The sequence below is a fragment of the Prionailurus viverrinus genome, chromosome A3 (assembly GCF_022837055.1).
Source record: "Prionailurus viverrinus isolate Anna chromosome A3, UM_Priviv_1.0, whole genome shotgun sequence".
NCBI classification, from domain to species: Eukaryota; Metazoa; Chordata; class Mammalia; order Carnivora; family Felidae; genus Prionailurus; species Prionailurus viverrinus.
Window position 1 is genome coordinate 86386818 of NC_062563.1, and position 144179 is coordinate 86530996.

The 144179-nt window shown below is 43.0% G+C and overlaps 2 protein-coding genes across 4 annotated transcripts; one reads left to right on the forward strand and one right to left on the reverse strand.

The window, feature by feature from the left end:
• Positions 1-11046: 11046 nt before the first annotated feature.
• ARHGAP25 (Rho GTPase activating protein 25) lies at positions 11047-99164 on the forward strand. 3 transcript variants are annotated; one of them, XM_047851699.1, is made up of 11 exons: positions 11047-11525; positions 51416-51615; positions 61016-61103; positions 66335-66451; positions 79436-79643; positions 84346-84478; positions 89103-89176; positions 90679-90800; positions 91629-91825; positions 94381-94913; positions 97704-99164. In XM_047851699.1, the coding sequence occupies exons 1-11, from the start codon at positions 11465-11467 to the stop codon at positions 97909-97911; spliced, it is 1941 nt and encodes a 646-aa protein (XP_047707655.1). In that variant the 5' UTR covers positions 11047-11464; the 3' UTR covers positions 97912-99164. The 3 variants fall into 3 exon arrangements, with proteins under 3 accessions (XP_047707655.1, XP_047707656.1, XP_047707658.1); XM_047851700.1 differs by lacking the exon at positions 66335-66451; XM_047851702.1 differs by lacking the exons at positions 11047-11525; positions 51416-51615; positions 61016-61103; positions 66335-66451 and adding an exon at positions 72666-72940.
• Positions 99165-132979: 33815 nt separating this feature from the next.
• Positions 132980-138858, reverse strand: BMP10 (bone morphogenetic protein 10). The gene is made up of 2 exons (XM_047851254.1): positions 138525-138858; positions 132980-133920 (listed from the first exon to the last, which is right to left on the reverse strand). Exons 1-2 carry the CDS (start codon positions 138856-138858, stop codon positions 132980-132982), a joined length of 1275 nt encoding a protein of 424 aa, XP_047707210.1.
• Between the last annotated feature and the right edge of the window lie 5321 nt (positions 138859-144179).

The window sequence follows — 144179 nt, forward strand, 5'->3', positions numbered from 1 at the left end:
TGGCAGCAATAATGCCAGTCAGGCATTGGACTTCAGGACTCTAGAAAGATTTCTTTCTTTTTCTCTCTTTAGCTGTGGGAAAAGTAAAGGTTAATAGACTATCAAACTGTGACCAGACATCAGAACTTACACCAGGGGCCTTGGCAGAGATGAAATCAGTAATGATTCACGTCCACCTCAGGCCCCAAAGAGCAAGACTCTGAGCCAAGATGCTTGTACCTCATCCCCTGAAGTCAGACAGAGTGTTCAGAGGACAGAAATCTCTTCCCCTGCCAGAGTTTTTTGTTTTCGTCTTTGTTTTCTACTTTTCCTGTATAGCCAAGGGACAGAGAATAAAATCTGGAAATTGTGACTCCTAAATTCAGCTTTCTTAAAGATATAGACTGTTAAAACCCACATGAGGGATGCCTGGGTGGCTCAGTTGGCTAAGCGTCCAACTCTTGATTTTGGCTCAGGTCATGATCTCACGGTTTATGAGATCAAGCCCTGCATCAGGCTCTGTGCTGATGGCCGGAGCCTGCTTAGGATTCTCTCTCTCTGTCTTTGCTCTTCCCTCTCTCTCTCTCTCTCTCTCTCTCTCTCTCTCAAAAATAAATAAATAAAAACTTTAAAAAAATCCACATGAAAAACATCTGTCTTTTGGTGTCTCCAAATGCCGGTCACATGTACAAGCAGCAGCCATTGGCTCTATGCACTTTAGTAGCAACTAGAAGTGAGGTGCTAGCTGAGTGCACCCCAGTGTGGGACCTCACTCCAATGCCTGCAGAAGACGAGTGGAGAATATAAACAAGCGAAACTGGCGGCTCACATCCCCAGAGAAACATGTTTTCTCCCAACTTCTATGACCTTTCTCCCAACTTTTATGACCTTCTCAGACTACCTTTTTTCTCCCCACTTCTGAATGGGACATGGAAGGGTACAAAGTATTACATTTTTTCTTCTTAAATCTATTCTAAAGAAAATGACAGTACAAATGTGACTACAAATGGCATCTGTCTCTGCCTCTAGGGAACGGAAGGGTTTTGGCATGCTCCACCTGTGTGAGGAGGGTCCGCCTCTATTGAACTTCTCCTGACTGTTGTGGACATGCAGGTATTGCATTGTTGGCTGTTTCAAGATGCCAGAAATCTACATTCCTATATGAATCTCCTATTTAAAATAATGGCAATTAATTCTAATGAAGGAAAAAACACCAGGTGAAGAGACATGGGAAGGGATGTCAAAAAAACGGGTGCCCTACACAGGGGACTTCTAGGCCAGTAAAACTACTCTGTACAATACCACGAAGATGGACGCATGTCATTACACATTTGTCAAACCTGTAACGCGTAATACCAAGAGTGAGTCTTAATGTACACTATGGACATTATTTAATAATAATATATTAATATCTGCTCATCAATTATAACAAATGTACCACACTAATGCAGGATGTTAATAAGAGGGCAATGCAGAGTGTGTGGTGGGGAACTCTCTTTTCTACGGGAGTTCTACGGGAACTCTGCTTTTCCATTCAGTTTTTCTGCAGACTTCCATGTCCTTTAAAAATGAAGTCTATTAATTAAAAAAAATAGGTGCTCTACTCAAATTGTTAGGATAAACTCATGAAGATACAGTCTTTACATATATATGTAGAAATATATTATATATTATATATACATATATGTGTGTGTATATATATGTGTGTGCATATATATATATATATATATATATATATATAATTTATTGTCAAATTGGTTTCCATACAACACCCAGCCCTCATCCCAACAGGTGCCTTCCTCAATGCCCATCACCCACTTTCCCCTCCCTCTCACCCCCCATCAACCCTCAATTTGTTCTCAGTATTTAAGAGTCTGTTATGGTTTGCCTCCCTCCCTCTCTGTAACTTTCCTCCCCCCCACCCCATGGTCTTGTGATAAGTTTCTCAGGATCCACATATGAGTGAAAACATATGGTATCTGTCTTTCTCTGCTTGACTTATTTCACTTAGCATAACACTCTCCAGTTCCATCCACGTTGCTACAAATGGCCAGATTTCATTCTTTCTCATTGCCAAGTAGTATTCCATTGTATATATAAACCACATCTTCTTTATAAGATACAATCTTTTACAGCACTTATTTTTATTTTCTTTTTTTTTAGTTTTTATTTAAATTCCAGTTAGTTAACATACAGTGTAATAATATTAGTTTCAGATGTACAATTTAGTGATTCAACACTTCCATACATCACCCAGTGCTCATCACAACAGGTGCATTTCTTTTTAGAATGGGGTCCTACAGGCCTTCTGACTGAGCCATCTAATTCAGATTCAAGGCTTATGGGACAGCTCACAGTAAGAGAGGGTTTCTTAGACTACCACTGGGGAAAGTAGGGTAGGGGCTTGGATAAGTGTTCAAATCCTTGAGGAGCTGGGGTGGGAAGGAGTGGGGAGAGTGTGGTTTTGCAGGTGGGTGTGTAATCAATCAAAATACACAACACTAGCAGGTTCCACAGTGAGGAGACAATTCTCCTGTGGAAGAGGTGGGATTATAATCGTCAGAGGTTGTGGGGACCTATCATAGGAGTAGGGATTGGAAGTGGTCCAACTAAAGGGAGGGGTATTTTCCACAGACATTATTTAGAGTTACTATTCAAGGAGATGGTTTTATTTTATTTTTATTTATTTATTTATTTTTTATTTTATTTTATTATAATTATTTTTAATGTTTATTTATTCTTGAGAGAGACACACACAGACACAGAGTGTGAGCGGGGGAAAGGCAGAGAGAGAGAGAGAGAGACAGAATCTGAAGCAAGCTCCAGGCTCCAAGCTGTCAGTGCAGAGCCTGATATAGGGCTTGATCTCACAAACTGTGAGATCATGACCTGAGCTAAAGTCAGATGCTTAACTGACTGAGCCACCCAGGCACCCTGCAAGGAGATGATTTTAAAAAGTAGATGGCTTTTAATTATGTTATACTTTTAAAATTCTCTACAGATAATGCATTCTACTGCCTAATTAGGGAAGGCCCCTCCCATGGCTTGTCCTTCCTCCCCCACCACACGCTCACCACTGAAAAAAGGAAGATATTAGATTCAAGGAGCTACCACGGTGGTCTGGGCCTTAAAATTTCACCAAGTGACTCTTCAAGGACTGTAGGAGACAAGCGTGATGGAGCCCATCCTTAGCCACCTCTTTGTATTCCAAGAGTTTTTTTGGTTAAGTAGTAAAATGGAAAGCCCCTTTGGTTTAAACTCCAGCTCAAAGAGGCTCAAGATTCATCTTTGTTCATGTCCTTCCCCCAATATACAATTAATTCCATTATAAACAGCATCAACAATGTCATTTGGGGAGCACTAGCAACAAAATTCCTCTTTGTTCTTGATAAGGAGAAACTTACTGATCATAGGGAATCATCCAACTACACAAGGACCCTGGTCCTGAGAAACCTCCTTGAAGATGTCTCATGAGCAGAGACCTCCTGAAAAAGGTGGGCACTCACGTTGTGACTCTCCTGGAGTCTACTCAGAGGCTCACACTGTGGAGAATCCAGAAAACTGAACTCCCTTTCCCTGCTGTCCATTTCTCTGATGCTGATCAGTGAGGCAGCTAGTGTACAGCTCTTCCATCCCTTCCAGGTATTGTTACAAATCCTTGCAGAAAACAACAGCTACAGTAGTAATGCTAATGGAATGATGGTGACAACCACACCTGGAGCAGGCAATGGGGAAAAAGAGGGACAGACCTGGTGGCAGGTGGGTGTCTCCAGCAAATCTAATTGCTGCTGATAAGGTGTGACTGCTTTTTTTATGCAGAGCATCTCTTAAAAATTCTAGACAGCCATGTAGGGGGTTGGGGAAGATGGCACTTCAGTGGAGCAGAAGTACGTAGGAAAAAGACGGCTGGAAATCTGGGATGTATGTAGCACATCTTTCCCTAAGGAAGGGTTGAAAGGAAGCCAAACAAAATAGAATGTAAGTCAAAATTGGAGGCTTAAGTTTTAAAATAATGCAGTCTCATGGAAATGCAGGTTCCCTGTGGCTACATCTTTGGATATTTCAAGAAGCAGAATTTATGTCTTGGAAAAACAAACCAGATAAGCACATGGAAAGATGCTCAACATCATTAACCATCAGAGAAATGCAAATAAAACCCACAATGAGGTGCCACGTAATACCCACTCGAATGGCTAAAATAAGAAATACAGATGATAACAAATGTTGGGAGGATGGATGTGGAAGAAACGACACCTCCTCCATTGCTGGTGGGAATGTAAAATGGTGCAACCACTTTGGAAAATGTTATGGCAGTTCCTCAAAAGTTTAAACATGAGTCATCATATGACCTAGCAATTCCCCTTCTAGGTACGTATCCAAGAGAAACAAAAGCATTATGTTCACATAAAAACTTGTACCTGGATGTTTATAAATAGTATTATTCATAATAGCCGAAAACTGAAAACAGCCCATCAACTAATGAACAGATAAAGTGTGCTACAGTTACACAATGGAATATTATTTGGTCATAAAAAGAAATAAAGTTCAGACACATGCTACAACATGGATGAGCCTTGACAACATTATGCTAAGTGAAAGAAGCCAGAAGCCACATTATGCTCAGTGATACTAAGCATCATGTATTATATGATTCTATTTGTATGAAATGTCTGGAATAGGCAAATATATAGAGAATGAAGCTAGACCAGTGTTTGTCCAGAGCTGGGTTGAGGGGGATGGGAAGCGGCTGCTAATGGGCATGGGGTTTCTCTGGGGGGTGATAAAAATGTTCTAAAATTGACTATGGTCATGGCTGCTTGATGCTGTGGACACACTAAAAATCACTGAATTGTACACTGCAGATGTGTGAACTGTATGTTATATAAATTATATTTCAGTAAAGCTGTGAAAAAAACCAAAACCAGTGAGATGAAGGATAAACATGAGAAATTGTCTCAAAATGCAGATGATAGTAATACAGGTGACAGAATGAAAGACAAGGAGGCAACAAAGTGGAGGGCTAGCATGCAGATAAATGGAGTTTCTGAAGGAGATCCTGGAGCTGGGAGCATGAAAGTCACCAGTGAAGATTTAAGGCACCTCTCCCCACCCTGTTTTGCTGATTCCTTGCAAAATCGCTCAGACACACAGACACCTAGATGTATCTGCCCCTACAAATGGCCAATAAGCACATTCAGAAATAACTTGAGTTGCACTGTTTATTCTTGGATTGTGAATAACTTGTTCCATGAGTGTTCCACAAGACAAGCGAACATTTCTAAAAAATTTTGACTTGATAAATGAGTGATGTCTTGCAATACAAGTAGTATGTGATGCCAAACATCACATGACTCACAACTCACATCAGTTGGCTCACAACTGAGCCAATTTTTCCTCTTTCTCTCTGTCTCTCTCTTTCTCTCTGTGGGATTGTAAGTGATTGTCTCCCATGCTTGGATACTTGGTCTCAGGCCAGCAGAAATGGTGTTTGGCAGAAATCAGTGATTTTTCAGAACGTTGGGAGGTGCCCACAACTGGCACTAGTGTATTTTTTGTCACTTCAAAGCACCTAGGGACAGTCCTTTGCTTTTCCATACAAGAATAAGCTTAGGAATGCTTTGCTTCATTCTAGGTCAGGCTCCCTGCAGATATAGACCCTTTCCTCTGCTGCCTTATTGCCAGTTACATTAAATACAGTATATGACAAAAGTTTATTAATACTATACTGTAGCCGGCATCTGTGCGAGCATACACAATGGCCCCCATGCAGAAAAAGATTGAAAAGAAAGGTGGTAAGAAGGAGGAGATGATTATGGTAGAAGTTAAGAAGGAAATCATCGAGAAGCACAAATGAGGTATGCAAGTGGCTGAAATCACAAGATTTTACAAGAAGCCTATGTCTGCATCTTGTCTGTAGAGCAGGAGGAGAAAAAGGCGGAGGAATCTGTCATTTCAAATGAGAGTAAAGAGATGTGTAAAATGCGGGGAAAATTTTGTGGAAAAGCACCACCCAAATATGGCTGTAGCAGTGCTAGCAATGAATCTGTTTAACGACAATGCAATGTCATATTTCTGTGAAATCCTCAAAATGAGGAAAAAGCAAGTGTGATTGGATAGGTTCCTTGTTAAAGTTGCATGAAAAGAAAAAGATTCCAAAGAGTTAATAGACAGCAGTGATTCCATTAGCGTTAGTGAAAGTCGTCCTACGCAATAACCTTCCTCTCTTGTCTCCCTCACACCAGCCACAAAGGTTTTCAAGGTAAGTGAAGGTTAATTTGTTAATTTTCCTTATATTTTGTTTTTTCTTTATTATTTTATATTGTATTACAGTATTATAATCATTTTTATATGAATATTTTGGGTTGTGGAACAAGTCATCTGAGTTTCTATTATTTCTTATGGGGAAATTTGCTTTGATATACAAGTGCTTTGGATCACAAGCATGTTTCCAGGATGAATTATGATCACAAACCAAGGTTTTACTGTATTTAGTTACAAGAATATGATGAAAATTTGTATACATCTCACATGTTCAATGATACAGAGATTTGTTGAATAAATTTTGCTCTCACTGTATAATTATGGACTATGAGGCGATTAATGATGTTTTGGGAAAATAACTTAATAAGATAACTATTTATGCTTTTTTTTTGGTCAAGGGAAGATAACAGCTTATTAAACAGCATATACACTAATTTTTAAACTTAAAATACATAATCATACATTATATATATGTACATAAATAGAAAGTGTAGGAGAGATGGGAGATTGAGATGGGAAAATTCTTCTTGCACATTAAATGTAACAGTGATTTTTGTGTTCTTTATGCTTACCTAGAACTTTGAAGATCGTGCATGGACTACTGTAATGGTAACATAACAATAAAAGAGATGTTTCAAAAAGCTTTCCAAAGACGGTCACCTCGGAGTGGAGTCTACTCCCTCAGCCAGTGCATCATGCCTGGGCCTAGCAGCCCTGGCAATCTCTGTCCCTGTCCCCCTCTGGCCTTACCCTGGTACATCATTTCTGGTACTTCCCTAAAAGGGTTCTGTGTTTTGGTAGCCATCTATTGTTTCACCTGCCCAGATATCCTCCTCCTGCTCCCCAACCTTGTTTTGTGCCTGGCTACTCTCTTCTGGGTCATCTCTCCTGGGAAGCTGTCCCTGGCCACCCAAACTGAGCCCACTATTTCCTGCTATCATCCTATCCTGTGCATGCACTATTTTTATACCGCGAACAGCACTGCCATTATGTTTACACTTCTCTCTTTCATTGACTCATTTGAGGATTAGGCCAGGATCTTAATCATCCTTGTTTACTCAGCATCCAGCCCAGCCCTGGATAAATGTTTATAGAGTGAATGAGTGAATGAATGAATGAATGTGTCTACTGAGCTCTGGGCTCAGGACAGTTGCATCCGAGGGTCCTGTAGGTCTCTAAATGCAACATCCCCCAAACTGAGCCCACCCAGCTTCTCCTTGGGGTAACTGACTCCCCATTTGTCATTAACAACCCTCACTGTTTTTGTGCACTCTTTGTCTGTGTGATGGGAGCTCCATCCCCCTCCAGGGACTGGAGTCAGGGCATTTGAATCTCTTTTCCTTTTGATTCTCTTTGAGAATCTCTTTTCTTCCCACAGAAATTCCCCCAGGCAGTCAATCCCACCACCAGAATGGCTCTTGCCTCTTTTGCCTCTTTCCCTGCACACTGCTGCTGACTTCTCTCTGTCTCTCAGTCTCTCTCTCTCTCTCTCTCTCTCTCTCTCTCTCTCTGTTTCTCTCTCCCTTAGCTGGCTCTCTGCCACACCCCTCTTCCCAACCCCAATAATAACTTCTAAATGGCTTCTCTTTCTTCCAGGGTAAAGTCAAAACTCTTTACCAAGGCTTACCAGGGATCCAGCTGCAATCCAGCCATCTCTCCATCTCTCTTCCCTTCTACTCTTTTTATCCTTTTCAGGAGCAACCTGATGAGTTCTTTCCTTCCTCTGAGCCTCTTACATGCTGTTTGTTTTATCCGGAAACCTCTCCCAACCCTCTTGCTTCCCTAAGTCATTCATCAAACCTTAATGTAAAAGTTGTTTCCTCCAGGAAGCCTTCCTTCACTCCCCAAGTCCCTATTAGGCACCTCAGATATAAATTCCCATAGCTTCCCTCGCTTCTCCCAACATAACCCTTCTCATGCTGTATCTCACTGTTCTTCTTTCTCAACAAACTGTTAGTTGAATGAAGGCAGAAACAAAGTCTGCTTGTTCATGGACATTCCTTCAATGTCCAGCAAAAATTAAGTCCTTACTCAAGAAATGGTTAATAGTCAGTAAGCAAATAGATGAATGGATTTTTTTTTTGCCTTTGTTTTTGCTACTGCAGATGCCGATTTACACTTTGGGACCAGACAGGACACCCATGTATTCATTGTCTGAAGGTCAGGAAGAAGGGGAGCAGCCCTGCAGCAGACAGCTGCTCTCTAACCCTGCCCAGGAGGCTGGCTGACCCAGAGCAGGCTCCTCACAGGGAAGGCTGCTGTGTTGGGCTTTTCCAGAGGTGCTTTTCATCTGATTGCCTTTCCAAGTATTCCCAACCAACTTCCCCAACAGTCATGAGTTTTTCCAAGACTTACAGGAACCTACCCTGAAGAGCAAAGGAAGTTCTCTGTATGTTTCTAAGTGCTACCTTCAAAATATTTTCAGGGTTCTTGAGCTAAAGGTCCCAGGACTGGGACTTTGGATGGTGTCAGCCTCCCTGTGAAGACGCTGCTGGGTGGGGGCTCAGGATGATTATCCATTGCCCCTCCCCTCCAAGTTAAGAAAGAAAATGAGCAGTGGTGTTAGGCAATAATGCACAGTTAGGTCTCTAAAGTCTCCAGTTGGCTGAGTCAAGTTCAAAGGAACCCAGGACCCCTGGGGAAGTTGGAGGGTAGTTGGGTAAACTGGGTTAGTGTGATGGATTGGAGTCTCACTCACCAAATATTCACTCCCTCTTCCCTCCCCCACCACCTCAGGGCTGTGTGTACTTCCTGCCACACTGCCTTTGGACTTGGCCATGTGATGTGTGTTGGCCACTGGAATGTGAGCAGATGTGATGCAAGCAGAGTCTTAAACTATGTTTATGTGGTTCTTCCCTCTGAAGGCTCCTTTCATTCACAATGAGAATATGCCTGAGGTCACCACTGCTCCTTCAGCTTGGTCTCCCTGAATATAAGTTTTGGACATGTATGTCCAGTATGAGATGTTGTTAGATATCTGAGCGGAGATGTGTATGATTTAGAGTTTGGGGGTGGTCTGGGCTGAAAATCTACACTGGCATGATCAACATATACATGGCATTTAAAATCTTGGGACAAGTGAACTCACCAAAGTGTGAATATGGATGGAAAAGAAGTCCACTGGGTGAGTCTTGGTTTCCTCTAATATTTAGTGGTCAGAGAGATGAGAAGGAACTAGCAAGGAAACAGATGGAGTAGCTGGAAAGGCAGGCAGACAACCAGACCAATGAGGGGTTCTGGGAGCCAACCAGAGAGAGGGCTCAGAGTTGGAGACAGTGATCAATGTGTCCAAAGCTGCTGGTAGGGCACTGAGCTGACATGCAGAATTGACAGTGCATTTAGTGACAGAGAGGTTGTCAACGTCCTCGATAAGACTATATTCTGTGGAATCCTGAGGGCGAAAACATCAACAGAAGGGATTCAGGAGAGAATAATAGGACAGGCATTTGCAAGTATAGACAATTCTTACCAAAGCTTTGCTTAAAAAAATGAAAGAAAGAAATGGAGTTGTATCCAAAGGAAGAAGTGGAGTCAGGAAATATTTTTTAAAACAAGCTTGAATGCTGCTGGGAATGATCCGAGAGAGAAGGAATTGATTCAGTAAAGATGAAGGAGTGATAACATGGTTCATCCATTGTAACTAGGAGAAGGTTGAGTGTGTGGGCTTACATGTAGGACTTAGTCAGATATAGCAGTGTGAGCTTGCAGACATTCTCTTCCAGTCGTATCGACTTTCTCAATAAAACAGGAAGTCAGGTCATCAACAGAGAATGAGCATATGGGAGGCAGAGAAGAAAATATGACAGAGTTGTCCAGGAGGGTTGAGGAATGAATGGACCAAGGATGTATAGCTTGTGTGCTGGCTAGCAGTGACCCTTGTGAGCACTTTTACCTACTATCTGACAAAGCCCTACAACTGACATGTGATGTAAGGCCTATTATTTGCCTCATTTACAGATGAGGAAATTGAAACACAGAGTGATCAAGAAACTTGTCCAAAGTCACACATCAGGAAAGTCACACAGGATTTGAGCACAGGCAGTCTGGCTCTGGACTCAAATACTTAATCACTAGATTAAACTGACCCAGTTAAACATAAGAAAGCCTTTCACAGAACTGAAGTAAATTAAATAAAGGTTGAATTAACATTTGTGGTACAACCACCATGTGTCAAGCTCTGTGCGAGATGCCTTCACAACTCTCTGCAGTCATGGTTGTTATCAACCTCATTTCACTGCTTGAGGACGAGGCCCAGAGAGTCAGTTGTTTCTTAAAAGCTACAGAGCTAGGAAGTGTAAGATCTGCATTTTGAACCCATGTTAGTCTGATTCTTAAACCCATACTCTATACACAATGGCAAAGAACCATTATAACATGTGAGTGGGTCTACCAGCTAAAGCTAACTTATTAGCTAAGTACATCAGAACATTTTCTGCATGAGTCTTTACCCCGAGCAGGTGGAGAACTTACTATTTAGTCCTTAGAGCAGGGAGAATTTAAAAGAAGGAGACTTGGGGTGCGGTGGGGGGGGGATGCAAGCTGTCTCATGGACCATTTTTAGACACTTGATCTGCTCAGTTAGGAGGAGGGCTTAGAGGTATATGGTGGGAGTCTTGGAATTTTGCATTTTTCTTTTCACCAAATAGCCTTATTTATATCACAAGAACACTCATTCTGCTCATATAAGCATTTCCAAAAACCATTTTCTCAAGAAAGTGTGCTCATAATGCACCATCTACACTGAACGGCCACCCACTTCCTCAAATGCAAGGAAGCAGACAGTTAAAAAAAAAAAAAAAAGCCGAGAGGCAGCAGTTGTTTACCACTACTTCGTCTCAGTGAGGCCTGAGATTCTTTTGAACAGGAGCTCTGCTTCCCATGAGGCAGAGTGAAGTATCAGCTGGGATATTTCTGGTAAAGCTGAAAGCAGAAAAAGCCAAGTGCACACTTCAGGAAGTACCAGCCCCTGTGGGACTATTGGGGCCTTGGGGAGCCTTGGGGGGATTTGGGGGCCCTTCCCAAGTGACAGATGGATGGACCTTTCCTCTGAAAGAAAGGAAGACACACGTTGGCAAATCAACTTCAAATCCAAGCTTGCTTGTGAAGACATCATAACGGGGAACACGCCCACAAAAGCTAGAAGGAAAGATCGAAAAGGCAAGAAGGGCGGGAATCGACACAGACTTGTCCCTTCAAGCAGCTACTCACCAGAACCCGGCACAAAATGTCCCTGAAGTTGCCAAGAAACTGGGATTTCAACCTGAAAGTGGAGGCCGGGAAAATAGGTATGGTCACTATCTTTTTGTTGCCCTCGTGGTTCTTATATGTGAGCACTCGCCATTTGCATGTTGGTGGGCAGGGAGCTTAATCTACTTAGAAATGGATCTCTCAGCAAATCTGAGTTTGGGGAAAATTTGCATTCAAACGGATGTGTTGGCTCAAAGTTCCCAAGCACCAGGAGGGGGTTCTTTTCTGTTTGGAGGTGGTGTTGGAATGGAGCCCCCCTGAGGGCTGAGGCTACAGATGGTGTACTTGAGATGGGCTAAGGCTACAGGTCACACATAAAACTTCACTGCTTGAGCTGTGAACAAACTCAGGGTGTTCTGCTCTGTGAGGCAAAATGAGCAAAAAGCAAACAGTGGAGACCGGGCTGGAACACAGAGACATCCGAAGGTGGAATAAAGACACTTTTGGTTAAAGGGACAGAATGGAACAGAAGTCTTAGTGAAGTTGAGAAAAAAGAGAGATGTATTGTAGATTAATTATCTTAAGGGATGCTGGCATGTTTTCTGAGATATTCTGGCCTTTAATCTATACGTCTTCTTATTAATGATGAGAGTGACACATTGATTTTACACTGCTATATAATTGTCATCATGAGTTTCTTTATATGGGTTTCTTTTATTTTTTTTTTTTTTTAATTTTTTTTTTCAACGTTTTTATTTTTTTATTTTTGGGACAGAGAAAGACAGAGCATGAACGGGGGAGGGGCAGAGAGAGAGGGAGACACAGAATCGGAAACAGGCTCCAGGCTCCGAGCCATCAGCCCAGAGCCTGACGCGGGGCTCGAACTCACAGACCGCGAGATCGTGACCTGGCTGAAATCGGATGCTTAACCGACTGTGCCACCCAGGCGCCCCTGGTTTCTTTTATTATTAATTATTCTTAATCGATCACAGTAATTTAGGGCAGAGCAGTGGGCTGAAAGTGATTTCCCTGTCTTTCATACTCACACCTGCACAGTGAGCTAACTTCCTTGACATTAAATATGTGGGGAGGTGTTTCTTGTGGGTTGGAAAAGTTTTGCTTGGAGCAAGGTTTAGATTTGGTCTTCTAGTGGTGGTTGATACGTTACTAAAATAAGCGGTCCAATGCAAAGTTACATAATGAAGGGTTAAAGATATAGGTCTGAGAAGAGATTTGAAAGAAAATTGAGGGTAATCAGAGAAGCCATTAATGTTGGTGTCTAGGAAGGAATTAGTGGTCCCTAATGAAGCCAGGAACTATTGCAAGCTGAGGTTGATTCTGAGAATACATACATAAGCAAGAAATTTTTATCCTAATTACTGTTGATAACTGTGGGCAAATGTTCATGTTATCGTATGGCATAAAAATTAGTTTTTAGAAGTAAAACTTCTATGATTTTGTTCCCTTGTAAGTGTCCTGCTTCTATTAACAAGGGGTCATTCTACCATCTCACCTTCTGTGTTTGAACAGGTCTTATTCTCCCTCTGTTTAAAAGTAGGAAACATGAGATTAGTTAATAACTAAATGACTAATTGATTAAATGGTCAAATAATTTTTTCTTCAGGGACACAGGAAATTACCACATTAGAGTATACATCTGCATATTCTCAGACCTGGGATTAGATTGGGTAGATTTCATGGTTTCTACCTATGTTTATTCAATCACGGTCACCTCAAGTGCTTGCTAAAAATGCAGGGTCCTGGGCATTATCCTAACTTGAGAAATCAAAATATCCGGAGGGAGGCTCATACACTTGCAATTTAACAAGAACCCACCACTCCATCACACCCGATGAAGAAGTCCTGCTCCAGGGGCTGTGGTCTAAGTTAGTAGACTGGAAGAGCTACCATTCATCCAACATAGAGCACAGTGTCTGGTCCTAGTGGGCACACAATAAGCACTTGTTGACTGAGTGAATGACTGACTGTAAGCAGATGATATTATTTAGTGTTATTTAATGAAAAAATAATAATTATTTAATGAAAAAAAATCACATAATTACATAAATATTAAGAAGCCCTTCTCATTATCCATGCCATTTACAACTTTGTCACCCTAAGAGATTGGACTGCAGTGAGAATAGCTTTCATGAGTGTCACATTGATAAGGATTCAGATCATAAGCTGAGTTCTCCCGGGAGAGAGAGTCACTGACTCAGCCACAGGACCACTGGTCCGCTCACCAGCATCCTGTGTCCAGGAGCAACTGTAAGAATTAGCTTAACAGTATATCAAAGAATCCCATAGCTATTAAGAAGACGTGTGGAACATGCAGCAGTGTCAGTGAAGTCAGTGACCGATCTGGGTAGTGAGGAGTAGATCAGGGTTTCTCAACTTGGATAAGATTGATATTTTGGACTGGATCATTCTTACTGATGGGGGCTCTCCTGTGCATTGTAGGATGTTAGCCAGCAGCCTTGGCCTCTACCCATTAGAAGATGGCAGTATTCTTCTACTACCACCAGTTATGACAACCAAAAATGTCCCCAGACATTGCCAGATGTCTGGGGAGAGACATCTGCCCTAGTTGAGAACCACTGGAGTGGATGATCATCAAAGGGTGGAACCCAAGTATTACCTCATGATTCACTGCCTAGGTCGATTTTAAAGAGAATTTTCCTAAGATATAACTTCAGGGGGATAAGCATTACATAAGGAGGATATGAGGACCAGCACTTGCTTAGGGAAATAGCAAGGCTCTGACACATGAATGTGGCCCAGGCGGGGGTCCCAGCTATTTCTTTTTGGCCAGCTGTGTTTCCAGTTTCCTCTAATTCTTGTGAGTGCTGAGCCAGGGCCAGAGTGAAAGTGAAAGTCTCTGAGAGTGGGGGAGGGGCTCTCCACTTCATTTTCAACTCAGAGAGCTGAGGTGGAGAGGGGCACTGGCTGGCAGAGCTGGTCCAAGGATCACCACCAGGGGCCTGACAGGGCTGGGAGAATGTGACCCAGGCCAAACCGCATCTCACCTGATGATCTTGGTGGACCACCCCTGGAGGAAAGGGGAATGAAAAGCAAACATATTTGACTTGAGGTGGAGCCCAGAGCATACATTTCTTTGATCCTTTATCATCTTCCATTTAGTTCAACAATGAAACTCATGAGAACCTTCCACTGCATTCATGCACTGTTACTCAAATATTCTACTTTCCACATATTTGTCTTTCTCATTGAATCGTAAGCTTCAGAGGGTGGGTTGCAGGGCTTAGCATCTTCTCTCGCACACTGTCTGAGGGTCTGGCACATCCAGTGTGCCCAGCATGTAAAAGGGTATTGACCATCCAGGGAAAGCCCCCTTCTGCCCTGTGGGTTGGGAGCGTTTCGTTGGAAGATCACCTGTGAATTTCAGGACAGCCCATATTGCATCTGGCTCAGATACATCTTATCTTGTTTTCAGGTCCTCCAAGTCCAAACAGGAAACAGAACCTAGAGAGCTTTTGGAGCTGAGACACATAATGACAGGAATTGTGGACTGGCGGTTGTTTTAACGTTTTTCTCCCCCTGAATTTAATGATGGAAAAAAAACTATTCAGAAACAAAATATAATTATTCTAGTCTCCCAAGTAGTAAATAATGACAATAGTGGGGTTCCTTTTCCCCACTTGATTTTTTTTCTATTTGGTAAATCATTATTTGTCTGATATGGTTTGTCTCGTTTGGCCCTTTAGAAAATCAGAGTAAAGGGAATGAAAACATTTAGTCCTTAAGACCTCCATAAGTGGGGGTGCCTGGGTGGCTCAGTTGGTTAAGCTTCCGACTTCGGCTCAGGTTATGATCTCATGGTTTATGAGTTCGGATTCTGTGGTGACAGCTCAGAGCCTGGAGTCTGCTTCAGATTCTGTGTCTCTTTCTCTTTCTGCCCCTCCCACACTTGTGCTTTGTCTCCCCAAAATAAATAAGTGTAAAAAAAAAGACCTCTGTAACTAGACCAATTCATAAGACCTAAGGCTTTATGCAGTGGAGGTTATTTTTCTTGTTAAAAGAAGTCAGAGTTGAAAGTATAGTTTTAGATAGAGGCATTGATACAGCCACAGATACACAGAGATAGAATTAATATATAAAACAGTCCTATGAACTAATAAAAATGATAAAAGAAAATAAACAACAGGAATAGGAATTTTACAGAATAGGGATAATGCCACCAGTGAACATATGGAAATATGCATAATCACAATAATCAGGAAATGTAAGTTAGAAGCTCAACAAACTAGTTCTTACCCACCACATTGGCTAAAAGGAAAGTCTGACAATATCAAGTCTTCTTGAACACATGGAACAATAGCAACTCTCCTACACTGAAGGTACAAGCCTTTTTGAAAAACAATTTGGCGTGTCTTAGTGAAATTGATGATGTGTAAACCCTTGGAAGCAGCCATTTCACCACCACCGAGATGATCCCCTGGAAAAGCTATTGTGCATGGAAATCAGAGAAACTATTGTGCCTATAAATAAGAATAGATGTATGTACATTCCCTAGTATATTGCCTGTAATAATAGGGGACAGGAGGCAACCCAAATGCCCATCAATAATAGATGGAAAATTAAACTGTAGTATTTTTATTATATAGTTAAATGAGATTGAATAGCAAAAACTTAATATTTGGTGGAAAAGAAAAGTCACAGAAGAGCAGAATGGGAGTTATTTATATTAAGGTTAAAGAATAATATCTGTGTCTGGCAACACTGTAAGGAAAAGCGAAGGAGTTGACTAATAAAGTCAGAGTGATGGTTACTTCCAGAGGGAAAATAAGGGAAATCCATTTGGGGAGCTTCAAAGGTACCTAACAACGGTGGTAGATACATAAGAGTTAATTTTATTATTGTATAGAAAATGAACAAAGAAATGAACATGTATATAAGCCCTCAAATATCCAGAAGGATGTACACAATTTATTAGTAGTAGTTAACTATGGGTGAAGGATGTATGGGTAAGATATACTGACCACACATATATATTATTACTTTTTTTGTGCACTCCTTAATCCCCATCACCTCTTTCACCCATACCCCCCACCCCTGTCTCCTATGGTAACCATCAGTTTGTTCTTTATAGTTAAGAGTCTGTTTCTTAATTTGTATCTCTCTGTCTTATTTTTTCCCGTTGCTTGTTTGTTTGGTTTCTTACATTCCACATATGAGTGAAATCATATGGTATTTGTCTTTCTCTGACTGACTTATTTTGCTCAGCATTATACTCTCTAGCTCCATCTATCTTGTTGCAAATGGCAAGATTTCACTCTGTTTTATGGCTGAATTATATATATATATATATATATATATATATATATATACACACATATATATACATATACATATATATGCATACATATATATATATGCATGCCACTTCTTTTCTTCTTTATTCATCAATTGATGGACATTTGGGTTGCTTCCATATCTTGGCTATTGTAAATAATGCTGCTATAAACATCGGAGTGCATATATCCCCGTGAATTAGTGTTCTTGTATTCTTTGGGTAAATACTCAGTAGTGCAATTGCTGGATCATAAGGGAGTTCTATTTTTAACTTTTTGAGGAAACTCCATACTTCCACAGTGGCTGTACCAGTTAGCATTTCCACCAACAGAGAGCCAGGTTTACTTTTTCTTCACATCCTCACCAACACCTGTTGTTTCCTGTGTTATTGATTTTAGCCATTCTGACAGATGTGAGGTGATACCTCATTGTAGTTTTGATGTGTATTTCCCTGATGATGATTGATGTTGAGCATCTTTTCATGTGTCTGTTTGCCATCTGTATGTCTTTTTTGGAAAATTGTCTGTTCGTGTCTTCTGCCAATTTTAAAATTGGATTATTTGTTTTTTGTGTTTTGAGTTGTATCTGTTGTTTATATATTTTGGATACTAATCCTTTATGAGATATGTCATTTGTATATATCTCCCATTCTGTAGGTTGCCTTTGGTTTTGTTGATTGTTTCCTTCACTGTGCAGATTTTTATTTTGATGTAGTCTCAATAGTTTATTTCTACTTTTGTTTCCCTTGCCTCAGGAGACATATCTAGAAAGAGGTTTCTACAGCTGATGTCAAAGAGGTTACTGCCTATGTTCTCTTCCAGAACATAGAAAACCTCTTCCAGGATTTTTATGGTTTAAGGTCTCATATTTAGGTATTTAATCCATTTTGAATTTATTTTTGTGTATGATATGAGAAAGTGGTCCAGTTGCTTTCTTTTGCATGCTGCTGTCCAGTTTTCCCAACACTATTTGTTGAAGAGTCCATCTTTTTCCCATTGGATATTCTTTCCTGCTTTGTTGAAGATTAAACTGACCATATAATTATGGGCTTACTTTTGAGTTTTTTATTCCGTTATTCTATAATAATAATTCTATATTATTTTATTCTATAATAATTATAGAATTATAATAATATAATTCTATTATATTATTCTATAATAAGACCTATGTGTCCATTGTTGTGCCAGTATCATACTGTTTTGATCACTATAGCTTTGTAGTATAACTTGAAGTATACTTGAAGTATAACTTTGTAGTATAACTTGAAGTCTGGAATTGTGATGCCTCCAACTTTGCTTTTTTTTTTTTTTTTTCCAGGATTGCTTTGGCTATTCAGGGTCTTTTGTGGTTCTGAACAAATTTTGGGATTCTTTGTTCTAGGTCTGTGAAAAAATACTGTTGGTATTTTGATAGGAATTGATTTATTATCTTATAAATATTTTCCAGGCTTCCTATAATGAATAAGTATTAACTATGCTATTAAAAATACTTAAAGATGAAACAAATTCCATAGTACTTGGTCAAGCATGTTGGCATAAGGTCTTACAGGTGACATGTGCTCTTTGGCCATCCGTAGACTTCCTGCACTTCTAGACTCAGGATAGAGGGTTTTCCTGGAAGAGCTACATGGTCCCAAAGTGACCGGGGAAGCCCGCTTGAGCATATTGCTTGCTTTCTATGAACACATAAATGCTGATTCCCAGGTTGGAAGCCCATGGTAAGCCTGTCTGTACTAGTTGGCATTCAGCTTTGGTGAACACTCTCTTTAAAATTCATTGCTAAACTTACCATGTCCTAATCTGTATCAGCCTGGGTTTGGGACCAAATGTAGTCTATTTTGCTGTGGCTGAAGCCTCTGTACTCCCTGGGTAGCTCCTGGTCCCTGATGGATAATGATCCTGGTCCCTGATGGAAAAAGATCCCCACATGTGCAGGCAGGGTCAAGGAGAACGCCATGCTTTCATCAGACAGTGAATACTGACATGAGGTGGTGTTCTTCTCAGGCCTCATACTTCGTTTATTCTTTGTTCAAGTAAAAATATTTGTCCTATGTTGTCATCTACTTACCTTTAGGCATAAATTAAATTCTTTCTGCAAAGTGCATGCCTCCTGTTGCCCAGTGAGAGCCTCCTGGCCATTTGGGGAAGAGAGACTGATGTCATTCTAAACAGCAGCAGAGTGAGGACTGACTTGAGTGGTGACAGGAAGCCAACATCTTGTTTTCCACACACTCATTGACAAAGTCCTCCCTGCAGATGCCAGGCAAGGTTGATTTAGATTCTGTACTTTGTTTTTGCTTGGGAACCAAAATATACTTGGTTTGGCAGGGGTGAGCTCAGTGACTTGGTGCGTGTTCTTTGAAAATGGATCCAAAACGAGATACTCCATGGTGCTTGCATGGTATACACAGCCCAAAGTATCTTCCAGTCAAGGTACTACTGCTGTGTTGGGCTCACAGTTTATAAAGCATCTACACAGAGTGTCTAGTGGGGCAACCATGTGGTGACTCCTCCTGTCTCTTCAGAGCTGGAGTGTGGTCCTGTGAATAAGGAATGTGCATAATGGGGGTTTTGGAAAGATCGGAGGAATGATCAAGAAGCATAAGTTGATGGTAATGGACCCTTCACACTCAAGATCATTTGAAAGGAAAGAAGTATAATCTCTCATGAAGCAGCACCATGGTTGGCTAACTGGATGCAAGAGAAGGGAGCGTGTGAACAGCTGAAATGCAGCTCTGGCCGTGGCCACAGTGATTAAGGCCAACAGGCAATGGTGAAGAAGCAGGGGCAACATCAGGGGACACCCATGGTCCTTGGAGACAATCCTGAATCGAGGGATTCCATCCAGGGGATGGAATGTAAATTTTGCAGAGTTCCCAGGCAGGAACTGAGATATGGAAGTTACAAAAAGAGAAAAATAATTTACATTTCTTGTTTTATGCTTTACTTGTCACCATTTTTTCTCCTTGAACATTTTTTTCCCTTGAAAGTTTTCTAAAAAACCAAAAATCACTTTACCAATATATATAATACCCATAGGTGTGGTAGCCAAATAGAAAGACAGTCCTGCTCTCTGCTCCTGCATGGCTTACAGGCTAATGGGACACAGACAAGGAGACAATTACAAGACACCAAGACAAGTCCTGTGATGAGAACAGCTGAGGGGCCAGAGGAGTGTGGCTGTGAGTAGGAATTTTGGTCCAGCCACCTCTCCCCATCACTGCCATTCTTTTCTTTAAGGTACAGACCTGTGCTTTCTTCAGTGAGTCCCACACTTGCCCTCTTTTCTGGCTGGTTTTCCTATACATAGTTTCTGTTTCTTTGGAGAAGAAAAAAATCTTTGTAATTTTGTATGGGTCCTCCTGGTGAAGGAACTAAACTCAAGTTTTTTAGGATCTGGACCCGCTCACCTCCGCACTTGTCCCCGGCTATCTGTGCTTCCCCAGGCACGCTCACACTCCTACTCTAGACCTCAGCCCTGTCTTAGCTTTCTCAGTTCCCTGCTCTGTCGCATCTGCGTGAAGCCCTCTCTACTCAGGACTCCCTTTCTATCACCCAGTTCCTACCCATGCTTTGGTCACAGCATAGACATTTTGCCCTCTAGGAGTCTCTAAGTCTGCAAATCTCTGGAAGGAGAGTAAAATAATCCCTTCTCAAGCTGTTTAAACAGAGAGGCTTATAGTTTAGACACTGTGGACTTCCTTCTAGATGAGTTCAATGAATGTTCCTCAACTTGCATATATGAGTCAACTCCACCAACATATGGCTTGGTTTTTGAACAAAGAAATTTGTCCTAATCTGAAAAATGCAACACCAGTGTTCTAGGCCCTCCCTGGAGAAAATAAATTTGAATTGCCTGTAAAAAGTGGCATTGACAGAAGATTGTCTAAAGGATAAATTGTTCATTGACTTTTCTCAATAGGAGTGTGGAGGGTAGGAGGGTGTGTGGTAGAGAAAAAAATGCCTGAGGGGTGCCTGGGTGGCTCAGTCAGTTGAGCCTCTGACTTCAGCTCAGGTCATGATCTCACAGTTCGTGGGTTTGAGCCCCACATTGGGCTCTGAAGCAGGGTCCAGGATCTGAGTCTCCCTCTCTCTCTCTGCCCCTCTACTGCTGTGCTCTCTCTCTCGCTCTCTCTCTCTCAAAAACAAGTAAATAAACATTTTTTAAAAAGGGTGTTTGGGCTTAAAAACCCTTCTTCTAATTTGCAGTGAATCCCAGGGCAAGTAGCTTACTTATTAAATAAGATAATAATACATGTATTGAGAGGAAAAAAGTATTTTGTGTACATAACATGTTAGATGTTCAGCAAACACAAGTTTCCTTTCTTTATAGATAATCTCTTTCCAACTCCAGATCAAATTAGAGGCTGTCCTTGGACTACATTACCTTGCCACCTTCACAGAATGGACTCCCTGAGTTATGCTTTAATATTACACTCTCAGTTTTTATCTTTACTGCAAGGAATGATTTCATGAATTTTGTGCCTGATTGTGTTGTAAAAATGAGAACAAGGAATGGACAATGCCATTGACTCCTATATGAAACTCTGTGTGAAAAAATTCTTTGAAAATTCAGTGCTTGGTAATACTTTGTCTCCTTTGAGGGACTGGTGCGCTTTCTCCTTTCTGCACATTTGTGCAAGTTATTGTGTTTCCCTTTTTGTCTTGGCTGCCAGGAAGCTCAGAGCTAAATTGAAGCTCAATCACAACTTTTACTTATTCACTTAACACACTTATATTTTCCTTTGTCTTTGTTATAAATCCATGTGTTCATTGCAAATGAGTTTTCTACTTGAAAATGAAGAGCCAATTAAGTCTTTGAAGAAAGGTTAGTATAAGCAATATATTAGTACACAACTCCTCAGATAGCCTGTCTATGTTTCATACTTAGTAGTAGTAACTGGGCATTACAATTTTTTTTATGAAATTTATTGTCAAATTGGTTTCCATACAACACCCAGTGCTCATCCCAAAAGGTGCCCTCCTCAATACCCATCACCCACCCTCCTGTCCCTCCCACCCCCCATCAACCCTCAGTTTGTTCTCCGTTTTTAAGAGTCTCTTATGCTTTGGCTCTCTCCCATTCTAACCTCTTTTTTTTTTTCCTTCCCCTCCCCCATAGGTTTCTGTCAAGTTTCTCAGGATCCACATAAGAGTGAAAACATATGGTATCTGTCTTTCTCTGTATGACTTATTTCACTTAGCATCACACTCTCCAGTTCCATCCACGTTGCTACAAAGGGCCATATTTCGTTCTTTCTCATTGCCATGTAGTACTCCATTGTGTATATAAACCACAATTTCTTTATCCATTCATCAGTTGATGGACATCCAGGCTCTTTCCATAATTTGGCTATTGTTGAGAGTGCTACTATAAACATTGGGGTACATGGGCATTACAATTTTTTAAAGAATGTTCAAAGAATGGCAGTGCTGAGAATTAGTTTTTTATTCTATAAATGAACATGCAATTCTATGACCATTTATATTCTTTCCCTGGTATTGTATAAAATGATGGCATTTTCAGTGCATTGGGATCAATCATTTCTCTCATTCATTCATTTATTCATTCATTTATTCATAAAACCTTTATTTGCTGATGTCTATATGATAGGTCCTTTTCAAGGGGCGTTCTGGATGTTATACTTCTCACACTGATAACATACTCTCACCCACACCTCCATCTTTCTAAAAAAAGTGTTTTCGACTTTGGTGACACCACATTTTCTCCATAAGCTGTGAGGTGTCAGTCACCAGGACTGTGACTGACTCAGGTGACAGCTGCTTCACTTCCTTGCTTCCTCCTTATGCTACCCACTCACTCCCAAAATGTACACACACAGATCTTAGTTCCAGATGGGGCTGGTGATACTCTACTGCTCGAGCCCTGGCCTACGGCTTTCAAACTATTTGTGTGCTTCCTTGTTGGTTTGGGAATTTCAAAGTGAAAGAGGAAGTGTTACAGTATGAAGATTTTAAGTCTCTGTAGAGTCATTTTCATATTTTTATTTTTTATTTTTTTTAATATGACATTTATTGTCAAATTGGTTTCCATACAACACCCAGTGCTCATCCCAACAGGTGCCCTCCTCAATACCCCTCACCCACCCTCGCCTTTTCATATTTTTAAAACAACTCTATAAAGATTATAAAAAGAATTTTCTGACAAAGTCAGAACTAGCTATAATAAAAGGAGCCAGCTGTGTGTGTGTGTGTGTGTGTGTGTATGTATGTATATATATATATATATATATATATATATATATATATATATATATTACGGTAGTTAGAACTCTAGGTTTGGAGTCAGACTGCCTAAATTTGAATCCCACCATCATTAATTGCTACCTATGTGACTTTGATCCTCAGTTTCTTCATCTGTAAAATGGGCACAATTGTAGTGCTAAGCAATACGGTTATTGTGAGGATTAAAGGACATGATCTTTGTAAAATCCTTAACAGAATAGCAGGCATTGGTATGTGCTTTATAAATATCAGTTGTAATCATTACCACATGGGCATTACTACAGTATAGATATGATATCAACTCCTTTTAACATGTCAGTGCTGAAAGCCACAGCCAGCAGTGCTAGGGTTTTGTTTGTCTTGGTCCAGTTAAGTTCTGTATTTTCTTTAAACAAATGGTCTTTAAAACATCTGCTGATCCACTTTCCTGCCCAGTGACTGTCCCTGTCCCACAACAACTGAGCTAGGCTGTTGTTGACTAGTCATTTCTTATTTCTTACTCCTTCTCTCTCCAGCCTTTAAATGAGGAGTCCTTCCTTCATGCATACAAGTTTTATAAATTATGTTTACATAGCTTCTTTCCATTTTCTTTCTTCTTTCTCTTTCTTCCTCCCTCCCTTTCTTTCTCTTTCTTTCTTTCTTTCTTTCACCATTTCTTTCCTAAATCAGGAAAGTACCCGAGTTATAACTTCCCAGGAAGCATTAATGGGGAGTTTCTGGTAAGTTTCCTGCAGAATGCCTGCTGCAGAAATGTCACTGTTACTGCACTGTTGTGATTGGAGAAGTTCCTCAAACTTCCCTTACTTTGGGGAGGAAAAGAGTGACTCTGGGCTGTGCATTGCCTGAGAGACCCTCCCCCATCACTGAGGAACCACTTCCTCCAGAGCTGCTAACCTCTGCTGCTGTCACATGTACCTCTGGCCACTAAAGTGAGGTTGAAAGTTGTTTGTTTGGGCCTCAGTGGAGTCAGTGTTTAATGTTTGTGATCACTTACATGTGGGTTACAGCACCAGCAGGCTTGTTTTTCCGGTGTGCTATAAGAATCCTACTATTGTGGCTTACTATTCATTTTTAGATAATTATTTTTAGATATTATTTTGAGGAACCAGCAGGACCTTTGACACGAGACTCCCATCTTCCCTTAGCCTCATTTCTGTTGTTGCAATCCAAGGGTTTTTGTGTGAGTGTGTTTTTCCCCTCTGACTATCCTTCTGCATTGTTTTCTGTGTGTTTGGTCATTTAGACTCAGAAACCTGTTTTGCTGGTGGGTGAAAAATATCTCACCATGCACGAAGCAGAGTTATGATGATAACAGGTACAGAGTATAGTTGTCACCCCTACACCCTTCTCAGCCAAGACCCTTTGTGCCGTGTTCTGACACTAACCTCCTTCTCTTCATTTGGTACTGACCTCTTTGTGAGCCAATCTGAGTCCCGATTTGCCTGGAACTTAGGGGTTCCTGAGATATGAGAGTCTCAGTATGAAAACCAGGAAAGACACCCTGGTCCTAGTGCTTTGTCTGAGAAAATAAAAGGTATTTTGAGAAAATACTGCCATTGTTGTGATAGGTGCTCTGTATATCTATTGAATTGAGTTTCAGTGAGGTCACACAATTTATGGTAAAAATGCAATTATGGGAAAACTTCTTTAAACCTTGAATTGTTCTTTCTTTTTTTTTTTTTTTAATACCCGTGGTCAGAAGAACTCCTTCCAAATTCTTTCTTCAGCTTATCTGCATCTTCTATACTAGCTTCCTCTATCTGTTTTTATGAAATTTTTTATTCTGGCTCATATCTTCTCTGGAAGTATTGGAAGCCACACCTGTTAGCCAGATGGCTGAGTACTTCCTTCCAGAATCACACAGAAAATCCCTGCCCTGTGGGATCTCTATATCTGCCCCCTGGGATGGCCATTCTACTTTCTGGATTTTCTTTTTGATTCTACTCCTTCCCCCCATCACCATGGCCACCACCCATCTCCTCTTGGAAGCCTTCCTGAATTGCCCAAGTAGGATTAGTCCCTCCCATTCTGTGAAATTGTACCGCTGTATTTATTGGGCACGTTTTATGTGCTGGGCACTTTACTAGGCTTAGAAGAGAAGATAAAAAAAATTAAGATCTTGACCTCAGGTAGCTGACAGTCTCCATAGGGAGACACTCAGAGGGAAGCAGAGTTCTCCCACTAAAGAGAATCAGAAGTCCCTAAGCAAAGTAACTGCAATTGTGAGATTTTAAAAAGCTGGCACAAGTCTCTTTCTGTAACTACAGCTTCTTTGCCCCACTTGGACCACAGCCCCTAAATATCTAAAGGGACAAATTTTTACTTGGTAATTCAAGTCTATTCTCTCCTTCCAAAAAAAAAAAAAAAAAAAAGACAAATCAAGTTTCTGATTCCAGGCTGCCATTCTGATTAACTGCCAGTAGAGGGCGCCAGCAGACAGTGTAGTTGCACTTCTATAGGTAAACTTAGTTGTTCCTATGGTTTCTGTCCAGAAAGCCTAGGGTTTAAACCAGTCTCTGGGCAGCACAATGCTGTCTTCATATCTTATCCTTCTGTGGCCTGAAATGCTCAACATTATGATGAAAGCAATTAATAATTTAGTCACGTTTGTGTCTTTACAGACAAAAGGTGAGGTTCCAGATAAAAAGTGTTTCTTGAAGGAGAAAAAAACCCCGCAAACCAACTCAACTAAGAAGCTAGACCTGAGTGTAAGGAGGGGAAGTTCTTTAAGAACACAGCCCTTGAAGTCAGATAAGCCTGGATTTGATATCCAGCTCAGCCTTTGATCACCTTTTTGAGTTTGGGCAAGTAGCTATAATCTCACTGTGCCTCGATTTCCTCGTCTGAAAAATGGGGGTCTGCCCACTTTACAGATTTGTTATAAGAATCAAATAACGTATGTACAAGTCACTTAGCAGGGTGCCTGGCAATAAACTGTTGTTTTTATTATTGGTAGTATCTCTCGTTTGATGGCCTTATCTCCAATACTTTCTCCACCTAGCTCAGCTACTCCTAGTCACAGGTAAACTGTATCATCTCCTATAACTGTACCATCCCTGAAAGCTCACTTTCAGGCTTCCCATGCTGTGGTGCCCAATTCGCCCACTCCAGCAATTCTCTGACTTCAGTGAGCCCCCATTCCATTGGCCCTACTACTTTTTCACTATTAATCACCCATCATGGCCTCTTTACTACAGTTTCCTCATTCTGGCAATGTGGCACTGCTGAATAGATGCCCTTGAGCCTTCTGCCTCTCTCCCACTGTTGTAACCATGGGGAAAATCCCCTAACCCTATTTAAACCCGACAACCCACTTTCTGGATGCCTGTGCGTGGGCAGCTGAACATCACTGGGGAGAATCAGACCATTGAGCTGCCTGGATTTACTTAAAAATTTTTAAAAATGTTTATTCATTTTTTGAGAGAAAGAGATAGACAGAGCATGAGTGGGGAAAGAGCAAAGAGAGAGGGAGACACAGAATCCGAAGCAGGCTCCAAGCTCTGGGCTGTCAGCACAGAGCCCAATGTGGGGCTTAAACCCACAAATCGTGGGATTATGACCTGAGCTGAAGTCAACAGTTAACTGATTGAGCCACCCAGGTGCCCCTGGATTTACTTAAATCTGTAACCAATCATATCAGGTGGATATTCAATAGTTCCAGACAAGCCTACCATGCCTACCTAGTGAATTTACTTTCTTTTTCCCAAAACCTTTCCTTCTTTCTTTTTTTTAAAGGTTTATTTGTTTATTTTGAGAGAGAGAGAGAGAGCAGGTAGGGTAGGGACAGAGAAAGAGGGAGAGAGAATCCCAAGCAGACTCTACACTGTTAACACAGAGCCTGATGCAGGGCTCAAATTCATGAACCATGAGATCATGACCTGAGCTGAAATCAAGAGTTGGACGCTTACCCAACTGAGCCACCCAGGTGCCCCATATATATTTTTTTTAATGTTTATTTATTTTTGAGAGAGAGAGAGAGAGAGAGAGAGGCAGAGAGAGGGAGGCACAGAATCTGATGCAGGTTCCAGGCTCTGAGTCCCAGCGCGGGGCTTGAACTCACGAACCGAACCATGAGATCTTGGCCTGAGCCAAAGTGGGACACTTCACCAACTGAGCCACCCAGGCGCCCCCCAAAACCTTTCTTACTCTCTTCAAGGCCTTACTGCCTCGTCCTGCTTTTACCCCCACTTTTATATTTCATAGAGAAAAACATGGGCAGCTGTGTGAGAACCCCCTTCCTTTTCTACCACCGGATGCTTCAGTCTCCCCACACCTTCACCTCCAGCACTAACCCTTAGACCTGAACAAGAGGGCCCCCATCTGGAGGCCCGGATCTTGGGGAGTCCTGCTCTCATCTGGCTCCATCTGTGTCCTCCTTCATGGGGTGAGGTGCCCTGGCCAATGGTACATGCCCTACTTGCTTCTAGACCATATGGGGCTGTGAAAATCCCTACACAGTTGGCCAGAGCTGCTTCCAGAATTTGCACGAATGTTTTCCTGCCTGCCTGCCCCTCCCCCCCCCCCCCAAGTGGTTGATTGCAGGGAGGCCCAGAGCAGAGCTTGCATGTCTGCGCTGATGTATCCCTGGGCATGTGTGTGAGGCCCTCCCTGTGAGAAACAGAGCTGGGGGTGGGAGGAGAGAAAGGGCACGGGCTGCAGGACAGGGCCTCCATTTGTATTCTCAAATGTCAGGGGTGGATCTGGGCATGTCTTATTCTGCGGTAACCTAATTAAGCATCAATGCACATCACTCCACCAAGAAGGTCCTTATCAAAATAGCTAATATCTGTACCTTGGCAAGCCAAGGGTGAACCAGCATTTCACATAGCCATTTCTTCCTGGAGATGACATCAAGTCTTCCTTGATAGCACACTCCCTGGCTTCCCTTCATCTCATTAGCCACACTTTCTGACTCTTGGTGATGGAGTCTCCTTCTCCACCAGAGCTCTTAACTCCGAAGTGTCCCAGGCAGAACCAGCTACTGAGGGGCCTGGAGCATAATGCAAATGTGGAACCCCTTGTGCCAAATTATTAAGACTTTCAAGCGTGTGACAGCAGAGCATTAAACTAAGCACAGGGACGGTCTAAGTGTGGGGCCCAGACTGTACAGGCTGCATGTCTACAAACCCAGCCCTGGTCCCAGGTTTTAATTCCTTTATCCTGTCTCTCTCCTCACTCACTGGGTGACCTCATCCCTTCCATGGCTTTAAATTCCATCTGCACTCTTACATGTTAGCCCTACCTCTCTGCTGGGTTCTAGACTCCTTGCTACCTTTACCTGGAGGTCTCCACCTGGAGGTCCAACACAATTCATGTCCAACACAGAATTCAGGAAACTCTCTTCCCACTCTACCCCACGAAGTGCACCTACCTGAATAAAGTCTCCACCATTCACCAGGTTGCACAAGCTGAAAACCTTCAGTCCTCTTCCGTCTGATTTCTTCTCTCCTACCTTGCACCTAATCCATCAGAAAAAACTTTTGGATTCATTACTAAGTAATGCCTCTGATCTGATTATTTCCATCCCTCGGATACTATAAATACATCATTTCTTGCTGAATCTACTGCAATCTTTTGCTAACTAGTCTTCCTGCTCCTACTCTTGTCCTGTATCTTATATTCTCTGCACCATGGCCAGACTCAATATTTTGAAAGTAGAAATCAGGTTATGCCATGTTTTCTTTGAAACCTTCAGTATGCATGGAATGGACTTCAATCTAAGGATCCCTGCCTATGGGATCTGAACCCTGCCTCTGCCTCCCCACCCATCTACCACTCGTTGGCTTTTCTCACACTGCCCTTCAGCCACACCCACCTTCTAGTTCCTTCAACACGGGTGCTCAAAGCTACTGCATGGCCTGTCTGTTGCTCTCTCTGAAGCATGCTCCCCCTGATCTTACCATGGTCTTTCCTCTACCCCATTCAGTTTCGGTTCAAATATTGTCTCTGAAGTGGTCTTTCCTGACCACAGTATCTAATATGGCCCTTCTACTCCAGTCTGTCTTTATCCTATTATCTTACTTCATTTTCTTCATAACACTTTTTATACCTGAAATGATATTTACTTGTTTGTGATCTGTGGCCTGCAGCCTCCACTAGACTGTAAGCTTTTTGTAGGCAGAGCTTCATTTGTTTTGTTCCCTTTTACATTACCACTGCCAAGAACAGCGCCTGACATACAACAGGTGATCAAGGGATGTTTGTGGAATACCTGGGGACTGGCCTGTGGCCAGCTTTCTTCCATCCAGTGAAATGAAGAAAGTTAAAATATGACTAATGCGTGTTTTTTTTTTCCTGCTCTTATTGTTGAGCAGCAATTTGATCCAGAGAGACAATTTTGATTTTCTTGTGGAGAAAGAAGTAGGACTTCTGGTGTCTAAATCTAACTTGGAAAGCATGTGGGTGACTGAGCATTCATCTATTCTTGAGAGAGATCACAGGGCTCAGACTGCTGAATAGGGTCACAAGGGATACTTCTTGCCCCTATGATCAATCTTCTTGATGACTGGTTCCATAGAGTGGCCAACAGATTCCTTTACCTTGACTCAGGGGGCTGGGGAGCCATGTTCAGTAGTCTGCTTCCTTCCCTCTTCTCTTTAACTGGATGCCAGTTCTCCTCTTTAGCATCCAGGGAGCTCCTAACTCATGCACAAGGCAGCTGTACTCAGGAAATGCAAATATTAAAGCTATGCATTGGTGTTGTCATACAGTCAGTTAGTACAGGTTGAGCTAAGGGGTGAGGATGAGCAAGGGAAATGAGGAAAGGAAGGAAGAGAGTCGGAGAGAGGTTCTAGTCTCCTATAATAACCCCAAGGAGCACTTCTGTGGGTCCTTCAAATAACAGAATCATCAGTCCAGTGGCCTTCATTCTAGTCATCTCTCTCTATGCACCCCCTGCTCTACAATTGGCCGAGATGCCCTCCTCAAGGCTGGTTGTGCAGACACTTGACTTGTGCAGTTGCATATGGCCCCATGCTCAGAAGAGTCCCGAATGTGCTTTAATGCTCTGTTGTTGCTGTCTTGAAAGTCAATAATTTTTGAACAAGGGGCTTCACATTTTCATTTTGCACTGGGCCCTGCAAATTATACAGTTGACATTCTTCCACTGTTTAATCTGGGAACTGGGTCCTCTGTGAGCCCACTTCTGACCTTAGGACATCTTCCTCCCCCGAGTAGTGTCCATCAGTCTATTCGTTCTACCTCCTGACTGTACTGCAAATCTGCCCACTTATATTCTCTCCATTCCAGGCCCAGATGATACTGCAGGCCTCCTAGCCATTGTTCAGCCTCTGGTTTTCACAGTCTTGAACTCGTTCTCTGTGAGCTCCCCAGCGCCTCTCTTGCCAATAGTGTCACTGATCACAGCAAAGCCCCCCAGGGCTCAAGGGAACCATGCACAGGTGACATCTGGCTCTGGAGTGGAAACTCCCTACACCTCCTGTAAATCACTGCTCTTCAAACTTGGCTGCTTGCTGGAATTGCCTGGGGGGGGGGGGGCGGTCTTTAAAAATTCTGCTGCCTAGTTCCCTTCCAGAGATACCAATTTAAGTGACAGAGTGTGGTCTATGTATTTGGACTATTTACTATAAGCTCCTAAGTGACTAGCTACATAGCAAAGTTTGGGATCTACTGTCATGAGTGCTTCCAAAGTGCAGGGCCGGCTGACACTTCACCTGCTCTAAGCACACATTGCCTGGGGAGGGCTCTAGAAGGACTTGCTTTTGCAATAGTATTACAGACTCCAAAAATTGTAGGCCACTTCTCTTTCCATGATTTTCACCTGTACACAGTGTCTCTTCTGTCCCCACAGGGAATAAGGAATGCTCATCCTCAGTCAGAGCACAGAGGTGGGGGGCTGACTGACTCATGCCCACCTGGGTGACTTGGGGTGCTGGCCTAGCCCCAGCCACTCTTCCCACTCCCAGCAGCCTTGCTGTTGCTCTGCCAGGGACTCTGGACAGAAACCAGAGGGAATGGGAACAGCCAGGAGAAACTCAGGTATGTCAACGGGGACCCAATGTGAAGAGCGAAAAGGAAAGGTGGAGGATACATAGTGTGAGTAAATATGGCTGAAGAGTCCTATGGGCGTTTGGCACATTCTAGAAGACAGTGAGGGGCTTTAGATCCTTAAATTAGCATAGATGTAGCCCCTGACATTTTTCATTTCTGTTCCAAATGACTTCAGAGTGGCTTATGATTATACATTTAATACCCAACATCCTTATCAGGCCTGTATTCGGGGTCCTTGCCTTTGTGTCCTGAATTGGCTTCAGTAAGCTCACAACCTTCCCCAGGTTGTAAGAAAAATTATATATGTACATGCAGATTCTCACAGAGATCTGTAATCTTATACAGGCTAAAGCCTCTATGTTTCCAAGCACGGAAAAGCATCTCAGCAAGGAACTCTGTGATAATTAGGTATAATGTGATGGGCAAAATGACTCCTACCCTCTGCCCTGCCCCTCCAGCCCAAAGGTGTTTTCTGGGTGTTGTGTGAAGAGTGATGTGGAGGAAAAGATAAGGTTGACCAGGAAAACATCACACAGGTTCCCCTGTTCACAGTCTTCTCCTGACCCAGTCTTCCCAGCTTGGGCCAACAGGAGGGCGACAACAGTTGGGAAATTCCCAGAATTGCTTCTTGTGGCTGAACTGCAAGTCCTGGCCAGCCACAGGCCCGCATCCTGTCCCCTTGACGGGTAAACTGAAGCTGACTGTGGCCACCAGAGGGCAGCACGCCCAGCCAGGGCCGGGATGGATCCGCAGGCGCCGCCAGACCGCCCCCCCCCCCCCCCCCCGTCCCCCACCCCCCCTCCGCCCCTGAGCTGCTGTTGGTAAACTGAGCGGGTGCCCGGCGGCCATTTCATAAGCTTCAAAAGAACATGACCTTGTGTAGCAGATGATTGAATTTCAGTCCCCACTTCTTGTGTTGGAGCTGGGATTTACTGAACTTTCTGAGATCTCACTTGGTCCTTCTATATCATAAAGGGTAGATAGCAAAATTACCCTCCACAGCTCTAAGGTGTCACTTGGGACAGCCATACATATGCAGAACTTAGTACAGTTCATGCGATCAGCCGTACAAACTGTGAAACATCTGTTCTGTAGCAGTATAAAAATTGCAAACTATTCTTCAAGACAGAAGAGAAAAAAAAAAACAAAAAGAAAAATGAATTCCATTTCAAGGAGAGACCTGCCATTTCCGCTTCCTCCAAGTGACCCGAGGTCCCCAGTCATTTATTTAACGTTAGGCTTGTAGAGGTTCAGTGGTATTGTTATCACTTTACCGATAAATATAATAGGCCTCCTTGGGGCTGTTTCCCAGCCCCACCCCCACCCCCACCCCCACCCCCACCCCTCGGAGGGCTTCCAACACGGTCTCCGTGGGCGGCCACAAGCTTGGCCTTTGTAACCCCGCCCCCTAGGACAGGACTGACTGGAGCAGGAAGAACAGAGTCCGTCTCTGGTTTTCTCAGCCTCAGGCCCGCAGAGAATGGGCTCATGGAACTGAGCCCTGCAAATCACAGGGTACTAAGAGGAAAGCCCTTGAGCTCTATTTGGAGCTCAAAACTCACAAAACCTGCCTTGATTTCTACACATCCTAATCCATGGGGTTTTTTCCCCCTGAAATTTCCTTTGATTTTTTTGAAATACTATATTATCCTTAAAAAATTATAGGTAGGTGTGTGTGTGTGTGTGTGTGTGTGTGTGTGTGTGAGGGAGCCTCATCACTATTGCCGTTTTGGGCTAAACAATTCTTTGTTGTGGGGGCCGTCCTGTACATCATAGGGTAGTTACCAGCATCCCTGGCCAACATCCACTTGATGTTAGTAGTAGCCCTCCCAGCTGTGACAACCAAAAATGTCTCTAGACACTGCCAAATATTGTCTGGGGAGGGAGGGTAACTGTCCCTACTCGACAGCCAACTGATGGACTGATCTATCTGTTTATCTATCTATCTATCTGAAACCAGTTTGATTCAGAATCTGTTTCTTATAGCCAAAAAATTGTTGACCAAGGCAATGAAAAAACATGGCAGAAATTCTGTGAACTACCCAAATCTGAATACAGCAAATTAGCAGCACAACTGGGACTTGATCGATATTAGGTCTCCTGAACGAACACTACCCAGTGGACTACCTACTGCTTTTCCGCAAGAGAACCCTATCAACTTGCTTACTTACCATTGTGCCATTCCCTACACTAAAAACCCAGTACTACTGCAATTAGGAGAATACGTTTATGGAAGGAGACATCCCTGGCTGTATCCCCTTATTTGTTTGGAACACCAAAATGAATAATCTGGATGAGGATCATGGTCGAACTTTTTCACAGGAGTGTGAGCTTGTTGCTGGGAATGGCGGCATGTCATACCTTCCCTAGCCCCCATGACAGGGACATGCTAAACGAAGGGCATTCCCAGCCCCACTGGGATCCTGTTCCCTTACCAGCTGGAGAAATTTAGCTTGGCATGTTAATTTTCCCCACATTTCCATGTTTTCTGAGGCTACTCACCTCACCCAAGTCACTGCGGGATGGTAGAAATAACTGTTTTTTACATTCAGGACTCGTATTAGCCATGGAAAATTTTGAAGGTCAAAAGGAGGTAAAAACGCCAAATAGTTCTGCGTAACAAGCATGCAACAAATTTGAGCAGATGAAAAGAATTATTTTGAAATTGGCATCTAGTAAAATCTATTCATTTTGGTCTGCAGTTATATGACTTTTGGCAAATGCCAGGAGTCCTGTGACAACCACAAAATCAAGATACAAAGGAGTTCCACCACCAAAAAGAACTTCCTCCTATTGTCTTTTCTAAGTCAGCTCTTCTTCACCAACCCTAGGCCTAGGCAACCACTCATCTGTGCTCTGTCCCCATAGTTTCACTTTTTCCAAAATATCTTATAAATAGAATCATAGAGTATATAGCTTTTGGAGCCTGATTTTTTTTTTTGCTCAGCAGAATGCAGATTCATTCATGTCACTTCTTCTCTCAATAGCTTTGTTTTTATTGCTGAGTAGTATTCCACCATATGGATGTGGCCATTTGTCAGTTGAAAGACATTAGGGTTGCTTCTAATTTCTGGAGATTATGAACAAGCCATTTTAAATATGTACCTACAGGTTTTGGTGTGAACATAATGTCTCAAATCTCTTGGGCAAACTTTGAGTAGTGGTACTGCTGGGGTATATGATAAATATATGTTTAATTTAACTCTGTAAGAAACTGCCAAAATGTTTTCCAAAGTAGCTGTGCTATTTTGTGTTCCCATCAGTCATGAATGAAGATTCTAGTTGTTTTCCTTCCTTATCAGTCCTTGATATTGTTATTTTGTTTTAAAATTTTATTTTAGTTATTCTAGGCACGTGGGTGGCTCAGTTGGTTAAATGTCCAACTTTGGCTCAGGTCAGGATCGTGAAGTTCTTGAGTTCGAGCCCCATGTTGGGCTCTATGCTGACAGCTCAGAGCCTGGAGCCTGCTTGAGATTCTGTGTCTCCCTCTCTCTGCCCATCCCTCGCTCACACTCTGTCTCTCTCTGTCTCTCAAAAAATAAATAAATGTTAAAATTTTTTTTAAATTTTATTTTAGTTATGCTAATATGTTTATAGTGGCATTTCATTGTAGTTTTACTTTATCTTTATCTAATGACTGATGATGTTTAGCATCTTTTCACTTGGTGAAGTGTCTGCCCAAATGTTTTGTCCATTTTAGAAATTGATTTGTTTGTTTTTTTATTGTTGAGTTTTGAGAGTTCTTTGCATTATTATGGATACAGCTCCTTTGTCAAATATGTGATTTGCAAATGTTTTCTCCCAATATTTGGCTTGCTTCGTATTCTCTTAGTACCTTTCATAGAGCAAAAGCTTTTAATTTCAATGAAGTCGAATGTCAGATTTTTCTTCTATAGATTGTGTTTTTAATTCGAGTTGTTTTTGATAATCTCAATCCAGGATATTCTGTGGATATCAAATATGTTTTGTAAGTGTTATGAATTCTTTGAGTTTCTCATTCAGCTCCTGCCTGCAATGGTCTGCAAACACTTTCTTTCATTTTTCTTCTCCAGCACTGCCCACATGAACACACCCACACACTTAACCCTTACAAACACAGATTTCCTGTGTCACTCAGAACCCTCAAACCACCCTTTCCAGGCTTCCTCCCAAAGATCACAAAAGTCACATTTTCCAAAGTGTGTCTTTTAATCATGCAGGGGCAAGTGTTGGAAGTTTGGAGTCGTCAGTGCTATGTTTATAGTCGAACACTCCAGAATGTCATTCTGGATCCTTTTTCTCAAAATTATGCAAGTAGAAATTATATTCTGGAAACTCATCCCCCTCCCCCCCTACAAAATACACCCATCCCTGCTGTAACAAAGTCATGCTATAGATCAATGGACTTGAATGTTCAGTCAATTAGTTAGCTATGTTTATCTATTTGTTTTTTGAAACATTTCCCATATATTCAAAAGAACAGATGTTTTCAGAGGCTGCTCTTACGTCTGGATACAGTGCCCTCCCACTTAGGTCGATGAGAAGTCAGCCATTTCGCAGTTGATACAATAAAGGAATGCCGGGAAAGAAAAGGAGAGGAGAAAGGGTGGAGTTACAGTGTAGAAGAGGAAAAATATGATTCGTCCTTGAACACAAGAAGTCAGTCCTTTCTTCCATTTTTGTACTCCCATTAATACAATCGTTAGCATTTCTATTCTAAATGTGCCCCATGCCAGTTTATTATAAGACATGTCAGTTATTTTATGTTTGATAAATCTCCATTTAGTGCCTCCCTTCAGTTCGGTGAAATTATTGTCTTAAACCCAACCCAACTATTACAAGTTATTTTTCATCTTGAAAAGGTCCCTTACACTATAAGGTGTTCCAGGCCAGAGGGACTCAGAATGCAAGTGAATCCCTCATGTCACGGTGTCAGTCACCGAGTCACCCATTCATGGTTCCCCTTCTTCCACTTCCTGTTTGTCCATTTGTGCTTCCTGCTTCTTCAGCGTCTGCACCCAGAACTTCAAAGCTTAGTTTGTCCCTCAGGGATCCGTGGCTAAAAGCAAACAAATGGATAAAGAAAAAAGAAAGAATGATATTCTTCTCGTTCTTCTGTGGACAAGAGACTCGGTACAGAGACTGTGAGAGCCATCCAATGTGGCCAAACACAAAGAGACATATCAGGGCAAAGGTCTGTGTCTGCCCACCAACAAAGCTTGGGTCACACAGACACACTATGTTTGCTCGCAGATGCATACAAAATAAATCCTAACATTTTTGTGAGGTCCTTGGGTGATAAAAGAGAACTCCCCCTCCAAAGCATTTTCTTTTCAGACAGCTGATAAAATTTGACAGCTTTGAAGAGGAAATGACTGCAGGATGTCGGTAGCAGAATCACAGGGGAAATGCTGCACTCTGCAAAGCCTCACTCGAGTACCGTGAAGCATAGCTTGAAATGGATAGAGACGCTGGTAAAGGACATCATTTTATAAAAAACTAAAATCTCAGTAATTTCTTACAAGTCAGCAGCTGTAGCCAAGACATGGACATGGATATTTTTCTGTTTGTGTTTCATGAATTTTAGAATGATTTCTTCTGTCAAACCCTAAGATGTTTTTTACCAGCATTGCAACATGTCAGGGCAGTGGAAACTTTCATCCACTCGACAGCCCAGAAGTGCTGCACAGAAGTGCAGAAATTTTCTGCTGTGTCATTTTCTGTTTCTTTGACATACCTCACCTGTACTTCTTCGTTTTTCCTTACACAGCCCAAACAGCAAACACTTGATCTAATTCCCAAGAATGTCGGGCACTTCCAATCTTCAGGAGTTGACTTTTTAGGAACAGAGTATTCTCTCAATCCCCTCCTATGGGTTTGAGATATACATTCTTTACCACCGAAGAAATATTCTTCCGTTCTTGATAACTGACTTTCTAATATAAATCAGAATTGAACTTTATCAAGTGTAGCTTCACAATCTTTTGAAAACATACGGATTTTTAGTTCTTTGACTTATTGATATAATAAACCATTACAAAATGCTTAGAATAATTTTTCTAGTATTGAAGTACTTTTACATTCCTGGAGTTTTCTAGACACTTGCGGTACACGAGTGACAAAACAGGCAGCTCTCTAACTTTGTGGAGTTTATGGTTTATTTAAAACGATTTTTATAAAATGAGTGGAATTACTCTATTTTTCTACGCAGAGACTGTTTTGATTTTTAGTCCTTCCATGTGGGTTTCGTGTGTGTGTGTGCATGTGTATTCATGTGTGCATGCATATGCGTGTGTGCATGCATATGTGTGTGCGTGCGTGTACGCATATGTGTGTGTGTGCGTGTGCATGTATGTATGTGTGAGTGTGTATGCGCACATGTGTGGCAACTAAATATACATAGTTCTTGATCTTTCCTTTTATCGTTTACCGAGGTACAGGTTTTTATGGTACAATGCCGTAAAATTCTTCTGCTGTCACTATACAATTTGATGATTTTTAGTAAATTTATAGTGCTGTGTAGCAATCACCACAAACTCATTTTAGAACACTTTTGTCACCCCAGAAATTTTCCTCCTGCCCACTTGCAGTCCGTCCCTGCCCTCACCCTTGGCCCCAGACAGCATGCTCTCTGTCTCGATAGCCTTGCCATTTCTGGGTATTTCTCGTATATGGAATTGGAATATGCTTGCTTGTGCATTCGGCTCTTTTACTGAGCACAGTGGTTTTGAGGTTCACCATGCTGTAGCACATGTTGGTACTTTATTCCTTTTTGTTTTTGAATGGTGCTGCATTAAATGGCTGGACCACTCTGTGTACACTGTGTTAGTCCATCCACCACGGGATGGACTCTGGATTGTTTCCAGTTTGACCATTAAGAATAAAGCTGCTGGGAGCATTTGCATCCAAGAAATGTGCTTTCACGTCTTCGGGAGTTGATTCCTAGAAGTGGAATTGCTGGGCCCTGTGATAAGCTTACGTGTTAACTTTTTAAAAAACATCCAGTGTAGGGAGAGTGGCTCCCCTGGTGGAGAGTTTCCTTTTTTTCTGCCTGGTGGTGGCCCCAGAGAAGTTGGAAAAGTGTCCCCTACTCTCACTGGTACGGTGACCCAGTTTAGGAGCCAGCAGGATGGGGCCATCACTTTTTCTCTGGCCAGACTTTCCGCACCTGCGGTAAGCTGGAAATGACACACCCCAGCCAGACTTCTGATCGCTAAGCACTTCCCAAAGTGATTCTTGGGGTGTTCATTGCTCCTTGTCTCCAGCGCCGGTGCCCCTGTCTCAGGAGTCAGTGCAGATGCTTCCTGAGACCTTCCCCTCTGGGCGGGCAGCTGTTCCTCTACTTCTATTGCATTGCATGTTGGTCAGCCCTGCCTTCCTACGTCTTACAGAAATCCTCCTCCCCCAAATAGCAGGCAGACAGCATTCTTCTTTGCTTTTGCTTTCATTTCACATTTCCCCATATTGTTAACTGAAGTAATTTTTTGGTCATTTCAATGAAAATTTGGAAATGGGTCCATTACGCCATGAGGTAAAGCCGCCTGAAATTCTAGGTGGTTCTTCCTTCTGAGCTCCCTCAGCGCATCCCCTGTGCTCCCTTTGGCCTTCACACTGCCTTTTTTTCTCTCCCCAAGGACTGCCCCTGCTTATCCACAAAGAATGTGTTCAGATTTTATGGTTCCTGTGACGTCTTGGCTGACAGCTTTCAAGCCATACTGATCCCTTTCCTTCCCTGAATGCTTTCTTTTTTATTCTTTCCCAGATAATGAATCCCTCATTTCTGCTGCCCTTGTCTCTAACTGCAAACTCTGCATGCATTGTGGTATTAGTAGAAACTGCCAGTAAACAGAGAATAGAAGAATTTGGGGGTCGAGGAGGACCTTAGCAAGCATCTTGTTAAACCACCTCGTATTATATATGTAGCAATGAAGCTCTTCAGAAGTAAGTTCTTCTCGTTAATGATAATAGTAATAAAGCAAAACCTATTTTACATTTAAGAAAGGATCACTTATGGGGCGCCTGGGTGGCGCAGTCGGTTAAGCGTCCGACTTCAGCCAGGTCACGATCTCGCCGTCCGGGAGTTCGAGCCCCGCGTCGGGCTCTGGGCTGATGGCTCAGAGCCTGGAGCCTGTTTCCGATACTGTGTCTCCCTCTCTCTCTGCCCCTCCCCCGTTCATGCTCTGTCTCTCTCTGTCCCAAAAATAAATAAACGTTGAAAAAAAAAAATTAAAAAAAAAAAAAAAAAAAAGAAAGGATCACTTATATATTGTATCCTGCTAGCAAGTAATCCCATGAGGCAGGACGGGGTCATGTGCCCAGGATGACATAGCTCGCTCCTGAAATGTTCTATTTCAAAACTTTTGGAATTCATTCTGGTTTATCTTATGTAAATTCTTCCTAACACTGGGACAGATTCTCCTTAGTGATTTCTCTCTCTTGACTCATTTAGTCTTAAAATTTTCATTTTGAGAGACTCAGCCTGAAGTCTCTCAAAGAGACTTCTTGAGTCTCTTGAAGAGAAAGCTAACACAGAGTTATTACAAGTGATTTTTGTTTTCTTTATTAAAAAAATGACAGCAAACGGAAGACATATACACTCCCCATACTCCCACCTCTCAGGAAAATAACCTTTAACTCTACACCTTTCTGGTGTGAATCTTGCTATTATGATTTTCTGTGCTATACCACATTTGTGCTTGTGATTTTCCTATGCTACACTGTGTGCGTATATGGGTGTGCATATGTATATTTTTTTTTAACAAAACGGAGTCACCTTTTATGTACTATTTTGGAATAAGTGATTTTTAACGCAATAGTATATATTCAACATTTTCCCACGTCCTTATAACCCAATAAAGCATCATCTTTAAGTCTACATAGTATTTTACTTTATGGGCATACCATACTTCATTTGACTGATTCCGTGTTGTTGGACATTTAGTGGTTAATGGTTTTTAAACAATAGTGCTGTAGTGAATATCCTTATAAATAAACCTAACACGTACATTATTATCTCCTTAACTAAATTTTTAAGTTTCTTTGGTTGAAAGAGTGTGGATGTGTTTGCAGTTTTTAATATGTAAGGTCTGGTTTAGAGTCAGAGAGATCTATCCAGAAGATGATGGGTCCATAATATTTGGGAGCTAAAATATTACTCCAGAAGAAATTGATCACACAGCCTGTTGAACTGTCAGTCCTTGAGTAACAGTTACCGTGGCTTTTGTCTTCGTGCTTCCTGCTCTGTATTATCACCGGGACTTCTCAGAGGATCATCTTTAGCTTAATAATGAAACTCACAAACATTCTACCCAGGGGCATGCCATGCCACCTGTGTTTGATTAAAATCGCCCAGATTATGTCTTTTGCCAATTCCATTTTTCTTGATCAGTTAAATAAATGCATTGCTAGAGGCCTGTGTTCTTGATATCAGATCCAGAGTCCTGCCTGAGTTGACAAATTAAGTTAGACCTGTCTCACCTAAAATAGGATTACAACACAAAACAGGTGCCTGATGGATGTTTTGTAGGTAATCAGAAAACATTTAGAGTTGGAAATGTATTCAAGATGGTTCATTTTCATCCTTTGATTTTATAAATGAGGAAACGAAGGCTCAGGAAGGCCAAGAGAATTATACAGCTGGTTTGTGTCTGAGCTAGAACTTGAACCCAGGTCTCGTGATGCCCAATCAGATACACCTTCCACTACCCTACGTTGCCTGCCTCTCAACCTCAGGGGTAGGGGAACAAAGATCAAGTGGGCTATCTACCATGCTGCAGTGGTGGCCTATGGACTATCACTTTCTCCAACTTCCGTCATTGCAAACACTGATAAGCAGTCACTGCATTTTTCCCATTGAGCCTGTACTAAGCCTCAGACATCCCAGACATCCCCCCTAATCAGAAGGAATTGTCATACAAGATGGAGACTCTCTGCCTTCCTTGCCACAGCTGTTTTTCACAGTGGGGCTGTCCATTCCTTCTCCCCCTATGCTGGGGAAATGTGTGTGTGTGTGTGTGTGTGTATGTACACACATGTGCACATATACACGTGTACACATGCACATGCACACACCATCACCATGACTAACAGTTCCGGTAAAAGTTGACTTTATGGGAAATACTATCCATAACTGGAAGTATCAGGAATCCCTCGTTCTCCCCCTTCATTAAGTGATAAGTGACAGTGCAGTGGAATGGAGGGGCAGGGTCTGTCCGGGAAGAATGTGTCCATGTGTGGTATAACATCTGTGTAGGATCATTCTGCTGTGCTCAGAGGAATAACTAACAGGTCTGGGAATGCAGGCCTGGGAAAATGAGCAAGTTGAAGTTCAGGGCAATAGCTGATGTGTGGAAAAAAAAATAAGACTAATAGAACGTATGTTTGAAAACTTAATAGAATCTTGAAAAAGATTGCTTATTATATACACATTTCAAACACCAATATAGAGTAAGTTCAATAAACTCCTCTGAATGTCCATTACTGAAATTAAACAGTTATCGAGATTTTATCACATTTGCTTTTGCTATGTCTTTTTTTTCTTTGCTGAGACATTTTAGAGCAATTCCCTGATGCTATGTAATTTTATTCCTCATCCTTAAACATACATTTTTAAAAATGTGGACATTTTTGGGGTGCCTGGGTGGCTCAGTCATTTAAGCCTCTGACTCTTGATTTCAGCTCAGGTCATGATCTTACAGTTCGTGAGTTCGTGCCCCATACCAGGCTCTGTGCTGATGGCACGGAGCTGGCTTCGGATTCTGTCTGTCCTCTCTGCCCCTCCCCTGCTTGTGCTTTCTCTCTCTCTCTCTCTCTCTCTCTCTCTCTCAAAATAAGTAAATACAATGAAAATTTATGGACATTTTTTTCCCTAACCACATTGACTGATCACATCTAGCAAAACTCATTAATAATTTTTTGGTATCATCTATACTCTATCCATAATCTAAATGCCTCAGTTTTTAATAGAATCTTTTTATCAGGTTGTAGAATAAGAGAAACATATCATGACTTGTATGCCAGGCCCATCCCACTGTACGAATTTTTCATTGTCCACATCCTTAGTAGGACTGCAAGGTTAAAAATCACTGAAGACCAGGTGAAGGCCCTAGAAACACACACATTATTGTTTGTGTTTCCACAAACACACATTATAGAATGGAGTGACATCTATAGGATGGGTGACCCTGTGCTTGGTCATGGGTGCCAGGCCTCAGCATTGCCCTGGCTGGATCACTGCTGTGAAACACTGGAGCCCCAGAATTCATTTGGGCTTATAAAATACAAATACGTCAAACCTTTGAATGTGCTATTTATTGATGAATGTTAGTGACTAAGCAAAACCTGTTAACTAGAAAAAAATGATGAGCAGTGACAATCGAAGGATCAATAGTTCTCCTAAGTCCCTTTCTTGCTTTAGCACACCATGAACACGCAGCGGAATTTGCTGTGCTAATTGTCCCACAGTCCTACATGATGCAAAGTTCTACGCTGATGTCTGGGAAGGCAGTTGGCTTCTATACACAAATAGCCACATTGTCAACCCAAGAAACATTTACCACCCGATTGCCAAATCTCCACTTCACCTTGTGCTGAGGAAGAGGCAGCCCTGGCAGTGCTAAGTAGGAAGCACTCACAATTCTGTAAGCTTCTTGTTATTACAGTTGGCTTCCTGTTATGCAAAGGTAGAAAGAGGGGGGCCCTTAAACTATTGCAATGGATGGAGACACGCGCCCACAAGAGGCAACTGTACTCTGAATTCCCAAGAAACATACAAGCTCCAAAATGTGGACACCAGAGGGGTGGCCCTGGAGAGGCACCCTAGGTTGAGAGCATTTGTGAGTGCAGGAGACCTTGCAAGCCGGAGACACAGGAAGCCACTTCTCTCCTTCCCTTCCCCCTGTCTCCACCCCCCCTTCCCTCTCTCTCTCCTTCTCTGACACCACCCCCCTTTCTTCTCTCACTCACTCTCTCTCTCCTTCATATTGCTACTGAGACCACATTTTTTAACCTCTTCCTGCAAAAGACAGTGATCTGGCCTAAGTGTCTTTCCAAAACAAAATTTGCCTTTTTAGGTTGAAGTGCTTACTTGCCAAAAGATGAAGGGCAGGGGCACCTCGGTGGCTCGGTTGAGCTTCCGACTCTTGATTTTGGCTCAGGTCATGATCTCACGGTTTGTGGGTTCGGGCCCCATATCAGGCTCTGAGCTGAAGGCATGGAGCCTGCTTGGGATTCTCTCTCTCCCCCCACTCAAAATAAATAAACTTAAAAAAATTTTTTTTTTAAATGAAAGACATTTCTACAAGCTATAGAACATGGGAAAATTAAACCTGCTCAGTTCCTGAGTACGGAGGCAGGCATTCAGAAAATAACTTTTAGAGATTTCTTTGATTTGGGTTATGTCAGTTTGTCTCATAACAGTTTTTAATTCATACTAAAATTAAAAACAAAGCTTAGAATTAAAAGAAAAATCTAGGAGAGTAACCACAGGAAACACTTTTCCTAAAATTTAAATGCCAGGTCTTGAAACTGAAAAGATTTTAAAAGTTTCCCATGTCCCGAATGGTATGGGCTTTAAAACGGAGGGCAGTTTGCCTTGGAGAGAGAAAAGAGAAAAAGAATAAAGAAAGTGAGTCTGAAGGTTCTGAGGTTAAAGGCCTAACTTTCTTCTAGGAGGGCCATCTTTCCACAGTCTGGTAACCGGATAGGCAGGTGTGCGTGTACATGCATGTGTGTGTGTGTGTGTGTGTGTGTGCGCGTGCGCGGGTGTGCACGCACATGTGACTTTCACATGATTTGTGTGGCTCCCCACAGCCTCTTTCTCAGCCTGGGTGGTCCACCAGCTGTGAGCTGAGTTGTGGGCCTGAGTAGAGGGCTAGCCTGGGTTAACTCCTCCCTCTCATAGGTCAGTCACCATGGGCTTTGGTCGGAGTCCTTGGGTCTCTTCAAATGAGCTTGGGAAGAGAGCTGGTAAGACATGGCAGGACCACCTAATACATCCATCTTCCTGTAAGACTGTCAGGACAGTCTCCGTGATGGGCTTGGGCTTTCAGCACTGTCTTTTGTCACTGTTTTCTCAAGACCTATTGAGGCTTACAGAGCCTACAACGGACAGGAAAAGTAGAACAAAATTATTTATTCATAATATTGAGGCAAAATGGACACAGGCTGAAGCAGGTGTCTCACATGAAGGGCTGGGAATAGTGCCTTTGTTCCCTTGCCCAGGGCAAGGGTAGCACTGTCTCTTCTTCACTTCCCATTTACTGTCTGCCCCTGTGAACTGTTACACATTGGTTCCCAATTTAGGTGCCTCTCCTTACCACTAGAATACATGCTTCCCTGTGGACAGTGTAGTCTACATATGGGCATTGGGCTTTGAAATCCAATTTCTAGCAGTATAACTGGGGCCATTCATTTCACCTCTGTGAGCTTCAGATCCTTGTCTGTAAGACAGAGATGACCTTGTCTGTAAGACAGCTATTGTGTTTCCCATAAAGAGTTAGCATGAGCATTAAATGAAACTAGATTTATAAAGTGTTTGCATTGTGGCTGGCATGTGGTAAACACTCAATAAATATATCACTATAGATACACATCATTATTAGATCAGGCTTTCTACCTTCTATTGGCCACTCTGCTAGAGTGGGCGCATGTGAATGCATCTAGAAATCCCGTGAACAGGTAAACTGGTCAATATTTGTTGCATATATACAATACCTGATAGTGGCTTGCTTTTCATTCTAAAATGTTTATTTCACTTAACCAATATATATTGGGAAACTTCATTTAACCAGATACTCTTCTAGAAGGTATGTTTAGATTGGTGAAGAAATTGGTAAAACCACTGGGCCCTTGGGAACCCACTTGTTGATGGTTGAGCTTTGATTCCATTGTCTTCATCAGTGCAACTCTTTTCTAATTTTACCAGAAAGAAAGCCTCAACTAGATGCTAATCTCTCCTTAACACTTCTTGATTCATGACTGATTATGAACCCCCCTATTTTATACAAGGAGAGTGTGACATGGCTGATGTCATCAAGAATTAGGGCTGGGACTGGGGCAGCCATTGGCAACAGGGGGTGGTGGAATGAATTTTTGTGTGCCAGGGTGCACAGTAAATATTTGAAACCCTACAAGTCTCAATCTTAATTTAGAAGGTTTCCTTTAGTTTTTAAACCCGGCCCATTACCTAGCCCTCTGCCCTGCTTATAAGAAATGCCCAATAAAATTTTCTGATTGGTTAATTAAAGAGATAAGAGAGAAAGGGTTTTTGTTGTTGTTAAAAATCCATGCTATGAATCTTTTATTTGAACATTACTCAACATTATTTTCTCTCCATAACTCTCTCTCTCTCCTTCTCTCTGTCTCTGTGTCTGTCTGTCTGTCTGTCTGTCTCTCTCTCTCTCTCTCTCTCTCACACACACACACACACACACACACACACACCTCTCACACACACATGCACACATACACCTCCCTAATTTCTTCATTCCTCCCAGTTAACTTTTCTGCACCAGACACTGAAGCTCCTCGGGATACTGAAATGAATAAGACACGGTTCTTGCTCTCAAGAATCTCTTTATAGTTCCAGCAACTTATCACCTGCAGACTTGTGATAAAAACACAAAGATGTTTATCCCTGAGGCCATGGGGCCTCCAGTTTACCTTTGTAGCCAAATATACCTTTCTGAGAGAAAAAACTGAGATCAGAAACTCAAATACTTCTTCAAAAAGAACCTCTTGCTTTTGAATGGTGCTTTGTATCCTTAAATGAGCTCTTGCCGAACATGTGAGGTTGTGTAAGTGTGCACTGTACTAAGGCCTTGACGGAAAGGGTGAATAGGGCTGAAACCCACTGGTGCTCCTCTCATCAAGCTATTACTCTGGTGTGGGGCTGCATCCATCCATCCAGAGACAGAGGAGCCCATTTCTCCACTCAAAGGCACCATCTGCTCCAAAGACTGCTCCTGGCCCAGAGATGTGAAATGGGCCTGAACTGGCCCTGGATTTTGCTTGGCACAGAATCACAGCCTCTTTCCTCTCATTTTGCCCTTCCAAGTGGTAGCCCCTGCTCTATCCCCAAACTCTTGGTGATCATGGATTTTCTTGCCGCACTTCCTTTTTTCCATATTTAGACTTTCTGTAAGGTCTTTTTAAAGTCCCAAGGAAAACAGTAACCTTTTCTGTCCCTTACCTAAGTTTATCTCCATAGCCTCGATTTAAAAGTGCTTCCCTCTGTGCCAGTGCCCTGTGTGCCCAGGCTTTTCTTTGGTTTCTGAACATCTGTTGTGCTACTTTTCAGATCTGAAATTTTCACAGCACTCCAATCTCCTGGCATTCACTTGCACCTCTCCCCCTAATCTCCTACTCTCTGCCCCAAGTTGGAGCAGTTGGTTGTGGTGACTCTGTGGAATGGGGCAGCTTTCTGGTTTAGTTGGTTGGCTGGGAAGACATCACTCACAGCACATCATGGAGATCAGGGGAGGTAAAGCAGGTTTGGGTGTGTTTGTGGGTGCAAGGCAAAGGGAATGGTGGAGGTAAGGAGGGGAAGGTGATATATTCACTAGCAATGTGGTGCCCTTGAGATTCCTACTGAGGTACTTGCAGGCAGTTGGATGGTTGAGACTGCAGCTCAAGAGAGGGTTTCTGGGGGGTGAAGTGTGTAAATTCTACTCTTTTTTCAAAGCCATTTAAACATGGTTCTCAGACTAATGCACCGCTCATATCATCATATTGAGAAAATACCCAGCTTTGAATGAACTATTAGCATCTCACCCATAGATTTGAAGCCATCTAAAATAGAAGAAAAACTGAAGTGGAGTTGAGAGCAGATAGAAGAAATATCTCAAAAGTTGGCCCTAGAAGATTTTGTGATTGATTATTTTTGGGGTTAGGGGTCAGAAGATGGGAAGATGAAGAAAGGAAGTGATCATGCTTCCCAAGATGACTTCTCTGTTTATACTTCTGTCTTGAATTTTCTCTTGCTCCAACTTGGGGCAGAGAGTAGGTAACTTCTACTGCAGAAGCATCATCTGGCACTTCTGGGCATGTGGCATTTCTTCCATTTTTCTTTTCTTTTTGGTGCCCTCCCATAATGCAGAGTAAAATTCAGCATACACTGTATGTACTATTATGTAACTCATCCATATTTTCTCATGGGCCTCCCTTGCCAAGGTACATGAAGTGCCTCCATAGTACCTCTCAGATCAAGGCTGAGTTCCTCACTCAGCCACCTGAAGATACTTCTTCTCAGGGACCTCTAGCTTGATTTTCTATTTGATGAAATGCTGCCCCATCATTTATAATCCATTTTTGTTTCATACTTAGTAATGATCACACTCAGATTCCAGGAAGTGCTAACCAGTAGAACTTTCTGTGATGATGGAAATATTCTCTATCTGTGTTGTCCAATACTGTAGCCGTGAGCCACATGGGGCTACTGAGCACTTGAAAGGTAGCTGGTGTGACTGAGGAACTAAATTTAATATATTTTAATTCATTTGCATATATATAGCCACTCACAGCAAGTGGATACTGTGTTGGACAGCACAGTACTAGGGGGTCCTTCTTTCTCTCTCTACTAAAGTAAGGGTGGGTTTCTGATTTTATGGAAGCCCTCACTTCCCACTTCCCCAGAGTTTTCTGTAAACACTTAGCAACTGCCTTCTGACTTCCCACCTTGCCTCGTTTGCCCGCAGCCCCTTCTCCAGCCCACAGCCTGGCTCAGATCTCCTTCCCTCAGGGCTGGGAGCGTGCACTCTGTGTGCAATGACTGGCTCACAAGCGAAGCTTATCACAGTTTTTATTTTCATTATGAGAAACAGCTCCATTAATAGTAACAGATTTCTTTGTTTACTTTATCTGGGAACAAGTCACACCCACAAAGAAGAGAGACTGTTCAAAGGAGCTAACAAGGAAATTTAGCCCTAAACAAGTCAAACTTAAAGCCCATCAGGATTCCTTCCTTGATATTTGAATCATTTCATGATAGGTCTGGCTGGTAAGCAATGCTGAAGGCCAAGGTGGGAGATAGCTCTGACATGGGACAGAAAGCTCCCTTAGCCTTAGCCACTGGCTCATTGGAGCCCTAGCTGTCACCTCTGCAGTGTTTGGGACTAATTCTAGCCTTGTGGAGGCTTGTACAAAGCTATCCACACTCAAACTGTGGTGTATAGCCATACCACTCACAATGAGGATGAGAACAGGTACTCAAGAAGCATTGGGTGGAGGTGTGGGTGAATGGTATCATTTCTGGACTATAAAAGATGGTCAGTCAAGGCCTTGACCATATGCAGGCAGACAAGATGGTTGCCTATAAGGCACAAGGGCATCAAAGTCCCTGTTGGCCAGGTCTGAGAACATAAGCTCTCCATACCTCCTCTTGCTTTTGCCAGGACATCCTATGATGCACAGATATTTCTAAAGGATGTTTTGTTTTCACATGTTTGTCATTGTCTTTGCCACAACAGAGCATAAACATTTCACAGAACTAACCACAGATGAATATCCCAGCAACTAAGTGCTGTGCTGAGTTAATTCTTTTCAATTATAGTGTCTTTTTGGCTTCTGTTTCCTCCATCCCACTCCTTCAATGCTGTTTGAGACCTGTGGTTTCTCCCATTGTGGTTCTAACAATTTCTTTGGGTCTCTGGGCGTGGCTCAGGATGCCTGAGTCCTCAAAATATTCATGTGACATCTGCTTGTTTCTCTTCCTTCCTGGGCTGGCTTCATGTGGTGACATCACCTCAGAAGCCAACTAAAGGCTCCTCATTATGCCCCTGTTAGGAAGGTGGCCCTCCCTCCCAAGTCTGATGCTGCTTCAGGTAAATGGTCACATTGGGCTAGGCTATGCTGAGGCTATTAAGCTGAAGGAGAACTCCCCCAAATTTTCTGGAATGCCTCACTCTTCCATTTTTAAACAAATTTTGTGTGAACCATTCTTTTCATTTCTGCCTACAATCTATCCTCCTTCTAGGACAGATAGGAGTCTTTGCAAGTAATGGTCTCTGACCTAGAGAGACAGAGCTGTATACAGTTCCTCAAATTCCTTCCTCCCATTGTATTCTTGCCAAGACCCTCCTATCATTCTTTTAGATCATTTACGCAGACTTACAGTACGTGACTAGCCTCAGAGTGGCTGTTCTTTGAGTGACAGGTGGAAGATTGGAAGATCATGAAGACAGTGGTTAACTGAGGAGCAAGATCTAAGATAAAATTCTTTTTTTTTTTAATGTTTATTTTGAGAGAGAGAAAGAGCATGAGCGGGTGAGGGGCAGAGAGAGGGAAAGGAGAATCCTAAGCAGGCTCTGCCCTCTTAGCACAGAGCCCAACGTGGGGCTCCATCTCACTAACCGTGAGATCATAACCTGAGCCGAAATTAAGAGTTGGCTGCTTAACTGACTGAGCCACTCGGATGCTCCTAAGATAAAATTCTTAACTGGGGTGCTAGGACACACTGATACAAAGCAAACCCTTTGCAAGCATGCTGCCAAATTGGCATCAAAATGTCAAATGACTTTTTTCTGCAACTGAGTTTCTGCACTGTTAAGATGATATCTGTCTAAAAGGAGGAAGAATCAAGTATGCTTTGTCCCCTGGTGTACCACATGCTATGATCTCTCCAATCTCTAGTGGGAGGTGAGGGGTCACTGCAAGTTACAATGTATGTGACAGGAACAGAGGCTCCTTGTGAGGATCAAGGGAATAGAGTCCTCTGGAGACAGCAATACAGGACTGAAGGGTAAAACATGTAAATAGGGGGATAACTCTGAATACAATTAGTCTGTGATGTCATATGAAATTCTGGTATCCGGAAGTATGCCATGAGCATAGATAAAGTTTGAAAACCACAGGCCTAGAAGGAGATAGAAAGAAAGGAGTCAAAAGCAATAGGAAAAGTTGTCGATTCAATGCGTTAAAGATAGGAATGAAGGAAGAGAAGAAGTTGATTACAGAACAACATTCTCAAATGCAGAGGGAAGTTTAGGAAGCTGTCAGAGATGATCTCCAACCTTGTAGCAGGAACTAATGTCACCTGTTAATAAAACTAACAAGTGACTTTAGCTTACTTTGGACCAGGTACTATCCAAGTTATATATATTTATACATGTTAGCTTGTTTAATCTCCACGATAATTCCATAGAATTATTATCCTGTTAACAAGCAAGGAAACTGAGGCTCAGAGAAGTTGTGTAATGTACTCAAGCGTCCAAGGGCCAGAAAAGGAAGAGCTGGTCTCCAACCAGGCCGGGTGAAATGGGCAAGAGTGAAGTTGGCTGCATTCAGCTGCGTCAAGAATGTTCCACGGACCTGCAAAAGCTGAAGAAAGGGGCTGTAAGACAGACTTCTTCCATCAAGGATAGGAGTGCAGGCACTGGGGGCTGGCAGCATGTAGCCAGGATGGCACTCTGATGTGGTGGAACTCTGTAGAAGGGCACTGTAGAACTGGCAGGAAAGAAGGGAGGTGGGGCTCAGAGGATATGTTCAGCAGGACCACGGGCCTGCTGATGGATTGCTGGGGAGGGAAAGAAAGGAGACAGTTATCCCACCCCGGAGTTACCTTGGAGACAAGCTGTGGACACTTGGATCTGATCCAGTGACAACAGAGCTCTGGTGTGAAAACAAAAACCAACTGCGAGATACCAAGGGTTGAGGGTCTGAATTCAAATTCCCCTGCTGTTTTCTGCTGGCAGATTTCATTTTCCTTTCCAGTGCTTGTGTGTCGTCAGCGCATGGAAGGGCCCATCTGGCTGATCCTGTGGTAGGAAGGCAGCTACAGTGAGGCCCCTGGTGGAGCATAAAGGGCTGTAAACACTCTCAGAGGGCAGGGGACAGAGCGGCACTCAGGGACACTGGGCAGGAGCATTCAAGGAGGTGCCAGCTTCCTGCACGTTGGGGGCGTGGACTGGGCAGGGGGTTCGGGGCCTGCTGGGGAGGCACGCTGCCGGACGACGCGAGGTCCCAGCGGGTGCGCCAGCTCCTGCCCTGGGGACAGTGCCCGGCCAGCTTCCGGCTGCCTCTGCAGCTGCGTGGGAGTCCCCGAACCCTCCAAGCGGGCACTGTTTTCTCTCTTGTCAGATACCGACTCCCACGCAGGAAAAAGGAAGCACCTTTTGTCAGATGCTGCGGCCACTTCCTCTTCAGAAGGCTCCAGCCAGCCTTTCTCTTTGCAGAATGACGGGGCCGGCCTCGGGCTCCGGACTTCTTACGCATCGGGCCTCCGGCTGCCTCCGGCTTCCCTGTCCCCCGCCAGCCCGCGTCCTGAGCAGGCCCCTCGGCTGCCCCTTGGGGGTTCGGGGCTTCGTCCCTCCTGCAAGCACGGCCCCGTGAGCCCGGCCTGACTGGGACTCGGCCCCCTGGGGCTCCCTCTGTGGCCTCGGCACCCACCCTTTCTGCACGCCGCTTCATGTCCCTCAGCCAGCCTGCCTGTCTGTTCCTCTCCACAGCTCGGTCCAGGAGCGTGATGACCGGCGAGCAGATGGCCGCCCTCCACCAGCCGTCCGCCCCCAACCCGCTGGAGAGGCCCATCAAGATGGGCTGGCTGAAGAAGCAGAGGTCGATCGTGAAGAACTGGCAGCAGAGATACTTTGTGCTGAGGGCACAGCAGCTCTACTACTACAAGGACGAAGAGGACGTGAAGCCGCAGGTACCAGACCGGCTAGGCTGTTGGTCCCTGTTGGCAGGGCTCCCCTGTGTGCGCACGCAGGTGGGGGAGGCACCCGCAGGCCTTCTCCCTGGGACTGGACCCGCATCCTTTCCACCAGTTTTTAGGGAGGTAAACTGAGTCGCAGAGATGACAGGTGATCCTCCACGGCCAAGACCGGGGGTGCGCACTGAGGAGCTTCCCAACCGCAGCCCTTAAGTCAAGGCTGGCGACATGGTCTTGGAGGGGTCGCGGTGTATGAGGGCTCAGAGAGTGGATTTGTGTTCAGGAGAATTTGTTTGTTTGATCGACCAATATTTATTGAACATCAGTTATGCACTGGACATAGGTACATATGTCCAGGATGTTCTGGACAGGTTGTTCTGGATACTTGAAATCAACCAGTGAGTAAAACGGATAAAAGTCCCTGCATGTAGAAATTAGAAGATAAGGGGAAAGACAGAAAGTAATAAATAAGGAGAGTATGTGGTTTGTTAAGAAACAACTAGTTCCAAGAAAAAAAAAAATGAGTTAAGGAGAGATCAACCATTTGGGGGATGTGGTACAATTTTACAAAGGGTGGTCAGCATGGCTGCGGAAGAGAGGCAATTAGTCAGGTGGGTCTCTGGGGAAGGAGGGCTTCAGGCAGAGAGGAAAAGCAGTGCAAAGGCCCGAAGGTGGAACATGTCTGCTGTGCATTGGGAATAGCAAGGAGTCAACATGGAGGCAACGGAACTAGGGAATGAGATGGGGTCAGAGAGGGGAGGGCAGACTTGAGGGTCACAGTGCAGATAGCAAAGAAGACCACTACACTGAGGGCTATGGGAAAGCACTGGGCTATGGGGAAGAAAGGGGATATTCTTTGGCTTATGTTGTAAAAAGATGGCCCTGGCTGTGGTGTTCAAAATAGATTCAGGGCCAGAGGCAGGAGGCATGGTGGTAATCTAGGTGAGAGGTTGTGTCATTTAGAATGTCGGTGGGAACTGTGGGCTAGAGGAAGATGATCAGGTTCTGGGTATACCTTGAAAGCACAGCAAACAGAATTTCCAGATGGAATGGATGGGGTCAGAGAGGACTTTGGTCCTAAATCTTGGGACTAGTGATTCCTCATGGCCAAAGTAGTGCATGAAAGTGAAAGGGGGTGCCATTAGCAATTATCCTGGGACCCCAGGTATAAACTGCATGTCTTGGAGCAACCAGGATGACTGGTCACCCCATCTAGAGTTCATGTTTGTGGAGGTGGAAGAGCAGGGTTGGCCAGAAGGAGCCTATTCGGGAAGACAGATTCCAGAACCTTCTGGATTCAGAAAAAAAGCCCCGAGAAGGGTAAGGACATTGAGGGTGGATGGCAGGGTACGTAAAGAAACTAGACAGTCATTTTGGGAGAGTGCAGTTCTCTTTAAGAATAAGCTTCGGGATCTGTGACACATCAGCAGCACCTGGTTAAGCAGGCCCTCCACTTGAGGGCTGTGGGTGTCGGTCACTGCAAAGGTTGGAGAAGGGCCAGAGACCCCACCACAGATTGGGTTCTTGCTCAGTATCCTGTGCCTGGTAGCCAGACTTTCTTTTACTTTACGAACAACCCAGGCCCTATCAGAACCAAGCAATTATAGGCTAAGGTGATGGTGAGTAGCCGATGTAGGAAGTCTTCCCCTGTGCAGATTGAGGGAGGCGGCACTAATACATTAGCCTTCCCAGATCAGCAGAAAGGATAGCTCAGTGGGGTTTATTTCCACGGGGTGTAGACGGTGAGAGGTGTCATATGTCCAAGCTTGGGTTCTTTTCCTGGCTCTTCTGCTGTCTGGCCATGTGATTATTTCATTGTTCTGGGTCCTTCTTTCTTCTTTTGTAAAATGATACAATCATAGCTGGCCTGCACTTATCACAGGCTCAAAATAATATGAAGCATGTGTAAAAAACTGTTTTGTGAAAACATAAACTGATGTCAAGGGTGAAATAAATTATTGGAGGTCTTAGCTTCTCTCCTTTACTTCTGAAGGAGGGAACTCAAAATCCTCTCAGGATTAAAGTAGCCTAGGATAATTAGGTAAAGCTTCTTCTAGGATGCCAACTATGTTTTCTTTTTTTTTTCCTAAAGGAAATCTGTTAATACAATATGATCAATAGGTTGAGATCAATAGGGTGAGATCAATAAGTCAAATAAGGAAAAACTACGCAACCCCTAAATTGTGGCTGCAAGAAGCATTTGATAAAATCAATTACTCATTTCAGTTATAAAAAGTTTTTAAAAGCTTTTAGGAGTAAGATGATAATGTATTAGAAAGAAAATTTTATTTTATATAGATTTTTTTTTATCACAAAAGCTATCTGTGTGCATGGCAGAAAATTTGGGAGATGCAGAGAGCACAAAGCAGAAAATGAAAATTATCCCATTAACAAGAAATAACCACCTAAATCCTCACTTCTTCTAGTTCTTTCTATACATATATAATTAGAAACTCACTTATTCTAAATTCAAATTAGTATAATAATATTCTTTAATTTAAAAATTAATGATAAGTCATAAGTTATTATTAAATATTCTTTTACAATATAATTCTTAATGGTGGCTGAACAGTCTATTGTATGGACATTCTATAATTTATTTGGGCTGTTGTTTTTATATTATTATTACAAATAAGAGTTAACGGGGCATCCTTGTCTGCTTTTTGTATACCCATAATTATTTCACTAAGGTAAAGGAAAATCTATTAAAAATAAGGTACTTTTGGGGTGCCTGGGTGGTTTAGTCGGTTAAGTGGCCAGCTCTTGGTTTTAGCTCAGGTTATGATCTCACAGTTCGTGGGTTCGGGCCCCGTGCTGGGCTCTGTGCTGACAGTGTGGAGCCTTCTTGGGATTCTTTCTCTCTCCCTCTCTGTCTCAGCCCCTCCCTTGCTCACACACACACACACACACACTCTCTCTCTCTCTCACAAAATAAATAAACTAAAAAACAAATTTAAAAATAGAGTACTTTTTTTAAAAAATGTTTTTATTATTTATTTTTGAGACAGAGAGAAACAGAGCATGAGCAGGGGAGAGGCAGAGAGAGAGGGAGACACAGAATCCAAAGCAGGCTCCAGGCTCTGACTTGTCAGCACAGAGCCTATTGTGGGGCCCAAACCCACTAACTGCAAGATCCTGACCTGAGCTGAAGTTGGACGCTTAACCAACTGAGCCACCCAGGCGCCCCCCAAAGAATAAAGTACTTGTTAATTGCTATCATTTAATGTTGTTTTGAGATTCATAGACATTGCAAACATCTAGAAATGGCATAAAAGTTACAGACATTAGCTAAATTCTTGGAAAAAAGTGAAGGTATATTTCTATGCTATGTTTCATACCATTCATGATTCTGGATAGACTAAAGACTTAAATGTAAAAAAAAAAAAGTTCATAAAAATCCTAGAAGAAAATGCAGTTATCTGCATAATCTTTGGAAGGCAGGTGTTTTTTAAGCATAGCATAAGCAACAAAGACAGCACATGGGAAAGACTAATTTAATTGCATAACTGAAGATGTCTGTATCTTAAAAACCAACATCATAAAGTGAAAAGGCAAATAATAAGGAAGAAAATATTATATATATGAATATCATAAACAAATATTCTTAATATTTAAAATATTCTTTCAAATCTATTTTTAAAAGTCCAAATAGTTCAATAGAAAAATGAGCAAATGACACAAATAGACAATTTACCAAAGAAATATAAGAGCCAATACGTGTATATAAAAAATTCAGTCTCAGTAATAATTAAAGACATGCAATGTAATCTAACAAGGCATCACTATCCCCTTAACAAATTAGCAAAGATTTTACAGAAATTTCAGTGTTGGTAAGGACAGGGAACAGGAATTATAATGCACAGCTGATGAAAATGAAAATCTGTACAACCTTTCTGGAGTGTAATACATGCCTTTTTAAAAATGCAAACTCTTCAGTGCACCTGGGTGGCTCAGTCAGTTAAGCATCCAATTCTTCGTTTTGTCACAGGTCATGATTTCATGATTAGTGTGTTCAAGCCCTGCGTAGGGCTCTGTGTTAATAGCATGGAGCCTGCTTGGAATTCTAATAAATAAGTAAATAAATAAATAAATAAATAGACTTTAAAATTTTTGCAAAATCTTAGACCTTGCATTTCTGATTCCAGGAATTTAACCAAAGTGTTTGCTTAAGACTGATGTGGATAATTAAAAATCCCTATACAGATTTTTACCACTGTATTGTTTTTAATAGTGATATTGAAAACAATGCCCACTAGTAGGGGCTAAGTTATATCAAGGAATTTTTATATATTTATACAATAGAATACAATTCTGCTGTTTGTGTCCTAAATTTATATTTTTTGAAATAGAAAGATATCCATAATATTGCTTTGAAAACAAAACCAGAAAAAGCCAGTTTACATCAGGGGATGATGTATGTACTAATCCCATTATTGAGGGAAAAAATAATGAATCTGTATTTATGGAAAAAGGCTGGGAAAGAAATACACAGACCCGTTAGTAGTGGTTATCTTTGAGAACTGGAATTTCACACAATTTTTAATTTTCCTCTTTTTTGTCCATTTTCTAATTTTTCTATAACAAAGGTATAAATTAGTTATAAATTTATTTATTTTTATTAAAATTTTTTCGATGTTTATTTATTTTTGAGAGAGAGAGAGACACAGAGCATGAGCGGGGGAGAGGCAGAGAGAGAAAGGGAGGCACAGAATCCTGAGCAGGCTCCAGGCTCTGACTTGTCATCACAGAGCCTACTGTGGGGCCCAAACCCACAAACTGCAAGATCCTGACCTGAGCTGAAGTTGGATGCTGAGCTGAAGCAGGCCCCAGGCTCTGACCTGTCAGCACAGAGCCCAACATGGGGCTCAAATTCATGAATTGCAAGATCATGACCTGAGCTGAAGTTGAGGTTGGAGACTTAACCGACCGAGTCACCCAGGCGCCCCTAAATTAGTTGTAAATTCAAAAAGAACACGCACACATTCTATTCCTTTAAAAATCTCAAACAGAAACCCCAGTGATCTTGGAGCATTCAGATGAAAAAGGCTCTCATGTACATCGATGATATGCAAAAAAGTTGGCAAAACTTTCTAGAAAACCCTTTTGGCCAGATTTCTAAGAGTGACAAAAAATATCATATGCTTACACCAAGTCAGTTTGGTTTTAGGAAGTGATCCAAAAGAAATAAGATACATGCAGTGCTGTTTATAATGAGAAACTTTGAACCTAATGTCCAACAAAGGAGAATGACTAAATAAATTATGGAACCTATATGACAGACTCTTGTGCATACTCCCCGGGAAGCTTGGGGCTCAACAGAAGGCAGTCTAAGTGCATTTTCTTCCCCTGAGGTCTCAGCAAGGTCTGTCCAGCTTTAACAGCACAATGCTCTGTAAGTCTATAACTTACCTTCATAGAACTCATTCCCAAAGGTTCTTTGTTGGGGAAACTGTTTAAAACAGAACCTCAGCAAACTGCCCTCAAGTCCCTACTACAATGATGGTTCTAGACAATCCTCGATTAGTTGTCCCCTTGGGTCATCTCCCGGCTTTCTGGGACGTTCCCGCAGGTGGCTGTCTGTCAGTGGTGGGAAAGTGTTTCACAAAAGGCTTTCTGGTGGTGAGCTGATAATGATGCAGCATTAGCCAATATCCGTGGTGTAAATGCCCCATCATGGCTGATTCAAGCTGCCAACATGACATCACTGAACACAGAGTTGAGAAGAGACATGCGAAGCACAATGTTTCACAGTACTTTTACTGCACAGATAGATGTAAATAACCACACATACAGAAATAATAGTAAAATCTAGTAAATAATTAGGAAACGATGAATTCTGAGTATTACCTTTTTTTTAAATAAAATATTTCATTGTAAGCTTATAGAATTTAACTTTTGATACCAGCTGTGGTTAACAGCTGGCTCACATTGTTCTTGAGAATGTAAGTTTGTTCTTGTGAGCTGCTGTGAGCACACCACTGCCAGGCTGTCCACTCTGCTTCATTGCCCTAGGACTTGTGGCCTCCAGCACGCATGCCCACCTCCTTCCATCTTTGTACAGAGTCCACCCCAGTCGACTGACTGTGCAGGTGAAAGGGACAGTTTGGTCCCTTCCCTGCCTGGGGCCATTTCCCTCCTCCCCATCAGTGTCCCCACCACCACTACTGTCTCGGTTACCGCTTCCCACTCTCCTCTCTTCATTTATGATGTTCAGGGCTCTTGTGCTCAAGCTGAGAAAGGGCTAGCGGCACCTGGATGGCTCAGTCAGTTGAGAGTCCGACTTTCAGCTCAGGTCATGATCTCACGGTTTGTGGGTTCGAGCCCTGTGTCGGGCTCTGTGCTGACAGCTCACAGCCTGGAGCCTGCTTTGATTCTGTGTGTGTGTCTCTCTCTCTAACCCTCCCCTGCTTGCACTCTGTCTCTGTCTCTGTCTCTCTCTCTCTCTCTCTCAAAAATAAATAATAAACATTAAAAAAATTTTTTAAATAAAAAACCTTTATTAACCTTTATTTATTTTTGAGACAGAGAGAGACAGAGCATGAACAGGGGAGGGGCAGAGAGAGAGGGAGACACAGAATCTGAAACAGGCTCCAGGCTCTGAACTGTCAGCACAGAGCCCGATGCGGGGCTCCAACTCACGGACCGTGAGATCATGACCTGAGCAGAAGTCGGACGCTTAACCGACCAAGCCACCCAGGCGCCCCTAAAAATTTTTTTTTTTAAAAACAAGGAAGGGCTTGCAGTTTTTCATTTATGTCTTGGTGGGAATAAGTTTAACTGATGGTTATTTCTTCCAGCAAGTAAGTGGGACTTGTAAGTAAAGCCTTACTTGTCATTCTGAAATTCCACTGACTGGGATTTGAATCACAACTTTCCTATTAACTCGCTTTGTGATCTTGGATCAGCTCAGTAACCTCTCTGACCCTTACTTCATCTCTCCATTGGGGAAAACAACAGTTTGCCCTTCACAGAGTTTTTATGAAGATTTAATATGATAGTGTATTTAGAGCATTTAGCACAGAGCCTGGCACCTAGTAACTGTTCAATAAATGGTACTAATATATTTTGTATTTTATTTTTACTGTTTTGGGATGAAGGTGATTTGGGCATATCAAATAATAGCATAGAGAGGTATTTAGAAGAGGCAGACACCTCTGAAATTATACTTTCCTTTTCTTCTGCCAGGCAGTGCTCTTTCTTGTTTAAAAATAATACAGCCTTTGGGGTGCCTGGGTGGCTCAGTTGGTTAAGTGTCTGACCTCAGCTCAGGTCATGATGTTTTGGTCTGTGTGTTCGAGCCCCGCACTGGGCTCTGGGCTGACAGCTTGGAGTCTGGAGCCTGCTTCAGATTCTGCCTCCCTCTCTCTCTGTCCCTCCCCTGCTTATGCTCTGTCTCTCTCTCTCTCTTTCTCTCAAAAATAAACATTAAAAAAATAAAAAAAAAATACAACTTTTTATTCTAATGCCATAACTCATGCAAAGTAGGCCAGCTGCACAATCTCAGGGTCATTTTTTTTTTCTGAGGTCATTGATATTATTTAAAGACGATGATGATCATGTAGGTGGGAGTTATTTTTAAGTAATAAAATTAGAGAAATGTAGAAAAATGCGGAATTCCCTTTTATAGATATTTTTTCTTTTTCTTTTCCTCCCTCTCCCTCTTCCTCCACCCCATCCTCCACTTCTACTCTTCCTCTTCTGTCTTATTCCTCCTCCTCCTCCTTTTCTTCTTCTTCTTTTTCTTCTACTCTTTTTCTCACTCAGTCTTAGGCATTTTTATTTCTAGACTCTCAAGAAACATTTGTTCTTTCAGGCTCCTGAGCTGATCTGAGAGTTTGTTAAGACTGTCAAAAGTTCGGAAATAACAGAAGTAAAACCAATACATCACCAAAGTAGTAATTAGTAAAAGTTTACTGTGTACACACCAGAAAGACAGTTTGCAAACTGGAAGTTCTGAAACCAAAACATGGACTGAAGCTCAGGGATATACTGTTATAAAGCAGCTTTTTAAGTGAGAAAGCAGTGACTGTTTATTCTTCACAGTGATTACTTACAATGTTAGAATTTCCTTAAATGATAGGGAATTGGTCAGTGATTACAGCTCAAGTTTTGCTTATGATTTCCAGAGGCATAAGCAAGAAACGATCCAGGTCAAGTTTGTCTTGCAAAGTCAGTGAAATGGAACCTTGTTTGTATGACTAAATGGGTTTTATTTGCTCATGGAATTTTCAAGGCTGATCTCTGTTTGTTTTTGATTTTAATAGATTCTTTGATGCCAATCCTGTCCATTCACACTCTGTTCCAAAGACACATATGTTTACCCAGCTAGCATCAGACACGCTGCTATCATGGCCAGTGAGAAATTCCGACAATTCCTACAAATAAGCTGTGTCTCTTTGTGTAGTCACTTAGACTTCCAAAGCATTGGTTTCCTCATCTACAAAAGAGAAGTGACAAGTTTTGCCATGCTTCTGATACGGAGCTGTTGTGGGAATCTAATGAGATAGTGCATGTGACCGTGCCCTGTGAGTGGTAGAGCACAGAGCAAACACATGCTGGAAGTGACTTGTGTTTCTGACAACATATTCGCACAGAAGAGGCCACATGTCCTTCGCGCCCTCACTCTCTGCCATGGATCCATGATCCTCCTCCCCCCTTCCAGGGGCCGTTGAGCTGATGGGTCCCCACCACCTCAGCTTTAACTCACTTCTGAGATGAATTACCATTTTGTCACTTACTAGCTCTGTGACATTGGGCAAATGTCATAGAACCTTTCTGATTCCCAGTTTCCTCACCTGTAAATGTGCGTAACCATACCTTGCTGGGAGGATTGTTGCAAAGACTAAATGAATGATACATTCAAGGTGCTTAGCAAAGGGGCAGACACTTGGGATGTGCTGCTCAGCAGCTCTTGCTGCTACTAAGTACCCTCATCTTCTTGAATGGTTACCTGTGGTTCGTCCCCCAGTGGAGTCCCTGGCAGCCGGGCAGGTAGAATGGTACGCCACACTACCTCTGCATACTATCTCTGCAAGGCCTACTAGTCTCTGCCCTGCTTACAAAGATCAGATGTCTGGTTTGGCCAGGAAGTCAGGTGGTTGGAAAAGTACGAGGAGACAGGTGTCAGCGATGACACACTTTCCCCTCATTCTTCTGTCAAGATTTGTTCTTTTCTCTCGAGGCACCTAGCTTACTCTCAGATAGCTGTCACTTAACTTGACAGAGACCTGAATAGCAGAAGGGCCCCATTCAAAACTGGGATACTAGCTTTTCATGTTCCTTTCCACCTATCTCCCTCACCTATCCCGCCATTATCCTATCTGTCCTTCAACTTAATTTTAGTTTATAGGTGACCAAATTGCTGCTTATCTTAAGGAGCTAACTTTTGGTCTTTCAGGGTTGCATGTATTTACCAGGAAGTACGATCAAGGAGATCGCCACAAACCCAGAAGAAGCGGGGAAGTTTGTCTTTGAAGTCATTCCAGGTAGGCAACCAAAGTGGGGACAGAGGTACATTATATTCCCATCTTACTTCTGGATCCTAGAAGTCAAGGCTGAGTCTGTCAACCCGCTAACCAACCAACCTAGTAAGAATGCATAGTTATTCTGTATATAGTTAATGAACCTATACTAGTTCATTAGCCTGCAGGCAAACTAAGTGGGCACATACTTGGTACAACTCTGGAAGCCTTTCGTCAGTGCACGCTTGCAGCCAGGTGTTCCCTAGGCCCTGGGACACTGCTCGGAAAAGTACATCATTCCCGCTCACTGAAAGGAGCTCGGTTTTGAAGCTGAGTGGGACACTAAAATTAATAGTTAAAATATGGGGCCCCTGGGTGGCTCAGTCGGTAAGCGCCCGTTTGGCTCAGGTCATGATCTCATGGTCTGTGGGTTCGAGCCCTGCGTCAGTCTCTGTGATGTCAGCTCAGAACCTGGAGCCTGCTTCAGATTCTGTGTCTCCCTCTCTCTCTCCCCCTCCCCTGCTCGCACTGTCTCTGTTTCTGTCTCAAAAATAAACATTAGGAAAAAAAAAAGAATCAGAGATTTAAAAAAATAGTTAAAATATAAATTGAGTGATGTGAAACTGTCATTTTGGTAGGTCAAAAATGGTCTACAGTCAGTCACATATGGTTCAACATGACCTAATAAGAAATGACAGCCCCAAATTACTGAGCACTTAATACATGTCAGGTGCTGAAATTCACCTATTGTGCGTGTTAGCAGCACACTAGAGGGTGCTTTTTCCCAGGCTAGAGTTACCTTCCTCAAATACATCTGGGGCAAGGGGAGGCTGTCTTTGTCTCAAGGGGAATCCATGTTTGTGTGAGCCTAGCATGCAACTCTTCCTCTGAGGAGGAGGAGAGATGGATAGACCGTCAGATAAAAAACCAAAGGAGTGCAGTTTGGAAAGGAGACCACCTGGGAAGAGCTGAACTTAAAAAAACAACAACTTGTTTTTCTTTGTTTTCTATAGTAATAGCCAGTTTTAGGATTGATTTCTACATTATAATTTCCTCTAGTTATCCCCCAAATACCAAACATTTACATGGCACTAACTCTGTATCAGTCACTATACCAAGTGTACCAAATATATTTCTGCTTCCCCCTGTCTCTTGCTCCTTTGCCGGCCCCAGCCCCACCGCGAACTCCAGAACTGCTGGTCTGGCTATGCAGCCAGGCTGACACAGCAGGGGAGGCTACGAGTCCCCTGAGTGGGCTCTCCTTCCCTTAACTGCCTCCTTACCACTCACGCAAGGCAGCCGTGTGCATAAGAAATGACAAGGAAGCCAACATAGCAATGAGTTGAGAGTGCCCGGTCTGTAGCCATGCTACCCAGCTCCAAATCCTGGTCCTGCCACTTTCTATTTGTGTAACTGTGATCAAGTTATTTAATTTCTTCCTGTCTCTGTTTCTTTATCTGTGAAATGGGGACAATGATGATGACAGTGAGGGCTGATGAAAAGTATATTTGGCACACTGAGTATAGTGACTAATAGTACCTTATAAATGTTTGTTATTTGAGAGATAACTAAAGGAAATTATAATGTAGAAATCAATCCTAAAATTGGCTATTACTATAGAAAACAAAGAAAAACATTTTTTTTAAGTTCAGCTCTTCCTAGTTGGCCTCCTACCCAATGGGCACTCCTTTGCTTTTTTATTGCATTGTATTGTATTGTATTGTATTGTATTGTATTGTATTGTATGTATGTATTTATTGTCAAGTTAGCTAGCATACAGTGTATACAGTGTGCTCTTGGTTTTGGGAGTAGATTCCTGTAATTCACGCTTACATACAACACCCAGTGCTCATCCCAACAAGTGGGCTCCTCAATGCCCATCACTCATTTCTCCCCTCCACTGCCCCCCCACCCCATCAACCTTCAGTTTGTTCTTCGCATTCAAGAGTCTCTTATAGTTTGCCTGCCTCACTGTTTGAAATTATTTTTTCCCCTTCCCTTCCCCCATGGTCCTGTGTAAGTTTCTCAAGTTCTAAAACATATGAGTGAAAACATATGATATCTGTCTTCCTCTGATTGACTTATTTCACTTAGCATAAGACCCTCCACTTCCATCCACATTGTTGCAAATGGCAGGATTTCATTCTTTCTCATTGCCAAGTAATATTCCATTGTATATATAAACCACTTTTCTTTTGCTTTTTAAAAAAGAAATTTTTATTACATTTATTTATTTTTGAGAGACAGAGTGAGATAAAGTGAGAGTGGGGGAGGGGCAGAGAGAGGGGGAGACACAGAACCGGAAGCAGGCTCTAGGCTCTGAGCTGTCAGCACAGAGACCGATGCAGGGCTCGAACCCACAAACTGTGAGGTCATGACCTGAGCTGAAGTCGGATGCCTAACTGACTGAGCCACCCAGGCACCCTTCTCTTTTGCTTTTTTTATCTGATGGTCTTTCCATCTCTCTTCCTCCTCAAAGGAAGAGTTTATTTTTTTTCAGTCTCTCCTCTCTGAGAAATCCCCCTTCTTTTCCCACAAGTTTCTTCTAGTCCTAGGGCCCCTTTCCCAGAATAATGTGTGGGATGCAACCATCCATGGTAACATGTGTCCCAGAGCCTGAATTTTCTGTCAAGGGTAGCCCTACCAAGAGCTCTGGCTGCAAATTCGTGGTGGACTTTGCACCAAAAGCCCAAAACCGTTGAAGATTGCTGTGCTAGGGTGGGAAGATCTAGCTTTTCATTATCAATTGCACTTGCTGTGGTCTCCTGATGCACATGCATCTGCACGTACATACATCTCATCAGAACAAACAATTCTAAGGCAATAATAAGGTAGGGAACCATTTTCCTGAAGGAGCCATGATTCTCAAGTCTTCACCCAACTTAAAGTGAGGCACCTTTTGTATTATGATGTAGAGAATGTTTAGTTCTTCTTTTTGTCCTGCTCTTATGCAGGATGATTTCAGGGGCCAGTGCTGGCATAGGAAATGGCCTTCCTACTCAGGGCCCTCTCTCTGTGATCACCAGTGTCAGTTGCACAAAGGCCATGGAGAAGACTTTCACTGTATTCATGCTATGTTTTTTTTATTTGGGGAAGGCAAAAATTTAGGACAAGCTTCCCTCTCCCTACTTACCTCTAGCAGAATAAACTGTTCTTCTTCCACCCAAAGGAAGTCATCAGGGATAGAGAGATTTATTCCTTCTGTTGCGTTTAATTCTTATACTGCCTTGTGGGTTGTTACAACAAGTTTATTGAGTACCTGCTATGAACCAGGCATTATTGTAGGAATTGGGAATCCAGAAGAGAAGAAAACAGCCTACATGCAGGTTACAATCTGATGGGGAAGACTGACAACAAACCAAATAAATGAGTAAATGGAATAGTTTTTATGATGGAATAAGCACAATGGAAAAGATTAAAGGAAAGAAAGAGAAAAAATTCTGATTGAGGTGGGGATGGTTGTGGTTCACTTATCATTTTGAACAGAGCAGGCACTCCAATGTGCCCAACATTAATTGTTTTGTAGGGCAACATGACATTTTTGAATTCTCTTTGGTTTTGATCTCTTGAGCCTATCTAATATCATGGAGCTTCACCTTTTTTCACCCTTTGGGACAAGAATCCATCCTGTTATCAGGTCATTGGCTTTTTTGACCAGAAAGGTCAGTCCATATAAGCCCTGGCCATTCAGGAGCATCCTGAGAGCTGGATGTATCTCAATGAAGTAGAGACAAAACTAATGACAAAACTAAAAAATCTCCCAGGAATCAAGGTAAACTGAAAAGGCATGTTTTTGATAACACAATAGAGTGGAGAATAGGTATTATGGTGGAGAAGAGTACCAGATAAATTTTGGCCAAGGTCAAATTGAAAGCAGTAAGGGCTAGTGGCAATTATTGGGAGAAGGATCAGGGACCTTGCCTTGAGTTTGGTGGTAACTTACTGGGTTCCAATGGGCAGGTCTCTTTGCATCTCTGGACTTGAGTTCCATTAGCTGTAGAGTTGAAATGATACTAGAGCCCATTCTATTTCAAAGGGATATTGTGATTCTTACTGGATTCTTTACTTTTGCTCTGAACACTTTTTACTTCTCATTTTACTTCTGGAAACACCTAACTCACAGGAATAGTCAGGGCCTCATGGACTGACTGTTCTGGTCAAAAGAGCTGATGAGCCAATGATAAGATGGATTCAGAATCAGGTTGTCCCAAAGCATAAAAGAAGGTGGAGCTCAGTGATATTAAGATAGGCTTTGTAAGGAAACCAAAGGGAATTTGAAAGTCTTTTGTTGCCCTGCAAGAATATACAGGTTTGGGCACAACTGGGGTGCCAGGACAGGCTTTTTTTTTTTTTTTTGAGAGAAATGCCTTGACATTGTGAGAAGAATGGGTTGATGTTTACACAGACACTTTGAAATTTAATAGTATCCTGTCATTGAAAGAGGCTGCTGTTATGTTCTTATCCTTCCCAAGACCTATGTTAGAGGCTTTTCTGCCCCCTCACTTCTCCCTCTCTGTCCCAATTTTTCTTTTTGTCACTTTTCCTTTCTTTCTCTTGGTAGCCTCTCCTTGCTCCACCCCCTTGTCAATTCCACCACCCTTTTATGCATTTGGTAACAAGAACCCAGGAAACATTACATATGTCTGTGAATAATCATGGGTTTAAATTGAAAATTGTAAGGAAAGTCTTAATAAAATTCATTTGTCCATCAACTATCTATGGAGAACCTACCATGTGCAACGCCTTGTATAGGCAGGAGAGTAGAAATTCTGGATAGGAAGCACTGATTTTGTGAGGAAGACACACATGTGATCATTGTCTCTCCTTTCTGAGTTGCTGTTACCCTCCCCATCCCAACAGCTGAGCTTATGAGTAGCTTAGGAAAATGTCTGTGATGGTGTGAAGGACTAAAGTCCATCTCATACAGGCTGAGCCTGTCTCCTCTAACACTGACATTGCCCCTTGAATTTCCTCTTCCTTTCTGGGAGGAAATGGCTTCTGTCCTCCATAGGAGCAGATCTCAGCCCAAGGCATACCAGTTGCAAACCACTGGTGCTCAATGGTTTATCTATATAATTAGAGTTTCGGGTGCATAGCTCTTCAGTTCCCTTGAGAATAAGTAGACAATGCTTTGTGTTGTTTGACTAGTTGTTTAATTGAACCAAGGAAGCAGCTGAAGTTTGGCTTCCCTTCACTTTCCTTGTCCTGGCCTCTTACCACTTGAAGACCTTCATTAGTGTTACTTCTTCCTCCAGCCTCATGGGACCAGAGTCGCACTGGACAGGACTCCTATGTCCTCATGGCCAGCTCTCAGGCGGAGATGGAGGAGTGGGTTAAATTCCTTAAGAGAGTCGCTGGCACACCCTCTGGAGGTAAGGACCCTGCAGGCTTGCCTGGGCAGGTGTCTGTGACATCTCAAAGATGGGGAGACCACCAGAGGACAACTCTGAGGCCACACTCATTGCCAAGCATCTAGCTTCCCACCCTCTGTGACCTCAGAGAGCCAACTCTAGATTAGCTGGACAGACTGCAGCCCTTTGTACCTCATCTGCAAATGTGTGTGATGCCCTGAAGCAGCCTTTTCTCCTCTCTGGGCTGCAGTGTTGTCATTTGTAAAATGGATGGGTTGGACCAGTTGACCCCAGTCCCCGGCAGCACCAACATTCCGCGGCACCATGATTCTGCCTGGTTATGGCCTTGTGGGGCCACAGAGGATGGATGGCAAGAGCTATGCTGAAAGCTAAGAGGAGATGATCAACACAGGACAGTTGAGTGGCTGGCCAGAGTAGGGGCGCTCAGACTGGGAGAGGTTCAGGAGATGGGTCCAGACTCTCAGGTTCTTGGTGAATTCAGGGTGAGCACTTTTCTGGGTTCCATAACCAAGGAGTTTGAGTTTTCTGGGAAACCTGGTGTTGGGTCTGCACTAGAGGAAAAACCGCTTTGAAAAAAAAAATCTGCAATTAACAAACAAGTGAATCCACTGTGTGTTTTTTCCTTTTATAAAAATATGAAGAACTGATACGGGCGATCTCCACTGACCACTTTCCTTCAACTTTTTAGGAATGCACTTATTTGTGTCAGCTCCAGGATAACTGTATATAATTGTTTATCAACTGTGCTGACTGTTATTCTGGAAATCATGGCAGTGGCGGGGGGGGGGGCTCTTACAGCTCAAATATTAAATATTTATTGGATTGCCCAATGGTTGCTTTAAAAAAAAATTATGAACACCGTAACAATTTTGTGGAAATCTGAAAAAATATGGGAAAACAGTCACCCCTACAGCCAGCAGAGGAATTTTTATGTTTTCCATCCAGTTGGTATTCATATATACATTTCTTTTTTTCCCTCAGAATGACAAGCATGGAATATATACAATTTAATACCTTTTATTTTATAGCTAAAAGGGTTTTCCCATGTTGTTAGATACTCTTAATTAACTCATTCCAGGGATTATTTGGTTACAAAAAATAGAAATTTCATCCAATGATGTTAGGCAACAAAGAAGGATTTACTGGGTAGGTACAGTAGCTACTCAAAGAAACCAAGGGAGAAGTGGTAAGAGGGCTCAAGAGATTAGGGCCCAAGAACTGGACCATCAGCCCAGAACTTACCCTGTCAGTTTCTCTGGGGCCCATCAGCTTCGCATTCTGCTTTTCTCTGCCTGCCTGTTTTTGCGTCCTTAGCAGCGTTCTGGCACTTACTCCTGGCCCAATCCAGCTGTGCCAGCCCCACCTTTCCTGTATCTCTCTCTCGAGCACAGCAGAGGCCGAGCTCAGCCTCCACCACCCCATTCCATACTCCTGAGAAGGAGGATCCATCTGGATAGCTGGGGGCAGGAGACCACTTTCAGACTCAGTTGCTGGGGCAGGGAGGTGGTCCTGTAGCTGGTGATCTGCCCTGCTGGGCCTGGGAGAGAAGTTACTGATAGGACACCCAAACTCAAGAGTGCTTGCCACAGCCATCGTGAGCAGCCGCATCGTATTACAAAAAGAATAGCCTCCTTTCAGTAACCATTTCCCAGTTCCTAAATACGATGTTTTTTTACTGTGCTAATCAGTCCAAGATGAGGTTTTCATTTATGAAAGCTCTCTTGTATACCATTCAGCCTGGATAATCTTAGCTGTGACCCTCCTTATTGCCCCAGATTGTAAGACTGTGAGCCCCATCGACGTTTCCTGCTTTCCTCAGTCCAGCGCTTTAGGCAGCCTGCATTGACAAGGGTAGTGGACATTGCCTAATTATGCACTTATTCTGAGTCAAAATGCTGTCTCTGTACTATAGCAGCCTCTGTGCCTTATATGGTGCTGGGCTCAGCCTTACCATGATGAGCTGCTGTACTGAGTCCTAATCTACATGGGGATTTCTTCCTTACCCTACCTCAAAAGGCCACCACTTGAGAAGCAAGTCAAGCATAAATCCTGCAGTCAGGGGAAAGTCCAAGGGACGAGAAATAAGAGCACAGCATATTTACTTATTCAGAGAACAGGATTTGTCTCTCTGACGTGGCATTTCAGATGTTTCTGAAGCCTCTCATGGAATCTGAATGCTAGATCTCAGGATGAGACGGCATTTTAAGACTGAGGCCACGAGGCAAGCCAGACATTTGCTCTTCCTGTTTGTAAGTCAGGAAACTGGTGTCCTGAGAAAATAGATGATTAGTCCAAGGAGCCCAGCTGCCGAGGAGCGGGGCTGAGTCTCTTACCTCTGTAGGCAGCTCTTATCACAGTGCCTCTGATCTGCGGTCCACTAGGTCTGCAGGGCATGCCCCCTGAAATATTGGGAAGTCACTGAGATGTGTTGCTGCTGCCTCTTTCCAGCCCTTCCTGAAGCTTTCTATGGCTTTCCCCACCCAGAACCTGCTCCCTTCTTACCATCTCCACTACCACCATCCTGGTTGACGTACCATTCTGTCTTGTCTGAATTACAGCAATGGTCCCCCAACTTCTTTTGCTCTTCCCCAAATACCCTAGGCATGTTCCTGCCTCAGGCACATTGCGGTTTGCTCTGTCTGGAATCCTCTTTCCCTAAGTAGCTGTGTGGTTTGGTACCTTGCTTTTTACAAGTCTTTGCTCAAACATTATTACCTCAGTGAACCTTCCCCCAATCATCCCATTTGACATCGAACCCCTTCCTTGCCCTACCCCCAGCCCTCACTATCTCTCTTTCCTGCTTAATTTTTCTCCTTAGCACTACCCTCTTATAACATGCTAAATATTTCACTCATTTGTTCATAGTTGGCCTCCCCTGGCTCGGAGGAAATCTTCAATCTACTTTGTAGGAATTTTTTTCTCTGTTTCATTCAGTGCGGTATCCCAGAATCTAAACAGTGCCTGGCACAGTAGATGCGAAGGAATGGCCTTCTCTTCCCATGCTGGTACTATGTCCTACTCCCATTGGCTCTCTTCTTTGCTAACTGACCATGTGGGAAATTATTTGGTCACTGGGCTGCTGCCTCTAGAATGATCTCCCTCTGAGTGTGGTAATGGTGAGGTTTGGTGAAACTCTTCATGGTTTGTAAACCCCTTAAAGAATCTGATAAAAGTTATGGAAACTCTCCCTGGAAAAATGTTCAGACAGAATAATTTTGTGTTCAACTGCATTCAACTGCAGATGCCTGTAGTCCATTTGTATGACCCGGATAATGAGTCCAAACTGTTCTAGAAGTCACTCTAGTAACAATTTTGCAGAGCTAAGACCCTTTTTGCCCCAGTCTCTTTCTGGCTCCCTTTCTCCCTTGACAAGAGAAATGGCCCACACAGTTCCCACAGCACATCCAACTTTTCCCCCTTGGCTCCTCCTGCCTCATAGCTGACTCGGAACATTCCTCTCACTTTGTCCCATTCTGTGACCAATTCTAGTGTATTTCTCCACACGTCCCAGAAATTCTTGGACACCAGCTGGATGTCCTACAATTTAACTAAACTCTGACGCTATCTACCTAGAGATAACATCAGATTCCACAGCCTAAGGGCTCAGTCCTGCAGGACGTGTCCCCTTCCACGCATTTCAGGTGCCAAATTCAAGTCCAGATGGTCACTTGTACTTCTGACCCAAGGCTGTAGATTGGAGGTTCCAATGATCCCCTCTTTGGGGTCAATTAATTTGCTAGAGGGGCTCACAGAATTGAGGAAACCAGTTCACTTATTAGGTCATCAGTTTATGATAAAAGGATATAACTCAGAACAGCCACATGGAGGAGATGTGCAGTGAAGGCTGTCTGCAGGAGTACTACTCTTCTCCAAATCTCCACATAGTATCAACCCAGAAATTCTCCAAACCCCGTCCTTTTGGGTTTTTATGGAGGCTTTATTGCATCTGTATGATTGATTAAATCATGGGCCATTAGTGATTGAACTCAATCTCCAGCACCTCACCCCTCCCTGGAGATCAGGGGATGGGACTGAATGTTCTAACCTAGGAATCACTAAGTTGGTTCCACTAGTCAATTAGTCCCTTATCTTAGGTGCTTTTCAAAACTCACCTCATTAATATAATAAAAGATACCTTTATCTCTCTCATCACAGGAAATTCCAAGAATTTTAGTTAGGAGGTCTGTGCCAGGAAATGGGTGAAAGACCAAAAATACATTTCTTATTATAAATCACAATGGAAAGCACCACCTTGGTGCACCTTGCTTTTCCAGCCTTTTCCTTCGTAGCCAGCCAGTTTATCTCTTTTTCCCCCCACTATTCTTTCCAAAGGACCTGACTGGAAAAGGTAGATTAATTTTTTCCCATAAGTTCTGGATGTAATTCCAAGGTTTCCTGATTTAAGTAGAAGAAAGGGAAGAGGGGTGATCACATCTGGACTTCTAGTGACTTGTCCCCTGGCTCACAGCTGCCCCCTTTTCTATAAACCACCTCCTCCTTGAGTAGGAGGGCTCTGTCCTTCCAGGATCCCCACACTGAAACCAGGTGTCTGTCCCACTCCCAGGGAGCAGGCAGGCCACATTGCAAATTGCTGTTTAGTGGGAACCTGCTTTGCTCTCTTGCTCTGGAGGCTGGCCTCTCCGTCTTTTTCTCAGGCTACTGCTGGGTATATAAGCACTGCGCTGAATTGTGCCTAGCTATTCTCTGACCAACCCGGTTGTAAGACCTGGGGCAAGTCCCATGTTTTAAGCATCTTTGTGTGTTTGCCAACACTAAGCATAGAGTATATAAACATTGTGCTTTTACATGCCGTGGGTTCCTTTCCTTCTTCTCATTTCTTAAGTTGTCTGCATCCTTCAGAGCATTATTTCACAATCTACAGCAGGGGTTAGCCTGTGGGAGTGTGGTATCTCTGTGATTCATTGTTATTCCAGGTATTCTGATTCTTTTTCTTTTAGCTAGAGCTAAACTGGTCGTTACCAAGGATGATTTTTACTTATTTTTGGTAACCCCCCTCTCCCCAGATCCTAACACAAGACACAAGCCAGTTATTTATTTATCCATTTACTCAACAAATATTTATTGAGCATGTGTCTTGTGCCAAGCACTGTGCTAGCCCTGGGGGTACAACAATGAGAAAAAGACTAAGTCCCCTCTCTCGAGGAGCTCACAGTCGAATAGAAGACACAGAAATGAATCAACCCCCAAACCATAATGTTACAGCTGTGAAAAGTACCATGAAGGAAGAACATATAATGCACAGTGGGGGGAAAATGTCTTTGTCAAGAAGTTCAGGGAAGCTTCCCTGAACTAGTGATGATTAAGCTTAAATCTGAAGGGTCAGTGGAGGCTAAGTAGACAGAGGAGGGGAAAGAGGAACAATATATTCCTCAGTCAGAGGAATCGCATATACCAAGGTCCTGTGACAGAAAGGAGAACAGACTCTAGAGTAAGAGGAAGGTGAAAACAGTGAATATAGCTTGCTAACGATGTTGGTCTTCATCCTAAGGTGGCTTAGATGAGGGTGGTGGTGGTGAAGATGGAGAGAAGTGAGCAGGTTTGTACAATGTTTCAGAGGTGACATTGCCATGACATGGGAGTGAATTTGACATGGAAGGTGAATGTGGTATCAGTCAAGTCCTTTGTTCCCAGCCTATGAGTGAATGGAGGGATGAACATTTGACTGGCGCATCCTGGCATTACTCCTCCTGGCAACACTTCCCTGCCCCCGCCTGTCCCTTCATGATGCTAAGAGTCCATTTCAAGTCTCCTGGGTATGTCTGGCAGGGTTGCTGCACTGTTTGCTAAAATCTCCTCAACGGGAGGGGGGCAATCATCTCAGTTTGCCCAACAACCCACCTCCAAGATCATTCTTTCTGAAGGCTTGACTGAGCACATGCAACTCTGAAAGCACATGCACTCAGAGAAGAGTGGGCTGGCTTCATCAACACTAAGTGAAATCCTGTGTTCCTGCCAGACACTTTGATATATGGAGCAATGCTGGTAAGGGCTTGTGTGGGGGATTTTTTTTTTTTTAACCCACCTACACGGTATCCCTTGAATGGCAGTTGACAATTAGCTGCTAAGTAAAAGGAGGCACTTATTTTTATTGCGGGCCCTGACAGCTTTATGTTCACTCTTTAAAAGCCAAGACTCATGTGTGTAAAGGTGAGTGGGGAGGGGAAGTGGTGTGGGAAGGAGGAAGGGAGGGCCAGGGGCAGGTGCCGACAGATCCCATGATTTCCTGGAGTCAGAACCTGAGCAGTATTTACAAGCATGTGGTGATCTGGAAGCGAGAGAAGATGGTTCTTCCAGGTTGGAGAGGAGGGAAGGCGTGAGGCTGGCTCTGCAGAGACTGTGATTCCTTGGCCCCCACCATGCCTCATATTCTTAGGATGCCGCGGTGGGACTCGGGCTGTGGCTTTCCTGCCCTGGCCCTGCTCTTTTGCTGGAATTTCAGGAAGAAAACACCCAAGCACCGAAAGAAAGGTATTTCGTCCCTATTTTGTGATTCAATTTTTCCACCCAAAGAAACTTGCCCAGCTCTCCTTCCCTCTCCTGCAGAGATGGGGATGGTCCTGGAACTGAGCCCCTGGGAGGCAGGTATCAGTTCTGGGCCAGTGGGAAAGGGGGGCAGGGGGGGGCGGGCCCTTCTGGGCACCTGGGCTGGACCAGAGGCAGGGTAGGGGGAGGAGCTCTTGTCCTGAAACTAGGAGCATCTGTGTGATCAGAAAGGGAGGATGAGGTTAGAAAGGAGGTGACAGCTAATCCTTCCACTTTCGCTTCCCTAAAGCAGTTCAGTGTCCTGGGGCTGCCTAGCAAATCTGAGGAGGGGGCTTAGAAGTAAAGGGTGGAGGATGCCCATGAGCAGAGATTAGGCAGCCCCCTATGCCTTTCTTCTTCCCCTTGAGACGTAGTGATGTCTGAAGTTTCACCTAGACAGTTGTATTCCACTGGCTTTAAACAAGAGAAATTAAAGTGTTGAATTTAGAATCACAAGGCAAATATGACAGTGGACAAATTCCTAACCTAAGTCTCAATTTATCAGTCTGCAAAATGGAACAATAATATCTATTTTGTAGGGCTCTTCTGAGGACTAAACAAGAGCACACATGAAAACTTTTAGGGCACATAAAATTAGTGTAATTAATCAAATGTATTAATAATTATTACATTATATATTATAATTAATCAATTAAGATTTGTACCTATGAAAATGGCAATGCCTCTATTAATAGTGACTGGTCCAGAGTGAGGAGCTGTTCTGAGTAAATGACTTGCTGGCCAAGGGCAGGAAGAGCAGGGGCACCAGTTCCCTGAAGGAGTGGGTGCAGCCTGGGAGGCATGGCGCCGATGATGGGGGAGCCTGGGGTGGAGAATGGTCTCCAAAGGCCTCCCACACCACTGTCTGCTGTCTTCCTCCTTCCCTAGTTCCCTTGGGGTCTAAGCCTTTTCATGTCCACCCAGGATCAGAAGGGGTGATCAGGGCTGAGAAGTCAGAGGTATGTGCAACTCAGGATTGGGTCTTTGGACTTCCAGGGAGGTACTCCAAACTCCTCATATGTGATCTGAGATGGAGATTGACAAAGCCTGATTGAGACAAACTAAAGAAAATCAGGATGCTCTTTCTCTCCTGTTGGTCCTGATGTCTCTGCAGCCCATAGTGCCCATTTCTTGTTGGAGGGAATAGCTCTGACTAATTTCCAGGCTGGAGGTATGCAGTTTGGTGTCTTCATTGTATGGGTAACATGAAAGCAGTGGGTGTGCTAAGGAGCACGTGAGGATGGGGGAAGGAAGTTCCGGGACACTCCAACGTTTAGAGGTCAGGGAGAAAAGGAAGAATCATCTGAGGAGACTGAGGAAGCATGGCCCATGAGACAAACTGAGAACCAAGTGGGAGTGCCAAAAGCCATGTGAAAAGTGTCTCAAGAAGGGGTGATTTTCTGTGTCACATGGTGCTGATAGAGCAGTTCTGAAGAAGACTGAGAATTTGAGTCCTAGATTTTAAAAACATAAAGGCCATTGATCTCCTTGACCAGAGCAAGTTTGGAGAAGTGCTGATCAGAGTACTTTCAGGAGAGAAGGGGCGGAGGACAAGAGGAATGGCAGACAGCCGATGACAGCTCTTTGAGGACTGGCCCATCATGTGCCAGGCTCTGTGCCAGGACATAAAAATAGATGGTGAACCAGACAGGCTGTCTGCCTTTGAGGAGCTCATAGTCCACTGGAAGAGAGACATGTTTAAAACTAAGCTACATGAGAAGTAGCTCTGTGTGCACAGAAGAGAGAGGGATCGGTTCCCTCTGAGGAGAAGACAGTTGGAAATTCTGCTGCAGGAAGATCAGGTTTCAAGGTGAGGAGAAGGAAGGGTATTAGCTCCAGAGTTTGCAAAAGCAAAGACCTTTCTTCATTCCTTCTATAATAATCCCCAGCTACCCAAGAGGCAGGTACTCAGTCTGTATTTGCCGAATGATTTTGTGAATTCCAGTGGAAGGAATTTGCAAGAAACAGACTTGCAAAAGCAACCATCACAATAATTTTGAGAGTAGCAGCGAGGACAGAGAAGAGATGGTTTAATTTAGAAAGTGCTGATCTGGGGCACCTGGGTGTCTCAGTCTTTTGAGACTTTGGCTCGGGTCATGATCTCACAGTTCGTGAGTTCGAGCCCTGCAAAGGGTTCACTGCTGTCAGTCCAGAGCCCGCTTTGGGTCCTCTGTCCCCCTCTCTCTTTACCCCTCCCATGCTCATGCTCTCTTTCTCAAAAATAAATAAAACATAAAAAAAGAAAAGAAAGTGCTGATCTGCTTGGAGGGAAAAAGAGGATATTGCAGATAATCCCAACACTCACACTTTTGCTGATGGGGTTTGTCAAGTGCAGGTACCTTGTGTTAATGGTTTTGTATTATCCATGACTAGGAAAGTGCCTGATGCTTGAGTGCTTGACTGACTGAATGCTATTGCCTGGGAGGAAGGCTCCAGGAGAAGCAGTAATTTGGGAGTGTTGGGGGTGGGACAAGAGTGAGACTGGAGAAGACACTGGGAGAACTGCCATTAGATGTTGAATGAGGAAGGATAGACAGATAGATGATAGATAGATAGATAGATAGATAGATAGATAGAAGATAGGTAGGTCTGGCCCAGACGTGTGGATTTACAAGTTACCAATTTGTAGGTGATATCCAAATGTATGGAATCATATGACCTTCCTCAAAAAGAATGTCTAGAGGGAGGGGACAGCTAAGCTGGAATGTCGGGAAAGTGACACAGGAAAGGAGCAGGTGGAGGAAGGAGCACAGGAAAGGAGGTTGCAGAGGAACCAGGAGGCAAATGGGAATAGAATGAGAACGATGATTTTGTCATCATGTCGGGAGAAAGGAGAATCATGAGGAGAAAGGAGAATCAATACCATCATGAGTCTTCAGGGAAGACCAGTGGGGTGTGGAATGAGCATAGGCCATGTCTGGCGATTAGAAAGGCGCTGGAAATTTTATCGAGTGGATTGGGTGGAAAGATGCAAACTGGTGAAACTAGACTGGATGGGTTGAGAGGTGGAGAGTTTGATAAGCAAAGAAGTAGAGCCTGTGAGCATGGAAGTAGACATGTTCTTATGAGTGTACTGATGAAGAGAAGGAAGGCAAATAGTGGTTGTTTGAGAGCTAGGGTAGGAGGTTATTGTTTGATAAATTGGCAGACTTAGACTCACCTGGGCTCTTTCAACTAAAAAGAGAAATATTTAAGATACAAAAGAGAGGGAGTGAAGTCCTAGAAGAGCTGCAAAGGGATGGAACCCACAGGTCAAAAAGCATCATTTTAGATGAAAGCACAGGGTCCTTTTCGTCCTTTGAGAGAAGACAGACAGAGGAGGAGGGACAGGAAGGGCAGGGATTGGGGATAAGAGAGTTCATTGATGATTTCCTCCACTTGAGGAGAGAAGGAAAAGAGGAGACCAGGTCACCTGCTGAGACACAGAGGGAAAAGGAGTGGGTGGTGAGAGCAAGAGGAGTGGGGGAGATTTGGAACCAAGGTCTTCTGATTGGGAATAAAAGCCTCCGTGATATGGAATGCTGTGTTCCCTTGGGGCTCTTGGTGACCTGGTGAAGGTGTGGAGGGGGTACTAGGAGTCCACAGAGCAGAGATGATGGAGGAGAAAGGGGGGATTGGGAAGTGGGTTTACTGGTGAGAGTGGTATTACAATGACTGACTGTGGGGCCTGGGAGGGATGAAGGAGGAGCACAGGACAAGGCTGAGAGGCTGGGATGGGGAGAAAAGTTACAGGACTTGCTACCGAGAGGATTCCAGGTCACCTGCAAAACGGAGCATTTGCCTTGGGACATCAGGAATGGGGCTCCCATCTGACTGCTCTGACATCTCCATGCAAATCCCCACATTGTATTGGAATATCTCTCCCTGTCAGGGTACAAGGGGCCCCTTGAGCCTAAGTCTTCAACTGCTCAGAAACACATCTGCCTCACCCCTTGAGATGCTCCTCAAGGGAATTTTACAAATGCCATGTGGCCTATGTTTTAAGTCAGATTGTTTAAAACTTTTCCTTCCAAGTATCTATCCAGCTCCTTTCACAGACATATAGGAACCAAATTCTACATTGTTACTGCCATTGTCTAATTGTTTCTCATTATTTTGCATGTGGTCATTTCATTTTCATAGCTCGAGTGTAACTTAATTGAAAGCAAGAACCATATCCTATGTTCTCTTGTCTGTATTACCTATTCCACATGAGCTGTTGCTGGCACTCAAGAAATGTTAGTGTCAAGCTGAATTCTTCCACCGAGGAGGTCTCTACCAGAGCTTACTCTAAAGAAATGCCAAACTTATCATTAATCATGGAAAGCACTTGCTTGAAGATGAAATAATTCTTTAAGTAATTCATCAAAATGTGCTACCTACCTTGTGCTAGGCCCTGTGCTGAACACTGGAGTTGAATAGAGAGCACCCCCATATTTCCAGCTCTGGGGAGCCTAGTCTTGCAGAGGGTGTGGGTACATATAGATAATTACAGTATGGTGTCGAAAGGGATTGGGGTATTTGAGAAAGAATACAGGTGCACAAAGTAGGGAAAGAATCTCTCAGGCTGGGGTCACGGAGAGCTTGGCAGACATGATGGTATTTGAGCCAGGCCAAGGAAGACAAATGGAATTCCAGCAGACAAGGAAGGAGACATGCACAGACTGGGCAATGAGAAGACCATCCAAGGGTTTTGGGAACATCAGGGTGAGGTGCCTGTGGGGGCATGACAGGAAGTCAGGCTGGAAAGGTAGGCGGGGGCTAGACCAAATGCGAAACTAAGGAATGCCAGCCCCAACTTTCAAACTGCAGCCACAGAAATATTTAATCAAACAGTGTCACTGAAACGCAATAAGTAAAACAGACAACAGCCCAGCAGATGTGGTTGGGAGTAGGAAATACAGGGACCACTCCCATGCTCAGCTCCTCCCAGATCCACTGCTCTCACCTCCCAGCATCTGAGGGTCTGCAGAAGAAGCCCCTAGGACTTTGAGGAGTAATTTAGAAAATGCTACTGTGGCAACTGGGGAAGAAGTGGGTGACAAAAACAGGGTTGGGGGCGGGGAGCGTGCTTAGGGAAATTGGAGATGGTTTAGAAAGGTAGGCAGCAGGAGGGCTTTGAACATGTCAGAAGAGAACACCACAGCTGTCATAGGTGAGAGAATAGTCCAGCCTGGCTTAGGGCAATGGGTGGGAGTGCAGAGGACACGGTAGATTCACGAGCTCAGTATAGCTCTGTACAGGTGAAATCCACGTTAAAGACTGGATACAGGGGACCAACCAGAGAGCGAACCATGGGGAACACCAAAGGACTCTGGGAAGCAGTGTCCTGGGAATTGAAGTGGTCAGTGTAACCAGGTCCTAATTATGACAGAGGGAAAATCAGGCAGGACAGAGCTGAAGCCATGACCTGTCTTCTGAGCCTCCAGGAACCAAAGGGAATAGGGGCCTGGTGGGAGAATGGGTAGCCAACGATTGCCCTGATTTAAAAACTAACCTTGTTATACCGCTGGGGTGGGGAAATTATAGAGCCAGTACTGACAGGGCTGGGGTGGAGCTGGTCCACACATGCTTTGCTGGAGGCAGTGTAATTTGGAAAAATATTTCTGGACAACAATTTGCATACCACTGAGTCATAAAAATGTTCAAAACACTTGACCTAGTAATTCAACTTGTGAGAATTTGCCCTAAGGAAATAGTTCAAAAGAATGAAAAGCCTGTGATCACCTATCCAAATGTTAATTAATTAATTAAGCAATTAATTAGAAATTATACATTGTGCTGTATACATTCCAGGAACTCTGCTTGGTGGATAAGTATGTTCACTGTAGCTGTTTTGAAAATAGTAAAACATAATAAACAATCTATATTATTAAGAATGCCACAATGGTTTAATAGGGTATGAGACATCCGTGTGATAGACTTAGTTTTTAATGCTGTATGACACAAGCAGAATTCAAAACTGCCTGCTTGCTGCCATAGTTAAGAGTACATTCTCTTGAGTTTACTGCCTGGGCTTGAATTCTGACTACCGTGCCCTGGCACCTGACCTTGGCAAGTTCACCAGTGCCTCTAAGGCTCAGTGTCTTTAATGGCAAGGTGAGTATAACAATTCTACTACCTCGTGGGGTTGCTGTTAAGATGAAATGAGAACAGGTGTGCAAAGTGCTTAGCACAATTTCTAGCAGACAACAGGTATTCAGTAAAAGCGAGTTGTTATTTTAAATATGTAAAACTGTGGGTCAAGAGAAAAAGACTTCCAGAGACTCTCCCAAATTTGTAGCTCCAGGAAATATTATGGATGGCTTGTCTCCTATATTTTGTTTAGTATCATTGCACTAAAACTTTTGAGGTTATACACAACACTGGCAAATCTAGAAATAGGCAAAGAAAGCACTTTGACCTACCATTTCATCCAATGGAAGTCAGAATGATGGGAACATCCTGTTTTTCTCTTTCTAGCTGTGTTTGGCCAGCGTTTGGATGAGACCGTGGCTTATGAGCAGAAATTTGGCCCCCACCTGGTGCCCATCCTGGTGGAGAAGTGTGCGGAGTTCATCCTCCAGCACGGCCTGAATGAAGAGGGCATCTTCCGACTGCCTGGGCAGGACAACCTGGTGAAGCAGCTCAGAGACGCTTTTGATGCCGGGGAGCGGCCCTCCTTTGACAGGTACCCTGTCCTCACCATGTCCTCCCCCTGCCATATGTGGGTAGGAGGACCTCTCTCTACCGGCTGAGCTACCGGACTCACACAGAAGTTTCCAAGGCCCTGGCTTGCAACAAAGAGAGCTTTTTATTTTGCTGGCGACTTATGTGAGGAATGAAGTGAACTAGAAGTAGGGCCTTGCTGAGCAGTCAAGAGATGTTTAGGATGTAGGGGAGGCCGGGAGGATGACGGGACCTAGCTTAAGGCCTACACCACTGGGCAGGTGAGGAACGTTGAAGAGTGAGCAGACTGTACAAACAGACTCAGTGTGGTAGAGATGCTCTCAGCTTTCTAGAAATGGCCAGAAGCAGCATTTCTTGTTAGGTTGGGAACCATAGTAATGTGCAGCTCTGAAGTTAGTTCTGAGCCTTTTTGGAGAGAGTACATACTGATATCGTGGCAGCCTGGCGTCTTCTCAGGTCTCCCCCGTGGAGGTTGCCCAGGTTTGGTTGGGGCATATCCGTTGTGGTGACATTTCTTCTCACCGTCGCCTACCTGCCCCACCGCCTCCAGCTACCCAGCCGAGGTTTTCGGCTCTGCCACAGTCGGCTAGTACAGCACCCACGTCGACATTGTACGCGCTCTCTGCCTATTGTGCAATATTTGCCTTGGTTGCCTGTGCGTGCTTGTCCCGCTGGCAAGAAAGAGCCATTGTTCTTTCCAAATCAGCAGCCCATAAATCAAGATTTGGTAAGGCAGGCCCAAACTCTGTCCAGTTTCCAAAGGTTGAAATTCCCCAAGGGGTTATTTAGGATGGAGGAATAGGGGTGATCCTGGGAAAATTATGAACAGCTAAGTGCCATTAGTTCCCTCTCCCCACATCCACCCCAGTCACCAGCAATGCCCATTCTCCCTGTGAAGCATCTCTGATACCATCTGTTCGCTCCAATCTCACCGCCACTGTCTGCGTTTGGACCACCGCATGTCTGTCTTTGCTGCCTTCGGCACGCAGTAGGTTAACTCACCAAGGGTGCTTTATTTTTACAGGAAAGCAACGGGTGGAGTTGTTACTGGAACTACAGCAGGTTACGGGCATCAAATTTACAGACCTCTCAGCAGCACTATAAATTGCATTTCATTGTCAGGCACCTGATCAATTAAGCTCACCACCTTTTTATATTCAGTTTCCTTCTTATGTTTTTAATTAGCTTTGAGTTGATCAAAAGATACAGGTGGGTTGTTGCTAAAGCCATGTGAAGAGTCAGCCAGGAGGAATAGAGGTGATTGCAAGGGTTTGTCAGATACTTGCCCTAGGCTTGATTTTATGTTCCTATAAAGTCAGCCTGGGTGGTGGAGTCACAGTCTTGGATACCTATGAAATATTTGGGGCAGGAAGGAGGAAAGTTACCACAGCTTGTCATGACCTCTCCACCCCCAGAATTAAGGAGTAGAGTTTACATACCCAGAAATAGGAAGGGTCACCTGGGGCTCTTCAGAGTCCTCCCAGGGCCGATGCTTGGGTCTACATAATCCTTGTGGGTAGTCATCTAGATCCTCTACGTTGGTCATATGTGTGGTTTCACCATGAGATCTCCCAAATTGTCTCACCGGAATGAAAAGAAACAAAGGACCTTTTATTTGGTAGGTGCTAGTGCAGCTGTATCTGATTCTCATTAAACATATATGAATAAAATTTAAAATCTCTTTGTTGAGTTTCTGTTGGACTGGATACTATCCAGTCATAAGCCAATACACTTCTGATACCTATACTTCCATGAGAAACATACAGATGTGCCACATTTTAAGGTCGGTGCCACCAGGGAAGTGTTGGCAGAGCCATCGGTGGGGCCTCGGCTAACCTCTAGTGGATCAGGTGTTGAGCTCAGAAGTTCAACCTGGCTCCTGACTTTCTCTTAGTCCTTGACTTAAAAAAAAAACATGTTTAACTTGACTTAAACATGTTTCATTGGGTTGAAGGAATAGCAAACTCAGGAAAAATCATGCTGGAAATGTAAACTGTAACAGTGACAAGTGAGTCAGCTCTGATAAAATTAGGGCACAGACATTATACTAAAAATTTACAAAAATAATTGTCTAATTTCCGTTAAGTGCTAAAATGGAAAACTAGATGGTACTATGAGGACTTAGAACAGGGGCCTTTTGACACCATCTGGTAGATTTAGGGAGACCCCCAAGAAGCAATGACGTTTACACTGAGAGGCCTTAGACAAGCATAAGGAGTTAGCCAGGACAAGCAGCATTATCTCCCCCTGATAAAATGAATCGGGAAGGTTTCTCTGGTTTTAAATGTTCCAAGATGATTTACATAGATAATTATGTTCTCTGGTTATAACACTGAAGCATCTACACTATATCAGTGGTTATAACCTTTTTTTCTAATGTTGGATATTTTTGCTGTCCTGGTTTCTTCTGATTGAACTATCTAGTAGTTTGTGGTTTTTGTTGTTGTCATTTTTCTTTAAAAGATTCTGTTTTTTGATTCATCGTCTCTACTATCTTTCTCATTTTAATTTGTTGTTTGCAACACTCGTTCCTTGGGCATATTTTGCATGTTGTATTTTGCCAGGCAGTGGACAGTGCATCAGAAAATGGAACTGTGGAGGCAGAAGGCCAGCTAGGAAACTGGGACAGAATCCTGGCAAAAGGCCATTGCCTTTTGAAATAGGGCAGTGGAAGGGGGCAGGACTTAAAGCGATTCACGTGACATTTGGATAGACTTGAGGGCATTTGGGAGCCTAATTGGGTGTGGGGTGAGGGAGAGGCCCCGGATTCTGACCAAGACCATGGAATGGTTGGTGATGCAGGGGCATGAGGAGAAGCCTCATGGCTCCTTTTGCAACTTTGGGTGAATGCTCCTCCTGCAAAGTGCTAGTTGGTTGTCGTTCTGCCATTTTCTTGGGAATGTCTCATGTATTTTGACAAGAGGACTTTGTCCAGGAATATTTTTAGGTAGTGACTCAGCAGGGAAGGCTTTTCTAGAATCCCCACCTTAAGTGAATGGTTCCCACCCCCAGTTTCCTGAGGCAACAGTGGAGCACAGACGGGGCTCCGTGCCAGTTCATGTTCTCATTTTGAGGTAGAGAGCTGACAGGCTGCAAAGCTGGGGCCTTTTCAGAAGACATCTCCAAACACTGGCTGTCAAAAACAAACAAAAAAACTTACTCAGGATGCCAAGGCAGAGCTTTACAGTCAAGTCCTGATGTTCTTATTTCTGTTTCCTCCAATGCCTCCCTTCTTTTCCTTCTGCCCAAGCCAGCCCATCCTGTCCCTTCTCCAGGAGGCACTCCTACCCAGTGAATTCTATATTCCCCATCAATGAAACTGAGGAGCCATTCAGATTGTCTGAACCTCTCAGCACATCCTTGCTTTTCAAAGTACTACCAGGACAGTCACTTAAGAATACCAGTTTTTTGGGGGGTTTTTTGATGTGAAGTAAATAAATATGAAGTAAATAATTTCTTCACTAATGAGCTTTAAGCATATGGTAGATTCAGACTTATTTTCTCTTATAGAGCTGCATAATAAATGCAATAGCTCTATAAAACAGGGGTCAGAAGACTTTGATAAAAGGCCATATATGACATATTTAGGCTTTGCAGGCCAGAGTGTTTCTACTGCAGCTATTCAGTTCTGCTTTTAGCAGAGTTATAGCTCAAAATCAGCCAAAGACAATCCAAAAATGAATAAGCATGGCCATATCACTTGATGGATGCTGAAATTCAAATTTCAGATAATTTTCACATGCTATGATATCTGCTTCTTTTGAGTTTTGTTCCCAGCTATTTAAAAATGTAAAATCCAATCTTAGCTCATAGAGTGTACAGGCAATGGGCCAAATTTGGCTCCTGGGCCATGCTTTGCCCACTCCTGCTATAAACTGGACAAGCTGAACTGAAAAGTCCAAGCTTCCTTCAGTTAACAGGAAGTCATCTGAATGTTGTCTGTGTTTCTGCAGCCGGGCCTCTGCTCCTCACCCTCTAGGCTCCCTTCCTCATACTGTAACTCCTTGTCATTCTTCAGATCTTGGCCCCTATGGATCCTCAGCTCTGCACTGGGTGTCCCTTTTACACACCTCCATACAGTCCCAGGTTAGTCATGGCATTAACCTCACAATTTTGTAGTGACTTGGTAACATTTGAGTCTGCACAGCTCTGTGGCTCAATGAGGCCAGGTGTCCTGTATATCCCTCAGGTTCACTGCTGAAATCCCAGTGCTTGAGATAGTATCTTTCACCTAGTAGGTTCTCTCAATGCTTATTTATTGAACAATTGCACAAATATATGAATGAATCCCAGAACTGTTTTGAGCTCTCTGAGGGTTTAAAGAGATCATGGACCATCAATATAAATGAGTTATCACATGAAAAATTAGAGACTAAGCAGAAAATGCAAAATTGTGAGGTACTAAGTGACTTGGAGAAAATAGAAAGAGATGAAGACTAAAATAATTTAATAGGATTAATAAAAAAGTAGACCTTGAACTTACTTTTGAGGCAGTTGGGTAGAAGAGATAAAGAAAAAAGTGTTGAGGGTCATGGTTCCAGATAATTAGCAAAGATGTTTTGTTTGGATACATCTTTATCAGACTCTGCTCCTCTGCAAAACTCCCCTTTGGAACCTGGGATTCTGTTTAGTGGACCACGAAGGGGAAGGCAAGGAATGTTCTGGAGCTTTATTTTCAAACAACATTGCTTATTTTCTTGCAGAGATACAGATGTACACACCGTGGCCTCCCTGTTAAAGCTTTACCTCCGAGACCTCCCAGAGCCAGTCGTTCCCTGGAGCCAGTATGAGGGGTTCCTGCTGTGCGGGCAGCTCATGAATGCAGATGAGGCAAAGGTTTGTATCTCATTAGAGTTAGTTGTCCTGCTTTGGAAGGTGATAGTTACTGAACACTCTTCTGGTAGGCAAGCAACAGTGGGTCAAGGGACTCATACCTTTTAGTGAGATACTTTGTCAAACTGGAACTTTGTCAACAACAGAAGACAACTGAAGCCAGTCATCGTGACAGCCTTGCTGGGATGTAACAATCCAAAAAAGAATTGTCTATAATCAAATATACCCAAACCACTTTAATGAGAAAGAGAAAGCTTCTGAGAAGGCTTTCAAGCAATATGGCCTTGCTGAGACCCAGTGGACACAAGGACAGGCTGACCAACCTGGAAGGCTGGTGAGAGGGAAGAATGTTCTAGTTCCACCATGATCATGAGTGTCAGCCATGGGCATACAAGGAATGCAGCCACCAGAGAAAGGAAGGACAAGGAACTTTTCTTTGTTCTTTTCAGCTGCAGCTGCTTAAGGGGGTGTGGTCAGTGTCTGCAGCATCATGCTTGTTAGAGTTCACAAGTTTGCCTGCAGGATTTGTGTTCCCATGTAATTTGTTTCCTGAAAGGTCTTAAAGTCAACAATCACCACACTAGAGTCATGTTAATTAAACAAATTAACCGACTAACAAAAGCCACCAGGAAAACCCATCTAACAACAATAAAACCTTCCTGGTTTTTAACCAGGATTTGCAAAACCAAATGCCCCACGAATATGTTTGTGTTATACTGCTGATAATTGGGGTCTAACTCCCCACTTCTGGGAGGTTCGCTTTTAGCACTCCTATGTTTTAAAAATTTTTTAAACGTTTACTTATTTTCGAGACAGAGAGAGACAGAGTGCAAACAGGGGAGGGGAAGAGAGAGGGAGACAGAATTCAAAATAGGCTCCAGGCTCTGCGCTGTCTGCGCAGAGCCCAACGTGGCGGTCAAACCCATGAATCACGAGATCATGACCTGAGCTGAAGTCGGACGCTTACCTGACTGAGCCACTCAGGCACCCCTAGCGCCACCATGTTTAAAGCTCTCTCTGCCAAAGTGGTGCACAAAAAAGCCTACAGTGAAGACATGGATTTAACTTTGATTTTGCCATTAGGCAAATTAAGCACTTTCTGTGAGACTCAGTTTATTTCCTTAGACCAACGGAACGTTCTATAATGGTGGAACTGGTACATAGCTACATTGATCAATATGGTAACCACTAGCCACACATGGCTATTGGGCACTTGAAATGCGGCTAGTTCAACTAAAGAAACAATTCCTAATTTTATTTTATTTTATTATTTAAATATTCACATGTGTCAAGTAGCTGTTATGTTGGATAGCACAAGCTTAGACAAATTTCATAATAGCATCTGCAATACTTAGCATTGTTTTGAGGACAAGGGATAGGAGATAGGTGAGTGATATTTTTAAAGTATCAGTTTAAGGAGAGGCTTATTCTCTATTTTAGCATTTATTATATAATATATTCCCAGGAATATATAATAATCATTATTATTATTACTATTACTATTATTATTTTAAGCAATGGAGTGCCCTAGACCTGGTAGAAAACATAGCTATGAGAACTTCTTTCCTAAGAGTGAGGAGCCTCATGATTTAAGTAGATCCCAGCACAAGAAAAACGGCAGTTTTATATTTCAACGTTAGGAAAGGAAGGGAAGAATAATGATGCAGCTAATTATGCTGTAGCTATTGTAGCTATTTGCCTGCACAAAAATGAGGTTGCATGATCTCATACAGGTCTTCCTCAGCAACAAAAGGCAAATGAAGCCAATCAGGGTGACAGCCTTCCTGGGATGTAACGATCTAATAAAGAAAGGGACTATAATGGGAAATACAAATCAAAACCACAATGAGATACCACCTGACACCTGTTAGAATGGCTAACATTAACAACTCAGGCAACAACAGATGTTGGCGAGGATGCAGAGAAAGAGGATCTCTTTTGCATTGTTCGTGGGAATGCAAGCTGGTGCAGCCACTCTGGAAAACAGTATGGAGGTTTCTCAAAAAACTAAAAATAGAACTACCCTATGACACAGCAATTGCACTACTAGGTATTTATCCATGGGATACTGGTGTGCTGTTTCGAAGGGACACATGCACCCCAATGTTTACAGCAGCACTATCAACAATAGCCAAAGTATGGAAAGAGCCCAATGTCCATTGATGGATAAATGGATAAAGAAAATGTGGTATATAAATGTGGAGTATTGCTCGGCAATCAAAAAAGAATGAAATCTTGCCATTTGCAACTACGTGGATGGAACTGGAGGGTATTATGCTAAGTGAAATTAGTCAGAGAAAGACAAAAATCATATGACTTCACTCATATGAGGACTTTAAGAGACAAAACAGATGAACATAAGGGAAGGGAAACAAAAATAATATAAAAACAGGGAGGGGAACAAAACAAAAGAGACTCATAAATATGAAGAAGAAACTGAGGGTTGCTGGAGGGGTTGTGGGAGGGGTGGGCTAAAAGGGTAAGGGGCATTAAGGAATCTACTGAAATCATTGATTCACTATATACTAACTAATTTGGATGTAAATTAAAAAAATAAAAAATAAAGTTAAATTACAAAGTTAAAAAAATAAAATAAAATAAAATAAAATAAAATAAAATAAAATAAAATAAAATAAAATAAAAAGAAAGGGGCTATAATGGGGCACCTGGGTGGCTCAGTTGGTTAAGCATCCGACTCTTGGTTTTGGCTCAAGTCATGTCACGGTTCGCGAGTTTGAGGCCTGCATCAGGCTCCATACAGACAGTGTGGAGCCTGCTTTGGATTCTCTCCTTCTCTCTCTCTGCCCCTCCCCTGCTTGTGTGCTTTCTCTCTCTCTCAAAATAAATAAATCAACTTAAAAAAAAAAAAAAAGAATGGGACTATAATCAAACACCTCAAGCCACTTTAAAATTAATAACCAGGGGCACCTGGGTGGCTCAGTTGGTTAAGCGTCCAACTTTGACTCAAGTTATGATCTCACGGTTTGTGAGTTCAAACCTCTCGTTGGGCTCTTTGCTGACAGCTCAGAGCCTGGATCTTGCTTGCGATTCTGTGTCTCCCTCTATCTCTCCCCTTCTCCCACTTGCACTCGGTCTCTCTTTCTCTCAAAAATAAACATTAAAAAAATAAAATAAAATAAAATAAGTAACTGAATGATTTTGTGCATGATTTATAAATTTTTGGGGGAGAGAGTGAGATGAGGACATGAGAAGTCTTAATATAGGTATATCAGCTCACCCTTGTGAAATTAATAACATTTTATAGAATGAGGTTTAAAAGTTGGCTAAAAAGCATCAGTGTTTCAGGCAATCTCTCACCCCATAGCTCCAGGAAAAGCAAAGAGGTATGTGGATGCAGATCTGACAATAAGACTCCCACCCCTGAACTTACTCACTTTAGACCTGCTTCTCCCAACTTTTCTCCATCTCAAAATATTTGGGTTTCTTTTTTTTTTTAATTTTTTTGTGTTTGTTTATTTTTGAGAAAGAGGGAGAGAGGGAGAGAGAGACAGAGCGTGATCAGGGGAGAAGCAGAGAAAGACGGAGATACCGAATCCAAAGAAGGCTCCAGGTTCTGAGCTGTTGGGTCTTGAACCCACAAACTGTGAGATCATGACCTGAGCTGAAGTAAGACGCTTAACCGACTGAGCCACCCAGGCACCCCTCAACATACTTGAGTTTCTAATCTGTGGTAACGCACATCTGGGCAGGGCAGAGAGACCACAGCCTTCCTCATTGGTGAAAATGTGGCAGGAGTGGTAGTTGAGAGCAATGAATCTACAGCAACCTTTACAAAGAATTCACTCATTAAACTGGAAGAGGGAATCCTAATATGAAGCAGGTATTCTAGATACAGAGGGTCTGCACCAAGTCACTACATGCAGGCTGACAGGCCATAGGGTGCGTTTTCTCCAGGAGAAGCTGCTCAGGTTTGAGGGAGCCCGCGTGTCTCATGTTAACTGGCACACTTTTACAATCGCGATGTTACTGACAGTGACTACAGACCCTACAGGCAGCTGCTGGTGGAAAGAACTAAGAAAGCTCTCTGTCCTTCCTCTCCCTGGCACATGAATTTCTTCTCTAACATTCATGGTCATCATGGAGGTAGAACATTCCAACATTACCTGCCTTTCCCACGATTGGTCAGCTTGTCCTGTGTCCCCGCAGATCTCAGCAAGGCCATAATGCTTAAAATCCTTCTCCGAAGCTTCCTTCTTCTCTCACTACTTTTAAAGTGACTTGGGGTATTTGGATGTGATCCAGTGCTTCACTGGAGTGTTGTATCTTAAGCATTCACTAAGCAAACAATTACTGTGAGTATGAGATGTCAAATCGTCCTTGCCTTAGAGTAGTTCTGAGTTGGGGAAGAGGGCATGATTAGAGACAAATAAAAAAATGTGCTGTATAAAAACCTGTGAGCTTCTCCATACTATTTTCGCAACTTCCTGTGAATTTATAATTCTTTGGACATAAAAAGCTTTAAAAAAACACACAAAACTATGGGAACAGGAGTGAGTACCAAAGCGTTGCTTTCTGCACAGATACATCAGTTATGTTCCCTATGTTCCAGAGTCTCATTGCTGGCAAGTGAGCAGGCTCATTTAGGGTGTTCAAAATCTCTTCCCAGGCTCAGCAGGAGCTGGTGAAGCAGCTGTCCATCCTTCCTCGAGACAACTATAACCTCCTGAGCTACATATGCAGGTAAGAGTCCCCTGGTATCAGTTTCCAGCCATATCAGAAAGAAGCACCTGGTTAGAGGAGGAAAGAGTGTCCCTGTGAACTCAGAGCTTCTGGTCCAGACTTTGGGAAGGTCAACTGTATTCACACAGCACTGAGTTTGTTCCCTATGTCCACAAGATAATTTAAAAGATCCGCTGAAAATCTGATTGGCACATGAAGTGAACATGTTCGTCTTCCAGGCCTGCCCAAGTGCTACCTGGAGTTCTGGGACATGTATTAAAACCCAGAATCCTTATGAATGTTTCTAGAATGATCTTCCATCTTCCTGACCTTGGACCATAACTTAGTGCCCTAGATTCATTCCTGGCCACCCTTCTTATTTCCCTTTCTGAGGACCCGCGTGCCTTCTCTGTGGCAACATGTAGTGCGTAGATGGACCCAGGTCTGTCTGAGCTGGGAATCTGGATCTTCTTGCCAGACAGAGCTGAAATTTGCTTTTATTTAAAAAAATTTTTGTTGTAGTTTCTAGATTATAAAAGTGATGCATGCTTTGCAAAAGGAAAATACAACATACCGTAAATAAGAAATAAAAATAATGCCTTTTCCTCACTCAGCAAAGATCACTATTATTATTTGGGCATGTTTCCTTCTGGACGTTTTTCTTTCTATGATAGATATTTACATACATCAATATAAATATAGGGGAACAATTTCTTGTACATATTTGTGTCTTGCTGTTTTGGGCTTAATATTATATTGTGAACATTTCTGCCTGTCCTAAAGTAGGATTATAAATGAGTCTGTAATATTTCGTAATGTTTCCTCATTTGAAAACACCACCATTAATTTGATAATTTCTATGTATTTGGAATTTTATGTTGCTTCAGCCTATTCATTTAAAAATGGTTTTTAGAGAGAGTAGAAATTCCTTTGCTGATGTTTTCAGTTTTTTGTTTTTAATATAGTGAATCTGAGGAGAGCTTCATGTCTCCAATGGGTAGAATTATAGTAAAAATTCATTGCTAGTTATTGAGCACCCACTGAGAATTTGAGATGCTTGGTGCTATAATCAGAGGATGAAGCAAGAGTCATTTCTTCATTCCCCTCTGTGACATCTCCTCATGAGAAAGTTTTCTTCTCTGGAAACTTGGGTGGGATGGATACTGAGAACCTGGGAGATAAGCCTAGGAAATTGGGACTAGGGATAGTCAGATACCCATTTGAGTCCTTCTAGTTTCCTTTTAGCTCCCTGCATTGGACCCTGCCTCCTGCCAACACTCCATTCCCAGCCCCAATGCCACCACCAGAAGCTGGACAGGCCCCTCTTGGCCTCTCTTCTACCTTGATCTTGAGTCTTTCAAGGTGAAGCTAAACTCATGTGGGCAGAGCAGACCAGACTGGTCCCCTTCCTGAGACTAGAAGGAAGGAGATGAGATCCATCTCTGAGATCTCATTGATAGCTGGAAGTGCTTCCTTCTGGCAACTTCCTGTTTCCTACTATGGGATTTCCTGGTTGCCCACAGGTTCCTACATGAAATCCAGTTGAACTGTGGTGTTAATAAAATGAGCGTGGATAACCTGGCTACTGTGATTGGTGTGAATCTCATCAGGTCAAAGGTTGAAGACCCTGCTGTGATCATGAGAGGTAAGACTGGTCCTGTGGGGAAGTCGAGTGCAGAGGAAGTAACGACAGTTACACAGCTACCGAAGTGCTCTGCAAATTGCCAAACATTTTCTGTTGACTAACTTGCCCAAATTGTGAAATAGCCCTGTGAAAGGAGCAGGGCAGGAATTATGTCCATTTTCCGGATCACAGCACAGCAGAGAGATTCAAAATTTACCCAATGGTCACACAATACAATAGGCTAGCACAAAAACAGCTAGTGTTTCTTAGTCTTTAATTACTTTTAAATAGCCTTAGCCAGAGAAAGCGAATTTGCAAGAAAGTGGAGAAAGCAAGTTTGACTTTATAAGACAATTCACAAAAAGGCCACTTGTAAGAATTCACAAGAAGGCCACACTTGTGGCTGTGTCTTGGTTCAGTGAGCAAAAGTCCTGGCATAGAGTATTGATGTCTACCATGGATTTGGGAAGGCAGTACTCCTAGCACATATTCATTATGTGTGCAATAAGAAATCAGATGTCATGTTGAGGACCACATGAGGGGAGAAAGATGTCTTCATTTTCTCTACTATTATACTGCCTATTTTCTGATCAAAGACTGACTAAAGGACCATACAGGCTGAAAATAACCCTCTTTTACCCACTCCCGTATCCTTCTTCTATCTCTTCTCTTCCACCACAATCTTCTACCTCAAGCAATTCAGAAGTGTCCCATGAGGAGCAAAATGACGTTTTTTCGGACTCTGTGGTTTTAGAGCCAAGTTTAGAGACATCCCATGATGGAGACCCTTAGGAATGTCTGCCTCCTGCCATGGTACAACTCTACAGATCTCTTTCTTCTTTCTTTCAGGGACTCCTCAAATCCAAAGAGTGATGACCATGATGATCAGAGACCATGAAGTTCTGTTTCCCAAGTCCAAGGATACACCCCTGTCACCCCCTGCTCAAAAAAATGACCCCAAGAAAGCTCCAGTGGCTCGAAGTTCTGTGGGCTGGGATGCCACTGAAGACCCCACAATGTCTAGGACAGACAGCTTTAGTAACACGGTAAGTGCCGAGAGCCTTCTTTTTCCACCTGACTCTTCCTTTAGTCCAAGTCGTTCTATGTAAGAGCTTGTCTAGTGTGGCAATGTGGGAGAGTTTTTGATGATGCTGTGGCAATGGGCACAGATGGTAGATACCCATTTGAATACGTTTTGAAAGCCTGGCCTCTTTCAAATCTAGTCTCTGTTGGCATCCTGGAGGTGGGATTAGTGACATGTGTGCCAATCTCCTAGTGGCTGAGCAATGGGAGTCCTCAGTAAAGTCCGCTCAAAAAGGGAAGCCATTCCAAGCACAGTCCAGGGAATTTCAATAGGGGAAATTATATATCACATTGTAAGTGTTTTAGCAAGAGTTGTTGAAAACTCCGGGTGAAAGTCCAGAGAGAACTGGTTTCCTGCTAACCCATGAAACGTGATTTCTTTCTCAGAGTATGTGATGTGTTCGTGTAATATTTCTCATTCCCTGATAAGCTGTCTCAGCAATGTCAACCCCCTCATTTGTACTGAAGTGTTGGGGCTCACGTTCCCAATGTCAAAAAACTCTTCAGCCTCTGAAATGTAGACTAGTTACAAAGCTCAAATATTTTTATATATTGATGGAGACAAATACTTAAAAAAGAACCATGAACTTGATGTAGCAGCTTGGTTCTTTATGTGTGACCAAGAAATGAATTTAAAATTTCTGACTGACCTGGTAATGTCAGTTGCCTGCAGTACTATTAATCCTGAGGATAATTAAGAAAGTATTGGGAAAAAAGGTAGATAGTGGTACTGATTTTTCTTAGGTGATGTCTATACACAGTGCATTTTACTAACACTCTCAAATGAAATTAATATTTAGAAATGCTCATACTTCCTTTAATGAAGTCCTACTAGCAGTCCTTGAGAGTAGTCATTGTCAGGCTCATATGACAGGTTTCTGCTATTTATTGTAATATTGTGGGTAGCTATGAGCAGCCACTGTGATGACAAACATAAATAGGTCACCTCTGGGGTTCTCACCGTAACTCTATAGGGCAGGATTTATCATCCACATTTTATCATTCAGGAGCTGAGTCTCAAGGAGGTTGACCAGCTGGCCCAAGGTAGCAGCACTAGGATGTTGAAGAATGGGATTTAGCTCTGGTTCTCACCTTGAGGTGCAGGTGATTCTGACTCCAGGTGGGGTTGCAAAAGCTGGTGATTAGCTAGAGGGATTAGAAGGAGAGCTTGAGTCTTGATTTTCTGATTTTAGGGCTCATTCTTTTTCTTTTTCCTTATCTTTTTTTTTTTTGTTTTAAAGTTAATTTCAAAATATATATACACATGGTTAAAAAAAATAAAAAAGAGAAAAAGATATAGATTGAGACAGCTTGCTCCCTCTGCTATCTCCATCTACCCCATCCTTCCCCACCTTCATTAGTTTCGTACTTACCCTTCCAGTGTTCCTTTATGCAAATACAAGCAGATATGAATGTAAATTATTTACTTCTTTTTTTTTATACAAATGTAACATCTCTTGCTCTCTCTCTACACACACATGCACACACACATACACACATGCTGCTCATGTCTTGCATTTTTCTACTTTAGAGTATATCCTGGAGACCCTTTTATGTCAATACATGGACAGGTTTCTCATTTGACCAACTTGTTTTCATTCCTTTGTACAACAAACAAGGCTGCAATGAATAATATTGACCATACTTCATTTTATACTCAGGAGATGTATTTCTAGGATAAATTCCCAGAATTGGGATTGCTGAATCAGAGGGTAAGTAGATTATTGTGTAATTTTTATTAAAATTGTTAAATAGAGGTTGTGCCATTTTGTACTTCCACTAGCAATGCACGAAAGAACCTGTTTCCCTACAGTTTCACTAGCAGAATGTGTTTTCAAATTTGGGGACGTGTCCTATCTGAGAGGTGTAAACTGATATTCAGTAGTTTTAATTTTGATTTGGGTTTCTTTGATAATGGCAGAAACCGAACATATTTTCTTATGTGTAAAGGCTTGTTGCATTTTTCTTTTCCTCTGTGAACTGTCTGATCTTGTCCTTTGTCTAGATTTTTGTTGGTTGCTGGTCTTTTTCTTTTCGAGTTTCATGAACTTTATATATTAGAGAGAGTAGCTTGTTGTCTGTGATATGTATTGCAAATATTTTTGCTAGTTTGTCATTTCTTTTTTGATTTTATATGCAATTTCTTTGTTTATTTTTTTAATTTGGGGGGTCATGGAAACCCATGTGGGTTGAATTTATCAGACTTGCATTTTATGCCTTTTGGATTTTGAGTTCTAGCTAGCAAGATCTCCTCATCCTAAAGCTATGAAAGAATCCTAGTTTGAGACTCTCTTAACCACTAATAAACCATTGATTTGAGAGCATGAGTTCCTCTTAAGTGCAATATCTTCTTAAGGAAACACCACACAGATCATGCACATCTAACTAACGTGATGAATTAAGAGATGGTCTTCTAATTAAGAGTTTCACGGGTGTGCAGCCAAGTCACTACTCCTTATCTTGGGAACATGATACATATGGGAAAACCCACATGACATCCGTGGCCATTTTTTTCTAGACCAGCGACTCAGACGCAGGAAGCCCCACTGGACAACAGCCGAGTGATGGGTATTTTGAAGAGAGCAATAAAGCCCCCAAGGAAAAGCTAGGAGATTGGAAGCTGCAGTCGAGAAAAAGGACTCAAACGCTCCCTAATCGGAAATGCTTCTTGACATCGGCGTTTCAAGGTGCCAACAGCAACAAAGTAGAGATCTTTAAGAATGAGTTCTGGTCGCCCTCTTCAGAGGTAAAGGCAGGGGAAGGGCACCGGAGAACAATGTCTCAAGGTATGCCCCACTTTTCTGACTCCCAGCGGACTTCCACCTATGATAACATCCCTTCCCTGCCTGGGGCCCCTGGGGATGGGGCAGCTGCTGTCTCTTCCCATGCTTGTGACTCCAAGAGAGAAACTCTTGCCAGCCCAAACTCTGAAACCGGACCTGGAAAAAAGAACTCTGGAGAAGAGGAACTTGAATCCTTGCAGAGGGTGGTCCAGGAACTGCAAAAGGAAATAGAAACACAGAAGCAAATGTATGAGGAACAGATCAAAAAGTAAGTCACATGCAGAGGGGTCCTGAGCAGCCACCCGGCCTCCATCTTCAGCAGTAACAGGGACTATTCTCATCTGCTAAGAAATGATACTAGAAAGCTTGAGTTTAGAGAACACACTAATCTACAACAATTGGGCTTAATTACGGGAAGGGGTAAAGGGAGTAATGAGATGACCAAATTAGTGAAAACTCTATTTAGGTTAAATTCATGAGAAGTTAAGTATGTAGCTTACAAGGCTTAAGCAACCATTTCCAAATAGTTGTTCCTTAAGGATCGGCATGCTGTAATGAATGAAGAGGAACTTTAAATTTTGTTCATCTTAATGTAATACATCCATTCTGAAAATATTTATTGAGCACCTATAGTGTGCCAGACACTATCTTGGCTGTTGGGAAACAGCACTGAACAAAACAAACAAAAGTTTTGTCTGTGCTTATAGAATTTTCCTTCTATAGGAAGGTATAGCATAATTAAAATATATGCTATGTCAGAGGATGGAACATGCAATGGAGAAAAATAAAGCAGGGCAGGAGTTGGGGAAGGGCTCAAGAAGGGGGTTCCTATGTTAAATAATGTGGTCAGGAAGGCTTCACTGAGAAGGTGGCATCAGAGCAAAGGGCTGAAGAGAAGAGGGAATGAGTCAGGTCCACATACTGGGGAAGATCAGGCCAGGCAGGGAGAAGCAAAGGTGCAGAGTCCATGGAAGGGAGCAGGTCTGGCATGTTAATGCACAGGAAGAGCCGTGGTGAGCTGGAGAAGCAGGGGGTGACTGAGAGGAGAGACGGCAGACAAGTGCAGGAGGCCTTTCCAGCCCCCTTAAAGCCTGTGTGGAGCAGAGTTTCTAGGAAGATCTACCTGACTAAAGCTTCACTAAATCACTGGCTTCCTACGGAGTACAGGCTGCAGGGGTGAATGGAAGACCAGTGAGGCAGCTCATGCCACAATTTTCATGCACATCCCTAAGATGCCTGGACACAATTTGCTCTCTTGGGTAGATAAACTACTTTCTTGAAATCTTTTTCACACCACTGACTTTTCATGAGAGGAAAGCTCAATCCGGCTTAATCCATATTAACACTAATCATGACAATGAAATATGAACTAGTAGGGTTTTCCCAATCATGACCACTTTTCAGTCCATTGAGACTCAGGTACATGACAGGAAGACTTTTGTGAGCCCTCATTCTTTGTTCCCTACATAGAGGGGTGCCCGTCTAAAAGCAAAATGGAGATCCTTTGTCTAAGATCACGAAGTCAATCATCTGTAGGCCTACAACACTCATGTGCTATCTTGACTCTGAGGGAAGCAGCCCCAGAGAAGTTTCCCACTGCACTCTGACGTGAATGTCACTGACAAGGTAGGGAAAGACCCAGCTGCCATGGAAGGGCTGCTCCTTCTGAATGGAACCAAGTTCTCTGAATTCACCCATCAGAAGGGTCCTCCATTTTCAACAGAGGGAGAGTTAACAGTCCATAGTGCCTGCTCTGAACTTTGTGCCCCAGATACACATTTTCATGTAATCCCCACAGAAATCCTGCAAAATAGGTAATATCCCCATTTTATAGAAGAAATAGGGGCTCAGGAGGTATTAAAAGATTCCTCAGGGTCACACAACTAATCATCAGTATTTGATGTAATCAGGTATTTGAACCTGAATTAGTCAGGCTCCTGAGCCCATTCAGATTCTACCTCTCCACTGGAATCAGTGATCAAAATCTGGCAGTATTCTCTCAATTGAGATTTCTCCTAAAGCAAGATGGAAGCAAGAGTAAACTCTGAGAAGAAAACTAGATTTGTAATGAGAGGGCCAGAAGGAATGAGACTAGATTATCTGTAGGAAGAGATAGGCAGAGGTAGGCAAGGCTCCAAAGATGGGCTGTTACATGCAGAATGGGCCAAAGCCCCTGAAGATAGAAGCCAGGCTGGGCTCAAATGAGAGCTCAATTTTCTATACAAAATATGCCATTGGGGGGGGGGGGGGTGGGCAGAGAGGCAGCATCTCATAGAATGGAATTCTGAAGCAAACTTCCAGTCACACAATCTCCCACAGTCCTAAAATTTCCTCTTTGGGCTTAAAAATGGCATTGTACTCTCATTCCTAGGAGTTAATTCAGCATAGCCTGCAGAGCAGGGAGCACCTGGGACTAGACTAAGATTTGGACCAGTAACAGTGAAAATTCTGGGAATTCGGGAACCCAACAGATTTTTCACCTGGAGCAGATTCAGAAGTGGGGGTGGGGCTGTCAGGACCTCTGCTTCCAAATGGCAGTTCCCCACACTTCTCCAAACCTCCACCCCTAGGGGGTCTTGATAAGAGATGGCGCTGGTACTCTCCATGGAAGCAGGATGAGCAGGTCCTTATGTGTGCAAAGGTGTTGGGAATCTGGAATATGGGGCCTCAGCAGTCAATTAACATTTCTGTTGAGCAGGACACGTGCAAGGTGCTGTGGAGGTGAAAATATACATATGTTAGAGGTGGTTCCTTCTTTCAAAGACTATTATCTTCTGGAGGATACAAAACATAGAATGACATGAGAAGGAACAACACAAGAGATGTCACAAGATGGTGTTAAAATGACAAAAGAGAGGTTCAGACATGCCCTGGGAATTCAGGCTTACTGAGAAGTCTGCGTGTGTGGGGGTGGGTGGAACATTAATAAGAGGTTCAGGTTGGCTATATGTCTTGTGATGTAGAAAGGAAAATGGACAGAGGGTGTTGTGAGCAAGGGTGAAGGGACAGTCTAGAGGTCCTACCCTGTTCTTTCATTCTGCTATTTTCTTCCTTGCAGCCTTGAGAAGGAAAATTACGATGTCTGGGCCAAGGTGGTGAGGCTCAATGAAGAACTGGAGAAGGAGAAGAAGAAATTTGCAGCCTTGGAAATCAGCCTCCGCAATGTGGAGCGCTCCCGGGAGGATGTTGAGAGGAGGAACAAGGCCCTGGAAGAAGAAGTCAAGGAATTTGTCAAATCAATGAAAGAGCCCAAGGCCGATGCTTGAGGGTCCCAGGCAAACATGGAGACAGCCCACAGAGGCCCACCCGACACGCTCCCTTTCTCAGCGCTACCTGATGACTGAGAAGCAAAATTACTCCCTATGAGGGAGAAGAAGACATTTTGGGGGGAAACACCACATTTCCCAGTAAAATAAATCAATGGAATTTGCAGGAAGATGAGGGTGAGCAGGGACATGTGGGGACATCTATGGCCCCCTGTGGCTGTATTCAAAAGGATTGCATTATTCCACCGTGGTCTCAGGCTGAGTGAGATGGAACCTTCCATGGTTGGGTGACTATGTCCAGTGGAGACATTTGAGGCCATGTGCCAAGGACCTAGGCAACATGTTGGCCCCAACAGATGGTGGACTGAGGCGTTAGTTCTTTTTCTTTTTTTCTTTGTGGAACAATTCATCCAGTCAGATGGCTTCGTGGTGTCCCTGAGACATAGGGGCAGAAAATGATATTTAGCTTTCTTGTATTCACCTGTGGTGAGCTGCGTTTTGGGGAGCTGCACCTGTTGACTGGAGCCCCATTCTGCCACCCCCTCCATGATGCACACTTTCCAGGGTTTGGAAACTCAAAATTATTATTAGACTAAGACAAAACAAGCAATAAATGTGTATTTATGAGAGCAGGGCTATTGGTAATCCTTACAAACACCTTTGTGAGCCTTAGTGAAAGGTGCCCCTTCCTTGAAGCAGACACACCCCTCTCCAGGCGCAAGGCTTGGTGAGCAGGACATGGGCTGGATTACATTGCCTTTCCATGGCCACAGTTGTGTATGGTAGGCCTGTGAAAGAGGCCTTCTCACCACGATGTGACTTCCTCAGAGGCTGGCTGGGGTTTTTAGATAGTAGTAGTCCCAATAATATTTTTTCTGTTTCACCAAAATGCCAGTGATTTCACTCTTGTTAGGGATAAGAGGCACTAGAAAGTAGCTAGGAGAGGAGCCTTCCTGGCAGACTTTTCCTCCTAGAGTGAAGCCAGCCTGGCAGAGGGCCTGGGTGAGGCCCCAAGCCTCGCTAGGAAGGATAGTGGAGGCTTTAATAATTTTTGTCATTATCCTGATTAAGTGGTCTCCAAGCTCTTTTGACTATGTACTCCATGAGTAGAAAATATTTGAGCAGACACCCCCCCCCAATATATTTCTTTACTTATAAATTATATCATGTACTGCTACATTGCTATATCATGTAAATCATAAAACATATACAGGACAGACATTGAATAAGGGTGAGAACAAAACACAGACAAATAGATATTCTCAAATGTGCTTTCAGCTTTGGGGGCCACTGGACAGATTTCCCAGCAGGTGTTACCTGTTCTAGTTTCACATACGTCATCCCCATTGATGTCATACATTGACTTGACTCTTGAAACCACATGGCTTCATCAGAGGTCTGAAACCCATGGTTACTGCGGTGAGAGTTTAGTCTTCCCAGCGTGTGTCTCCTCAATTATTTCTTTTTCTCCTTTTGTTTTCTCACTTTTCCTCCTCTTCTCTTTGTTCTCTTTGCTCTGGTTGTTTTCCCCTGCCCCACCCCTGCCTGTGGCCATGACACAGGCTACAGACCTAGTGGTACAAACAGTGACGTCAGTGTTGCTCAGTCCTGCTACTCAGGTCCGGTTTCTCCTGCCACCAGTCACTAGACTGATGGAGGGCAGGGACAAGACCTGGCATGTTTGTTTTAGAGACCTGCTAATGAAAGATCGGGGTGTGGGAGGGGGTTGATTTGGAACATCATTAAGTAAAGCAATAAAACGTTTGATTTCCTGGGGTTTACTTGTTTTTTAATTACAGAGTGGCAAGCAGGGAGACACTTATTGAACACCTCATTTACACCGATGAGAGTCTACAATTCTGCCAGACATAGTGCCCGTTTTCTCCCATGGATTCCTCACCCGGACTCTTTAGGTGTTGAAACACAGCTGAGCATGGAAGTAGTCGGCTTCATAATTCTAAAGGGAACATTTGTTTGAAGGTGCAAAGAGGAGGACCTGAAGACTGTTTGTTTGCAGGTCCATGTTACAGGAACTAGCTGGGCATGGGAGCATGAGCTCAGACTGAGCAGAAGGGCTGCATTTGAATTCCAAGCTCCTCCTAGCCAGGTGATGCCTCTTGTTCTATTTCTTCCACCAGTACTATGAGATACCAGAGTGGCCTCTCCACTCAGCCTGGGAAGCTGGAGTGTCTATTCCTCTTCATGAGCAAGAGGGGAACCTGGCTTGCCTAAGCTAACACTATCCATATAAAGAGAACATAAGAAAGCACTCTATAGGGGCGCCTGGGTGGCGCAGTCGGTTAAGCGTCCGACTTCAGCCAGGTCACGATCTCGCGGTCCGTGAGTTCGAGCCCCGTGTCAGGCTCTGGGCTGATGGCTCAGAGCCTGGAGCCTGCTTCCAATTCTGTGTCTCCCTCTCTCTCTGCCCCTCCCCCGTTCATGCTCTGTCTCTCTCTGTCCCAAAAATAAATAAAACGTTGAAAAAACAAACAAACAAACAAAAAAAAAAACAAAAAGAAAGCACTCTATACCCTGTGAGTGCAAGGAAGGGCCAGGGAAGAAGATCTGGAGTCTGATGTCACTGGCTTCAATGCCCAAAACACTACATGTGAGGTAGACAACAGGATAGCTCCAGATCTCACCTGGACCAAGGAGCCAGGATCTGGGAAGCAGCACCCAGAGACAGACCTCTGTCATTGATGTTCTGCTGACCCTGGAGCCCCCACCTTCAGCTCCTCCATGGACAAGATCTACTCAGTCTGACTTTTTCCAGCCACCCACCCCCTCTTCCCTTTACCTCTCTTCTACCTATGCAGATGTTGAGAAACTAAAAAGGATCTGCAATATGTACTTTAAAACCCCTGGCCATCTTCCCTACCAAAATTTTTCATTTACCACACAGCCCCAGCCATGGTGCGTATCAGGTCACTTTGTCTCGAGTTTGAGGCAGAGCTGATGGGTCTCCCAGTAAGTCTGTGCACTGGATAGGACATTTTGCATTAAGGGATTGGCTGAGATGATCCCTGTCTTCATGCATGCAGGCTGCTATAACAAAATACCACAGACTTGGTGCCTCATAAACAACAGAAATTTATTTCTCACAGTTCCAGATGCTGGAAGTTTGAGGTCAGAGTCAAGTGTGGACCTCTTTGGGGTTGCAGACTTCTTATTGTGTCTTCACATGGTGGAGGGATTAGGAATCTCTCTTCTTTTATGAATCATTAATCCCATTCATGAGGACTCCACCCTAAAGATTTATACACCTTCTAATGCCATCATCTCTGAGGGTTAGGATTTCTACATATGAATTGGGGGTAGGGGCGCAAACACCCAGACCACAGCAATTCCCTTCCAGTGAATTCTGGTCAGAGTCTGAGGCCTGGAGACATGGAGCGTGACATTCCTAGTACAGAGCCTGTGCAGAGGCTGTAAGCACCAAACGTGTTTTTGTTTTGATCAATTCCTGTTTCGCAGCCCATCCGTTGGAAAAAAGCGCAAAGCAGGAGACTCCAAGGCAGCTCAAGGCTGCCGAGATGGGGCAGACAGGGAGCACCGTGGTACAGTTGCTGTTGGCTGGGCTCCCTGGGCTAAAGACAGGAGGATGTGCGCACACTGATATCGTGTAAACTTCCGCATTCCAGCACTTCCTCTGCAGATAGCATCAGTGGTCAGGCGTATGCTTGCTGGGGAGCAGAGAGATCACTTAGAGGCTGCCCCTGCAATTCAAATGAGTTGTCTTTATAAGAATTGCACACAAGCCTTCATCCTGCTAGAGAAGGCCTCATGGATGGAAGTCTTGCTACTGCTGGAGGAGGCCAGGGTGGCATTTGGCCAGCAGCAGAAGAGCTGGAGCTGTAGGGCCTGTGGTTCAGTAGGCTTCCCAGGGTGGGTGACCTCAGAGGAGGAATGAGCAGAGAATACCAATGCGTAGGTGCATCTTTCCTGTGACGCTCAAAAATTATCTTAGAATCAGAGAATTACAACATTGGAAAACACCCAGGAGCTCAGGTAATCTAATCAAATCTGCTCATTTAATGGATAGGGAAACTGAGGCCTGAAGACAAGCTGAATTGCCAAGTGCTCACATAGCGATAAGGAAAAGGATTAGTTAGGTGGTTTTTGAGCCTCCTCTAGCACACTACCTACTGATTCTTGGCTTCTATCCAGGAGTTCTTTCCCCCAGGCCATGACCACCATGTGAAACCCATTGAACGTCACTTGCTGAGTACTTCCAGAATAGAGAGCCAGTCTCATATCTTGGTCACAACCAACGTTCATCTAATATGATGCTACTTTCTCCCTCCTTTATATTACTGATGCTGTTTTAAGACAGTGGTTCTCAGTCTTGGCTGCACTATAGAATTACCTTAAGGAGATTTTCAAAAAATCTGATGCTAAAACCCCATCCTATGTTAATTGAATCAGAATTTTGAAGGGTGGAGCCTAAGAACTTTTAAAAAACATTTTTAACGTTTATTTATTTTTGAGAGACTGGGAGAGACAGAGCATGAGCAGGGGAGGGGCAGAGAGAGAAGGAGACAGAATCTGAAGCAGGCTCCAGGCTCAGAGCTGTCAGCACAGAGCCTGATGTGGGGCTTGAACCCACAAACCATGAGATCATGACCTGAGCTGAAGTCAGACGCTTAACCGAATGAGCCACCCAGGCATCCCAGAACTTTTTTCTTTAAAAAAATTTCCAGTTAATTCTAATATGCAGACAGAATTGCTAAACATGTTTCTAAAACTGATAAGTTTGGCTCAGGTCATGATTAATGATAATATTAAATCTACCTACTCTTTTTTTCTATCCCCAGGCAACACAACTACACGCTCTGTCCCTCCTATTTGCTAGTTTATCATGTGTCCACCCATCTAGGATAAGAGATGCTTAAGCGATGGAAAATGGATCTATGATATATATCCATTTTTCAAGTGGGGAAAAAAATGAACCCAAAGACGTTACCTAAAAAATCTCAATATAATAATAGCTTAGTCATGAACAAATTTAAGGATCTTGAGATTTCCTTAATGTACAGGAATGCTCTCAACTTGCTTTAAGCCTTGATCCTATACATAGGCAAAGGTCAGTACTGGGGGACTTGATTTATAGAGTCTCAAGAAAAGCTCTGATTAAAACCATCTTCCTTTCAGATTCATAGTAGGTTGAGAAATTTCTATCAGGAGCCTTAGGGGAATTAACCATGAATGTGATATATCTGGGAAATAACCATGAAGCTTCCATTAATCATTAATACAATCTTAATATTAGTATACTGATTCCAAGCAGAGAGCTGTGTAATGAAATGATGACAAGAGAATAAGATGCTTGTGGGTGGAGGGATAGATGGAGAGTGTGAGATGTCACCAAGGAATAGTGTCGTGTAGGGGCACTGGCCACCTGAGAGCACAGGGCATATGATCTGAGGTGAGGTGAGGGGGCAGGGTTTTAAAAGGGGTAAGGGGGATTTAGGTAGCAGGGTGGAAAGCTGACTTGCCCTGCAGAAAATCTGACAACTGGTCCGAGTTGGCACTTGGACTTCTTTCTCTGCTCTCTGTTCTTGATTAGCACCATTACCAGTATCATAAGAGGAACTACCATTCATAAGCAACAAATACCATTTGTTCTCTGTCAGGTACTGTGCCAAGCATTCTGTGAATGTCGTATCCTTTAAATCTTAAGTAGACTCTTTGGATTAAGTGCTACTCTACCTATTTTACAGATGTGGAAATGGAGGTTTCAATGCAGCAGAGCTAAGAGCTAAGTTGGTCCAATTTGTTCAATGCTATGTTGGCCTCGTCCTCATGTGGGGAGGGAATGCAGCACAGCTATCTCTAAGTGATGATGGACCAAAATAAAATTTCTAAGGTCTTTTTAATTTTTTAAATTACTTTGGTTATTTTTTATTTTTTATTTTTTAATTTTATTTATTTATTTATTTATTTATTTATTTAATGTTTGTTTATTTTTGAGAGAAAGAAGGAGTGTGACTGGTGAAGGGACAGAGAGAGAGACACAGAATCCAGAGCAGGCTGCAGGCTCCAGGCTCTGAGCTATCAGCACAGAGCCTGACGGGGGGCTCGAACTTAAGAACCGTGAGATCATGACCTGAGCCGAAGTCAACGCTTAACTAACTGAGCCACCCAGGTGCCCCATGGACTTATTTTTTTAAATTTTTTAACTTAAAAAAATTTTTTTTAAATGTTTTATTTATTTTTGAGAGACAGAGAGCGAGAGAGAGAGAGGGAGTACACGTTGTGGGAGGGGCAGCGAGAGAATGAGACACAGAATCCAGAGCAGGCTCCAGGCTCTGAGCTGTCAGCACAGAGCCTGACATGGGGCTCGAACTCACGAACCGTGAGATCATGACCTGAGTCGAAGTCAGATGCTTAACGAGTGAGTCACCCAGGCATCCTGGGGACTTTTTTTTTTTTTAAAGAATACTGGTGCAGATCCAAGAAAGAACCACTAATTTTGCTCTGATTCAGCATCAAAGGGGAGAAATATCTGCAGGCAGATACCTTTGCCACAGTCCCAAGACACAGCCTGCCTGCTTGTCCTGAGAGTGGCTGGAGGCCACATGCCACACCAGGCCCTTGCCCGGAGTAGGTTCAGTGTCCTATGTTATTAGCTCCACACTTGAAAAATCTCTTGGGGGCGCCTGAGTGGTTCAGTCAGTTGAGTGTCTGATTTCAGCTCAAGTCAATCTCATGGTTCATGAGTTCAAGCCCCGCATTGGGCTCTCTGCTGTCAGCGTGAAGCCTGCTTCAGATGCTCTGTCCAACCCCTCCTCATCTCTGACCCTCCCCTGCTCATACACAATCTCTCTCTCTCTCTGAAAATAAATAAACATTAAAAAAAGAAAAGAAAAGAAAAGTCTTGGGAGTAACTCTGGGATCAAGGTCTCTCAAGAGTCTCTGCTCCACAGTGCTAAGGAGTGAGTGCCTCACATATTCTCCTCTCTCCTTTCCATTTAGAGAGAATTTTTCTCTTTCCATGAGCTTAGAAGGGCCCTCAAGTGGGCTTATTGGATAAGCTTGAAGGATGTACTGCCACTGAATCCTTTAAGAGAGAGAAAAACCTCTTCCTATTCCATGTAGAAACTTTAGGGCTTCTACGCGAAAGAGGTGGTATTGGTGGGAGGAAATAAAGACACAATTCTCCATCCTTTCCGTATCTTAAGATGTGTGGTAAGTTAAATATAGGCTCTGCCCTGTGGATGTTTACAGCCTCAAAGAGCCCATTCTGCCTGGAGGCTTGCAGCTTCTGAGCAAAAAGGCACTGGAATGTCTTCAGCTTGTATCATGTGGTCTGATTGTTTTCAAAACACTGCCAGTAGATCAGCGAGCAGAGCAAGTGTCAATACATGACTCCTTGGGAGATGAGGCCCATCTAATGATGCATTTACTTGGACTGGCCCTCTCTGCTTCTTGCATTTTGTTATTACTTATTTCCAGCTAAGGTACGAAAGCCTTTATTTTCCTTAGAAGTCACTCTTTCCTGACTGTGAAAGAAGACAGTGGTTTGCCAGTCGGTGTCCTTTTAGGGAAAGAGCTAGATGAGCACGTGGCCCAGCTCAGCTGGCTGGGTGGACATCAGACACATTCTGTGGGAACTTGAACTTGATTACCAGGAAGCAGGTGGTTTGGATTACGTACTGTGTCTATTTTAGGGCTGGATATTACCTTCAATGGAAAACCAACCCCAATCAGAAACGGCCAACACCATGCTCTGCAATACTGAGTTTACTGAACTGTTAAAATGCAAAACTAATACCCTCAGAATTCAAGCTACAGCCTTCATTAAGATTTCCTACATAGGGTTTCATAGACTCGGTTGGAGTCAATTAGGTGCACATCAATTGTTTGGCTTGCTATTCATGCTACTTATTTATTTAGTCGCTGACAGTCACTCTTGTGTGTCTTTCTTACTCTTCTGAGCGTATTGGAATCTATCTCCCAAAGAATTTGAGGGTTACTGGAGAAATAAAATACATGAAAATCACACAGCATCTGGTAGCTGCCACACCAGTCTTGAGAAAGCTGATCTCTAGAATCTGGAGAGCTATGTTGCCAATGATATCTTTACTCACCACAAGCAAACTGCACTATGATACAGCAAAATGTTACAACACCAGTTCTTCCTCCTGCAGGTAAGTGTTTTAGAAGAACTACATTTAACTAGAGACATTTAAAAAATACACTTATTGAGTGCTTTCTATTCCTGAAGCATGATATACTCTGCTTTACCTGCAATGTCTAATTAATTCTCACAGGAAACTATGAGGTGGTTGCTAGCCTTATCTCCATTTTACAGATAAGGAAACTGAGACTTTGAGAGGTTAAGTAATTTGCTCAGACTCGTAGGTAATGTCTTATTTCTGAGACACATTTTTTTTTTCATTTGAACACTTTTGAAATTAGTATGTCCAATGTGTGTTTTCCCCAACATAGCCAAGCAATTATCTCAAGTCTGACACTATCTACCTGGAAACAGCATCAGACCCCACAGGTTAAGAGCTCGGTCCTGCAAGAGTCCCCCTTGCCCCAGATATTTCAGATGCCAGTTGGGAGTCCAGCTTGTCACCTTCTGACCAACTGCTTATAGATCAGAAGTTCCCTCGAATTCCTCCTCCAGTTTGATTAGTTTGCTAGAGTGGCTCACAAAATTCGGAAACGTTTTACTTATTAGACTACTGTTTTATTATAAAATGATGTAACTCTAGGGCAAAAAATGGGGAGAGTGGCATGGAGCTTTAACGTCCCCACGTGTTCACCAACTTCAAAGCTTTCTGAACCCTGTTCTTTGGTGGTTTTACAGGGGTTTCATTACATAGACATGGCTGATTAAGTCATTGGCCATTGGTGATTAAACTCAGTCTCCAGCCACTTTTCCCATCCCCAGGTAAATGATGAAACCAAAGGTATGGACCACTGAACTGGCCCTAGTGATTTCTATCCATTCTCTTTCCCAACATTCCCATTTAAATTTGTTTTGCTTTGTTTTGTTTTTAAGTAGGCTCCATGCCCAACATGGGGGCTTGAAATCATGATCTTGGGATCTAGGAGTTGGACGCTCTACTGACTGAGCCAGCCAGGTGCCCCTAAATTATTGTCTTTATTTTTCATCTAGCATATAGTTTAATTCCTATAATTTAAATGCACATGAAAAATTAGAAGTAAAAATTGTTAGTAATAATTGCTAACATTGGGTGCTGAATATCGCCTGCCAGACTATTCTAAGTGCTTTATTTGTATTAACTGAGTTAATCCTAACAAATCTCCCTGAGCTAGATAGTCATATTCCCTTTTCACAACAAAGTAAATTGCTTCTGCTTTTGCTCCTGCCTTTGACTGTGGCTCTGCTAATTGTCTCCCATTTGGAGGAAAACATTTTTCTGACAGTTTCTAGGGTTAGAGACAGAGCTGGGGCAGGTTTAGGGCAATGTTAATGCTTCAAAAAATCTCCAGTAATTGGGTGAAATGCTCATCTGACAAATTGGCTTTTGACAAAGTAGTCTGCTTTCACATATTAATAGCCAAGCCGGCCAACCAGAAACAGAGATTTACTAGAAACCAGAGTGAAGTGAAGAGGGAGGCAACAACATAAGTAAGTTTACACCTGACGGAGAGACACACACAGTGTACAAGGCAAGGCCGAGACCTCTTCCAGGACCACTGAACTGAAGGTCTGGCCAGGGGTGGGATTGGGTGGGGCAATGGTTAGAAACCACCCCCCTCCCCACCCCCACAGAAGGCAGAAGGAGCTTGCCATGTGGAACTGGGGGTGAGCGCTGCAGCCCTGTGCAGCTGTACAGCTGAGGGCATGAGGGCAGCTCCCACTCTGCCCACACTCTGCCCCTGAAGCCATGGGCCAGACTACTCACCCAGGGGGAACTTTCCTCCACACAGAGGTACAGCCAGCTCACTAAGCCCAGCACCTCAGGGCTGAGCCAGCCCACAGCGGGAAGTTATCAGCTCACACCAAGGAGCTTCCAGCAGACTCTCCAACAGACAGCCTCAGTGGAGCAGAAATGGCAGCATAGCACGTTGAGAACAAGGAAGTTCAGGCCCGCCACCCTTGTTGTAAGTAACTAGGTAAAAACTCAGAGACAGAGGGGATAAGAGGATTCTTAGATCTCAAGAGATTTTCTAAGAAGTCCATCTTAAGATAACTCTTTAGAGGCGCCTGGGTGGCTCAGTCGGTTAAGCATCCAACTCTTGATTTCTGTTCAGGTCATGATCTCATAGTTCATGAGAGTGAGCCCCCACACTGGGCTCTGCACTGACAATGCAGAACTTGCTTGGGAATCTCTCTCTCTCTCTCTCTCTCTCTGCTCCTCCCCAGCTCATGTTCTCTATCTCTCTCTCTCTCTAAAATTAAAAAAAAAAAAAATAGCCTTTTAAAAACCATTATTTTGAAAGTCATTGTTTCAAAGCAGCCCTAGGTGGTAAACAATTAATAACATTTGCCATATATGGAAAGTCTCCAGAAAGACAATTACCTGAATTTGAATCCCAGTTCTACTCTATTCAATGGTATTATTTTGACTTGACATCATCATTGGTGATGAAAAACTCCCAACCTTGGTGCATTAGTCTTCTGGGGCTGCCATAACAAAGGACCATGGACCCGATGGGTTATTTACTTCCTCACAGTCCTGGAGGTGGGAAGTCTGAGACTGAGGTGTCAGCAGAGCTGCTTTTCTCTGAGGTCTCTCTCCTTGGCCCCCAGAGGCCACCCTCTCCCTGGGTCCTCACATGGCCATTCCTCTGTGTCTGTCTGTGTTCTGATATTTTCTACTTATAAGGACACCAGTCATATTGGATTAATGTCCAATGACCCGTATGACCTCATTTTACCTTAATCACCTTTTAAAGCCTTGTCTTCGAATGCAGTCACATTAAAAATTTTTTTTTTCAACATTTATTTATTCTTGGGACAGAGAGAGACAGAGCATGAACGGGGGAGGGGCAGAGAGAGAGGAAGACACAGAATCGGAAACAGGCTCCAGGCTCTGAGCCATCAGCCCAGAGCCTGACGCGGGGCTCGAACTCACGGACCGCGAGATCATGACCTGGCTGAAGTCGGACGCTTAACCGACTGCACCACCCAGGTGCCCCTGCAGTCACATTTTAAAGTACTGGAGGTTAAGATACCAACGTGAATGGGGAGGAAGGCGCAATTCAGCCCACAATACTTGGTAACATTTAAAAAGTATCATCACTTAGATCTCCAATGAAGAGACATCCTTATCTCTCACAATTTCTGCAAATCAGTAAAAATTTCAATATGTTCATAACTAGAAACTGTTATTGTTGCATTTTGTTTAAAATTTTCTACACAGAAGATCAGTAGGAGTAGAACTCTAAAATCTTGCTGACCCATGTGTGCGGTGAAAAGGGCACTGAATGGGGGTCAGGAAACCTGGCTTTAAATGATGATAAACATAATTTTTATTAGATTATTTATTAAACTATTATTATTAATACTTTTATTGGTTAGCTGTAATGAGGCGGTATCTAACTTGGCCCAGGAACCCTGAATGCTGAACTTATACTTACCCAGTTCTTACTGTGGTAGGTTTGCGGGGATGTGCCAGACAAGAGCACATTCTTTATTTCTACCAAAGTTTTGGCCCAAACTACGGTTTAATCCCCCTGTGTCCTGGGCTGGACATCATGGCAGCACCAGGCCCTTGGTCCCTGGGCTAGAGGTGGGTTTGCAGCCTGTACTCTGAGAAGGCTGGGCGGCCTCCTTGGCCCCTTCCTGCTCCCTGCCAATCTCACCACCCTGACACTGAGAAAAAGCAGACCTATGAAGAAGCATCAACAAGAAAAGGAGGGGGTGGGGGAAGTACTTTTCTTAATCCCTGAGTGGAGCTTTCCTAAGCCACTCATTGCAGACCCCCCCAGCAGCCCTACCTATCTCCCTGCTGGTGGAAGGCAGGGCTAGCCTAGTTGTGTGTGTGTGTGTGTGTGTGTGTGTGTGCAAACTCCACATGTCTTGATTCTGAACAGTCCCCATAAAAAGAAGGGAAGAGAGGGGAGGTGGTAGGGATACGGTGACTTTATACTTTACTCCTAGTAGCTTTGGCTTTGGGGGTCAACAATGGAAGTGACATTCATAAAAGCCTGGAGCCATCCATTGTTCCCTGAAGGTCTATAGAAAACTGCCAACATTTAGGAAAATGTCCACAGAAAAGTGAAGGCGGCATTTTTGAATATTTCTGATAGACCATCAGCCTAGCTGGTAAACTGAATAAGAACGAGGGAAGAAACAAATGGCCAGTCAGGCAAGGGTGGTGGCCTCCTCTTGCCACTAGTGGGAGCTCTAGGTTCATGTCTCTCCATCAACCGGAGGAGAGTTGGAGCTCAGGGTGAAAATAATTTTGGTGGGCCTAGAAAGAGGGACTGAGAAGCTCAGGTCAAAACTCTCCTCTGCAGCATTGTCTTCTGTGAGTCATTACTGCACACAAGTAGTTTGGTAAGAGAGACCTGGGGCCTTCCCTCGCCTCTTCAGCTCCTTATACATTGTGAATTTAAAAACTACAGACCTAGGGGCGCCTGGGTGGTGCAGTCGGTTAAGCGTCCGACATCAGCCAGGTTACGATCTCTCGGTCTGTGAGTTCGAGCCCCGCGTCAGGCTCTGGGCTAATGGCTCGGAGCCTGGAGCCTGTTTCCGATTCTGTGTCTCCTTCTCTCTCTGCCCCTCTCCCGTTCATGCTCTCTTTCTCTCTGTCCCAAAAATAAATAAAAAAACGTTGAAAAAAAAATTAAAAAACAAAACAAACAAACAAAAAACCCCACCAAACTACAGACCTAGAGAAGAGGGCAAGAGCCTAGTGTACAAGGGCTCGAGATGCCAGACAGCCTGCTTCCAGGATGTAAGCTTTAGCCTGTCCAGGACCTGGACAAAAGGCATCCATCCTAAGAGGCCCAGACATGCACCCTGGCCAGACCTGTAGACTTGTTGCAAAAGCCTTGTTGAAATAGTGATTATTCCCCTCTGAATGTCTTCCCTGAGAACCAGGGGTAATGAGATAATGTTGAGGTAGGTAGAGTATCCTTGACCCCACCAGATGCATCTCACTAAAGCTGACATTGCTATTTTTAATTTCCTAGTTCTAGGCACACCAGTTTTCTTCTCTGTCCAAGTCATTGTTTAGGACGGATGGTGCTGAGTACAACTGTAGGTTTGTAGCTGCCAAAGGAAATACCTGCTGGAATCAAATGAGGACAGAGTCTCCTCTCAGGTCTGAACACAAGGCCCAGCCAGGAACAGGCTGGTTTCACTTCACTGCGCTTGGTTTGTAATAGTGGACTTTTTGGTAAGATTCTTTGATTAATGTTGGTCTCATCCAGTAACGTGTAAGAATCATGGGGCACAGACTGTATCCATCTGGTTCATGCATTAGATCCAGTGCTGGCAGAGTACCTGGCACATGGCAACTGACCCAACTGGTGGTTCCCAAACTGTGTGCTGAGGCACCCTGCCCTCGGAGCTGCAAGAAATCCACAGGGCACCACAATATCTTACCTGTCTGAGGGAAACACAGTGATCCTCAACATCTGTGGGACCCAGAGCAGACTGCCAGCTGGAGGTAGTGCACAGTTTCAATGTCATATCATCTGCATTCCTTTCGATGATATCAATGACATCATTTTTGAACCTTGGTTTTTGGTTGTTGCTGTGACAAAATGCGAGAGTTGCACAAAATCAATGTGGAATAGCAAACGGGGGTGGTGGGTCCGAGCTCATGCCAAGGTTTGGGAAAGCAGACAGTGCCCAACAAGAGCACAGCCCGCTAGTGATTGTGGTGATTTAAAAGTGAAATTAAAAATAGTATTGTTTTTGTTCCAATGTATGAGCATTTTTTTTCCCAAACAGCTACTGCATTATTAGATAAATAAATAAATGCTTACTAGTTTGTTTGTACTTAACTACTCAATAAATGGTGCCATTAGGTAGTTCTTTTGGCCCAGGGACACGGAGAACCACTTACTGAGAAACTAATAGCACCGTGAACTGAGAAGGTCTGAGAACCTCTGGCTTGGTCAGGATTGGTTGATTGACTGATGGCCTCGGGATTGCAGTCCTGTGTCTACAAAACAACTCAAAATGAACAAAAAGACACTGTCAGAGAAAAAGGGTCCCTGAACTCTTTCCTCCCAGAGGAGAAGAGACTTCTGTCGCTGAGCTCTCTCTTTGAGCAACTCCCTGTTTATTGAACACTTAACTATTAGCCAGGCCCTAAGCTTTTACTTATTTGTTTTTAACTTGACCTCCCTTTATCCTCGCTCAGTCTTCTGAGGGTGATTGTTGCTCCTATTTGCATAGGAGGAAAAGGGCACAGAGGTGGTAAGTGGTAGACAGAGACTCAGAAGCTGGTTTGCTTTATACCAAAACTCATTCTCTTAATAATTATCATAACAAGGATGATGGTGGTAAATCTTGACAACTTATCATGCATGATTAGCTATCATTTTGACTAATTGTATTTTTTTATTACTAGTGCTAAAATGTAAGCTTTAGCGGTACATTAGACGTGGTATAACCAGTTTATGTGGAGTATTCCATTTAATAATAAAATCTTAAGAAGTAGGTATTATTAGGACAATGACTCCTACTTCACTAAGTAATAATACACGAACAAACAAGAAACGAAGGAGGTTTGGCGAGGCCACATGCTTAGCCCGGCATCGCACCCTGTTGCAGGTGCAACCAGCTTTTAAATTCAGACTGAGTGTGCTCTGTGCTAACAAAGCAAAATATGAGGAACTTCTGGCACGAATTTGGTTACCAGACAGAGAAATTAACTAGAGGCAAGTAGTAGCTACTCATGTCAAGAGTGGGGGATAGAGAAGTAAGATTCATTAAATTCTAGTATTTTGACGTAGTTCTGTGTGCTGCAGTCCCAAATGAGCTGGAAGTTTCAAGAAATATGAAGGCAAGGGAAGTCAAAGTTCTCTTCTTAAGAGTTCAGTGGCTCTTTCAGAGTTGTAGAGGCATCTGGGAGCACATGGCACTTAATCTCAGCACCAGGGCACTTAATCTACGTAGAGACTTCTTTGTTCTGGGAGAGTGATTTGTGTTGAAGTGACCAGGTAAGACCAATGAGCTGGGCATCCTTGGGGCCTGTCCTCATCCCACCTTCTTCTACAATCTCCTAGGCAGTACCTTAAATGACAGTTATACTAAGAAAAAAGTACATAGAAAAAAAATCAAGTCTTGTCTACTCCATGGTGATAAACAATATTTCTCTTTGCTGGAGGAAATATTGAGGAAACAATCATTTCCTGAGTTCGTCATCCGCACCTAAATAGGTAAGTGGAGGTGAGATGGTAGATCGATAGGGTATGGAGCGTGGGGCTGGAGTGAGCCTCACAATTACACCAACACTGGTTACAGGATAGGCTCCTTGGGCGCGGCCCCTGCTCTAAAACCTAGAATGGAATGCCCAAGGGTGTTTCCAATAGTTTTAGAAGGAAGGGATTTTAAAGACATGTTTTGTCTCAAAGCTCTGAAGAGCCAGTACTCTCCAAGAAGCGTACCGCCCTTGCCACTTGCAGATGCCATCACACCAAAAAAGCCTTTTGCAAGGTTTCCACCTAAACGTTTGTGTGTGTGTGTGTGTGTGTGTGTGTGTGTATCATATTAATGATATTGGTTGGCATGAAATAAGAGTTTTCCACAACAAAAAAATACAGATAATTAGCTTTTGGAAAGATATGCAGTAAAGCAGCTCTGGATTGAATTCTAGGCATTTTTTACTATTATGCATGTGCAGGGCATGTTATTATTTATTCTAGCTAATATTTTTGGAGCACCTCGTGAAAGCCAGGCCCTGTGATGGAGATGAGAAAGCAAGGTCCTTGCCCTCACCCAAGGGTCCTTCCAAGGGGAGAGAGATGGATGCTAGAAAGCTAACAAAAGAACTGCAGATGATGATTAATGCTATAAAAGAAGTAAATAGGGTACTCTGCAAGGGAATAAATGGATTTTCAGAGTGAGCCCTAAGAAGGGCATTCTGTCAAAGGAGACAGCAGAGACAAGTTTCCTGGTAGGTATGGGATGAAATGATTAAAAAAACAGTCCTTGTAGGAAGGCTTTTCCAGGTCAACAGGACAAGTACTGTCATGGAAACATGTACAGGTTGCAGATAGGCCACACAAAAAAGAAGAACCCAACACCAACTGTGGGGGAGCCACCCAGGGACGATGGCACTTGAATGGTAGTCTTTTGGTGGGTAGGTTAAGGGTGGTTCGAGGTGGAGAAGATGACACATGCAAAGCAGAGCAATCAATTAATTCAGAAACCAGCCATCCATCTGGCTGGATGGTTCTAGGTCCCAGAAGGAGTAAGGAAGATTGGATTGAAATAAAGGTGGCAGGATTTCATGCCAATTATTCAAAATTCACATCTCTGAAGAGACCATTCACAGTTCTATGCCCTTACTTCCCAGGCCAGACTTTTAAAAATTGGCCACTGAGTAAACTGGTGCAAGTCTGGAATTTCAAGGCTTTATTTTCCCTTTTTCCTAATTGCCTGGTGCCAGCCAGATTTTTTTCTTTCTTTGACTCCATTGTCATCTCTCTTCACTCTGCCTGTGGTGATGCAGCTGGAAAAGTCACACGGTCAGATGAGGAATTCTGGGGAATAAATAATTACCTTAAGTAAGTCCAAGAGCAAGTACAGTCAGTGAAAGTGAGGCAGAGAGAGCACTAAAAGAGTGGACAACTCAGCCAAGTGGCTAGAGAGGCATACCAGGCAGAATCCCTTACAAAATAAGAACTAAATACAGTAAAACCTTGGACTGCAAGTAACTTGTTCTGTGAGTGTTCTGCAAGACAAACAAACATTTTAATAAATTTTAACTAGATTAATGAGCCATGTCTTCCAATATGAGTAGATATGTGATGCCTAATGTCACATGATCACAACTGAGCCAATGATTCTTAAAATTCACTTTAATATACAAGTGCTTTGGATTACAAGCATGATTTCATAACAAATTATGCTCACAAACCAAGGTTTTACTATACATCTGTTTCTATCTGCCCATGTCACACATCACAGATCTACTTGGTTCGACATCTTCTGTTTCTAAAAAATTGTTCACAAGTGTCCATTTGTCTATCAAGATTGACAAGTGCCCACATATTTTTTTAATGTTTATTTATCTATTTTGAGAGATAGAGAGCATGAGCGGGGGAGAGGGAGGGACAGAGAGAGAGAGAGAGAATCCCAAGCAGGCTTTGCACTGTTAGCATAGAGCCCGACGCAGGGCCAGAACCCACAAACCGTGAGATCATGACCTGAGCCAAAATCAAGAGTCAGACACTTAATGGACTGAGCCACCCAGACACCCCTCCCACTTATTTCTATTACATTTTCACGGTACGTTCCACCTCCTGTCACCTCACCAGCAGAGCCAAGCCTGATGCTAGAACCCCTGCCTCCTCTGGGATCATGGTCAGGGATGAATCTTTAACTGAGGCTGGGCCAAGTCCAGTGGCTTGACCTGTCTTTCCCACTGAGACTGCCATAACCACTACCTTACTTGACCCAAAGGCCACAGGCACTGTGGTCATTTATCAAGAGAGAGGATCTAGGGTCCCTACCCCAGGATCTTGGGTAAAGAGCCAGGTAGTTGACTATGAACAGAACATACTTCCAGGGGTAATTGGCAGTTTCCCCGTATAGGTCTCCAGCCCTGACCTGTCTCCAATCTCTGCATTCATATTTCTAACTGTTGGACACACACATCACAGCAGTGGGGATCTCACACTCAATATTTTAAGACTGGAGCTCTTGTTTTTCCCCTTCATATATCCTCCTCTCTTTCATCATTCTTAGTTAACAGTGTCCCCATTCAGGCAGTCATCCAAGCTACAAAACAGTGAACTGTTTGGGGTTCTCCACACCCTGATCTCTATTCCCATCACATCCATTCCCTCACCAAGCTTAGGTGACTCTCTTCCTCAAAATATTTCTGGAATTCATCCTTTACACTTTTGCTGACTTACATCAGGCATCCCCTCCCCCCTTTTTTTTAAATCGACTTCCTTGCTGGACTCCTTACCTCAAATAATTCTCAACTAGGAAATAAGACAATCCTGGGCATCAGTGACCTTGGTGGTAAGACATGGCCAAATAGCCTGAGTCACAGTGAGGGGCGACTGGGTCTGAAGAGTCAGTGACCTGCATCTGTTTTAGCTTCTGGAAGTAGGCAGCAGGAGACACTGGCCTGTATCTGGTATGAAGTGAGTTGCTGATATTCTGGCAGGCCAAGCACCATTGTTTCTGGATTGGAGCAGAGTAAGCCAGGCATCTTCAATTACTACTTTGCTTGGCTTGGGAAATTGAATTCTGTTTTAATTAAACACTATTTATTACCTACCATGTTCTAGGTTCTGATCAAGGCATCAGAGATATCAGGTATTGAGACCAACATGAACCACGCCTCACAGAGAAAACTGACAGCGTAGCTGGGAAGGAAGACATGAACCAAGTGTGTTGAAGGCTACAAGTTAGGAGCGCAGGTTTCAATAAAGCATAAAACTGGAGGATTTCTCTCAGTCTGGAAGTTCAGGGAAGCCTTTCTTGGGGACAAAGTAAGAAAAGGTAAAAGATTATGTAGTTAGGTGGAAACGGGAGGAAATTTGTCCAACAGAGACAAGAGAGACAATGTTCTTATTCATCCCATTTCAAAATACAATGGATTTTGGTAACATATAGAAACATGGGGCACATGGCCACAGTCTAGCTGCTTCTTTGAGACACCTGGTTTTAGCATCACAATGGTGTTCTCAAATATTTCCACTGACATATCTCTAAGGCCTTTGTAAGCTACATTTTTTGATAAACTGTGCACATAGCTGCATGGCTCAAGGGGAGCACATGGACGCCAATTTCAAGAACCCTGGAGCAAGTAGTAAAAAGGGTTATGTTTTGGATGTTCTTGGCTCAGTCTTTCTATGAAAGTGATTTCTGACCAGGACATTTTCATGTCAAAAAAATAATAGATTTCAACTAGATGAATTCTGAGGCCATCTCCAGTCCTGCAAATATATAAATTTATACATGTACAGAGCTGGAAGAGACCCTCAACTTGAAGACACCCTAAATGCATCTTGCCCATTAAGTACTTAAATTGATCATTAGTAGTATCTTGAGGAAAGAGTAGCTAAGCGTCTGGGCCACTCAAAAACAGACATGAGAAACACAGACCGAGAAGCTCTACTCAAGAGTGTTTATTCAGAGACACACATACACAAACATACAGAAGCTTTGCTGTGAGATCACCTTCCTCTTATCTCTGCAACGCGGATGGAATATACACATCTGTCAGAATTCTTCTCTCAGGACTCCGTGAGCCAGCCGGAAGTCAGATTGCAGATAGGTCCACAGTCAACCCAAGAGGTAGGTGCCTTTGCTTTCTTATCTCTTCACCACCCTCATTTCTCTGGTGATGTGAAAGTGTAAATTCTCTGGAGCCCAGGGGGAGGTTCTGCAAAGAGCAGAGTGCGCAAATGTAAATCAATTTCCGTCTTTCTGGAGGAGGAAGAGGAAGACGGTCGACCTCCAGGATTCCCCTCCAAACCTTTTCCAATGCTTACTGTGGAAAAGTCCTGGCAAGGTGGTCTCCCTGTTAAATCTGGAATTTTCTTCTCACTGGTCATTTGCGAAGCCAAACATCTTGGGAGTTCCATTTTGGTCTGTTTCTGTGGGATTTTCATTGCCAGCAGAGACAATTTCAGATCAGCCCCATTTAAACGTGTGTGCTCCAATCCCCCCAAATTCTGGTTCACCAGCTCTACTGGGCTTTGGGAAATGTCCCTGCCTTTACTTAGCGTGGACATCAGGAAAGCAGCCTGAGATCTCTTCACTGAAACCATCCAGGGTTATAAACATGGAGTTTCCCCTTTTAACTGTGCATGTATTCACATGAAAGTATGATAAAGTCAGCTTTATAGTCAGCCTTATGAGAAAAGAATGGAAAAATGTAACAAGGAAAGGTAAACAAAAGTTTTTGTTCAGAGGGGGATTTTCAGCAGAGGGCAGTGGGCTTCCTGCCTTTACTTATTAACACTATCAGTTGACATGTATTGCTTCCTTACCCACTGGCACACGCTGTTCCAAATACTTCGTATACGTTAGCACACTTAATTCTCACAGTAGGTCTATAAGGTGGGTGCTTTATTTTTCTCGCTTGGCAAATGAGGGAACACAGGCATAGAGAGTTTAAGTAACAGGCAGGCAGGCTGGCTCTAGCACTCAAGCTTTTAGTCACTTCACGCACTGCCCTTTCAGGAGCAGAAAGAAGGCAGTGTTGTCTGAGGGATGTTTATGTGGCTGTCTACAGGTTCCCCAAAGTTTGGTAGTCTAGGAAATCTTAGCTCTCTCTTCCCGCCCCTCTGGTCAGCTGCACAAGTGATTGTACAACACACTATCAACTATTAAAGATTTTAAGAATTCTTAGTTTGTAAAAATGCGGCAGGAGAATGTGAATATCTTTCCTACCCCTCTCTCCCCTTCCTACCCCCACTCTCACTCCTCTAATTATGTTACCTTCTATGTCACTAGACCAAAATGGTCATGAACATTTGTTCAAGTCAGGTATATTTAAAAAAGAAGTGCACATGCACCCACTCATGCACACATACACACAAAAAGCAAAGGAGAAATTCAAAATATGTTAAATTATTTTAGGTCATTTTCTCACTTTTTAATAGAACTGGTTTCAGAATGAAAAGGAAACTTGAAGTTCATTTAGTCCACTAGATCTCAACTGGAGGCAATATCGCCCTCTGGAGGGTTCTCTCCAGGGTTCTGGGTGTGTTATAAGGATTAAATACGGGCTATGGTACAACTTGTGTTTCATGAGGGAGACAGAGATGTGAACTATCCCACAACACGAGAGACAGTTCCTCACAACAACACATTTTTCTGCCTTGAATGCCAATGGTGCCCCACTGATAAACACCAACTCCAGTTCCAAACTTCCATTTTAAAGTTGAGAAACTGCCATAGAAAGGTGAGGAAACTGTCTTAAGGTCACTTAGCTAGCTTGTAGCACTATATACAGTAGACTTATATAGTTCTAGAAAAGGGCTCTTTCTGATACACGAGAAGGTCTGTAGAGGTCAAAACCATGTTTACAACAATCCAAGATATTCCCTTTTATTGTTTTCATTCTCTCATGGAATGTGCAATGCACTTTTCCAGAGGCTACGTGATGTGTGATGATGTCTATGTATAAGGAAATGTGTCAACATGTAAAAGATCTGTGAACAAACATTTTCCAAACGGCAATGTGTGATGTTATAGAATCATTCTTGGGTAAATATGCATTAAAAGTGCAAGAAGACCTCCAGTCATGGAATGAATAAGGCACAGAAATCAAAGGTACAGCATGGGGAGTATGGTCAATGAGACTGTAATAGTGTTGTGTGGTGATAGATGGTAGCTACACTGTGGTGAGCACAGCACAACATATAGAGGTGTTCAATCACTATGTTGTACATCTGACACTAATATAACACTGTGTATCAACTATAGTCAAAACATTTTTTAGAGTAGAAGAAACCAACACTGCTGACACCTTTATTTTGGACTTCTAGTATCCCAAACTACTGTGAGACCAAAAGAGAAAGAAAGAAAGAGAAACAGTGCAAAAAGGCCAGTGGATTTTAATGTAACTAAGTTCAGAGTTCATTAATATGATTTAAGATTTCACTTTGCCATTAACATTTAGGAAACTATCACTCACTGAGTTTTAGTATAGTATCAAAGAAGAATATCCACAATGATCTGAACAGGCTATTAAAATGTCTCCATTTTTTTAACTGAAAATTTGTTAGGAGGTCAGATTTTCTTCATCCCTTCAACCAGAACAACATATAGTAATGGACTGAATGCAGAAGCAGATAGGACAACCCAGTTGTCTTTTATTAAACCAGACATTGAAGACATTTGTAAAATTGTGAAGCAATGCCAATCTTCCCATGATGTCAATTTTGTTTGGGAAAATATATCTATTATTCACAAAATACATTCTTTTAAATTAACATACAATGAGTTTATTAATTTTGAAATGGATCAATGAATATATGTTTAAATTTTTCAGTTAAAATTTTAATATAGTAAATATAAAGAGATATAACCCACATAAAGTTCTTTGTAATTTTCAAAGATGCAAAGGGGTCTTGAGGATAAAACATTTGAGAACAGCTGCCCAAGATCATACTCCTTTGACTAAATCTGATTCTCCTGGGTAAGACCAGAGACTCTTTCTTAAAAAAATATTGCTCAGATGATTCTGATGTAGCTTGAGAACAATTGGAATAGAACGCCTCTTTGTTGGAGAAAGTCCCATCCTAATGTTGAGCTGTAGGAACAATGCCAGGATCAAGATCAGGCTTTAACAGGTTACTGGGACTCTAAAGATGCTGCTGACTTTGCATCACCAAGGAGCAGAGGTACTCCCCAGCACTGGGGAGCAAGGAAGTACCCAACCCAACTCCTGATTCTTCTTAACCAAGAGAAGGAGCTGACAGTCAAAATGAGCCTCAAGAGGAACAGTTCCAGCTCTGGACACAATTGCCAGAGTATGGGCTTGGTAGGAATCAGGGGGATTGCAACTCTCCCATGTTTCCAACCTCAAGGCCAGAGGGGTAGATTGTGGGCCAAATTTGGCTCACAGATATGCATCATTTGTACTTCCCGGAATGTAGACACTTTCTGGAGTCAGATGGAAGCATTCAAAAAATTTTAAATTCCAGATTCCTAGTTTGCCTTAAAAATTGGAAGATCTGGTATACATGGGCCTAAACCCTACCATGGCAACAGTTGCCTGGAACTGTACTGGTACTGTTGCCAACAGGTAGAACCTAAGCCCTCCACAGCCTCCAGGCCACCTCACTGCTTATGTCACTTGCTTGGCCCCTCGGGTTGCCAGCCCTCCTCCAGAAAGCTCAAAGAGAATGATGGGATCCTTTGGTGGTCTAAGAAGAAGACAAGGACTAGGGCTGTACCAGTCCCTATGCTGTACTTGTCCAGAATGACAAGATAGCCACACAAACTCAGGGTGGCACAGCACAGTCTAAAGTCTGGCACTAGAACTTGAGGTTGATCTAATATGTGTGGTGTAAGGGTTAGAGGCCAACAGTTTGACCTTTCTATTATTGATTTTTTTTTTTTTTTTTTTTTAGAGAAAGAGAGCATGAGGTGGGGAAGGGCAGAGAGGGAGAGAGAGAATCTTAAGCAGGCTCCATGCCCAGCAGGGAGCCCAAAGCAGGGCTTGGTCTCACAACTGTGAGATCATGACCTGAGCAGAAGTCCAGAGTTGGGTGCTTAACCAACTGAGCCACCCAGGTGTCCCTTAATAAATAATAATAATCAATAATAATTGATTTTAAGTTATTGTGGTAGTTACAGCACTAGTAATAGCTCTAAAGGGCTCAGATTAGCTGTATGGATTAATTGCATCTTATTTGTGAATATAAGAGCTCAGAGAAACCAGTATTCTCTATTTAGTGTCTTTTTGACATGAAAAGAGCAGTTATAATATACCCCTTAATATCCTCTTTCTAGAAATCTCTTGCTCTGTTGCTTCATTTTCATCTTCGGCCTTTGTCAATCCAGTTCAGAAAAGCCACCTCCTCAAGTGTCAGCTGTGGATCCAAACACATCTACCAAAGATAAGCTGTTGTCATGGCAAAACACAACAAACCTAAAGGTGATGCATCACGGGACTTGGTTACCGTACTTGCCCTGTGAATCCACACTGCCTCCAACCTTTACTTAACTCCACATGTAGCTTTTCAACACCATGCTCCTGGGTTGTTTCAGAAGCACTTTGCTTCTCACTTTGCAACCCCTCAAGCCAATGGCATTCGACCACATTATGGAGATCCGTACTCTAAATAATAATGCTTGGCAATATTTATTTGTTAAAATCTGGCTTTTGTTCAAATACATTCATAAAAGCTTGGAAAATACAGAAGATAGTCTATTAGGATCTGGAATTTTTTGTTTGTTTTCTGCTTGTTAAAAACAACAACAACCAAGTATTGAGGCAAATCTTAGGATTAAAAGTTTGCTAAAAACATCTTGTTCGCGTGAGGTTGAATCCTGATGTAAGAAGTTATAGTGTCTAGGTCTTAATGATTAATTCTTCCATTGACTAACTAGTTGATTTTAGTTAACTTGACTTTTCTGTTATTCCTTTGTCCAAACAGCAAGAATTCCAAATTAGAAATTTTTTTTTACATCTAGTAAACAAAGAGAACCAAAAGAGGCCTACAGCTCTAGATTAAACATAATGCTTACCATGTAGAGACACCAAGGTTTTAAAACCTATCACAATTTGACTTGATTTCAGAAAATATTTTTCTATGAAGGAAATATTTTCCATGCCTACACGTATGCAAAACATGATTTGTGACTGTGAATTCATTTGGACTGTCTCTGCATTTTGGAATTAAGGGGAGGGAAGCGTGCCTGCCCTAGACTTGAAGTTGAGTAAGAGTTGCTTCAAACTGTGCCTGGCAGAGAACTTGATAGGCTATTCCTAGGTTACGAGGAGGGAGATCAAGGACTCAAGTCTGAGCCCCACCCAGGAAATCCAAGTTCAGGAGCCATGATGGTGACTCCCTCTGGTGGAGGAGAATAGAAGTTACTGTTGAGCACCAATGGGCTGGCTCTCTCAGGGCTAACAGGGCAAGGAATTCAGGAGTATCCCACGGACCCAGGAAGGGCAGTGCACAGAAGAGAGAGAATTAGTTTAGAGATTTCTTAGATACTATTGATGGGGGTTTTCTAGGATGTCTGAAAAAATCATCAACATACCTCTATTCAGAAGATGGGTCTAATTCCCATCCCACTAATCATGAGCTGGCCTTAGTGACTCACTCCTACCAAATAGAATGTGGCAGAAGTGATAGCTACATGTCTTTCAAAGATAGATAATAAAAGACAAAACAACTTTTGCCTCACTATCACTCTTGGGACAGGCACTCTGGAAACCTTCTGCGACCATACAAGAAGTCCAGTTACCCAGAGGTAGCCATGTAAAGAGACAGAGAAGTGAGAGAGACTCAAAGAGCCACTGGCCAAGTGCCACCCCTGTGAGTGAGGAAGGCTTCCACTTACTGTTACCGGTCTGAGCACTGTTGGGTATGGTTTGTTACCCAGGGACAGATAATGGGAACATCCTTCAGTAAGACCACCTAAAGACATGATGGAACATTAGCACAGGAGAACCTGGGGTCGATTACTGGTTCCCTGGGCATCGTAGGAGGAGTAAGCAACCAGCTCCCAGGTCATAGGGACTGCAGACTGAGAGGCAATTGCAAAATTGGAGATTTTCAAAGAACTTAGAAGAGAAAGTGAGACTTTAAACTTCTTCCAGGCCCAGCATGAAATTGGTTTATGATGGTCTGAGTCAGGAAAAAACTTTCCTATTCCCTCCACCTCTTCTTCCTTTGGCTGTTTCACTAAGCTAGGCCAAATGTTCCCTTGCTGAAAAAACATGTCCATAATTTTGAGATGGAAAAACCATTTCTGAGCAAGATGCATAAAACCAAGAAGCCACAAAGGAAAAGACCACATAAAACTGTAAAACTTTTGAGTAGCAAAACACAATATATTTGAAAAGTCAATAGATGAACAACAAATGGGAAAACAATTGACAGCATATAATCATTGATTGCATACAATATATATGGCATAACATGTGCCAATGAATCAGTGAGAAGAATATGAACAATGGGTGAAAGTCAGGAAATCTACTGATAGAATGAAGAGAATTAGTCATGAAATATATGCAAATATATTTAGACTCACCAATCATTACAGAAATACATTTAAATTTATTCATATTTATTGTACTTAGCATCTGCATTAGTCTTCTAGGGCTGCTGTAACCTAGTACCACAAACTGGGTGGCTTGGAAAACAGAAATTTATTGTATCACAGTTGCGGAAGCTAGAAGTCTGAGATCGAGGTGTTGGAAAGGTTCATTCCTTCTGAGAGCTGCGATATAAGATCTCGTTCATGCCTCTCTCCTAATTTCTGGTGGCCTGCTGACAATCACCAGAACTCCTTGGCTTGGTGATACACCATGCTGAACTCTGCCTTTATCTTCACATGGCGTTCACCCTGTGTTCATGTCTGTCTCTGTGTCCAAATCTGCCTTATTTCATAAGGACCCCAGTCATATTGGGTCAGGGCCTGCCCTGAAGACCACATTTTAACTGACTACTTCTTTGAAGACCCTATTTCCAAATAAGTTCACATTCTGAGGTACTATGGGTGAGGGCTTCAATGTATGAACTTGGGGGACACAATTCAACCATAGCAGCATCCATTAAGAAAAGGGGTAGTGTTGGGGCACCTGGGTGGCTCAGTCAGTTAAGCGTCCAGCTCTTGGTTTCGACCCAGATCATGATCTCATGGTTCGTGAGTTCAAACCCCGCATTGGGCTCTGCACTGACAGTGCAGAGTCTGCTTGGGATTCTATCTCTGTCCCTCCCTCTCTGCCCCTCCTCTGCTCCCCCTCTCTGTTTCTCTCTCAAAAATAAATAAATAAAAACTTTTTTTAAAAATTAAAAAGAAAAGAAAAGGGGTAGTGTTGAATGTTGGAAACTATAGAAACAGTACTCTTGTATACAGCTGGTGGGGTATAATTTGTGTAACATTTTGTAGATGAACTTGCTAGTATCTCTCAGGATGATATATTTTAAACGTGCATGTCTTTTCTCCAGCAATTTCATTTTAATGAATATAACAAAATCTGAAACAGGCAAAGTCACCATGAAAAAGAGAACCTTTAAAGGTAAGATCTGTGGGGAAATGGGGGAGGAGGGCGTGTTAGGTAATGCTACTGTTTTTGGTATAGCATGTATCATGCTCAAGTAGATTTCAACTTCCAACCTCAAAGCTGTTCTTTAACAATGAACTCCACCAGGCATGATTTGTGGTCCATGTGGGAACAGAAGGACAGTTGCTTTATTTTCCTCTGACTCTTTCCACTCCTGTAACCTGCTGAGCAACATCTGGCTAAGGCTGAAATTTGAATTTCAGAAAAACAATGATCCTGTTTTCAGTATAAATATGTTCCATGCAATATTTGAGACATACCAAACAAGTTATTCATTGCTTATCTTAGACTCAAAATTCACTGGACACCTATATTTCGTCTGGCAACCTGATACTTGGCTCCATACTGCATGAAGCAGGTGGGCACAGCCCTTGGGAGCTAGGATGCTGTGATGTGATTCCACTATATATCCCTTATTTGGGCAAGGTCGCAGTTCTGCTTTTGCAGGAACTTTATAAAAAAACAAAGAATGAAACATGTGACAGTTGCAGCAAAAGACGTACCAGGAGCTGGCCTCATGTAAATATTATGTTAATTAAAACAGATGGGTCCACTGCATAAACAAAACAACTGCAGGGGGCTGGTTTTCGTTCTGTCTGGGTTTCTTAATATAGTAACTCAGTTCCCCTCTTGTTCGCACTCTTTCCTTATCAAGCATTGAACTGGGGTATAAGGAAGTTTAAATTACCAGGGATTGGAGATCTCTTTTCTAAACAGTTGAAACAGATGGTTGATTGCCTGAAAAGCATTCTTTTCGGGGAATGGAGGGTTGAGCTTGGTTCTTTCAGGAAAATGTTTTGTTGCAGTTCATGTACTGACGTCAGGTTTGCCACGCTGATTAAGTGCCCCCCCCCCCACCCCCGGCTCTGTTCCTCCCATTGAGTTCGCCTACTGGGCAAAGGTTTCATTTTTTAGTGCAGCCTGCTTGCTTCTTCAACATCAAATTGGTCAAAAGCCTGCTTACTCCTCCCACACAAACCTCTTACAGTTTCCAAAAAAGAGCAATAACCATGCAGGAGATTTTTGCAGGTGAATGTCACTCGAGAGTCTATAGATGATAAAGCTGGACACTCTCCCAACTGAGCTGCAGTGAGCCTAACAAAGAGATAATTTCCTTTTTGCCTATTTTTTAGCGATCTGGGATCAAATCCAGGATCACACGTTCCAGTTAGTTGTCACATCTTTTTCATCTCTTTTAGTCTATAACAGTTTCTCAATCTGTCTTTGCCTTTCATGGATGTTTTTTGAAGACTACAGTAGAATGTTCTTCAAATGGGCTCATGTGATGTTTCTGCATTCTTGATAAGGTTAGGTGAAGCATTTTAGGCAGAAATACTCATAAGGTGTTAGAACCGGATTTTCTAACACTATTCCCATGCTGCACCAGAAATTTGGCCCTGTGTCCTGTGAGTGAAAATTTTCTGCCAAATCCTGATTTGACCGTGGTGCTTCATGCTTCCCACCAAAAATCTCAACTTGAACTGAAGAGCCTAAATCTTGTGTAAGATTTTCAGAATCACATTTAAGAGTGAAAAATGGATTGAGATGTCCATGTGTTTTGGGGCTTCCTTCTTGGAAAGATGAGAATTTTGGATCTGTGCTAACGGTATGAGGAAGGTTAAGAGAGGGCAGGAACTGGTTCTTGTAAACTGACAGTTCGGGAGAGTGAGTTGGAGATAATCGCATAATCCATTTATAACCACCCAAGTTAACAAGCTCTCACCTTCTCCAAATAGGCCCCTTATTTACAAATAGTCACTTCTGCGCAAAAGTGGGCTCTCATCCGTGTGACTGGAGTCACATGCAGCCCGTCTCATGGCATTATTTTCCCCCAACACCACGAAGTTAGACACTAATAATCTGAGCTTTGAAAACAATTTTTTCTCTTACTTTGTAAACACACCACCACCCAAAATAACTTGCAGCCGTGTCTTCCCAAATCGGTCCCGTGCTCTCTCTGTAGATAAGAAACTCCTAGAGCAATGGTGGCTGGTCTTATGCTGCCATGGTCAGGTCGACCACATATGGAGAATGGGTCCAGGCACCATGCTGTGAGAGACCACTGTAAATGGAATTATTTACAGAACAGAATGAATAGGTTGCTACAGAATTCAAAATCAAGTAATAATGATGGGTTTCCAGGCCTTTTTAGTCAAGGCTGGCCCATGACTCATCTTTGGTTTTTAGCTCCCTTTCCTCCATGACTAGAACTCTTATCATTTCCTCTGATACTGAGGGACAAGAGCTGTGTGCTCTCTGTTGAGGCACTTGCCAGATAAACCCTGCCAGTGGGAATATAGAGGATTCACCCCAAAAGCGGTACAGGATGATGGTCTGATGGAAGGAATTTTAGTTCACGTGGCTCTGTCTCCATGCCCTTCAAATCCCACATTTTGCCACAGAAATGAACTTCTTTCCAGAGCAGGCAGCGGGATCTTCCTGGTCACCAGGCCTGCTACCCACTCAGGGGGCAGGTCTAGTCCAGGTACAGACATTCCATCTATTTCCATCTGGCTGAGGGAGCTCACTACGTGTGACTGTGTTCAGACGCACACCGTTGCAGGAAATGGGGAACAGGGGATCCAGAAGAACAGGAGAACTATTTGCATGCCAAGGTCTGTCATAAAGATGGTTTGGATGCATACGTGCCGCCCCCAGAGTTGTGAACTGGGAAGTTATGAGGGACAACAGGAGACACATCAATTTCATATGAAAAAGAGCTCCCCACAACTTTCTGCTTATCTTTGTTTCTCCTTCAGTGACCTGTGTGCATACTGACCTACACCATTGGTTAAATACAGTACAATTGAGGCGGTGCCTCTAAAAATGTAACAGGTGCCTTTAAGGAGGTAGGGCACTCTCTTCTCTTTACTGATATTTGTAGTAAAGATTAAAAGTGCTTTGGTCGTCTGCTGGGGGCAGTGGAGCACACTAAATAATGTTTACAAGTCCCTTGTAGCCTGAGATTCAATGAAGTTCAATAATCATATTTCAGTGAAACTTAGCCTGAATGTTCTTCCCAAAGTAATCGCTCTTTAATCTGTGTCATTCTAAATTCGAAGAAGAAATATTTCCCAGTTATTGACAAAGAGGAGCTCATTTCATTTTCTAGGTACATCTCTGGCATTCATGGGGTTTATAGAAAGTTGTGTGAAATGGGATAATCACATAACACTCACTCTCTGGTGAAACCACTTAGAATCTAGAGCCAACACATTGTTTTCTCAGGCCATGTTCTACTAATATAGCATGAAGTTTTAGTCCACCTGGATTTACTGTGAAAGAGAAATGTAAAAAAATAAAGGCCAAGGGTGGTGGGTGGGGGAGCGCAAAGGACATTTCATCTGAAGGAAAAATAAGTTGCAAATAATAATCGTCAAAATAATGGTTCCATTTTATTTAACAAGATGACTCTGAATATACACTTTTGGCTTATGAACACAGTGTAAAGTATCTCCATCTTCCTTTCAGTCTAGTAATTCCTACATACATTTGGAAATAAATGATGAACACATTTTACACAAGAAAAGAAATGCGTGTGCTTCAGCTGGTTCTGTGTGACTGTGGCGTTAGCTGGTTTCCCATATCTGTGGAAGTTCGTCGGGTGGGCACGATCACCCCCACTTCCCAAGTGCAATCAAGCCAGACACACACAAAACAAGCGTTCATGTGCGAGAGAAGCGTGTTGATCACAGCAAACGGTCATTCCAAGATGAGGTTATTAACTTACGGGTACATTTCCACACCCAGAAACACTTTTTTCTGCTGCTGGTGTACAGTGTTATATGCTTTCCTTCCACCTAATGTGTGAAGTCAAATGCGTTTGTCAGGAATGAGAAAATGCAGAGAAAATGCACAACAGCGTTCCTTTTTCACCGGAACTGCAAAGGGCCAAGTATGACCCATGGTGACTCTATGAAAAGATCTACAGTCCTTAGGAAGGGCAATATCCACTATGCATTACAGACAAACTGTAAATGGTTTTGCCACAACACTTCTGGGCTTTATAGGCTGTTGATGGGTCCAGTAAGAAGTAATATGTAAAATTCCATTCTGTGAAAATCTGTTTTACTTGAAGAATATAGATTGCAAAGAATAGCAAAACATTTACTCACAGTGCTGGGAAAAGTATTTACCATGAATTCCTTGGGTCAAAAATTACACACAGGGAAAGAATGAAGCATTTCGAGGCTGATTCTTGGGGGAATCACTAACTTAACATTGTTTCTGCTTATAGAGTAATTGGACTAATTACAAATGGATTTGTCCAACTGGGTCTCTACATTTGTGGTCAGTGAAAGCAATGGATACGGTCAGGAGGAAGCACCTAGTTTGGGGAATGAAAAACCCCCATTAAACACTGCCTCCGCTCACTGGCAGGCAGTCACAGTCCCTCACAGCCTGACAATATTTGCCTGTTGTGGAAAAATGACAATGTCAGCCCAGGAGATGACATGACAATGTATCGGTTAAATGTTTTCTGGAACGCCTACACTATTCAGTTAGAACTGTACTATTTGCAGATGAGTAAATATGCCAAGGGGCTCACAGCATGCCTACCAGATGCAAATATACACAGTTATGGCAAGCTTATTGCAAGTCCTCTTAAAGTAACAGGAAATTTTGATGCAAAAAAGACAGATGAAAATACAGGCCATAAATTGTAAAGGAGCCATACTCCGAGGAAGGTATTAGTTGAAAAGCACAGAAGACTATTTTATCCAAGAGGGAATCACAAACATTAAAAATAAAATATTTGGTATTCTACACTATATTACAAAAATAAATATATCCATCAATAAATAGTAAGAAGCCTAGAAAATTTTACAGGAATATTTTGGTTGTGGGCTGTCAAAATCCCTCTGCTACAATCCTCCTCAAGAATCATTTAGGTATCAACTTCAGTGATGATAATGCTTCCATAATAGAGTAAAAAAGACTGGCGCAGGATGCAGCCAAGGTCTGTGACCAGCAAGGACGTTAGTGACCTCTACCTCCTGAGGATCTGACAATTTCACGGCTTCGTATTAGCGTAGGGATATAGGAGAGGTGAGACACATTGCAAGAGGCCTGATGGGGGTCCCTATTTAAGGTTTGTGCCTTTGCATTTCTTGATGAGAAAAAAAAATGCAACTAGCAACGTTTGAATAACCAACATATGACTTGCTCTACTCTTTTTCCATAGTGAAGAAGCAACATAGAAATGCATGATTATGTCTGGCCTGTAGTAAAAGGACAAACATCTGAGATACACAGCCTAATCACTGACAACCTAGACTTTCACATCTCTTTAACAGAAGAGTGTGCTTGCCACAAGATTGCCCCCCAAACCTGGCTGAGTCAGCAGAGGGCGTGAAGGAAACAGGCCCTGGCACATCTTAGTGTTCTACCATCAGCACTCTAATAGCAGCGGGGTGTAGGGCCTGTACACGTGGCTCCTGAGAGCAGCCTGCTGAGTTTTCAGGAATTTTGCAAGCCGTTTGACATCACACTGGTAGCTTGAAATAGGCTACAGTGACTTACACCATTGAAACCTACAAATCAGGATTTCTGGTTGCAAAGCATTCACCAGCACGTCACCGTCTTATATATTTTAGACATAAAGAAAATGTTGCTGGATTTTTATCTAACCAGAACTATCTTGTTCAGCTGAGATTTTACTGTATGTCTATTATAGACAGTGTCCTTTAGAAAAGAGAAGCAGTACCATAGAGTAAGTGAGGATACAGTGTGTACCGTGGATATAAAGGATGCACTATGTCCCTCTGAGGGCTCTAAGTGTCACTATCCAAAGCCAGTTACCCATGTGCGCGCGCGCGCACACACGCATGCACACACGCACACATGCACACCACTTTATATGGAAGCTCTTTCATAAACGAATGATCTGAGTTGCGTGGCCAACTCAAATTGTCAATCACTGTATCCTCACTGAAGGTCAAAATTCTACTTTTCTGGGCAGTGATTTCCCAGAATCTGCCCTCTGGACATCAGTGGACAATGGATATACAGAGCAGAGGTCCAAATCGGACAAAATGTCCTTCTAGCTTCCCTTACCTCTATTTTCTAGTGCAATTTGAGTTTATCACCCCAAGAGGTTTGTGAAAGGGAGGCTGCTGGTTTCCCATGGTAAAAAAAAAATGCAAGACTTCTTAAGGAAGCATTCAATGGGGTGAGTGGGGGACAATGTACTGGAGACCACATTCCTAGAAGTGTGAACCTTCAGTGTCGGCTTCCTGGAGGAGTCAAAACAATTTGAGACCTATACTGCTCTCATTCTTCCTGCACAAAGCCCGTGATATCACATGGATGTTGGTGCTGGGGGGAGCTAAGATCAGAGCCTCAGTGTCCCTCCATGTAGCCAACTGCTGGCAAGCCCATTGGACCATCTGTATCAGGAACACTTCTCCATTACCTTAGTCCTGGCCAGTTCCAAACTGGGAGACTGCAGCATGGGAGAGTTGGGAAGCCTACCAGGGGGCAAACCTGATTTCAGAATTGAGGCTTAGCTCTTGAGTCATTAGCTTGTGTGTCTCTTTATGGATCCATTTATTTAGATGTATCTGTTTGGACCCTGGTTTTCTTTTTCTTATACTAAAGTATTCTTCATGAACAAAACCTTTCATAAAGAATACTTATTAGAATAAAGTCAAATTAAATCTTGGGAGGAAATCTAGAAATTAGAGCACTAACCCCACTCACCCTGACAGCAAATGCTTTCAGGTGTTCCCTCCCAACACCACAGCAAGGGCAATAAAGGCCAATGAAGACAGGAGAAACAAGAATGACAGAAGGATATGAGACCCTGGGGCAAGAAAAGAAAGAAGGAAGGAGACGGGTGGAAAGAAGCAAAAGCAGGGGTGCAGAGGCAAGGGAGAAATAGTAAGAATTAAAGAAAAATATTAAGAAGAGTCCAACAAACAGATCCCTTCTGATTTTCCTCCTCTTGGTCTTGGGTAATTTTATTTTGTCCAAAAGATTTAAATCTCCAGTTAAAACTGCTTATAATTTTACAAACACATCCTAGGTTAGCATCTATATCCTTTTCTCTCTTCTCCTGCGAGCACCGTCCCACCTCCTCTACCCTCTGCAGCAGTAAAGGCCAACACACATGGCCTTGCTGTCCTGTTATCTCAGGAACATCCTGAAGTTCCTTCTGTTTGTTTTTTCTTTCTTTTTTTTTTCTTGACCAGGCGCTGCCCTCTAGAGCGCAGTGGTGTTCCAGGGACTCATTCTTTGGTAATGTAGCTTAAGGCCACTGCCTCTTGAAGCCCTTTGATTTCTGTATCAGATAACCCCTCTCCTTAAACAGGCAGCACCCTTTACCTGGTCCTGTTGCCCTGAGCAATGGCACAAACTCAACTGATAAAAGCTAATCTACATTTCCGGGCGCCTGGGTGGTTCAGTCAGTTAAGCCTCCGACTCTTGGTTTCAGCTTAGGTCATAATCTCGCAGTTTTGTGAGTTCGAGCCCCACATCGGGCTGTGTGCTGATCATGCAGAGCCTACTTGGGATTCTCTCTCTCTCTCTCTCTCTCTCTCTCTCTCTCTCCCTCTATCTCTCTGCCCCTCCCTTACTCACACTGTCTCTATCTCTCTCAAAATAAATAAATAAACTTTAAAAAAGTTAAAAAAAAAAGCTACACCTACATTTCCAATAGTATTTAGGAAATGTCATACTTCATAGGATGGTCAAATTCCTGGTGCAAATTATCTTGACATAAATCCTACTCAGAGAAGAGTTGACTGAGAATATACCATCAGTTTTTAATATATACACATTTGATTGAGTCATGCATATGAGGGAGTATAATCTACCTCTATAGAACCAGGAGAATTTTGTAAGTTTATCTCTGTACACATATACATACACAAGTATCTATCACTGACACTCTATTTCTGCTTAGGGCCTGTTGTTTTCAAATTGACATAGAGGACAATTAGTGTGGCTTGCCACTTGCTATTGGAAATGGCATTGACAAGAAATGGCAAGTCCAAAGAAAAACATATTGGAAGGGATGATATTGTATTAGCAAAACATGCATTTCCTACAACAAACTGACCTGCCCATTTCCCTAAGGCAGCAAGCCTCTATCATCTGTACACTCTTATTAAATAATATCATTAAATAGGAACACAAAATATACACATTTACAGTTATTAAATTAGCACAGGACTCCTCTCCTATCTACAGCCACATTCAGAGACTGCCATGCCTTCATATTTGAACTTGTAGGTGACCACGCCTTTGTCTAAGTAGAGGATGGAGATGGGCTCTAGCTTGGTGGGCACACAGCAGGCTTTGGAAGCCTTTTGGGAATTCTTGAGGTGGACCAGGGCCTGGATAATCGCATGCTTTGTGGGTGTGAGATGCTCTGCAAGGGGGTAGTTGCAAACCCCACGGCATTCGTAGGCTTCATATCCAGGTGGGGCGATGATCCAAGAGTCCCAGCCAATCTCCTTGAAATCGATGTAGAGCGGGGTCCTCTTGCAGTAGTTTCCTTTAGCATTCCTTCTGATGCGGGCAGTGGAGTCATAGATGATGTTTGACCTCATTTGCAGCAAAGCTTCTTCTCCAGGTCCGCTGGAATAACTGTCCATGCCCAAGTTGTCAAACTCCAGAAGTTGCTCATGGGCAATCATTTCATTCAGTTCTTCTGTCCGCTCCTTCTCGCTGCTTTGGTCATCAGAAAACACGACAAGCAAAGGGACATGCTTATTCCTGGCACTGGTGTCTATTTCCAGTTGTCCCCTGCCAGCATCCTCAACTCCGTCGTGTCTACTCTCAATGTGGACCTCCAGCTGGTGGGTGGATGAACCTGACTTTTGCCAACGTCTAATGGCCTCAGTGACATCAAAAGTCTCCCACTCACTGTTGGTTCCATAGATCTCCCCCGACACCAAGACCAGCATGCTTCTTTCACCCTCACTGTCCCCTCTGCTCTCTAGTACCTCAAAAATGGTAATTTTTCGGTCTACTCCATCATAGATCATGCGATCTCTTTGCACCAGCGTGTACAACCTCAGTTCAGCCATGATAACCTCTTCATGGTGAGGAATGGACACATTGAAGAGGAGAGGGTATTTTCGGAGCCCATTAAAACTGGCTGGCTGGGAAAACAGATCTGAAAAAAAAAAGACAAAAATCAGAATTGCTGTATGTCACTGAGAAAAACAGATGCTTATTTATGTGATAAAAGGGCCTGTCTGCACGAGAAGCTTGACACTGAGAAATCAATGAGAACAAACACAATGTTAACATTCTCTGACAGAAAACACTGAAAGGTCAGTGGTAGAATACTCAGCTGACTTTCGCGGCCAAGGCTAAGATGGAAAATGGCTGCCTGATGAATGGGACACCGCTCTCCCGGCCTTGCTTGCGTAGCTTATCAGCCACAGAATGACAGAGCTGGGAGGAAGCCTGGAGACTGTGCAGGCAAGCCCCCAGTTATTCCAACCAGTGAGGAGACGTCAAATTGGACATGGGGTGGTTGTTCTTTCTTGGAAGTTTTTCAGAGATGAGGACTTCATGGCTTTTCACATGTGCATTTGTAATGGGTGGAGATTGCCCACATGGTTGGCTGAGCATTAAAAGACCTTCAGCTATATTGGGGGTTGGCAAACTATAGCCCATGGGCCATATTGGGCTCTACCTCTGGAAATAAAGCGTCATGGGAACATAGCCTGACCCATTTATTTCTGTGTGGTCAGTGGCTACTATTGTACTACAATGGCAGAATTGTGACAACAACATGGCCCCCAAAACCTAAAATATTTACTATCTGTCTGGCCCTTTACAGAAATATTTTGTTGACTTCTGCTCTAGACGCCAAAATCTGACAAGGTAACCAGATAGCCAAATACCAAGGGGGTCACAGTGGATGAATTTTGGGTGTGTGGTTGTCAACAAGGAGGAATGGGAGGAAAGGAAACTTGGGATAGAAGTCTTCTATCCCAACGGTAGTCTTCTACCCTTAGCAACCATCACGGAGTTTGGTACATAAGAATCACTCGGAATGTTTATGAAACAGATTTTTAAAAGTCCTTTAGTCTCAGAAGCATGCCTCCAAATGTTAGCATGTTGACTTCCTATCTGAGAATTTTACGGGAGCCCAAAGCCTCTATACACTTGCCCCCCAGGAAATACATGATTACAAAATGTCCCTGAAGGCATTTGTCAACCAGCAAAGGGTTCCATGAAACCAGGGTACTAAGGACCCACCAATGGAGGGGTTCTCTATCACCTCTGGCAGTTTTCCCAACTCTGTAACCAATTCCTGATTTTAGTGTGGTCCTTGTTCCAGATTGTACCTTTCAATATTCTTATTTCACTTTATAATATTTTTTTTAGTACTTAATATCTCTTTTAGTTCTGTCCTAAGCAACAACATTCATGAAATGAGGGCATTGAGGTGATAGCCATGTGGACTTTTTTCTGATCCACGTTAATGAAAATATATAATAAGGTCTCATAATTTACAGCTTTCTCTGGGTACCACTAAAATCATCTCAAACACCAACAGTGGGAAATACTGGTCAAAGGAATGAATCTGAATTCTCTAACATGACTCTTAAAAGGAGCTATAACCAGGCCTTAACCTCCTGATCGACGTATAGCTGCCATTCATCCCCTACAGTACATGGAACATTGTAATTGGCCAACTGATATTTGTTGAAAGTTTAAATCATAAAAATTCCTATCGAAAGGAGACTGAGGGGTGCCTGGGTGGCTCAGTCAGTTAAACGCCCAACTCTTGATTTCAGCTCAGGTCATGATCTCAAGGTTTGTGAGTTCAAGTCCCACATCGGGCTCTGCACTGACAGTGAGGATCCTGCTTGGCATTCTCTCCCTCTCTCTCTGTTCCTCTCCCACTGTGCTTGCTCTCTCTCTCTCTCTCTCTCTTTCTCGCTTTCTCTCTCTCTCTCTCAAAATATATGAATAAATAAAAACTTAAAAAAATAAAGTAGGCTGATATCTTCACCATTTGCCAAAACATTCCTTTGCCTTGTTGTGTATTGCACCTTTGGAGATGTTCCTCTGACTCTTGGAAAGTCTTCTCCCCTTTTGGGTGTGTGGCCCCTCCTCGTGGGGTTTTCCCCCTCTTCACATCCCTATCTAGAAGTTCACTCCCTTCTGGGTCCCTTGAATATTTACTGTCTCTCCTTTGAGCTTTGCCATTTATATCCTTCCATTTCAGGTTTCTTTTTATGAATGGGTCTTCCCAACTAGATCATGACCAAGCTGGCAGGCACTGTGCCTTAAACTCCTTCTGTGCCTCCATGCTACCATGATGCCTTAAACAGAGGCAACACTTTCAAAATATTGATTAGTTGATGATTGTGAACATCAGATCAAACTGATTTATGGGCATGGCATATGTTCTTAATACATCAAGTAACTTGGGAGTTGTCCCTCTTATAAGAATAGAGAGACTTGACTCTCCTTGGACAGGGAACATGAGAAGATCAAAAATAGGAAGGTAGACTGGTTGCTCCATCCATGACAAAAGTGCAGGATAAAGGCTTATGGTGGTGGGTGGAAGAAATTCCAAAGGAGCACAAGGAAACTTTGGGTGGTGATGAATATGTTCATGATCTTGATTGTGGTCATGGTTTCAGCGGATGTTTATATATGTCAAAAACTGTCAAATTATATACTTCAAATATGTGCAGTTTATTGTATATCTATTATACTTCAATAAAGCCATTAAAAAAATAAGTCCGCAGAGCATGTACAAATATACTAAGTAGTGGATGGAGGTGTTGCATTCTAGGCAAGGGAACTGACGTTAGTTGAGCATATTGTAACGTGCCAGGTGTTTTGAAAGCATTGTTTTATTTAGTACTTACAATGACTCTTTATTGCTATTGTGCTCGTTTTACACCAGAACAAATCAAGCCTCAGTGCAAAGGACTGACTTCCCCAAAACGATGAAGTGAGGTCAGCAGCAGTAGGAATTAAAGTCATGGCTTTTTTCTACCTTAGAGGTGTGCTTGTTTTCCCCTGATTAGTTAGATTTGGAGGAGGTTTTTTTGTGTTTTGTTTTGTGGGGATGGAAGGGTTGGTCTTTGTCTCCTAGGCAGCTGCACTGTGCAGACCCAAAGAGTCAAAGGAGGGACAGTAACAGCCACTAGGGCTAGCCCAGTGCACACTCCACCTGCAGACTGGCAGAGGACGCCACAGCCGGGGCGTCCACGGAGAGATCCGCTCCGGCTTTCGCTGGGTGTCCAGTGATCAGATGCTCTGTAAACTCCACTTCCTGACCTGCCTCACGCAAATCCTCCACGGAAGAAGCGAGAACTGAAGCACTTCTGTGTTCCCAGGGGATGTGAACACTTTCCCACCTGCACTCTCAGCCAGGCACCCAGGGCTCAGTGCTCGGAAACACTAGGAAGGTTTCCCATGGAAGGAAGCTATTTATTTTCAATCCAGACTCACCCCCAAAAGGAATCCGTAACTTCAGTTTGCCATTTCCATTATGTTACTAAATGTTACTAAGTAACATTTCCAATGTGTTACTAAACATCTGAAATTTGGGCAGTTACCTAAGTTTTAAAGGCAAACGATATCTTAAAGACTGAGCAACACCCACTCCCCATTTCCTCCAGTGCCTAGAATTTAAGGAATTCATTCGTAATATCTGATGTTTATTCAGCAATTCATAGTAAATGCAGTGCTTTCTCACTCAGAACCTCTTTGAAATAGCTCAATTATATTACATAGATATATTATCCCCAGTTTACAGATGAGCAAATTGAGGCCCAGAGAAATCAAACTAATTATCTCTAGCTACTAAGTCAACCGTGTCTCAAAATTCTAAATCCTAAGCTATTGCTTTGCTATTGCCTTTCTGCTTTTAAGAACAGTCTGGTCACTATCAATCAAAACCCTCTTTTCTACCTGGTTAATGATTATGGTAAATATTAAGGAATTCATTTCTTTAGATCTACAGCTTTTACCATACATATGCCTACTAGTACCATATTAACTAAAAGATTAACTTGCTAGGTCATTAGATTTAGTCACTGAATAAAGCTGGGGGAGATACCATAGGTTTCCTACTGATATTTAAAACTTGCACATTACTATTCATAAAGACATTGAAATAAGCTGGATCATTAACTGGGTCATACATTATTCCTGGGCATTATAAACAGTGATTCAAAGATAAACATGTCACACACACACACCAAAACTTTAGGAAGAACCTCTAAAACATACATTTTCAGCCTGTCTGAATATTTCTTCAATAAGGTCAGAAAATAGAAACTCATTCAAAGTTCGAAAGAAGCACAAATCACAACTTTTGGGTGTTGTCTGTTTTCACCATTTACATTCCAAGCAGAAGTTCATGCATTTTTGAGTCAATCAAAAGGCAAACAGAAATTGAGACGTATCTGGAAAATGACACGCACAAGTATGGTGGTCGACCAACATAATTTTTTTATCACTTACTGTTCAAACTTAAAAAAATTTTAACAACCCAATCATGAAGTCAAAATGGCTTTGGATTAAAAGATATTCTTTAGTACCTTTTAATAACATTTGGGAAATGACCATGAAAATGGTATAGACCCAAAATGTGAATTGTTTTTGAGTATCTATGTACATACACCCTTATACAGAGGCATTCACCCTTATCTATATTATTCCCACACATTGTAAATTTTCTTATCCGCCTCTTGAAAAAAAATCCAAGCAGAATCTATCAATAATATGTAAACTTACCTTCATTTTTGAAGCTCCTAATGATGTTGGCAGATGGCATGGAGGTCCGATCTGTTGCAAATTTGTTGTAGAGCTCCAGCATGTACTCTGGTGGGTCAACCTTGGCTGAATCCTGCGAGGGGATGTCGGAGAGGTTCAGTGTCTTGAGGAATTCATTCTTCATGCTCTGCAGCAATGTGTTAAAGTCGACACCATCTTGCTCTGAGAAGACATCATCGAAGAGGGGCATATCTTCTTCCAGAGGTGACTGCTCCAGACTCATGATGGGGCTGCCAGAAACTGAGTGAACCACCAGGCAGACGAGAGCGCACAGTTGCAGGGCCAGAGAACCCATGACTCTGCTCAAGCCCCCAGGCCAACCTGGGAAGGTTTAGCTCTCCTGGGCTCTAAGTGGCAGTTTTATCTTGTAGCGCGTTAATGTCTCGTGTCACTGGAGACAAGTTTGGAAACTCTTCCCCTCTCTCTCCCTCCCCCTACCACTCTTCCTCTCCCCTCAAAAGTCAGGTTGCAGTAATTGGATAACAAAATCCCCTATAGGGGCCTAGCCTTTCTTATCTCCCCAGTGTAAACTTGTGCACCAGATTTTGTTTCTATCTTGCGATCCTTTTTTCTTTTAATGAGCATTTTGTAAACATTTCCACATTCTGACACTGGCGAAGAGATAGGACAATTTTCTCTTCACAGAAGCTCTGCTTCTCTTCCTTTCAATCCACTTCCTTTCGGCAGGAATGTCTAAGTTCTGCTTTTATGCGGTTCACTTTCACACATGCCTAGAATAGATACTAAGAATCAACACAATACACATCAGTGGCAACACGTATTAATTCCAGTGATAGGGCTTCCGTCCTCACATCAACATTTCTGAAGTCAGATCAAATATCCAGCATCTCTAAGTTAAGCTAATAGATATAAATGAATTTATATAAATTTTTAGAAGCTTACGTTTTTAGAAACAGGGAAGTATAAACTTTGTGGTCAAGGGCCTTTTCATACAGATTTAATCTGGTTAAATGGCTTTTGAAACATAGGGTGAGTGTTTCATTATAATAGCAACTAAAATTTCTTAGGTGCTTTCCTATAAACAGGCGTTGTGCTAAGTGCTTTGTGTATATCACCAAATGTGCTCCCTCTAATAACCCTATTATTATTCCCATCGCAGGTATGGGTCACTAAAATTCAATAACTTGCTAGAGGTCACAGAGCTACAAGGTGATAGAGTCAGGATTTGAACCTAGGCCTTCTGACTCTTATACAAAAAAGAAAACAGACTTTTCAACCGGTGTTCCCTGAGGTTGGGGCAAGGGCTAAGTAAGCCCCAGCCGAGCCTTGCCTAGAGAGTCCACAGTCAGGAGGCAGGCAGCGATTTGCAGCTGGACGTGAAGCCCGGGTCCTTCACCCTGGCAATGAAGTATCAGGATGGGCAAAAATCTCTGCCAAATCCATCTTTATGGCTAAACCAAACTGATCAGGTGGTTCCAAATAAAATTTTGGCAAACAGCATTATTAGGCAGATGAAAAATGCCAAATGCCTTTGTCCGAGAAACTGGTGAAACTGATTGTGTGCCTGGTTTAGGAAGGACAGATCAAGTTCATATCACTTTCCAGCCCTAGTTAGTGGCAGTATTGGTGTGGTGCGGTCAGGCTGGGTGGAAAATTCCAGGGAGTGCTCTCTCCCCTGAGGTGGTGGGACTGGTGTCTCTTGACTTGTTCAGTGCACTCCCTGTGCAATTACAGGCAGCTGGCGTTGTGTCCGGAAGACTGGTTCCAGGTATTTGATACACTGGAATACTCTCCTAGTTTCTGAGTTAAACTTTCCTATGTTTACCCCAATAGGTTGGCTACAATATCTCCACTATCCTTTTTCTTGTGAGCTCCCTGCACAACCATCTTCTGATCCTTTCCTCCCCTAAAATGCAACTTTACAGCAGTTTTCTTGAACTACCATAGAAAGACTTGTATTTTGAGGGAAAGTCTCTCCTCAAAATTGTGCCTTTGTTGAGTAGTTGTTGATTTTGATTCAGTGTTCCATCTTGGTTGAGGCTCCGGCTCCCACATTAAAAAGACAATTGTAGAGTAGAAATAGATTATACCCTAACAGGTCCATAAGCAAGAGAGTCCAACCCGCCCCGGGGATGGGCTTTAACATGAGGTTTCTGACAGCATACCAGCGGGGCCCTTGTATCATGTCCTGCATCAAAACAAGCACCCGTTTCTCTTCACACACACAGAGATGTCAACGCACACTCCAAAACTCTGAATGGCAGGCATGTGCGTGTAACTGCCTCAGGACAGCAGAGTAAGTGACGGTACTTACAGCCCGGGCGCACTGGCTTCAAAGGTCAGGAGGAGGGACGGACATCCCACATCACAGAACTCCAGCGTTTTGCATTCTTAGGGGGAACACATGCAGCTGAGATTTCCATGAATCCTCCGTATTCGGTGTTGGAGTAACTGTTGGGGTTGAACATCTGGACCAGTTGCTGCATCAAGAATGTTTATATTTTTGGCTGACTTAAATATAAAATAACAAAATGTCTATAACCACATCTCAATGCCTATGACTTCTTGAAATGCAATGTCCCTAAGCCCCACATCTGCGCTGGGGGTGGACAAGGAAGGAGATTGGACTCCATGCATGGAGGAGAGAGAGAGGCAGAAGCCTCACCCTCTTCTAGGCCTGGGATGCTTTGCATTTTAGCTGCAGAGTGTCTTTATCCACATGATTTTACCTAGAAGCTTCTCCTGATGGCTCTCACCTGACTTTAAAAGGTCCAAATATCTCCACATTCCTTCCCCTATCTTGATTTCCCGGACACAGTCTATTCTATTACTTTGCACTGTCTCATTATTTTGGATCCCTTTCATTTGGAACGTGTTATAACCCGTTTAGAGTAGATGGAAGATGACTATTTTCTGAGTCAACGATGAAAGGCATGTCTAGATGTTTTAAGAGAACCTCCATGGGTGGAGAGCAAAATATTAACTAGCATCATGCTTATCAAACCCACTGTAAAATGCTCCAGAGTCTCCACTTTACAAAGTGTGGGCCAACTTTTAAGACTAGTTCTAGTTACTGTACGTACTCAAAGTATCTGACTGAACTCCATTGGAGTTTTCAAAGGGATCTGTGATCCAGGGAAGGTAAGATCCATTGGACAACACCCATGTGAATGCTGCTGTCCCCTGTTAGGACTGAACAGGTCCTGAATAAATGCGATCAACAAAATTGTCTTGACTGACAAATGGTCGGTGAAGTCAGGAGATCTTTGGACATGACTCCACCTTCCACCTTGGACCCTACTTCAGAAGCCTGACACTACTCTTGCTACTTAGGAATTTTCAGGACTTTGAGGTATACGTTCTCAAACCAAGTATGATAATAAAAACATTCAGCAAGCCATATAACGGGTCCAAGCCAATCAAAACAGATACAAGCCAGAGTGCCAGAGCAGGATTGCAGAGGCCTCAAGCTTCCCTTAATGAGCTCTAGATCTTGGGGAGTTTGGGGTGGGATACTGGTGGAGGGGCTTAGGCAACAGCTATTTACCAACCTGTATGGAAATATTTTGGTATTTTAGCACTACATATTACCCTTGTACTATGTATAACAGGTGCACGTTAAGTATTGCCTAAAACTAAGCCAGAGCTCTGTAAGCTACATGCCGTTAGAATTTGCTAACTCAACACGAGGATAGATAGCCTGCACTGATTATTCCCTTGCCTGCTACTAGAATCTGCTTTCTGGCTGCCGTCTCGTTCTCCAGTCCAGATCTTGCCCATAGTACCGAGACTTAGGAAACCATTTGGGCTGCCTTTGTCCCTCGGCTGGGTCAGAGAGCTCCTGCTCTTCTCCTCTGATGTCATCTCCCCCAAAATCTCCTCTAGGATTGGAAGCTGCCTCGACGGTGGCATTTCTCATCAATTCATGTTTCAGAGTCCACATTTTCAGTCAAGGAAGTGTTTCCTTGCTTCTTCTGAGCCCTCAGCATTTAGGTTGCTACTTACCTGAGGCTTTTCAGTCTACCAAGTGCTTCTCACACAGCAACACACAGGGGCCATCTCCTCAACTCAGCTCCTCCAACGTCTGTGGTTTAAGTAGCCCCTTACCTCCTTCTTTCTATAACCTTCCACATGAGCCCTTCATTCACCAGTCAGGCTTCTCATGTGAATTTTCATCAATAATTAGGCTAGTAATAGGGGCGCCTGGGTGGCTCAGTCGGTTAAGTGTCTGACTTCAGCTCATGTCATGATCTCACAGTTCCTGAGTTCTAGCCCCACGTCGGGCTCTGTGCTGACATCTTGGAGCCTGGAGCCTGCTTCGGATTCTGTGTGTCTCCCTCTCTTTCTGCCCCTCCCCGCCCCCACTCATCCTGTCTCTCTCTCAAAAACAAATAAGCATTTAAAAAAATTGTTTTAACTGGTAATTAGGCTAGTAATAAAAAAATTCAGTTCTTTGTCACAGTTTTCCCCTCAAGATTTCTTGTACATACCTACCATGTACGGATCAAAAACAAAACCTAAAGAAAACAGACCAAACCCCTGACCTTATGGAGTTTACTTTCGAGCTGGGAGAAGAGAAACAATAAACAAATATACAACTAAAATGAAGTGTCTGGTTGGTGGTGATAAATACAGTGGGGGGAAAAAAAGTCAGAGGACAAGGAAGGCCAAGGGGAAGGGGTTGCTATTTAATTGTCAAGTCTAGGGAAGGCCTCCCAAGTGGAGGTGAGGGAGCCAGCCATGCGGGTCCACGGAAGGAAGACCATTGCAGGCAGAGGGAACTGCCCATGCAAAGACTGTAAAGTGACAGCATGTTTGGGAGGTGCAAGCATCAGCGAGAAGGGCAGGATGGTTATTAAAATCAAGTGAGGGGGAGAGTTACAGAAGATGAAGTCTAAGAGGAAGCAGGGGCTGGACCACTTAGGAGGTCCTGGATTCTTAACAAAAAAAATTTTTTAATGTTTATTTATTTTTGACACACAGAGAGAGAGAGAGAGAGAGCATGAGTGGGGGAGGGGCAGAGAGAGAGGGGGACACAGAATCCGAAGCAGGCTCCAGGCTCTGAGCTGTCGGCACAGAGCCCGATGCGGGGCTCGAACTCACGGACCGTGAGATCATGACCTGAGCCGAAGTCGGACACCTAACCGACTGAGCCACCCAGGCGCCCCATGGATTCTTTTTAAACAGCCATGCTACACAGATACATAACTTTGCCTTTTCTTTTTTTTGTCACTCACCATTTCATCTCAAGGGTTTTTCACATTCCCACATGGTCTTCACAACCAGTAATGTATTCATATATTTTGTTTACTTGAAATTTGGGTCTGTAAAAGAGAAATTATGAAGTGGTCAGATAACATTTATTCTCCATACAATACGGCCAGTCTCAGAAATACATGGAAACATACATGGATGTGGTCTGTGCCACATCACCTCTTGCCTGGATTGTGGTAATAGGCTACTAACTGCTTCTGTCCTCACCTCCTAGCAGTTCATTCTCAACATGGCACCTAGATCCTGACATGACATCATATCATCACTCCTTTCCTCACTCAGAGAAAAAGACAAAGTCTTACAAAAGCCCACATGGCCCTCTATTACGTCTCTGATGTCATTGCCTCTTACTAACTCCACACCAGCCCCAGTGGCCACCGT

Excerpts from the sequence above, each read along its gene's own strand:
- ARHGAP25 (XM_047851699.1), top strand. The coding sequence starts at position 11,465 with ATGTCCCTGAAGTTGCCAAGAAACTGGGATTTCAACCTGAAAGTGGAG. Across the intron at positions 51,616-61,015 it reads AAGAGGACGTGAAGCCGCAG|GGTTGCATGTATTTACCAGG; the intron begins GTACCAGACCGG and ends TTGGTCTTTCAG. Across the intron at positions 89,177-90,678 it reads CTCCTGAGCTACATATGCAG|GTTCCTACATGAAATCCAGT; the intron begins GTAAGAGTCCCC and ends GGTTGCCCACAG.
- BMP10 (XM_047851254.1), bottom strand. The coding sequence starts at position 138,858 with ATGGGTTCTCTGGCCCTGCAACTGTGCGCTCTCGTCTGCCTGGTGGTT. Across the intron at positions 133,921-138,524 it reads TAGGAGCTTCAAAAATGAAG|ATCTGTTTTCCCAGCCAGCC; the intron begins GTAAGTTTACAT and ends TTTTTTTTTCAG.